General features: G+C 42.6%; 2 protein-coding genes across 3 annotated transcripts; both read left to right on the top strand.

Moving 5' to 3' along the window:
* The first annotated feature begins 560 nt into the window (after window positions 1-560).
* Window positions 561-8,388, top strand: LOC139650204 (fermitin family homolog 2-like). Of its 2 annotated transcripts, XM_071526790.1 has the most exons (5): window positions 561-777; window positions 3,353-3,373; window positions 4,382-4,506; window positions 4,640-4,781; window positions 5,614-8,388. In XM_071526790.1, the coding sequence occupies exons 1-5, from the start codon at window positions 577-579 to the stop codon at window positions 5,785-5,787; spliced, it is 663 nt and encodes a 220-aa protein (XP_071382891.1). In that variant the 5' UTR covers window positions 561-576; the 3' UTR covers window positions 5,788-8,388. The 2 variants fall into 2 exon arrangements, with proteins under 2 accessions (XP_071382891.1, XP_071382892.1); XM_071526791.1 differs by lacking the exon at window positions 3,353-3,373.
* Window positions 8,389-19,028: 10,640 nt separating this feature from the next.
* Window positions 19,029-89,283, top strand: stxbp6 (syntaxin binding protein 6 (amisyn)). Its single transcript, XM_071526789.1, has 7 exons — window positions 19,029-19,142; window positions 20,108-20,212; window positions 29,374-29,594; window positions 74,013-74,143; window positions 74,379-74,544; window positions 84,628-84,785; window positions 86,776-89,283. Exons 3-7 carry the CDS (start codon window positions 29,441-29,443, stop codon window positions 86,797-86,799), a joined length of 633 nt encoding a protein of 210 aa, XP_071382890.1. The 5' UTR covers window positions 19,029-19,142; window positions 20,108-20,212; window positions 29,374-29,440; the 3' UTR covers window positions 86,800-89,283.
* The last annotated feature ends 54,896 nt before the right edge of the window (window positions 89,284-144,179 follow it).

The following is a 144,179-nucleotide window of genomic DNA, read 5'->3' on the forward strand; positions in this document are numbered from 1 at the left end:
TGCATCATAATCCTATCGTTCCATACAGAGGTGTGAGCAAGTCAGCTTTGCTTGAGTCCTAAGTCAGTCTCAAGTCTTGAGGAACAAGTCTCAAGTCAAGTCCCAAGTCTAAATGTAGAACACCAAGTCAAGTCAGAACAAATCAAGAGTCCAGTATAAATATCTTAAAGAAAACAAAATATCTAGGACTTCTCAATGCAAAAACAGTATAAAAACCTGGTAAGTGCGGTTTCAACTTGAATAAATTCAATCATTCCATACAAATTCAGAAAATATAATTTAAATTCAGTTGTCTGGCAGAGCAAATCTCATAACTTTCAATCTAATTAATTTACCCAAACACACGATCTTTTGTCAAGACTTCAAAGTCAAGTCCGAAGTCAGAACTCAAGTCAAGTCTCAAGCAATTAAAATTGTGACAGTCATGTGAGTCCCCACCTCTGGTTCCATACAATTTAACAGTGCTTTTACAGCTATCGAATCGGCAATGCACTAGAGTAGGTATCTCATCATCAGCCCGACCTGACAGTCCTCCCACTTGACTCTCCCCTCCAGGAGAAACAGTACGCCCACTGGATGGCTGCGTGTCGCCTGGCCTCCAAAGGCAAGACCATGGCCGACAGCTCCTACAACCTGGAGGTCCAGAACATTCTGTCCTTCCTCAAGATGCAGCACATGAACCCTGACCCAACGTTCATTGCTGAGCCAATCACCACCGACATCAACCCAGAGTGCCTGGTGTCCCCACGCTATCTGAAGAAGTACAAGAACAAGCAGGTAAAACATGCAGCAGAGAGGCTGGCGGTCTCACTGCACTGCCAAGTTCTTGTCCATGTTCTAACCTCTGAAACGTAATGGTACACTACTAGCTTGTACTGGCACCAGCACTTGATTTTGCAGATGTGTCCGCTGCGATGCACTGTAGGCAGCAGCTACAGCAACATGGAAGATAACATGTTAAATATACTGGTATGAAAGAGACGGAGAGAAAGCAGTAACTATCTAGTCTTATGTGTGTTTTGGGGGAGGTTGTTTACACGTTTGATGCATGGGTTGTGGGGGTTAGATGGAGGAGTGTCTGATGTTTCCCAGATGGGCGCCTCCTGGCATCAGGGTTGTCTTGCTTTGGAATGTAGCCTCCCTCTCCTCCCCTTCCTCCACTCCTCCTCCTCCTCCTCCTCCTCCCTCCATTCCTCCTCCTCCTTCCCTCTCTCTCTCTATCTCTTTCTGAGGGGAAACCAGGACAGCAGACAATCCAAACCACTCAACTTGCTTACAGTAGAGTCGCTCATGTCAGACCCAAGCGCGTGCTGTAATGGATACTTTACCTCGTCTCTCGGTCTTTTGTTTGCACTGGTAGACAGAAGGAACGGAGGGATAGCGATCTTGTCCACTGGACTGCTTACGCTCACTCCACCTCCAGATCTGTGGTCACGGAGGAGAGAAATCGGAAAATATCGTGGCACAGACTTAGCAGTCCAAACAGAACATTATAGAGTTGTCACCATTGAGCTATCAGTGGCAAACCACCAACAGACATCTTAATAACCAGGTGTAATATTTAAGCACTAAGCACGGATTAACTTTCTTGTAACTGATAGGAAAATTGTACCCCGTGCCCAATGGATTCTCATGTAAATAATAGGCTGGTGTGTGTACATTGGAACAGCTGAGTACACGCCTGCCATAGCTGTGTTAACTGGGGATGGGATGGGGGGGGCGGTCTGCCTCCCTGTTGTGTACTCACTCAATCTGGTTTTGTTTAAGCTGTATAGGAAAACGTGGAATGTTGCTAGGGGGTTGGAGGGATGCTGGGAGGATGCTGGTAAGTGATGACTCAGAAATAGTCTGGGTCTGGGCCGTAACCATAGCCTGACGTGTACTGGATGTCGAGGAAGAGAGCTGGACAGAAAGAGAGGAAGAGTTGGATGGGTGACTCTCGTAGTACAGGGAAGGGCCATCAAACAGGAAATGTTTGGGAAGGGAATCGGGATGCACCAAAAACAGCCAGAGGGGGTTCTGCCGTATTTAGCTTGTAAAATGGAACCTTTAAGTATTATTGGAACAGAAATTGAGGGCGTGTTGACTCATGCTCACAACCCAAGATGAAGAACATTCAGGGAAATAGGGTGTCAGCATTTCTGGTTGACTGTGTAAGAAGGAGACTCAAAGCACGCACAGTTTTTCTTATAGTGGACCGCAGCAAGAACCAGTGTTGTTCTTCGTCTCCCTCAGCCAGGGGGTTCGTCTGTCTGTGTGTGCGTGTGTGTGTGGGGCTGTGGTTCCATCTGGCCCGGCTCCAGTCTCAGTCACAAACCCAGTCTGATCGAGGGTATCCCCAGGCACGAAATGAAAGAACAGTGTGCGTGTACCCATGCAGTCACGCACATATGTGCTCATGTCGTGGGCGTGGGGCATCAGGAAATGAGCCGTGCCCGGGAGCGCTGGGCGGGAAGCGTCTGGGAAAAGCTGCTCGCTCCCAGTCAGCTGTGGGAGCCATGCAGGACGCCGACCCTCCTCTCTTCTCCTTTTCCCTTCCCCCCGCCCCCTCCCTCCCTTAACTGGACTTCCGCTCGTCAGACTCTCCCAAAGAGACTTCCGTGCTACGGTTCCCAGAGGATACACACAGGGATTTTTAGATCACTTGGACTTGTGGGGCCAAACATATAGCTTTACATAAGAGAAATTAAACAATGAAGGCATAATAATAAACTCGGGGGGGATTGGAGACATGGCACTCCAAGGGCTTACTGCTTCCACTGTGTGCTGCTGTGGTACACGTCGCCATCTTGTGGATGGAAAGGGCATTACAGACACGTAGTTTGATTACTACAAGGACACATTATGAAAGTCTGTAAAGGGATATCTGATTGCCCTAGGTTACAATTATGGGTGTAACCATCTAGTACTGAGGCTTTTTACTTTTTTACTTTTTTTTTTACTTTTTACTTTTTACTGAATCAACAACTATATATTGTCCAACCATGAAATGTACAGGTCCAGTGCCAACCTCCTGTATGTGAAACCACACAAATTTCTCATTGTAACTCTTTCTCCTTGCTTTTACAGATTATACAGTGTCTGACTGCTACTACTGTACTTTCTCTCCCTCTTTAGACTGAATACTGCATGAACACCCCCCCACCCCCCACCCCCCAGGCTTCACAGCATCTCTCCCCTCTGTCTTTTTTACAATTACGGCCTGCTACTTTGTTGTTTTGGATCTCTCTCCCCTCAACATTGGACTTACTTGCTTGTTTTCTTTGTCCTATCTTTCTTTCTTTTCTCTCTCCCTGTATGCATCTCCTTCACTCCTCTGTGTCCTTCTCCCATCCCCGCCTCCCCTCTTCAGCCAGGCTATATCAGGGACTTGGTAAGTTAAGTTGTGTGTCCACTGGGTGCCTAAAAGCCATAGATATGTGCACGGTTCTGTAAACTCTGAACTGTCTATGTGTCTGCCTTGTCTTACTTAACCAGAAGTAGCTATCTAACATTTTGTAGTGGCTGATAGTGTCAGTAGAGTCTAGACTGTGTTCTTCTTTCTAGTTTCTGGATGTTACTTCTCATTAGTTTCTTCTCCTTCAACTTCTAACACATTTTCAGAAGGCCGAAATATTCCAGACACACAAATGACACATAACCGTATTGATACAACAATGAAACAATGGAGCATTTATTTTGTGTTTGTGTATTTATTCATTTGCACAATAGGAACACGTAGCGGTAGTAAGACGGACATCTAACGGGAACATATTCAGTGAAATGTAACTGAGGAAAGAAAAACCCAAGCCAGGCATATATAGATAAGCTCACCAAGTTACATGGACACAGTCAATATTGACAGACTGAAACAAGCAAACTTCACCAAAGATGATGACAGAATCCTGATCTTAGAAAGCGAAGCTGCTCTTGATATCTCTGTTGTTGCTCTGCTGATCCCTTTGAATCATACGCAAAAAATTTCGGCTGGGCTGCCAACAACAACAACTTAAGGGCTGTAAAGGAACATGCACACACACCCCACACACACACATACAGCGTGGAAGCTTACTGTGGCTCATTAACCTTAGTTTGGCTCCTCAAGAGGGCCATATATTTTACATGTTTGTTTGTCTGCTCTCTAGTTGTGTGAAGTAGATGTTTACTGTGGCAGCCTCTGGTTATAGGCTGACCCTGGATGCCCTCCTGGCTTTATGGAGACAGCCGGGGCTTCCTCTTACGTGTTGGGTGTCTGTAGATCTGGGCTCATGGGATGGTTTTAGTGTGGTGAATGGGATACATTTGTTTACAGTGGGAGTGTGTTAGCGTTTGTGCTGACTTAAATGGTGTGAGTATATTGAACAGTCGTGTTTATAAAGCTTTTTGTATGTGTATTTGTCAGATTTCGGCCCGGATCCTCGAGGCCCACCAGAATGTGGCCCAGATGAGTCTCATTGAGGCCAAGATGCGCTTCATCCAGGCGTGGCAGTCCCTGCCTGAGTTCGGAATCACCCACTTCCTTGCCAAGTAAGTCCCATCACAGCCTCCTAAAATTCAATAAATTATCTGTCCGTCTATCTCTACCTCTCTCTATCACACACTCAGGTGTATTTTGTGTTGACAGCAACTCATTTGGTCATTTCCCTCTTGTCGTCTGCAGGTTCCAGGGTGGAAAGCGGGAGGAGCTGATCGGCATCACTTACAACCGTCTGATCCGGATGGATGCCAGCACCGGAGACGCCATCAAGACCTGGCGCTTCAGCAACATGAAGCAGTGGAACGTCAACTGGGAGATCAAGATGGTAGGGGACACTGAAAACATACAGTTTAATATCAGAGCTTTTACTCAGAGGTTCAGAGAGCTTTGAAGCTTGTCAGTACTTTTCATTCATTTCATACCAAAATCAATATTGATACCTAAAGTGGGTGCCTTACTGATAGGCATCGTATTTGATAATCAACCCTAGTATCAATTTAAAGGAAAAATACACCCTAAAACACTGTTAACAAAACGGTGATGTACCCTGCATGTCTCTGCCCATTTCGATTTTTGGTGGTGTATTTTTCTATTAATGCGGATAACTGGCAAAACATAGACAATGTGATGTCACAGTGAGATATTTCCAGCGCAGCTACAATGGAATTTGATACCAGACAAAATTTAAGTCTAAAACATCAACGGTAAATCCCAGGTTTTGGTGTCAGTCCCTCAGAATCAAAGAGCAAGAGCATTGCATTTTGAGTAAGGGGCTCTCACTTTTTCTTTACTAGAAAAACTTTTGTTCTCTTGCTCTATACTATTGCTATTGCTCTCTCCACCTACACATACTGAATGCAACCTGTTCAGAGATGTTCTCCAGTGGTTGAAAGACAACCACCGAAGTAGACAAGGCAGGTTGAGGGAAAGTGGGTACAACAAAAACTTAAATTACAACACTTCATCACAAAATAATATAAATGCATTAGACATCTCAGATTGATGATATATGACACTGTAAGAGTATCCATAAGCAGGCCCATTTATAGCAAGTGCTATGCTTGGTACAAAATCTTCTTTACTTTGGCAAGAAACACAAGTACATTATGACCATGTTCCCAAAAGCATGACTGATGTGATCCGCTCTGTGTGCTCAGGTGACAGTAGAGTTTGCAGACGAGCCCAGCCTGTCCTTCATCTGTGCCGAAGTGGACTGTAAGGTGGTGCACGAGTTCATCGGCGGCTACATCTTCCTGTCCACGCGCGCCAAGGACCAGAACGAGTCTCTAGACGAGGAGATGTTCTATAAGCTGACCAGCGGCTGGGTCTGAGTCGCCCCGGGCAACCAGGGGGCCAGCGGTTGCAGGCCAGGGGTCAGGAGGGGCACGGCTGGGTGGGGTGGGACTAGATGTTATGGGTTTATTTTATTCTACTATTTCTTGGTCTTTTTAATTGTTTGGAACTGTGCTAAAGAGCCCGGCGCAGCACCACTATTGCCATGGCTGACACCGTTTTTATTGTAGGGGTTTTTTTTGCATTAACGCTGACAAAGTCATTTGTTAAAACACTAATATTCTGCTGAACGCAGTCCAGATGAACTCTGAACATCAAACCCTGTGGCCCCCATATATCGAGCAGAGGCCTAACAGAAACGTAAGCAGGACATTTGTCTTGGTTTTCCTGCAAACCCCTCTCCAGCTCTCCCGCCTCCCCTCCTCCTGGAGTGATGCTCACCAACTTACGTCCATGACAAACCATTAAAACCTGTCAAACGCCAGGAGTCCTTTCGATCCCAAAGACTCTCTCACTTCCACTCTCTCTCTTTCTCTCACTGTCTCTCTCTCTCTTTCTCTCTGTCTCTCTTCTGGAACTGGACTGAAGGAGCTAGTAACATCGATCTGCCAGCCAACCAGCTAGAATATATTGTGATGATGGTGCCACAGATACCTCCAATTCTATCTAATTATGTATCGTAAAATACACACCTACACAAAGAATCCAATCGAAGGGGTATCCGCAAGCTGCAATGGCACATTATGTCCATCCTGTCCACTCTCTGAAGGATTTTCACTTTTTTATCTCTTCGAAGTCACGTGTAAGCACTTCTACAGTATACAGTCCCTTTAATGAATAAGCTGTAGTTAAATTTCCTTTTGCTTTTGTTTTCTAATGTCTTTGTTTGCTTTGTCTCATCACAGCTTGTCTGTCTACAGTGGTAGTGAATGGTGTCTCCTCTTTGTCAAGTCTCTCCATTGTATTCTCATTACCTATGCTGACAGGTGCGACGCTGAGAGTCTTGCTTTGTTTTTAATAGACTGTCGATAGTTGCCATGTCTGAAAACACACTACAGTTCAGTGCACTGGGATGAAAGCGTCCTGTGGTTTTGAAGATCGGAATGGTAAATGACCTAAAAGTCCTCACTGCAAAAAAAATGTCCATCTTAACATGTAATTTAGTCTCGTATTCAGTCTTTGTTTTCCTGAAAACAAGTGAAAAATCTGTTGGTGGGGTGAGATAATTTCACTCATCCTTACTGTTACACTAGAAACGAGTAACAATATGTTAAAATAAGGCAGATCACTCACATCAAGATAATATTACTTGATTTGACGTTGATTTGTATTAGAAATATCTATCCCCATTGGCAGATTTTGTTCACTTGTTGTATGAAAACTATTTTAAGACTCAATACGAGGCTAAATAGCTTGTCAAGATGGATGTCATATCCATTAATGGTTATCCTGTCCAAGCTTTTACCACAGTCAGACACAGATGGGCAAGAGTTTTCATCTCCTGGCACTAAATGTTCCAGAGTAAAGTATTGAACTGAGAATGCAGATTTTTATGTTGCCATCAAGGAACACTCTGTGCCAACGTGGAGTAATATTTTGCCAAATGTGTCTCTGTGGACAGCATGTTTGGAATTGCATTCAGAGATTTGAAGCCCCATCTGTCTGCTTAGTGCATGTACACAACATTACAGGAGGGATACTATCATTATTCCCTTGTGCCACCTTCTCTTTTACTTTATTGCCATCCTTTTTCTTACACCATATAGTATTATTATCATTTTTATCATTACACACCAGCAATAGGTCACCAAGTTTGAAGAATGAATATGCAAAGTCTTTTTTTTTTTTTTCGTCCTCAGTATGAAGGATCAGTAAATGAAGTATTAGTTTTTTGTAACTAATGTAAAAACACAGGTTTTATAGAATTGTACAGTTGTTCTTTTGTTGCTGCTTTTTGGGGGGTTGGAAGTGTATTTTTTCCAGAAAAGAGGGGGGAAAGCCATCTGTCAACATGTGTAGTATCCAGATTTGTGCCTGCCAATGTTATGGTCTTACTGAGTTTTCAGATGAAGATATATATGAATATATATGAAGATAACACTAGTCTCAAACTCCAGGTTTATAGGATTTGATTACCGTTTTTGTCCTCACATATCATTTTTCTAAAGTATGGATAAGTACACCTTTTCATTGTGCTTTATTTTTTCTTGCCTCTCTACTTCTAAGTGTTATTCATTTTCTGCTTTCTCTTCTAGCAGTTGTGGCACGGAGTTGCTTTTTCAGCTCACTCTTTGTATTACCAATGATACTGTACATGGATTTGCTGCAAATTTAATTATTTGTTCAGTGCCTTTTTAAAATATATCACTTAATGTTCTGGTTTTATCACAACTGAGGTATGTCATTTAATAATGTATGAAGGAGTATGAAGGAGACCCACATCGTTTAGACCCTGGAGTTTGAGACAAATCAGCAAAAATGAACAGAAGTAAGAGAAAAACAAGCCTAGCCTATGTTTTTTTTCCTCTAATGTTGTTGTTTTTTGTTTGCCTCAGTGTCCAGAGCAGCAGTGCATGGCCTGCTGTTTTCAGACTGTAAAAATGCATTTATTTTAAAAAATAAAAGTAATTTTTATTTAAGCTAAGGTGTCTTTGTTTCTATCTTTGCCTCAAGAGTTTTAATTTTTCACATATTACGCTATATTCATATTGTTGTCCAACATAGATCGCATAGTTATGCCCACAGACAATAACATAAAAGTCATTAAAGTCACAATGAAATCACATTTTGAGAGTATCTTGCTTCCTTAATGTGATGTATTTCCTGTTGAAACAGGATGTTGTGGTGGGAAATAACACAGGAAAGGATCATTGAAAAATGTAAACCAATGGGATATCAGTAAAGGAGAAAAAGGCAGTTTTATTTGATGGGAAGGGTGGAGGGGCAGGATTGTTCTAAAATCTGGAATGTTTATGTACGTCTCCTGGTACACAATGATGTCACCACTGAAGATTTTCCATTCCAAACATCATATTCTTGCAAATTTTACTATCATCATACATATCTAAATACCATACAGTACATCCATTCTTTAAGGTACAGATGTAGGCAGTTGTAGATATCTACACCAGAGGGCAGTATACAACCATCTGTACTCTCCGTTTCTCCACTGCAGTCTCATACTAGGCGGATTCCAAACTTCTCCAAAGATTTCTGTGCGTAAATCTGACATGTTTACCTGGCATCCCAGTGGAAACAGAGTACCAGATTGAAGAGGAGATTAGACCAGAGAATGCCTGCAGACAGTCTGTCTATTTGCAGGCCCTGGCCCATTCTCCCGCAGTGGCACGCCGTACACCCGTCTGTCACCTGCTGAGCAGCTGGGACTAGGAGGTGGTGGCCGTGATAACCGAGGAGCTGCTCACACCACCTGATGTCCACGCTGGTGTCATGCAGAGTGGCAGCACAGGGGGGGCACGGGTTAAACAAGGAAGGTATTGGCATCACGCTAAGGATGATTGCGAGCACACGTGACGGCTGCAACAGGTGAGTCGATGGCCAGTGTGGGTTGGATGATAGAGGACAGACGAATCGAAAGGAAAGCGTGGGCAATCGTGGTGATGAAGGGGGCTCAGAGAAACATATCAGGTTCTTCACATCTTCCTTTCTCAAGCGGTGTCACAGATGGTGTGGCAGTGGCTCTCAATCACGTGCCTTCGAGGTCCAAGTGTCTGCAGCTTTTCATTCCAGCCAATCACTACACCAGATGATTTCACTAATTAGTTCCTCCTTTCTCTGTTTGAAGATGTGCAAACCAGTGAAGTCAGGTGGTGTAGTGATTGGTTGGGATGAAAACAGCCTCTACAGACTCTTGGGCCTTCATGGCACATGGTTGAGAAACACTGACGGTGTGGAGGATCGTTCTTCCCAGTCACATAGTACTGTACATCTGCTCTGCACACTATTATACACCTCATCCATTTAGCATTTGGTTTCAAAGTAGTCCAACTTAACCATCTACATCTTACGCTGCAGCCTGTTCACCAGTATCCACCCTCCAGGTCCGGGTGTGGGACTAGATGAGGTGTGCGGCGTTGCAGAGGGAACAATGAATTCTGCCAGAACATCCTGTCCTTTGCAGAAGTCTGAGATGAGTCTCAGTCTGACACTTAGAGAGCGACTGCAGTAACATCCCAGGCTCCATCTGAAGCACACACCTAATCAAGGCTCACTCCTGCCTGTGATTCAGAGTTGTAATTTTGAATATCTCATATTACAAAGACTGGTGTGTGCGCGTATGCGTGTGTTCGTGCGCGCAATGGCTTCAACATGTCTTTATTATGCTCTCGCCCCTTTCGCACCAAGCCACCTCCTATCCTGACCACTACCTCTGATATTCCCTCAGCCTGCCCCGGGGGGAATTGGCCCATTGTGTGTTCACAGTGTGTATGGGAAGTTGGGACGTCTCCATCCTGGAAGACAGCGGTCGCTCCACCTAGTGACGTGGAATTCCTCAGACCCCTGGGGAGGACAGGGTGGATGACGACCTTGATGTGCTGAAAGAGAGAAGACTCGGATGCCAACTGCTAGACTTCTGAAAGGGCGGAATTGGTGGATTGTGAAAATACTGCAGGCGGTTAAGCAAAGACTGGAAACACACACACGAGGTACAATAGCACCTGTTGCAATTTGAGACAGCTGCTGCCTTCCCTCTTTCTTCAGTAGTTGAACCCAGTGCGTAGTTCATTTCCAGAGAAGTAGCGCTCTGTTTTCCTCATACCTGAACAACTTCACAGCCTGTTAAAGCCATTGTTCATGTCATGGAGATTAGTGTCTTGAAAGTGCTGCTGACATCCACAGTTTTGTCTTGCGGTGAATGCATTGCTATGGATAATGTCAGCCATGTGACAGCAGATGTGCTGATAAGCTAGTTCTCTAGTAAGCCTAGACATTTCTGTGAAGAAACAACTCTTTTTCAGTTTTTTTTCCTCCAGACCTCCAGTCTTTTGGCCAGATCAAATGGTTCGTATTCTTTTTCAATAACCGCTGTCACCGATTGTCAAGACCTACGTGTCAGAACACAGTTTATAGTGGCACAGCGGTTAAAATATTTGCTGCCACGATGAAAGAAAGTGATGAGATCTTACAGATTGGGCTGTCAGTCCTCTTCCCTTCCCTCCCTCCTTCTCTCTTTTGAAGATTGCCTGCTGTGCACAGCTATGAACAGACTCTCAGGAGCTGAAACACCATCTACATTGTTTTTATCATTGCCATATTCCAAATTTGTAAAATAAAGTTTCAGCATAATAGGGAGCCTTGGATATTTCAGTTGTGTATTTTTCATCTACAACAAAGGGCATAAACTTGAATCACTAAGTAGTCTGATGTGTTTCCAATGCGTGTGCTGCATGAATTCCCTCATGCTGCTTTTTACAAGCCAAAAATCTTTGGAAGGCAACACTGCACATACTATTTTTTTCCAGTCTAGTGGAAAAAATGAATGTAGTATGTACAAGTACTTCAAAATCCCATTCACCATAACAGGCAAAAAGTGTGCAAACAAACAATCTGGATGGAGTCATAAATGTCCGATGCATCATTTTTTCCAAATCATTTTCCATTCTTTTCCAATTGCTGACAGCAACTTTCAATATAGCATGCAGCATCACTAGATCATGATCTTGAGTGTGCTTGACCTCTTGGATTCACATATTGTTAAAGCAAATATCCACCCTGAAACAAACTCACATATGTTATTCCTATTATCTTGGACAGTTCAGTCTAGATTTGTTACCATGGAAAAGTCTCTCTCAAAGCTGGAAACGCGAGAGCCAAGACTCTTATCTTGATGTCATCAATTACGCTCTGGAGCTGCTAAACTGACTTTAAGGACACTGTGACAGAACATGTTCTGGTTCAGAAGAGTTAGCACCACCGAGAATCAAAGCTCAGTGTAGCTTAAAGGCTAAAACAACAATTCTATGGGCCCACAAAATCAGTTTCATATTCTTTCCCAATTAATTTGTCAGATGAGTATCTCTGTGTTCTGTGATTTCTTGTTTTTGGAGAAAGATATTCCTGCTCATGTTGCTTTTGGAAAAACCATGGGAATTCTTTTTTAGGTGGATTTTATGGGTTGTGGTTGATGTATTGGTAATTTTCCTCACGTCAACCTTTTTTTTTTGCCTCTTGACTGTGTCTCAGAGTTCACCTTAGTGCATATTAACATTCCTTCTCACACAGTAACAGCAGTGTTGTTTATGTGTACTAGAGGGAGTTTTACCCTACCTGTCCTAGTCTCAGTGGAAGGTGAAGTGCAGAAGAGTCTGGGACACGGAACCAGTCTCATCCATAAACAGGATTTGACACCACTGAATCTCACCTGCTGGACAAGTATTGGAAGCCTAAGGTCATCCACTTACCACCTTGTTAGTCTCATCCTGAGGTCCAGGATGTCGAGAAATTATAATCATGTCATTAAAGTCTCAGAGCCGATGGTGGGTGGATGGAGGGTGTCCTCTCAGCTGGTGAGGTCATGTCACATGGTGTTTATAGAGTTTATAGAGCCTGCTGTGAGCCAAGACGCTTACATCATCACTTTCAGGACACGAGAACTGCACGGTCATGCATACATACAATATACACATATTGTGAAACTGTGTAAAAGAGTTCATATGTGTATATACAGGCTTGCACAAGTGCAAATAGATACATGCACACACGCACACACACACACACATAGGCACTGTGTTCTCTAACCATTCACTATCAGTGCCAAACATTGTCACTCAGTGTTCAAGGCCAAGTATGGTAAAAAAGTGTGAACTGTGCAGTACGCTATTGAATTGCAGCTTATATAAAGATGTTGTGTATTACAGCTTACATAACATTTTCAAGTTGAATTTTCACTTACAAACATTTAGTATCCACCTATTTGCTGTGGGAGTCTTTTCTAAGGTAATCCACTTCTCCCTGGGCACCTTTCGTCTTTAAGCATTGTTGCACAAAATTGGCTAATTTGCATTGCCTCGCCCACTAAAACCTCTTTGGTTCTGCTAAATCTTGTTTCTCTCCCAAGCTAATACAATTTAAAGGGCTGTCGTTGTTGGGGAATACATTTGGCACAAACACACAAGTGTCTGGATCGGTGTTTTTGTTTTGGTTGTTGTGTGGTGGCGGAGCCTGTCTGTCCCATGGGGCATTTTGGGAGTACGAGTCTGTTGATTCATCTGACTAGGAGGGCACAGCAGGGGCCTGGGAGGGTTTTTATTAGAATTATAATACAGGACGACAGGAATCCTCATCTGAAACATTGCCTGTAATATAAGTCCAAATTCAAGAAAATCATAGAGAGGCGCTGTCTTGAATGAGACAGGTTCATTCAATACAGACATCATATTTAATATGAGCTAGGCCACAATAATAGGCGGATTTGTACACCAGCTTTTATTGTGCAATTTTTCATATTTATTGCTATTGTATTGCTTCACATTGTATCCATTTATTCTGGTCTCTTCATTGTAGTGATTGAATTGAGATTCATGTCTATAAATGACTCTCATCAGATCAATGACACCAACAAGAGGTCCACTGCCCTCTTTGACTCCTCATCACCTTAAGGGCCCCGTTGGTGCTGTTTCTCTGTTTCATCATCTACTAATTTACCCTCGATTGCGCCCAAATAGAAAAACATAATAAGAAATAAATCTGTGTTAATCCCAAGGTGCCAGCGCCCCTGTGTCCATCTCTGCATCTCCATATTATCCCCCTATGGCGTTAGAGTGTCTCTGTGTGACACCACTCGCCCACCTGCAATAAAGATCAAATTGGACTTGGAAAATAAAATTGGATCCTCTGCTCTTTGTGATACCCAGAGGGCTGTGTTCATTGATCGGCTAAATTAGCCGCCTTTGAGGGTTATCTGGCAACAGAAAGGATAAGGGGCCGGGAGTGAGCGGGCTATACTGCCAGGCAGAGACACGGGACAGAGGACAATGAAGCCTAGTAGAGACCCTCACTATGTATTACATCCTGTATTAACACTATCAATTCTACACTGCAAGAATCAACAAGTCATTTAGTCTATTATTGAGTCCTAAAATTCCAATTTTCTTAAAACAAGTGAAAACATCTGACAATAGGGTGAGATAATTTCATTTGTTTCCAATGCAAATCAACTTTTGTAGAATCAAATGTCATTTTCTTGATAGTAGTGCAAGATTTTGATGCTCATTTCTAGAAAATTCCCAAAACAAGTGACTCTGCATTGGAAAGAAGTGAAATTGTCTCACCCCATTGGCAGATTTTTACACTTACAGTACTGTATGTATTGATTATGATATGGGATACATGATATACATTGCGACAATAGAGGGCCAAAGTTTCTCCAGTATAAATGAGTTTGAGTGAGCCGTTTGGGTCAAATGAGGTTGTCAGTATCCATCTTAATCCTCTGTAATGATACAGGTGACTTGGTGGAGTGAGGAGTAACACACACACACACACACACTCACACACACAGACACACACCTATCAGTCAGCTGAGGAGACTGTCATGATGGAGATGGATGCAGTTTGTGGCGGCTAATGGCGTGTGTCTCCATTACAGAGTCTATCGCCCGGCTAGTTGCTTTATAATTCGGCTTCAGCACACCTCTGAGTATTAACTTTGATTCAAGATGGATTCTTTTTCTCAAAATCCTGTTTTTCACCCCTGAGTTAAGCCGCTGCCTGTGGGCAAACGGAGATTAAATGTTTTTCCAGCGCTGGCACAATGCATAGGAGGTAAGGAGAAACAGAGGAGACTGACTAGAGCACAGTCCCAATGCTTAATTTCACAGCTATGAAGTGTCTTGCATTCCACATTGCATTTACTTTGTTTTCTGCATTATAGTGAAGCAGCGGTATAGTCTTACAGAAGACAAGATTTCTCCTTTATGTGTCCTATTATTTGACATCAGTCCAGGTGGCACAAAGACATGCATTTCCTCCACTGACACATGTTGCATCTTGAATTGTTTCCTTTCCTCGTCTTCCTTGTTCATCAATTGTTATGTAAATTAAGGAAAGAGGCGGAGGAAGGAAAGGCGTTTTTTCATTTTAGTTCAAGGAAGTTGTTTCTTCATATGGTTTGAGATAGAGGACAAACACTCCACTATAGGTTGAAAAGTGGAAAGTCTTGACCAACCAGTTATGTGAAAAGATAGAATAGATTAATGATGCCAGTTGAGTGAGGCCTCCTCCTTGTCTTTGTAGACCAACAGTGTTTATTTAATTAAATATTGATTTTGTATATTAAAACTAAATGAGTGATTGAATTGAACAAGCAACCATTTAATCAGTTTTGTTGATCAATGCAGAATTCAAAACAAGGATTCAAAGTAAATTTCTTCACTATAATTTCAGAGAGTGTTATAGCAGCTATGATTGATCTGAATATGAAAGCTATTACTTGTGGCTGGCTTGACAGTCAGATGATTGATGGTTAATATCTGCTTCAAATTTAATTAACATGGCAAAGGAATATTCCTATAACTGGTCGCAAAATTCAACACTCAAAGAGGGAAACAATGTTTGAGACCGACGTCAGTATGAGCGCTGCACTTACTTGGGGTAATTTTAAAGAAGTGACAGGTCTGTCTGATCCCACAGTGATTGAAAGGTCAAATGGATAATTCTTCACCCAGACAGAGGGCTCATCAAATAAAGTCTTTTGACAACCATTGTCCTACAATGACTCATTTTAAAAATAAATATATGCCTTGGAAAGTATGAAATGTCCGTATAAAGTGGTCCTGCTCAGCATAGTGTTCTCTGTGAAAGCTTATTTGTTTTACCACGCTACAGCGCACACAATTCTGCATGCAACAAAGGGGCTTGATTACTCCAGGTGTATTCAAATAGGTCTGATTACCCGTGGATTTGGACTGAAGTGCACTCAGGCGAAGAAGCCTAATTGAATGTGCGAAATGGGCAAGCGTCAATCGGAAAGACAAAGTGTCAGAAACAAAACCGAAGTCAGTCGTTTATTCACCTCAGAGTTCTGCATTGCACAAGTTGCCTTATTGTGCACCTAATGCGATCGGTTAGGTGTGTATCTAATGCAATTGGTTAGGTGTGTATCTAATGTGATTGGTTAGGGGTTATGTGTGAAGATATTCTGTCAGGCTCTTGCAGGTAAAATCAATGTCGGGGCCGAGGTCTTAATATCTTCTCATTTCACACTGCTAAATGATTATCAAAGTGTATTGTTACACTTGACCTAGTTTAATAATGTACAGGAAAAGGTGTAGAAAGGAGCACACACACACACACACACTGACACACACACTTTCCCTGGCTTGACAAGTGAAATCTAAACAAGAGGTTCAGACGCCCCCCTCACATAAACACACAGTCCACCTCCCTGAATGTTGCTCAAAATGGAGACTGACGTGTTCCACAAAGTTCTGAGTTAACGAGAGCCAGAGAACAACTCGGATGAAAGAAAACAAAACATGTGCTGCTTGATATTCTCTGTTTGGTGCAAAGATGTACACAATAGAAACTCAAACATGAAGTCATACAGTATTTACACTCAAACACATGGTTTGAGTGTACACACTTTTTGAAGCAAGGTATGGATGTTAACTAACAAAGAACAAGACGTATCATTCTTTAGTGAGCTCTAACATAGTTCTTCTGTAACCAGTGTATGAACTCATGATTTATGCAGCACACTGTACAGAATAAACAACAAACCACATGAATACACCGTTTGATTGGTGCAGCAGAGAGAAAGAGAGAGAGAGACAGAGAGAGTGTATCAGGGGAGTGTGTGTGTGTGTGGGTGTGTGTGTGTGTGTGTGGCAGCCATCTGGCCGTGTGGGGAGATGAGAGGCAGCCGGCGGTTGGAGCATGAGGGTCCATCGCACCGTTCCATTCCTCTATCGTCAGATCTCCGTGTTTACCCTGCTCTCCACAGGGACTTGAGGCGCCTAGTTCTCCCTCCTCCAGCCGGCCCGCACGGCTCCTCCTGTCACGTCATGGGCAGGAAGGATGTTTACGTTTTCCACTTGTGGAGGGCGCTTTGGGGCGGAGGGAAAGAGGGCGTGTGTGGAGAGGGGGAGGGAAGGGAGGGAAGGAGAGGTGATGGAGTCAGCTGAGAGGGAGTGTGTGGTGGAGTTCCTTTGGGATGGGAAAACTGCTGATATGTTTCACTCATGTTGAAGGAACGTCACTGATACTTGAGTTAAATTGTACTAAAGAAAGGGAAACAGTCCTGACCTAGAAAGTGACTCACGTAAAAGCAAAATCTCACAAAAAAAGTAGCTTTACTCACATAGCGGTACTCACTTTGTTGCACTAAATATTAAACAAATACCCATTTTTGGCATGGCCCTGGAAAAAGTAATCACTAGGCCAGTATGAGGCTTTAGTTTAGTTCTAATATTATCAAAAATGAGTATTGATGATGGGAGGTAAAGTCGAGAATTACTTCATTTTACTGTAAATAATAGGTCTTGTTGTACTCACTGCCGTTATGTCTAAAAATAAAACTCAAGCACAAGAGGGAGTAGATGCTTTAGAAAATAAAACCTACTCAAAAAGTTCTTTCCATCAGTCCTAAAGACTCCAGCCCTCTAACACCGCTCGGAAACTTCTAGCCATGCTAGCAAAACCCTGGAGGACGTTTCAGCCTCTGTGGTTTGATTCATGCATCCAAGATGTAACCTCAGCATAGAATTTAGCAATAACCAGTTTCAGGCTTTCAACATGTTTGTTGGGCAATCACTCTGCTGACTGTTTTGAGGCTGGTAGTGCCATAGTAACATTGACTTGGTTCAATGCAGTGTTTTGCCTCTTTCATCAGAGCATAGCACCGGCCAATCTCTCCCCAGAGAGACTCAGCTGCCTGAATTCCCAGACTCGCCAGCAGGAAACAGCTAATGCCCCTTTAACCCTTTCTGCTAGTGTGTGTGTGTGTGCGTGTTTGTGTGTGTGTGTGTGTGTGTGTGTGTGTGTGTGTGTGTGTGCGCACGTTATATCTGCTTTCTTTCGTTGGCCACTCACAGTTTTTCCTCAACCTGGAGAAAGTGACTCATTACTCTGAGCGTGTTTGTTCATGTAGGGGAGCTCAGAGGCTCAGTTCTGTATTTCTACAGTGTCACAGAGAGTCTTACGCTGTATCTTGTACCTTTTTGCTCTCTGTCCCAACGGCCTTGTGTCTATAACAGCAAAACACTCCCCCTCCACATCCAAATTTACAGGCAATGGAAAAGCCTCTGTAAATCAAAGTGGATAGTCTGAAGGTAAGGATATAAAAAAACAGTCTCAGAAGACTTGGCAAACTCTTTTCATTTCTAAATTCTTGAAATGAACTCTTTCCACATGCTGAACCAGATGGTTGAGCGGTTTACTGTAGCGTAGAAATACAAAGCCAGACAAACTGTAAAAAGATCCCAAGGAAGTTTGAAGGGCCAGAGAAATAAGGAACATTCTTATTTGATTATTGGACTGCTGTGTGCCAGCTGCCAAGTATAACTTTTTTGTTTTTACATGGATTAGGAAATCAGTTCTCCAAGATATTGAATTGTTTTTGTCATATCCTCTGTCATGCATGTAATAGGCTACCTTACTTTTTCTGTCAACTGACACAGTGACATCTGCCGTTAATACACTTGGTCTTATGTGCTTACAGTGACATCTTATGAGGAATAAAGTGTTGCAACTGTTTACTGTAGCGTAGAAATACTGTACAAACCCAGACAAAGCCTTGTAAAATGTCCCCAATGAAGCTTCGAAGGCCAGTAAGGAATATTAATATTTGATTACTGGACTGCTGTGTGCCGACCACCAAGTAAGATTTATTTTTCTTGTATGGGTGAATCACTTCTCAGGTTGATTCTTTGTCATGAATTTAATACCTTGGCATTTTCAATTAACACAAGGACATCTGCCATGGTACAGCTGGTCTTCTGCGCTTATAATGACAAATAACGATGGCTAAGATGTTCATCACTGCCCATTAAAACATGTTAATGACCAGCGGCAAAGAAACAAAGATAAAACTTGAACTATCTCAGATGAGGCGACGGTGTCCAAGTCTGTTTGAAATGGATACACAGCCTATAAAAGAAGCTAAACTCTATCAGGACAGGAATTAGAGCTCTGTGGGGAATCTGGATGACTCACATCCAGCCAAGCAAAACATTACACACACACACGCACACACACACACACACGCGCACAGTGCCGCTGCATGTGTGTGAATTTCTAGGGAACTGCATGCTGTTGGCATGGTTGTAGGAACAAAGGATGCATGGTGGCCAACAGCTGGCAGTTTCGGACAGTCAGGAGCACAGTGGCTGACACCTCCAACATCTCCCACGCTGAGCTGCTGGAAAATGTTCAGGTAGGCCTGGTCTAAACCAGTAATCCAAAGAAGTTAGTCATAAGCTATTTTTGTTTTTCACAGTTACTCCAGGAAATACCTAGAAGTTCTACTGCTCATTTAGCCATTGTGTCTTCTACTGTTAGGATTTCTTTGATGTTTAAGTCAAAAGCAGGTGATAAAAAGGGTTAAATATTCATTTGTCATTGTTATAGTCCAATAATATCCCCATATGGACTGATAGTGTGACTGTTAGTACTCAACAGTGAGTCCCCTCCACAATGACCTAATCATAGTTATGGCATTTTTTCATCTCCTATCTATCACTATGACATTCCTATTGGGACTTGTTGGGACTAGTTTTCTGTGATGTTTGTATGGTATCCTTCTAAATGTTTTATAGGATTACTGTAGGTGTTGTAGGCTACTAGTTGTTTATAGTTGTTTTTCATAAGGGAAACAGTCAGGTCGTCTGCTGTTCATTTAGCTGTTATTAGGAATGTAGGGAGCTTCTGCAAAGTATTAGGAGCCTCTACAAATTATTGTTTTGAGATTTAAGTCTCAAAAACTAAAGCAGGCTGCCAGTACAACACAGTAGATGTAAAATGATAAAAAAAAAAAAAAAAAAAAGGTAACTTTGCAGCTCATGTTTACCATTGTCTCTGCCAAAAATATGCCACACCTCATTATAATACCTATTGTTTAGCCTGCGTATTTTATTTTATTTTTAAAATTTTGCACTTCAAAGAGACTCCCACAAAATGTGTAACAGGCTACGTGGTGACTAACTGTACTGTACGTGATTGGCGGTTGGGTCCGTCTGGCTGGGAACCTGCTACTGGTTTCCCATCCAGACAGACGGGTCCCTCCGCAGAAACGGCAGCAAGGAAAACAAACTCCCCCCCTCTGCCGAGAGACGAGCAACTGTTGTGGAAGTGAAATTAGCGTAATGTTGAATACGAAATGCTATCGTTTGGTTTGAACAGATAACAATAAGGACGAGGCTGCTGAAAGCGGGTGAAGTGTGACAGCTGGAGAAATTTACTGAAGCCTTTTGAACCGCACGTGGAAAACGTCGCTGAAACACAACGGTGAGTAACGTTAGATTACACTAGTGTTGTGATGTAGAGTGGTGGGTTTAATGTACAAACTGATGGCTGCCTGCAGTTTAGAAAGTTTATTCAATGTTTTCCCAGTCCACGTAGGACGACTCGTTTGCCGCGTTACTGACAAATGTTGGCACTTTACTCTCCGTGTGCGTCAACAACCCTTCAGCCACTTTGCGGTGGGAACAGAGCAAGTGTGTGTGTGTGTGTGTGTGTGTGTGTGTGTGTGTGTGCGTGTGCGAGCGGCGCGCCTGTGTGATACTGGTGCTTGCCCCTTTTTAAAAAACGTATTTTTTAGACCTTTATGTCCCAAGAGCAACCTTTGGCAAAAGCAGTCATCTCCTATAACTCCTAAAGGGTGCGCTTGGAAAGCGAACTTGCTGATAAACAGTTGACGTGTTGTCGCATTTGCTTTAAAATTGGGCAATTGCGGTTAATTTGAGTGGAATGGGTGTCATTTTTTGTGTTTTACCGTGATCACAGGTGCGCTGTAGCTGGTAGGAGCACCACGCCTCCCAGTTTTGGAGTCGTACAACAAACACAACCTTGCTCAAACCTCTGATATTTCTTCTGGTATTTCATTAAGATAAGAGAGCCTTGTCCCTGTACCATACAACGGAATTGCAAATATTCCAGTCATCCCCCAGCCAGACAAGTAAACTTTGATAGCAGAGTATTATGATTATAGGCTACTTTACTGTATCACCCATCCATGTTTTAAATTCATGTGGCAAGATAAGATTATATTTATTATCAGCAGAGGCTTTGTTCATAAATACACTCACAGCTTGCACTATTGATATGTTTTAAAACAGGTGATATCAAAGTGAGCCAGTGAATGAACCATGAACTAACATGAACTGCTAATGAACCATATCCAGTCAAAAAGTTGTTTAAGGCACACTGATTCCATGCCTATATCTTTGTGGTACTCCAGAAATAATATTAGTATGTTCTATTCACATGAAAACTTGTGTTTTCAAAGCCTCGTTTGAAGGGCGGTTGTTTTTCCGTGATGCTCAAATCAATTGTGGAGGTGTACAACAACACACCTCTCTCATACAAGAGGGCTGAAAAGTGGTCAGTTAGTGTGGCGTGCTATAATTAATGTTTGGGCTTGCCTACTGTACCTCTTTGCTGAGCTTTGTGTGTGTGTTGGAGCCAAAGGTGGAAAAAGCTATTTGGATTTTAAATTTGAGTATCTCTGAGGAGCAATTACCTCATGTCTCCTCCACAGTATCTCTGTGACAGGTTGAGACCAGGCTGGGTGCTCGGTTCACATTAGCTGTGAGGCGCCTAATCTTCCCCCTGTGCCTCCCAGTGCTGTTAACTAACCCAGTTATGCTCAAATATTTCTTGTTCACATACAGGGGTTCGGGGCTTAATTTGCTCTGGCACCCCATAACAGATAAGCTTATACCTTTCCCCATACTTTAGCATCCAATTACAGTCAGCATAATCTTAAACAACTGTCGAGCGGGTTCCCTCCCTGCGCGTCCACTGTCTCAACTTGTTCTGCTGCCAGAGGACAGGCGCTGCTTTCAGAGGCAGCCTTGAAGACAGACATAACGAGCCTCGTTTCCTTCAGTGGCTCGTATAATGAAGAGAGGAACAAAAACAGCCAGTCAGAGTCTGATGAAACACCAAGATCCGTCCTGCTGTGGTTGCCTGCGTGACTGACATCATGAGAGAGCTTGGTTCTCTATGAGCAACAATTATAATAATATGCTATGATACAGAAAAAGCAAAGTTAGATACAAGGATGGATAGAAGTTGTTTTTTTTCATCTGAAGCAGTTTAACCTCAGATTATTTGCTGAGTTGACTTAAACTAGGCTACATCATCCAAACCCATTACTTTGGCTATGTACATTGACACAATGCTACTATCCCTATTAGCTTATCCTTAGGTAAACAAATTGTAGGTTCATAATTGTATTGTTAATGCCTTAGGCTGAACCCAGCTGTTGAGTTGATAATTTAGTCATTGTGGAAATTATTCCTCTGGCTATTATGTTGGAGATGTCAGTTGGTGAGCGTTGTCTGTTGGTTTTTCTGCTGTTTACCCACTGCTGTTCAGTCCCTCCCAAAGGTTTTATTGCCATAAGGCGCCAGGCTGTAAAGAATGAGCTCATTTGGGGGCTTGGCATGCCATTCATTGATTCACGGTTAGCCCATGCCTCCCTGGCACTATATAACCCTCACTGGCAGCTGAGTCACCCAGGAAAATGGATGGGTCCTCCTCTTATCTTAAAATCTTCCTTTTGAGGGAAAAAGAGTAGAGGTCATACTCGACCTGCTGCTGTCACAGAGCTATTGTTTTTTTATTTATCAGATTTGTATTATTTTAGAACATGACATAGGGATCAGCAGGACATTTCCATTTTCATGTATATTGTCACTGACCTTTCACCTCCTCAGTATACACTCTGCATTGCTTGCACTAAAGATTTTGCGGGGGAAAAAAGGAAGAAACATCAAATGAAGTTATGCGGAGGGGTTATCGGGCAAAGAACAGAAAGGAGTGGTTTTGATCCTCTACCCTCTGTCCTCCTCCAACGTATCCCCCTGCTTGGGAGCGATTCAGACACAAACACTGACTTCTGTAATGCGTGTGCAGAAATAAAATGGCAGGCAGTTGTAGCATCTCGGATTAGGAATGCCGATTATGCATGCTGACACGGGTTCCCTCATTCAATATGTGAAAATGAATTTAATCCTAATGTTGGAGTGCAAACTACACGACTGTCAAAAACCTGATCTCTGTATTAAACAACATTAAACAACGCTCTATCCTGTAGTTTGTTGTCCTGCCGACGTGGTGCTGTGCTAAATGTTCATTGTGCACGCTAAATGATGTGGCACAGGTAGGAGGTCACACATTAAAAGACTCTTCACTTGGATTGGGTCAGGAGGGATTTCGATACCCCCGCTGTCTTGCGAAAACACGCAAAACATGACTTTGTTTTTCACCTGATTGCTAAAATAAAGCTAAAATAAAGCTTGAGAAGAAAGGACAGCTCACAGCACTTAGCGTTTGTCATTTGTGCTGAAAAAGAAGAAAAGAAGAGGGCTAGGCTAGATGCCAAAGGAGGTTGGTTGGAAAGCGGCAGGCAGCATGGTTTGTCTATTCTGCTGGGAGAGTTGGAGGTAAATTATAAAGCTTGATGTGTTGTTTTGTAGTTTCTACCTCTTCTGCCTGGTTTCCTAGTGAGCTCTCAATAGCTATTGCTGCTCACTGTTCTTAAAACTTGTCTCACACTACAAGAGCGCAACATGCAAACATATTTGATTTTGTCAGCAAAAAAAATCAATGCATGCATGTTGCAAGATCTTTGGATGTTGGAGACTGCTCAAAGAAACTTGAAACTTCCAAGCATGTTGCACTTTTGGCCACACCCCAATGAATGATGTGAAAGCAGGTGTTTTGTCTTTGACAGCTGATGCAAAACACCTGCTTTGACATCACTGATTGGGGTGTGGCCAGAAGTGCAACATGCGTGACAGTTTCAACCCATAGAGAGCAGTGCAACAACAATTTTCTGCCTTCTGTGATTTAGTGTTGATTTGCTCTTTAATGAGCTTCGCCGAGTTGGCTCCCACTTGGGTGTTTTGTCTCAGATCTCAACAACATGTCCGGCTACATCAGGCCTTAACTTGTGTAGTGTGCACCCAGCTTAAATGAGCAGTCCGACCCTTGAGCTTGCAACAACGGTTCTGTGGTGCACTCTTGACTAGGTTAGACTATTTCGGAGAAAATTCTTCTGACTCAATAATTCACAATCCAGCCTCAAAGTACCACAGAAAAGTGAGAGCCGTTTCAGTCCCAAAGCGAAGTTACTCCCTAGAACATCACTGAAATAGTGCTAAAATAAATGGGCTCCTTTTTACTGACTTTCATGTCTCATCTTATGAAATACCAGAGAGAATTTTCCCTCAGCGTGAACTGTAAGGTCTAGCTGTGCAACAAAATAAATCTTTGCATTATTGGCCCTATCAGCAAACATGGTACGTTCAAGTGGCCTGCAACTGAACTGTTTTTACTACTCATGTAACAAATGACTTTTCTAGCATCTGTAGATCAATGCTGTTCCCTGTCAAGGAAAAATGATCCCCTCAGTACCTGCATTAATTAGTACCTGATTTAATTTACGCTAATTCAGATGTCTCTGTGAATACTGAATAATAAGTCTTTATTCCTTACACATGGAGAGAGGACTCTCTTACATGAGGCTCATGCAGTGGTAGAGCGGTCTCTAAGGAAAGAGGATCCTAAGTTCCTCTTTATAACACTGGCGTCAACTGATTCTTCACATACGTGCGTTTCACATGACATTTTAACCTCGTGATGCACCTTCGTCTGTGGCCATTACTGAAACTCTAGTAACTTCCTATCACCACTTTCACATGTCGCACACCACCCACACTTCACATGCACTTGTGTGCTCTTTTACTATGACATGGCAACGCTATATACATGGTCTTATTCTATCCTGAAGTTATTATTTCTGTTATTTATTTCCCACATCCCCCTAAGGTAGGCCTAGATACTGATACATCATCAGCTGGCACTGACAGCACAAAGACAGCAGGGTGGACAATGTTGTCTCTCCATCATTTTATAAGAGGTAACATTCACCATCTGTGCATGTGGGGATGTTGGATCATCACTCACCCAGTGTCACCATTGTATGATATCACTCTCTAAAGATGTAATCCATGAAGTTGCGTGCTCTGTGGGAGGTTTTGCCGTAAAATCAAGGCTTTGTGTGGAGCCATGAGCCAACATGAAGGACATGCGTGAGAGGCTGCAGATGAGGCGAAGTGTTCCGTTTCTTTCGCACATCCTTGAGAGTAGGGAATCATGGCGAGTCTCTGGAATAATATAAACTGCCTTTGAAAGAAACTCTACAGGGAGGGCGAGTAAGGGATGAAAGGTGGGAGGGAAGAGAGAGGTCATGGTCAAATGTGGATAGGGGAGAAGATATTGGGGATGAATTACTACCAGAGGAGGATCATGTTATCTGTTTCAGCCAGTTATCCTGCCAGATATCATCATGTTCTTCATATTAATTGAATCGTATGAAGTGAAGTTGCTCTTCCGCAAGTCGTACTTAATGTCAGTTTACTTTTTATCTAGGCCTACCCCCCAACAGTTAGTTTAAGTGGTGACACTAAAAACATTTTGATCACACTGCTTTCCCTCTTGTCTTCTGCTGCAGGTAGGCGGCCTCTTATCTGTTGCTATCTTACCCGCAAGCAAGGCTTTCAACATGCTTGTTGACACACCAGTGCACCGGCATTTGTGTTTACTGAACGTGTCTATTTTAAGTATAGCATTACTCATGTCTCTCCAATACTGTACCATCGGGGCTCCAGAAAGAAATTGTACATCCTTATTATCATTGTTTAAAAAGATTAGTTTATTAATTTTTTTGATAAATAAAGCAAAAAAATCATGAAAGCAAGTAGAGAAAGATGTGACGGCATAGCATTAGCTGAGATTTTAAGTGTGTGGTATGTGCGTTTGCCGTCTGAGCCACCAGCAGCACGCCCCTGTATTTCCTTAATTGACAGTTCCCTTCTTAGCATCAGTCGAAAAAGGTATCATGCTGTTTTGCACTGGGTTCCGCTTTCCCCATAATTGCAGCTCTTTGCGCATGTCTGCATTTCCGCACACCCATAGACACATAAACAGAGTTAATGATAAGTTCTAATTCCCATTTGAATGGTGGGTGTTCTCTAAGGAATGTGAATGAAAGATAAGGCACAGGAATGTGATTTCCCATGTTTGTCTGTCTGTCTCTCTCTCTCTCTCTCACACACATACACACACACATTTATTTCACAGCACCACTGAGCCATGTGTGGCAGAGAGAGACAAAGCTACACTTCACTGTCCCACTAGGTTTCAGTAGCCCTTCTCTCCGGCTTTGCACACTAGTTCACATCTCCAGCATGAGATTCATTTCTGATGGAGCACTCTCCAAAGAATTCTCAAACCCACTCACCAGCAGTGCAGCTATGGGAGCAGCAGAGCAATTTATACTTTGTAATTCCTTCTGAGATGGATCTTTTAGTCTATGTCAACAGCTAATTTGGCTTTGAGTTTTCATGCCGTGATAAAAGAGATTAAAGACAATAAAATGGGTGGCAAGACCTTCAATCTAATCATGGCCGATCAGTGTAATGAGGCTGTCATGGCCCATATCGTCCACCTGGTCTTTGGAACCTCTTCCCTTTTCAGGCTGTTGCTGCCGCTGTGGCAGGCTCCCGTGGGCTTGTGAGGAGAGCCTGGAGAGCGGGCCTGTGGTGGTGCTAAAAGAACTGGCTGTGCTGCTAATTCAAAGACCCCTCTCCGAAGAGGCCCCAGGAGAGCCGTGAGCACCGACTGAACAGATTTCACATTAACACACTGGGCAAGAGGGGAGCGAGGGAATGAGCAGGAACACTGCTACTCCTTTCACTGCTTGGCAAGGTACAGCCACACTTAATGAAGTGTTTTTGAAAGGGGCTCTGCTAGGAAATGGGGTGATAAGCAGCAGTAAAATATATATGTGTCGTTTTCACTGCCACAGCAGCTCCCTGGCTCGCTCCACCACAGCAGCTCAACCCTGCACTGTGAGCATTGCGTAAGGCAGCTCAAAGTCAGACCATAAGCTACGCATTGTATCTGGCCACATTTCACCGCCCGGAGGCTCCTGTCTGCCTCCTCCTCGTCTTTCTCTTCCTTGTTTTCTTCCTCACATCCCCCATCCCCTTATCCCTCCTTCTCGTCACGCTTCAGTGGGCCACCTGAGGGGGGATATGGGCTCCCGTTTGCCTGGTGACAGCTTGCAGGGAAGATGGGGGTAGCCTTCCATCTCAGCTGGAGGATGGTGGAAAAGAGAAGAGGGAGAGATACTACGGATTAGAGCTTCCAGAGAGAGAGACTCTGCTGGGATGCTCTGCTACAACTGGAGAGCAACAAGACCAGTGACCTTTCACTGATTCACCTCTATTGTCTCCAAGTTCTGTGTCAAAGCACTGACAGCTCTGATACACAATAGGGCTTAGTCTACCACATGGAGGGGAAAACTGTGGTGAAGATGTAAGTGCTGAATACATTCAGAGCTGAACTGAATATTCAAAAAGCTTGATAGAGTCAGGGGATATTGGTATGGGGATATAGGTCTGATACAGTACAGTTCTTCCTTGTTTTATCAGAGGACTCTTTGATATGAAATAGTACTAGTGAATCCACTCTAACTCAAAGCATAACTTTGCGTTTCTATACGGTGTCAGCTGAAAAGGCTGTGGACCAAAGACCTTTCCTGCTTTTGACAGAAGGTCGAGTGCAGAACAGCTGTGTGCTCAAGTTTGAGGGTGTATTAGTCTTAATGGGTCTATTTCCTACGCTTAGCGTTGGGACGTTGGACGTTTTCAGGATTCCAAGGGAAGGCATATTTATTAGCCATTCTAATTACTCTCCACAAAATCTTGGCTCGTGCTTTTGTTTACTCTTAAAGTCTTACATTGCATAAAGAGCCCCAGTCACATTGAGAGCTTGTGCAATAAGACAATTTACTGCATAAGTATGGAATCAAGAATGTCTCGTATATAAAGACATGCACAAAACTAGATTTGCAATGTATATCATGACTTGTAAATAAACAAGGGTGATCACAAATTTATTTTTCCCATACACAAATGCCACCCGACATGTGTAATGACAACCATCAACTGATTAAATATTAAACAATTTCACATAGGCCTATATTTCCAAGAATAATATATTTATACAATAAAAACAATTGCATTTGAAGTGCTTAATGTGCATGTGTGTGCAATTTGTGATATATATTTGTAAATCTTGTTTTGTGCATTTATTTATGAGACATTCCTGAATGCATACATAACCCAATGCAGTCAGATTATATCTTTTATATGTCTGTCTGTTGTCATGGTCGTTGTATGTTCTGCTGCTGTTCGAGTGTCCTTCCTGGGCCTGACGTAATCCTTTTCTATAACAATGACCACCGAGTAACAATGGCAGCCTTTGATTCACCGTGTTTGGGGGTGGAGAAGTTTGCTTGGGGACTTTATACTGCTCATGTAAGCCTTGTACTCCTGCTGGTTTTGTTTTCTGTGATGATTGGTGAACTGTGTCCACATACTGATTCTGCTCGCTTCTCCTCAGCTGCTGAACACTCCTTTGAAGCTGGCTGCGCTGTTAGAAAACAACTTAGTGTTTGTGGTCTGTTGTTTATTAGCAAGCCAATTTGATGAAGCCATTGTTTTGCAGTCTGGGTTGCTATGCCTCGCAGCAGAGTAATTCATCCACTGGTTGAGACTGACAGTTAGATTGGTGCATCAGCAGCGGTGTGGCCTGTCTGTGTGTGTGTGTCTCTCGAGTGAGTGTGTGTGTGTGTGTGTGGCTGAGAAAATGATTAAGCTCCACAGTCCTCTTGAGAGCATTTGGACCTAATTAACCCACTTTTTTTATGACCGCATCCTGCACTTAAGCACAGTTGGCCCAACTAAGCACTGTTTTCCCTGACACCATCAGCCATAGTGCTCGCTCTCTAGAGGCATGTTCCCAGTCACCAAGAGAGATAAATTAATGAGTAAAAGATGGCTGCAATAATAGAAACATGATTGTTGCTCTGAAGCAGTGAGACTTTCTCTCAACGGTTTCAGCTGAAGTCATTTCGACTTGGTGAGTGGCAGTGGCTTCCAATGAGAATATTGGCAAGGCACTTAGAGAGACAGAGCGTGGAGATTGGCTGCCACACAGAGAGGAGTGACCATCTTGCATTTTAAAACCTGTTACTCCCTCTGTCATTATGTTCTTTTATGGTGCCATTCGCTGTGAGCAGTGGACAGTGTATGAATTGAGATTGGTTTTGCGTGTGTGTGTGTGTGTGTGTGTGTGTGTGTTTTGGAGACCAGGGGGAATGATTGGGTGAAGGCTAAGGCTGTGAGCAGACAAGAAGACGGGTGGTGGAGCTATCTCTACCATCCGGGAACGTTTTCTCCCGCTCGCTCTTCCTCACTCTCTCGAAGTGTAACAGAGTCTGACCAGGTGTTGCGGTTCATCCTTCCTCCTCGACAATGTAATCTGATATTACTTTTTTCCCTTAACTCTCTTATCTCCCCCCGCTTCAGTGAAGAGTGGATCTCGTCCTCTCCGCCGTATCCCTCTGCCCGCTGCTCACTCCCGCCGGCCCTAGAGATGAGTGCCAAGTCAGCCATCAACAAGGAGGTCTTCACGCCCCACGATGAGAAGATGCTGGCGGCTGTGCAGGTGAAGCGGAGGACCAAGAAGAAGATCCCCTTCCTGGCCACCGGCGGTCAGGGAGACTACATGACCTTCATCTGCCTCTCAGGTCAGTTGAGAAAACCTGAAGCTCTTCTGTTCTCTTTTCTTTTCTTTTCTTTTCTTCTCTTCTCTTCTCTTCTCTTCTCTTCTCTTCTCTTCTCTTCTCTTCTCTTCTCTTCTCTTCTCTTCTCTTCTCTTCTCTTCTCTTCTCTTCTCTCCTCTCCATATATTGTATCATTGTTATCCTGATTTTCTTTTGGTGTGCTCACAAATTGAATGCCGCTGCTTTTTAGCTGGATGTGTCAAAATAAAGGTGTTTGTAGAATTCTCTTCTCTTCTCTTCTCTTCTCTTCTCTTCTCTTCTCTTCTCTTCTCTTCTCTTCTCTTCTCTTCTCTTCTCTTCTCTTCTCTTCTCTTCTCTTTCCTTCTCTCTCCTCTTCTCTTCTCTTCTCTTCTCTCTCCTCTCTCCTTCTCTTCTCTTCTCTTCTCTGCTCTTCTCTTCTCTTCTCTTCTCTTCCCTGCTCTCCTCTCCTCTCCTCTCCTCTCCTCTCCTCTCCTCTCCGATGTGATTTTATCCATCATTCACCAATCTATAGGGATGAGTTGTAATGGTTGTTGTATATGACACATAACGCTACTGCATGTGACAGCAGCATTACTCACAACACCCAGGGGGCAGGGGATGTATGTGTGTGTGTGTTTGTTTGTATGTTTGTGTTTAAATGGCTGTGTGTGTGTGTGTTTGTTTGTATGTTTGTGTTTAAATGGCTGTGTGTGTGTGCGGATGTTGGGGTTGGGGGTGTAGTGGAGACCCGAAGTCACATTTCACCACGTCTCCCTTAATTCACCCACTAATGCTCACACTGATGAGCATGTTTACGTTTCCTCTGCCAATAGAATGACACGCTAAATCAATTTACAGCCGGGCTTTGGGTCAATCCTTTTAAATAGATTAGATTTAGTCTGAAATTGAATAATTGTTTCACTAGAAATCGGGGTTTAAATTGTTTTCGTTTTGTTTTTCCCCACTTGGAATGTTAGCTGAAATATTGCTTGCTAATTGAATTAGCCATGCGTATTATTCATGAGGAGAATAGCTAGAGCCTATTAATATTAGAGCCAAAGGAACTGCTTATGGAGATCAATGACATTTTCTTAATCCTGGCACTGTAATGTGTATTTAACTCTACTTTGGCAGCAGCAGATCACGTCACTTCAAAATTCAAACTTACTTATTGGCGATTAAGAGGGAATTCATATCAGCGATGCATAAGTCAGTGAAGGCCAGCGCAGCTCTCCCTGTGCTGGTTTCAGATTCAAGGTTGCCTTCCAGTAGCTTAGCTTCTTAGCTCTGTGCTTCTGTGTTTACACTCTTAAGTACAAACACATTAGAGCTGCAGCGATTAATCGATTAGTTGTCAACTATTAAATTAATCGCCAACTATTTTGATAATCGATTAATCGGTTTGAGTAATTTTTGAAGAAAAATAAGTCAAAATTCTCTGATTCCAGCTTCTTAAATGTGAATATTTTCTGGTTTCTTTACTCCTCTATGACAGTAAACTGAATATCTTTGGGTTGTGGACAAAACAAGACATTTGAGGACGTCATCTTGGGCTTTGGGAAACACTGATCCACATTTTTCACCATTTTCTGACATTTTATAGACCAAACAACTAATCGATTAATCGAGAAAATAATCGACAGATTAATCGACAATGAAAATAATCGTTAGTTGCAGCCCTAAAACACATAAAAGCAAAGTGTATCAAATGCCCGTCTTAAAGTAACCACAGGATTTTCAAAAACCAACACATTTTTTTCAAAGGGCTTATGATTGAGTCTTTTCTCCTTTTGATGTGGAAATGAGTATCGGTTCATATTCACTTCTCATCACGGCGCCAGCAGCAGCCTTCACCTTTGCTCCCTGTCTTAGCTCTGCTGCTCTAACATCTATTAAAACTACTGGATGTCCCCATCTTAATCTGCGTGGCATAATTGAAATCCATAAATCATCTGATCGTTTATCTTCCTTGACATGTTTTAATCAAGACTATAGCAGAGTGAATAGCCTAGTATGAATAGGTTAGGGGTTAATTGTGACTAAAAAGCTGCTGGTTTGCAGTGTGACTATGAAAATTAGGGAATGGGCAGTTGCTTTCTCCTACTCTGAATTCATCCTCATTTATTGTTTTCACCCTTATTTGCATGTTTATGTCTTGCTATTTAAGTGAGTGCTGTGGCTATCTGTGGGGCTGCTTTACTGTTTTCACCATTACCTGGACCAGTGATACAGAACAATACACAGTAGCAAAGAGTTGGTTTTCTCATGTGGGTACATATCAGCACAAGCTAATGGCATCCTGAGGGCAGCAGGGCAGCAGGGTGCCTACAAACTGTAAATCTCTCCTCAGAGGAAACGTTAATCCCTGGAATCATGAAATTCAAATGGTCACATGGTTAATGCAGATATACAAGTGAAAACAAAAATGAATTATTTATGGGACAAATTATTAATCCAGGCTTGCCCTCTCCTCCCTTAGTATTTGCTGTTGATGTGGCCTTGAGCAACACATTTAACCTAAAACTGCTCCAGTGGGGCTGCTCAGTCACTTACACTGCAAGGCTGTGGTTGTACTGGGTAGCTCCAGGTGTGTGTGTGTGTGTGTGTGTGTGTGTATATGTGTGTGTGTGCAACCCTCCCCTGCATCTACTTCCCTAGGGATGTAGGACTCTGTCTGTGGCTCTCACATAAATCTGTGGTGATGGGCCCAGGGGTAGCCAATTTAAATTGCCTTAAAGTTGCCATCAGCTGAGGATTTATACCCCGGATCTGTGCATCATCTGGTTGGAGCAAGATAAGCTGGCTACAGTCAATGACTCGGGACCTGCTGCACTACGCAGCCTGTCAGGAAGGGGAGACCTGATCATGGACTGTGTGACTAAAGGCACTGTGTGTTGTTACCTTCTTACTTCATTTACTTTATAACCCAAGAAGAGTGTTGGCTCTTTTTGGTCCACGGAGTGTGCATGTGGGAGTCAAGGCTGTCTGTATTTCATGTAGGACTGAAAAAACTGACTGCGATTCATTTACTGTCATGGATGGCATCAGCTGATCTCTTCTCTGTGCTCAAAAGCCTTTTGCCGATTTGATGTGCTTTGATCATTTTAAATGGAGGAACATTTTCCATCCTGTTTATCCTGGTGAAATATCATATTGTATTCTGTATGTGTGAATGGATGTTGCATAATTACTAAAGCAAGTAGTGAAACGGCATGGTTTGTGGCCTCCACTACCACCATCACCATCACCACCACTAAAGCTCATCTTGCTATAGTTTGCCTATTAAAAGTTTGTGCATTCTTTTCCGTACTAACAGACCCCTGACTAAGCTGCTGTTTTGTATCGCGTGGGGGAGCACAGCAGTGAAGGCAAGTACTGTAGTTCAGTTAGTCATGTGGAGCCAGTCTCTTAAGCCAGCCAAGCATTGTTCTGAGTTGTGTGTGTGTGTGTGTGTGTGTGTGTTTACAGCCCAGCAATGTCTATGAAACCAGCTTGCACTCCCCAACACATTTAAATTGCATGGTTGGTGCACATGACTTAGAGTGTATGTGTGAGACTGCGTGAACACATGTGTGACTGTGTGTGTGTGACAGTGACAGTCCTGTGGCTGCATTGGCAGATACTTGAGGCCCCAGAGCCATGCAGTGGCAGAGTTATGTAATCTACAGTGGCCTATATAATGGCAGAAAGAAGCCTATAGTGTGGGGAGTGCTACTATAGAGACTGCCATTGGCACTTAACTCTCAAGCTGAGCAGGGTGCCAAGATGAAACACCAGACCATCATATCTGCTCTGATTCCAAGCTCATATGCTGGATGCTCATCTGAATGGATAAAAAAACAAAAAACATATAGACGATTATGACATGAATTACAATTGAGCATAAATAACCTTGTTTTTGTTTCATAGTAATAACCGTTCTGTTACTTCTTATCCTTCTGGAATAAGTCAGTGTTTTCACAGCCATGTGATATGGAGGTTATGCAATTGACCTTGTAACCGCAGCTCTCCGTTTAAAATCTTTTCAGTGGGTGAGTCTGAGTCCATGAATTGGCTGTTTTGTTGGAACACGCGGGTGTGTTTGTCCTAGCTAGAGAGCTACATCTATCAGTGGAACAAAAAGACCTGGACGGCTGCCTCTTCCAGATCAGTTTCTCCTTGTTTCAGTGTTGCTACAGGAAAACAAGACTGTTTCTACTCACTTAGCAAACTGTTGTTTGGTCTCAGGGCGAAAACTTGGAAATGAGTCAACCATCAGCAAAGTCGAATAATATTATTTTAAATGCCCTGTAGTGACAAACTATTTTCCATTAGAGGAAACTTTTTCTCACAAGGCCTAAATCAATAGTGTCTGAGTTTACTTAAAACAGGCCACTAGCTGTTTTAGATGTGTGATTAATAGTTTTTAATGGATTACAGATCATTTAGAATTACACGGGTCTTATTTGCTTTGTGGCTCCTTTGACTATTTCTACCAAATACGGTACAAAAGCAAACACTGTCTACACTCCTGCTCTGGCTTCACTTTATCTCTATAACCAGAGTTGTGCAGTTTTAACCAGTGGATGCTACAAGCCTGTATGCTGTGATGGGATTTCTAAGCTGCCTTTTGATCTTGTACACATACACATACACACACCCCCGCACGCATACACATACACACACAAACACACACACACACACACGTTTCACCTTCACAACAACAGCATCAGGGGTTTTTGTGACATAGGAGTGTGTTGGAGCGTAGCCAGAAGCTCAGGCTGGACCAAGTCAGTGTGCTTTCTCTTTGATCAGCAGGCTCCATACAGTGCCTCTATGGCTGGACCTCGGGGCTGAAACACCGGCCCGTCCACAAAATGTTTGGCAGAGGACAAGTGAGGCCAGTTGTACAACATAAAACACTGGGAAGGTTCAGTGGAGTAGCCTATTAGTCTACATGGGTTTGGTTTCATTTTCTCTGATCCAAGAGGAAAACATTGTTTGTTCCTTTCTCATGCTTTTCTCCTGTAAGCAATCCCTGTTCTCGGGAATTTTGACGTCTTATTCTGCCCTTGTCGTGTGTGTGTGTGTGTGTGTGTGTGTGTGTGTGTGTGTATGTGTATGTGTGTGTTAGGACCACAGGTTGGGGGCTTTAGAGAGTTTAGTACAGAAAGTGAGGAGCAGACCATCTGTCAATTTCTGAACCGTCCCTGGGAATACACCAGCCTGTAAAATGCCACTACCTTACTCCACTAGATTGATGCAAACCCAGCATCCATCCGCTCAGTAATGTGCAAACAAATACATGCTTTGTGTGTGTGTGTGTGGATACGTTTATGTTTTATGTTAATTTACATGTGGGGAGCATGTGGGCATCCTTGTTTGCGGGTGTATTCATGCACTGGGTGTTTTATGCAGACATGTTACTGTGTAGGTTGTTTTTACATGTTTAATGAATTTTTTGCGTAGGTTGTGTATTATGTGATGTGCTATGAACTTCATACTTGTGGCTTCGTAGGTGTGTGTGTGTGTGTGTGTGTGTGTGTGTGTGTGTGTGTATCTGTGTTTGCCTATCTGGTGTGAGCCAATCTATGTATGTTTCTTCTCTCATTCCACCTGATCAGTCCCTCGTCACCAGTTGGAAATTGAACATCGTAGATATGATTTGCTGAATCGCATGATGCCCAGAGATTCTTTGACTTGCTTAACTTTAATTTGAGCCAATCAGCCAGTGACTTATGACATTTGTATATATAACAGTCACTCCCACTTGCATTGCGCCCACACACTTTGTTGTTAGTTGAGGGACAGATCTCTCTCTATCTGTTGAATAAACACATTCAATAACAGCCCAGTATCAATGTTTTCTCCAAAGCTGTGTGGAATATCAATTCCACGGTAATCACAGCATACTATGTATTGCATTCTCCACTCCACTCCATTCATCATCGGCAGCCTCATAGGCTATTGATCAGCTGGTGAGATGGATGGGCGAGCAGCTTGTGGAGCACACTGGTATATTAAGCTGCTTAGCCCTATATCAGAAACTCAAATCAGTTCTGACCTTGGTTCCTAAGCCCAAAAACACATTGGTCGGTCTTTCTGTATTGATATGCATGCATTTGTGTGTGTGTGTGTGTGTGTGTGTGTTTGTGTGTGTGTGTGTGTTTGCCGAGGTCAATCCAACCTTAAAAAATCCAGATGGAAACCCAAAGGAGAGACCATAGATACATATTTATAAGAGGCGTTAAAACTGTCTGCACCGTAAGACAGATGATGTTTTTTTTTAAGTGGGGATGTAGGTGTAAAGCTCAAGGTTAGAACACACCTAAATGTTTCTCTCTATTAAAATCCACTTCTGAGAATTTGAGAGCTAGTTGAATTGAGTAGTACGACTTAATCAACAATAGAGTCTGCCAAAGCATATCACAGAGCAAACTCTTGAAGACCATTTGGGGGCATGCAGGCTATGCAGTTGAACCAGCTTGCTCCCAATCACTGAGAAGTGGATTCGAGGACTAGATAATGGGGGTGGTAGCGATGATGATTGTGCTACTGAACACGGTGAATATGATTTATAACCTGTACAGTAACATGCACTTCATTTGCATGTTGTTTTATATCATTTTTACTGCCACAGCATTCCCCCATGGGAGATGATGAAGTTCAGCTCAGCGTTGTACCATATAATTTGGCCATTTTCACGTTTGACTTCACTCTCTAGCTCTAGCTAACTGTTGCTCCTAGATATAACTTTTTCAAACATCTTGGGTAGCCTGGACAAATGCTTGTTAACAAGGTTTAGCCAGGCGTGGGAGTGTGGGTGGCCTGTGTTGTGTTGTGAGGAATGTTGCCTTCTGTGGGTTTCTCACAGGGCCAGTGTAGCAGCAGACAGAGGAGATTGATGCTGGCCTCACAGTATTTACTGAGTGGAGAGACATACAGCCCACTCACATTGGCCAGACACATCAGCATGACACTAGCACCATATTGCCTCTAAAGGTGTCTGTGTGTGCGTGCAAACCATACCAATAACTCTGATTCTTTGTATCGGCATGCTCTGGCAGTTTCTCTCCAGCCTAATTAGGTCCTTGCAGCGGCTCTGCTCCTTTTTTTGTGCCTGTCTACCCTCCGAACATGAACCATCTTCATCCCCTCACCCCTCACCCCTCTCCCTTCGTCTTATCTCGTCAACCTCCCTCTCATCCCCTCACCTCAAATCTCCTCTTAGCCAGGATGAGGGTCCTTTAAGTCTTGGGAAAGGCTTCAGCACCTAGGTGACCTGAGCTGAGCCTAGGAGAGGAAAGTCAAGAGAGAAGATTAGAGGTGAGGGAAGTGAAGGACGGATACCGGAGTGAAAAGATGAAACCGATGGAACGGCAATCCTTTGGAAGCTTAGGGAGGACGGCAGAAAAAGCTCTCAGCTATAAACACGCACACCACTATGAACACCCACACATACACACACACACACACACACACACACACACACACACACACACACACACACACACTCACTTGTTATTCTATGTTTACATATACAAGTGCTTAAAAGCTTGTAATGCCCATAAAGACATGCAGACAGGCAATTGCACAAACATCAGGCATGCATGGTCTCTGATATCTCTCTCTCTCTCTCTCTTGCACTCACTCATGCCCACGCGCACACACACACAGAGACATATACACACACATGCACACCAACAGCAGGCGGAGATGGATAGATGAAAGGCTCAGGTGCTCTGCAGGTGGACTGAAGTATGTGTGCTGTTGTGCATACAAAAGGCCCCCTCTGTACAGACAGCCAACTCGTTTCATCCATTCTACAGGGAGTGAGTGTGTGTATCTCTGTGTGTGTGTGTGTGTGTGTGTGTGTGTGTGTCTGTTGAGACATCAGAACATGCCTCAATGCTTCTGACAGCTCCCTTCACAATGCTCTCCTACACCGAGGCCAAACGGTCAATCAGCCTCAGGCCCTCCTCTTTCCTTTACTGTCCAACTCAGTCCGCTTGTCTTGTATCCAAAAAGCACTTTGGTTCATAGAATTCCCTCACAATCTCTTGCCTCATGACCTCCTCACAAATCAACTGTAGTCTGTGCAGTTCTAGTATCCTGCTCAGCTCACTCTTTTTTTTTGTTTTTGTTTTCCTGTGCTATTTGTTTTCCAGAAACAGTAGGGTGCCTTCTTTCCAACAGGAATCTGATGATTGGTTTGGAGGAGGTGATGTGCGGTTGTTGGTTTGGACGGCTCTCCTTGGCTCTCCCCCCCTACTTTTCACTCCTTGGCTGCTGTTGCTGCAGCTCAGTTCCAGACTTGGGACTCAACTGAGCACAGCAGGGTTCCTGCTTACACTGGAGACGAGGAAGGGAGGAGTGGAGTAGATGTAAATGAAAGAGAAGAAACAAGGGACTGGGATATTGTTTCATCGCGCCTCCTGCGCTGAGACAGGGAGATATTTTAGATCACATCAGGGAGTTGTTTGTGGTTATCTGTGGGTTGGAGCTAATGGTTTTATTTTGCGCAGCGTTGGTGTGGCATAGTGATATTGGCTTTTGTTTGTTTTTGTACTAAATTTCAAGCGTTGGGAAGTCTCAACAAAAATATTCTTAATGTCTGTGTGTACCACAAACATGACTTGGACAAGTTTTTTTTCTATCACACAGTTTTTAAGAATTTCTAACTTCTATGGAAAGGGCCCAGGAGGGGAGTGTACAGCACACAGTTTTATCCATGAGGCAGGTAAACAAAGACTCTCATATCCTGTCCCTTCTCACTGTGGAGAGAATTTGGTCCGACTTTGAAGTGGATGCATAAAGACTTGATTCCCACCTGGTGATCCACTCGCAGTCACAGTTGGCCATTACGACAACACAGCTAGGTGTGGCCTCTCTTTAGCCTGAAGATTCATGGCTGCTCTACGCTGTTTTGACAGAAGTGTTTAAAAAGAAAGGGATTTGTTTCTTGCCTCCCTGCTGGGTTGTACGGTACATAGATCTTCTCACTGTTTTGAAGTTTGATAATGTGGTGCACATATGTGGAAGTGTTGATGGCACGAGACGGCAGGGAAGGAGCCAGGGAGATGAGGCGATGAGGACCCCAAAGGATTATTGAGGAGGTAATTATCGTAGAAAAGGACCCCACCACACATGTTTTTGATACTGTGTACTCTGACCATATGTATTGGCTCACCAGTAGAATAAAGACCGTGAATTCCCCCCGTACCTGGAAAAAGTCATCTTCATGGTGTTTTCAGCTTTTGTTTAGTGAGAACAAAGCCCGCACTCCAGGAGGAAAGAGGAGAGAGCCATAATAAAAGACTCCAAAGCCCCAGCCTTGTAAAAGGCAGCCATCCATATAATTAGCTGATGCTGTTTTCTTGTCGAACTGAGAGCCTTCATGACTAAACACTTAATAACCAACTTTATTTACTCATTCCAATCGACTTTCCAACACATTTCATTTAGCTGTGTTAAAACTGTCTCCGAAGGTATTGGAAGTAGGAATGGTTTCTATGAAGAAAAATGTTTTTTATGACCTGTGTCTAGGCCAAACAATAAAGTCTATCAGCAGAGTTCATTTGTATTTCACAATATATTGACATTTTGTGATTATTACAAACTGTACTGCCAATGAACAATAACGCCAGACACTCTGTGAAGCTACATTTCTCAATATGTGACAGCAATTTGGAGATAATCATTCTTTTGGTCATGGACTCAAGGTCAATTCTAAGGCCTGTTGAATGTGGCTGTCCATTTCTCATCTCCAAATGAATTACACTAACTTTTAACACTGTACAGGAAAGGTTTTGTGGTAAGGGAGCACAGGATACAGATGGCTGTTGTACTTATCACATACGAATGATGTCAGAGCTTTTAGTTTTTGACTATTGTAGATATAGAGATAATAAACGTAGCCTGTCTACCTGCTCCTAACACAACAAACTTATGAATACACAAAACAGTATTCTCATTATGCGTTGTCTTTTTTCTCAAAGTTTGCAAATTTCACAGCTATATAAATGAAATCAGCCAAATGAGATCATGTGTGGATTTGTGTAATAGTTTTGAATAAAGAAAATAAACTTTGGTACAAATTATTTGTTTATTTTATAAACAACAGGTGGGCATAGATTAATGCTAAGCCAGCATAGTCATTTATGTATTTTGTCTACTGATGGTATAGACTGTATCTAATTATGTGAAAATTATCCAACATTCTCAATTGATATTCTTAGAAAACAAAACCTCTCTGGCTTCCTCAATCTTGATCTCTCAGAGTTCAGCTCTATTGCCTTTCAATTTTCAGTTGAAATCTACGTCTACACACTTGTGTCTGTGTTTCACTGTCTGTTGTGTTCTCTCTGTCTCTCCTTGTTCCGCTATCCCTCCATGTCTCACTTTTCAATGAATATTCTTAGAAAACAAAACGTCCCTTTAAACTTTCTCAATCTTTCAGTGTCGCACTACATTGCCTCTCAGCTTTCAGTATTCATATACACACTCATCACTCTCATCACCATATTCTCTTCCTACATCAAGTCCAACTTTTGTGAAGTGCCCTTTGAAACTGATCTCCAGTGCCAACTGCCTGCCAGAGTGTCTCACCGTTAATATCCATATAGTCAATATTAATGAGTAGCTGCTCCGTAAAAACACAATCTGTAACTTCATCAACTAGAATGATGTAATACTTTGTTTCTTAGACCTTTTTGAATTTTATTTTTTTTTAATTAGTTGTCTAAACAAAACCCTTATGCTTCTTTGGCTTCTCTTACTTCTGTGGTGAGAATTTTTCATCTCTTTTCATCTCAATATCCTTCTCAAGGTCAAGCAGAGGAGCTAATTTCTTGTTGGCTATCTCCACTTGCCTGAGCCAACAGGCTGACAGTAAAGCATTATGTGTTGCTTGGTGCCTTGTCTGTTTTGCTGAGTAATACTGGGCTGCTAGGGATAACTGTCTCCTCTCTCGCACTTTGATGAATGTTTGCCTGTGCACAGTTAATGTAGCATGCACTATTCCACCTTGATTGCACTAGTCGGATCAAGTTGATAGAGGCTAATTGATTGAATGCACAATGCAACAAGGAATTGTGGATCCGACATTAGACAAAACATTCCCTTTCCTTCAGTATAAATAAACTACTACAGCCCTGTCTCTAATGAAAATGAAATAGCCATAACTTTTAGCCAGTTGTGTGAAAATAGATTTGCCTTTCCCTTCTGTTTTGAAAAGAGAGGAGCATACACCTGAACAAGTGTATGGTGAATGTATTGTCTTTGCTTTCATTTCCTCACTCACTTTCCTCTCACATTCTGCTGTTCTGTATCTCTTCTGCTCTCTGTATCTCTGCCTCATTGCATGTTTGGCTCTGTTTTGCTTGCTGCCTCTCTGTGTTTCTCTGTCTTTTCTGACTCTGTCTCCCCTTGTCTGTCTGTCTCCCCTTGTCTCTCTGTCTTCCCATGATTCATTGTCTGTCTTTGTTCCTCTGTCACTCCACGTCTCACTGTCTTTCTATGTCTATCTGTCTGCCCTCATTGCTCCGCCTCTCCATGTTGTGTAGTCTCTCCAAATTTTCCAGCTCTGGTCTCTTGTTTGTTCAAATCTGTCTGGCACAGTATGTGCTGCCTGTCTGGGCTCTTCTAAAAAAGAAACAAACACAAAAAACAAAGGGAAAATTGATGGGCCTGCATTTCATAAAGTCACAAGTTGAATCAAATTTTTACCCATTACATTTTTTACCCATGATGTTAAACAGTGCATTTAATGAGCGAAATATCAAAACATTTTCCAAAATATCAAAAGTTGACGGAACCTTTAATTTAGGCAACATGTGTTTTTAAAGCAGCTGATCTAAAGATTTTTTTCTGAAAGAAAGAAGAAAGTCCTCTGACTTGCAATAGCCTCTCTCTTCCTTTTCAATGGCACCTTTCCTTTTACTGCATCAACAAAGAATGTGTTAAGCCATGCCTTACTGATTCTCTGATATAAAAAAAATACTCATTTGCATGACCAGGCCTGCCACAACAATTTAGGGGTTACAGTGCTGCAGACCACGGGGGAAGGGGCTTTTGCATCAACTGATCCTTTTTTTAATTCAACGTACAAAGGAACTGTTGACATCTCTTTTGCATACTTACAAAATGTGCAATACAAAAAAACTGCAGGAGCAGATTCTTCTGTCTGTTGTTAATTTGATATGATCAGCTACTCAACTACTTTGACTTTAGCTGGTTGTCTCCTGGAATAAATAAGCCTTACGTCACACTTATTCACTGCTACGTAGCTAATGTTAGATATCTGTGACACACCCACAGGGACATTAGCTAACTGTAATGCCAAGTTTAATGCCAAGTTTAATTTACAAACACATTCATCAATGTTGTTGGGAAGTCGGCTTTAACATTATGTTAAACACTGTGGCATGCCATCGATTAATTGCTTTATGTATCAAGTCTTATTATGTTTTATTTCAGATGATAACTTTGCAGTGAATTCAAAATGTGTTTACCTTGGCACCACAGAACAACCTGCTGTCTGTTGGAGGAAAACCAGCCAGCGATAGAGAGAGGAGGGCTGAATGTGGGGAGGGAGGGGAGAGGGGCATATCGAAGTCAAGAGCGCCAATTTGCTGGGAAGTTGACACTACACGATTGTCAGTCGTCCTGGCTTCATGCCTCTGCTACAATTTATCATCAGTTTGGCTGATAAAAGGTTTGGTATGTCTGCAAAAAGTAGCTGGCTGCTAGTACATGGTTAAATAGCTGGCAGCAGGCACAATTTTAGAAGTCTGGGTTCTGGGTAGTACTCTTTTGTAACTGCAGACAGTCAGTTAAATATAGTTTTTGTAGAGAATGAAATAAGAATCAGGGTTTATCTTGATTCATACTCCATTGTGACGTGTATGACTACATACCCATTTCTAGATTTATATGCATAAGAGTGTTACTTCAGTGATAATTTTTGTGTCTTTGAACTGTTGACTGAAATAGCCACTAGATTTGTTTTTGCAACATCATGGAATGGAAGGCCCATTTGGCAGCAGCCAAGGCTTGAAATCTACCATGATTCCACGAGTAGAGATGATTCATTTTAATGGATGGAAATGACAAATTTATTGAGTTTGGCTGCATCCCCCGCTGTGTTAATTCACAGGCGCAGCCTGTAAATCTGTTCAGTCAGAGTCCCTCTGTGGCTCTGTGTGTCATGGAACACCTTGTCTGATTATTAGAGACTGTCTGAGATACGAGGAAGTATCGACCAGAAGGGAAGGAGGACCGTCCAGTAAATACCGGCTCAGCCACAGGGATTGGGATAAGAGGAGAAGGGGAGGGAGAGGTGGATGGAGAGAATGAGGCAGAGATGCGGGGGAGGAAAGGGAGGGAAAGATCTCAGGGGGCCTAACCTCTGATCGTTCTTACTGGAAAGTAGGAGGGCTAGAGATGGAAACTGAAAATTGGAAGGCTATTACTGTTATTACTCTACCAGAGTATTACAAGTGTAACAGAATACTGTCTAAAGACACAATATTAAATACTGTTTTGCAGCATTTTTTGTAAAACTCAGTAGAAGATTAAGCCAGTACTGGACATGGTCTAATATGATGCAGTCTGATTAGTTGATTTGTTAGCTGACATATTTAACACTTCACTTTCAGCAGAAATGTCTAATTGTGTCAGTTTAATGCCCTGCCTCTACATTTAGGCCTAGCTCTTCTGTAAACTTGTCTTGTGATTCAGCTGCATGACCTTTTAACTTTCAGAAGAACACTTTGTAGTTCCAATATGGAGTAAAAGCCCCATCTTTTATGTGCACCGTAATGAAAATGTTTTCTTACCATAATGCATGTCTCTTCAGACCCCAGACCTAGGTCCAAAGTCATGTTCTTCTTGAGATTAACACACAAGCATGACACACAGTAGCAGTGTGTGTCATGCCTTGATTTACAATTCCTTTGATGGCTAGAAAGGTGTCTAATACCCCAAGTGCTGCATAAATAAAATATCTGCCTGGGCCAAAGGAGCTGATCAATTCAAGTATGTCCTCCTGTATATCCTCTGTCTCTCCTTTCTCCATGTCTGTCACTCACACACACACACTCTCATGTTTCCCAGTTCTCTATCTCTCCATCTTTCTTCTTCCCTATCTCCAACTTTCAGTACATGGAAGTTGGCAGAGAGAGAGGATGTGAGGGAGAAGAAAGAGGAAGACATATGCAAAAGTGGGACATGGCATCAGAAATGACTCACTACAGTATTTTCTCTTACTCCGCTCTCTCAATCCTTGTTGCTCTCTATCTTTTCCTGGATTCCTCTCCTCTTTACTCGCCCAGCATCGAGGTGTGTCTGTGTCTCACGTCAGCTGAATACAAACCTGTATTATGGGGCTGGTAAAACCCAAAGCATATCTGAGCCAGCACCACAGACGAACACTCACAAGAAGGCCCTGTCAAACACTACAAAGCTGTCCGACTGATATCTCCTTACAAGGACCTTGAGGGTTCATCTGGCTGGCTTGGAGAACCTTAGAAAGCAACACACTTTTCTGTTCTGCTTCAGGGACCACCCCCCTCCCTCTTGCTGTCTCATTATCTCCTGTTTGATGTCTTACTAGCTACAGTAGTGCGATGGGGGGGGGGTATGTGTTGCATAATAAGATCTTAACAGTGTCAGTATCCTCCCTCCAGAGATATTGGCTGAGTTGAGGATTTCAGGAAGATAAGTGAACATGGCTTATCCATGGCACATTAGGATTCAAATACTGCCAAATGCAAATTCGTTCATTTTGAATCACTCAATGTGATTTATAATTACTTTATCCCGGCTTAAAGTGGATCTTTTTGCCACGTTCTCTTCTGCCTTTGGCTTTGCGGGCAGAATCAACAGAGGCTTGTACAAGAGTTCATATTTGCTCCCCATGATCCCCTTCCTCATTCTTTGAATGCTTTTAAAATGGAGAAACAAAATGGCATTATCATCCCTTTCAAACTTCAACTTTCCACTGCAGGGTCGTAGTTGTGTTGCTCAGGAGAGGGAATTGGCTTGTTAACTGCCTGTAACTGATAGAGGCAAAGACTGAGAATTATCGATCAGGCTCTTTTGCAAAACAGCCCCTGCAACTGTCGTGGCAAATATTTATTTAGCTCTCTCCCACCAGCTCTGAGGTCAGTGAACAATGCAGACAACAAATGCAGAATTCTGCTTGGCAAAGGCAAACATTTTACATTCAGGACCCCCCCCCCCCACCTCTGGCCATAAATAAAGAGACTAAGTGGAAGTGCTGATCCATCCATTCCTTACGGTGCAATTCATGACCTGTGTCTGCCAGGGCCAAGGTGTAGCTATGCATCTAATTTGCTTTTCTTACATGCCATGAATCACATCACAAACTGATACCTAGGCAGTTTCTAGGGATCCTATAAGGTGGCATGTCTCATTTCTCATGGCTTCCAGCATGCATCCAGATCATCTGTTTTATCCATCCCTGCTTATATCGGGCAGTTAATAGATTTGTAAACCCACAAACTGGGCATTTACCTACAGATATGTTGTATGAATACACACATGGACACATAGACTTCTATATACATGCTGCTGCACCTAACCTTGGATGCAGCTCAAACTTGCAGCCTTTTATTGGTCTTACCTGTCATAGCTGCCTCTATTCTTCCATCTCAGTGCATGACGGACATACTAAGCATTCACAAAGGCATATTTCTAAAAGAGGGTGGGTTTAACTGAATGCAGCATGCTTATTGGATTAATTTGTTATCGGTTGTGAGTGCGGGAAACCATGAATAATCACAGAGTCACATGGGTGGAGGTTCCTGCCAGCAGCACATACAGAGCACAGCCCAAGGCCCTCTGTAAAAGTAGCATGCTATACATACTGGAGACAGATGGTGAGGTGTCTTATGGAATTTCCATAATGATTTCTCAGTGAACTCATTGATAAAATAAAATTACGCTTGGTCTTTGCTAGACTTGATTTACACAGCTGGCTGACTATTTTGTGAGGCTCCATTCATTATCTCCTCAGTCCTGCCTCTAGCCTGGTGGTGTATCACAACCAATTTCAGTTTTCACCTCTCACCCTTACCAGAAATGTCCACTACCTCTGTTCTGTCCATTGGTATGCTGTCTGAGAGGAAGACAGAGAGAACAGGGCAGATTTAAGATGAGTGGAGTAAGAAAAGCTTCTCTGGGAGTGTTCTAATAAGGCGTAGCAGGATAGATACCATCAGATGTAATGAATTCAGAGCCGTATCTGATTCCACAGTGATATGCTAGCTGAGCCTGATGATTCTTATATCATTTCAAAGCCGCTAGTATTGATTTTGAAGTGAGGCACATGGATTTGCTGAGCCAGTGCATCTGGAGTTAACTCTATCAGTCTCTTTAAAGAGAGAGTGGATTTATCTACAGTCCCAAATGGAGTTCAGCCTTCCAAGCACATTTGAACCAGCTGCTGTCTATGATTGTTGAATTTGGATGCAATACCTTCAACAACAAGACTAAGAGTATCATGTCCATGAGTTTGGACTTGACACAACACAGTAGTCTGTGCCTTATATTCATCTTATTTGCATTGCATTTCTCAGTATTTCTCAGTATTCTGAGAAATACTGAGAAGAGGTGGGAAGAGTAATAGTTTTAATCAACACATCCATAACAACTCTGTTCCTTTACTTCTGCACCTGCTTCAGTAGGGAGGTTAACACAATGAAGGATTTGTGCTCCCTGAGCAACATGCACTCAAGGCTTAATCTACAGGAGCCAACTTTTAGTGCTAAACTGTGCAGAGTGATTATGTTAGGGGTTGGGCCAGGGTCCAACATAGTCTGTCAGATCCCTGACTTAGACGCTCTTTTTGTGATCTTTTCCCCCTCAGAGAGAACGAGTGAGCGAGTGGGAGAGACTGAGTGAGTGAGAATTGAAAGTGAGAGTGGGTGACAGTGTAGGATTATAGAAGAATTGACCCAGTGCAGTGTTCAGGCAGTCCCAGAGGACATGTGGACAGCTGTGCAGGACAGGGCTTGTCCACTGAGCTGCTGGTTTCAAGTCTGGCAGAATCCCTTTCTCTTAATTCACCCCGGGGTGCAGGCTGGACAAGTGCAGGCTGTGAACCACCCCAAGATGGTCCTTCATTGCTGTTCTGTTTGGGTGGTGGGAGTGTGTTTGTTTGTGTGTGTGTGTGTGTTTGTTTGTGAATGCAGGCTTGTGTGTTTGGTTGGCTCAGGCCCTGAGCTGTAGATCAGCTTTGATGCAAACAGACAGCTCTGGATCTACTGGGCTTGAGTAATTGGACCTTGTGGGGAATATCAGACCCCCTTCTGGAAAACACGCACACTCATGACCACACACACACACACACACACACACACACACACACGCACACACACACACACACACACACACACACACACACACACACACACACACACAAACTGCTTTGCATAATATCACTCATTGTAATGGCTATTAGATAAAAGTCTGCTTGTTGTGAGATTAGAATTAATGGCTTTCTTGGCTAAAGTTTCCCCTCCTTTGCTCAGATTTGTGAGGTATCCGGTAAGAAACCATGAGCAGCAAGGGGTAAAGTCAGATTCAAATCAGGTCTGGTAATCAGAGAGAGAGAAAGAGAGAGAGAAATAGAGAGATTGCTGGGATAAGCCTCAGCCAGACTCAGGAGTGCTTTATTGTCGCAGGTGGATGAAGCCACATCTGGCCAAAAGTTTCCACTAGAATCTATCATCCCAGTGAAACATTTTACACAAACATGTTAGCTGGTCTGCAGTCTCCGGACTGACTCCAGTTTCAAAATAGTTGGTCTGCAACACAACCAGTCCCAGAGAGTCCCAATGCTACTTGATCCTATTGTTTTTTTGTGACAGGATTCTTGTTAGAGCCAACACACTGTTGCTTATTACACCATTTATTATATTTGTCATATTATATTAGGTATTTTTAAATGAAAGCGTAGGTGAAGGATGGAAATACTTCAGTGTGTAGTCAGAGACCATCTGGGTGTTATCATGCTGTGTATACATGACAGTGGCACCTGACTCCCTCACTGAGCTTCACTATGCAGAGAATGTGGTTAGTAGCTTACCATAAATCAGTGACAGTTGATTCACTTCATTCCTCACTGCTCCCACTGGTCCAGATCAGGTTCCCTGACCCATCTGTTTACCCACAGGTCTCAGGTCAGAGATTTATTTCTACAATTACAGTGTCTGCTCCTCATTATTTCTTGTCACCAAAAAGTTTCACTTTCTGTAATCAAGTTCAGAGTTTGGAGGTAATTTAAAAAAGGCGATGCATATTTTCAACCACTCTCCTCCTCATAAAGTAATTGGCAGGCGTTGCCATGCCTCTATCACAAGATCAGATACGCTGTTCTCTTTTTGAACAAGACATTCTCTCATCAAGTCGTTTCATGATGGTCAGGAAATGATCCTGCAGGCTAAAACAAATGGTCATGGAAAGAACATGAAATGTAATTCACTCCTTTATGATAACAAACTTATCAGAATTCTGAAATGAATTGGAGAAGATATTCAAACAAGGTTATTCCATTATAGCCACAGAAAAGCTGACAATAAGGGTATTCTTCATCAAAAGTAAGGCTAATCAACAAAATGGTGCTACTGCACATAGATTTTATGTGACAAATACCTTCATCATGCAAATAATCTTTCCCATTTTTCTGTTCTTAAATGAACTCAGAAGATGTATGAATTCAGGGAACTGTGATATCAACACGTTTTCCAGAGCAGATCTTGAGGGTGATCTGGAGTTCACCCTAAGCCTCGCCCCAGGCCCAGCTGGTGTCTTCCTGAGGCTTCTCTCTGACCTCAATTGCCCTGCTCTGTGACCCTTGACTCGTGTGATGAAAGTTAAGATGGAGTTCACTTTCCATTAGTCTCTCCTCCCATATAACCCATAACTCCCCTCTATATAGAGCAACTGTGGGTTCAGGTTATATAACTCTTCTTGCCCCTATCTTTCATCTGCTCATCTTTCTCTGTCCTTCCCTGTGATCTTTTTACTCTTCCTTCATCTCTCCCTCCATCTCTTCCCTCCTTCCCATCCTCGCTCACTTCCTTCATTGTCTTTAACCATCTCCTCTTTATATTCTCCATCTCCTGGTCTGCATCCCCCACCTACTCTCTTCTTCAGACTTGTCCACTTCCTCAGTGTGAGTCTGATCTATAGTGATGAATAGCTGGAGTCTTTGAGGGTTGAAAGCTGAGGAAGATAAATGCTGCCTCCCTTATGGCAAGAGCAACCGTGAACTTGTCTGTGTGAGCGTGCCCATGTGCATGTTCGTGCTGTCCTTGTCACCTTCATTTTCTTATAGAAACGTCGTTGTAACTTTACATTTTAAATATAGGGCAGTGTAGTTTTGAATACTGCTTGTGAGAAATTTTCATAATTATCAAGGACATACTACTGTTTTTCACCCCAGTATGCTATAAAATAAGTATTTTCTTTTTTGTTTTGTAAGCGTAGTTTCCTGTTTAGATCTTCATTGTGCTAAGAACTTATGGGCTAGTGCTTTAGTAATGGTTTGATCTGAGGTGTTAGTTCATGTGTCTCTGTCACTCACAGCTTTATGTAGAAACCGTAGTAGTGTTAAGCCCTTAAGACTTTTAAGTGCTCGCCTTGACAGGAAGCCAAAGCTCACATCAGCAAACGGCACTTTCTCTTTGCCTCTACTGCCAATTGCATGTCAATAAAAGTCTGTGGGGTCAGGGCATTGCCCAGTAGAATATGAACTAGCAGTATGTTTGAAGAGTAGGTCATCTGACCTTGGGTCACCATTTGAATAATGTTCTCCGGCGTGAAATCAATTGTAATTTGCATAAGTAGTCTGTAACCCACAAGTCTGCGTTTGCAAGGGAAAATTTAACATGGTGAACTGAAGTAAGCAATTATTTTTCATTGTGTTAGTGCAGACATTCGCTTGTGTTAGTGCAGACATTCGTTAGACAGATATTCGCTCTGCATATGATTTACTTTTGTCATATCAGTGAAAAGATGAACAATATGCAAATAAAGCGCTTAGCCTAATCTAGTACAATTTTCTGGTTTTGGTACATTTACTGTTCAAACATTAATGACACAGAAATAGACTGTGGTGATGTAGATTCTTTTTACTTTTAATATATCAGCTTCAAACTACTTAGAACTGAGATTAGCCAGCACAAACACATATACATCGTACATACACAGCAAATTGCATTTGACTTATTTCTTTAACATACAAATCAGGGCTCTTCTCATAAGTGGACTGTTAAGCACTTTTCCTGTATTCATATCCAATGATCACAGATCGTCTTCATTAGCCTTCTCTACAGTCTCCATAGCCATCAGACAGGCAGATCAATGGGGGACGTGGGAGGCCTTCTATCTAGCCAAACAACACAAACAGTCCAGTTCTGCTCTGTTCTGCTGTCATTACAAATCAGAACCTCTCACTGACCAATTATGCTGGCCTGTGTTTTTGTATGTTCTGCACCTAGGGACCTGATCAGGCTTGTAAATGAATGGGTCCGTGTAGTGAAGCAGTGGAAAGTGGGAGGTAATGGCCTCTGCTTTGTTCACCTCGCCTGGCCTCTGTGTTCTCTGATTGATTAGCCTCAGAGTAATCTCTAACAAAAAAGGCCAGAATAAAGTGCTCATTAGCTGTAATGTAATCCACTCTGTGATCGTTCTTCCTTATTGGAATTTTCCATAGTCAGGGTTCCTGACAGACAGGAGGATGTTTGTAACTAAGATTGTGGGCCTCTTAGATGATCTAACCCATCCTTCTGTGTTTGTTTTAAGTCCAGGCTTTAAGAGACTTTTGAATGGTGTTGACAGATTTGTGAAGAGGCAGTTTGGCATAATGTCCATGAAGTCAATGCATATGCGTAATGGCTCAGTAGCTCCATAAACTTATCATGCCTCACTACTTTGAAGGGCAGGCAACGTATGTTCAGTAATTCCACTGACTGATGCAGACTCTCAGTGGTCCTAAGGGATAGGCAGTGTTGTGCTTCGCATGCCAATTTATAAGGCTATAGCCTACTCCTTTAAGGGGTACTAACCTGCACTGTTGGGAAACTACACGGATAATCTGCTTTCTCAGATGAATCCTCTGTAATCTATACCACCGTGCTACAATCAGAGTTGTCATTTTGCTTTACGATCAGCCAGATCGTTCGTCCTTTTGAATGATGGGCTGCTGACTAATGCTCTTTTAACATGGCGGGTGGTCCCTGCTGCCCTACCTTCGCACCAGGGGTTGTAAACACAGCAATAATAGACATTGATTGCCATGCATGTTCACCTAACCAGGGAATTGTGATATGGCGCACTACTGCAGATTTGTATTATTGTCTAGGAAAACTATTCCTGTGGATTTCTTGCTCAATCGATCTAAAAGTCATGCTTAAATCTTTACTCAAAATAGCTGTATCATCTTGATGTGCGGTTGAAACAAATATTTTATTTGCTTAAAGACTATTAAAGGTGTAGCATTTTAAGTCCTCTAAATAAAGTCCAGTGCTGAGAAGATTTGCAAGCTGCACCAGTCTTTAAAATGCATTTTACATTGTGCACCACCAGGTCAGATTTACTAGAGTGCTTTAAGGAAAACAGTCAGACAGACTGACAGACAGAAGTACACAAAGTGACACTTGGAGAGGGAGGCGGAACAATAGCAATATCCTCTTAACAACGGGAAGCAATGGACCTGATGGGAAATATGGTCTTAATTTTGAGAAACACAATATTGCTGTTGTAAGATGGAGGCTGCCAATTGTGTCAACCATTTGTTTGCTATAATTATAGCATGGTATACAATTAGGCTAATTTCACAATGATACATTGACGTTTCAAAATGGTACACACCTTTAATAAATGCGTGGCAGAGGCCTAGTCTATAAATGAACAACCCCCCCCACCATATTCTTTCTTTTCTTGGTTCCCTCTTTTTACTTTTGATAAACCCAGTCCAAATACACTCTTTGTTCAGTTTCCTCCACTCACTCTGGCCTGCTGTGTCATCCCCATGGCCCATCTCCACTCTGCCCATGCTCACAGTGCAGCATCCTCCCTAGCATAGTGTGCCTCTGAGTGGCATGCATGTTAATTGTGGTAATGAAGGTCACCCGGAGGAGCAGCTGGAGTCCTTCTCTGTATCTACAACACTCCCTGTAGGGAAGTTGCTGCCTGGCACGAACCTCACCGGGACCCCGAAAAACACCATATGCTCCCCACCCACTACCTCACACCTTTCCCAGAACTGCCACTGAGAAATTCAATCACAGAGCCTGGAGCCTCGGAGGATATGTGAGACACTGTGAGCCTTTGTGCAGAGAGCCGCCCTGTTGTCCTTTACACCGAGGATCAACTTAGACAAGTTAGAACCATCAGGGCTAAAATGAACTCTGGAAATGGAACTCTGTTTCACCTTCAGTACTATGGCTACAGGAAAAAACTCAAATGCCAGACATGAATGTTATGTTATCTTTGGGTGGCTAGTTAAAATAATGATGCAACCAAAACCTTTGGGAAAGGAGGTCAATCAAAATAGTGAAATAGATGACCAACAAATGCTGGGATACCAGCAATCTGGCAACCAGTTTCCTTAAATACTGTGGAGATTAATTTGGAGTATTTTTAATCACATTATTAACATGGACATACATGTTTGCAATGCCCTCTTACTTTGCAGACCAATCAATTTGACGGTCTAAAGTTTCAGTATCCAGTAGCCTTTGGTGTATCATCCACTTCTATATGCAGTAGGTAGCCTTGTTGTTCTTTCGCTGCTTAAGTTTTACAGTAATTCTATTCTTGCCCAGTAGTTGTATGAGAACAAAGACCATTCTTAAAGTTAAACTTACAATGGTATATCTGCTGCTGTTATAAAACAGCAGGGTTCACAGTGCACTAGGGTGGGATGAAGGGGAACTATGTAATATGGATGGAGCCACCCTCCATCCTCCTCCATCTGATTGTGCATACTTGCACTAAATTTACTAAATTCATTTTAACCAGTCTATAGTCTATGTAATCTGATCCCTAATTAACTGCAAGTGATCAAAGTGCCGCTTGCTGTGAAATACAGCTCATATCTCAGATATTTTTAAGTGCCTGTGACCTGGAGCTAAGCCTACAATCTTTGGGCAGTACTTTTTAGGCCGTTACAAAGTCTCTAGACTAAAAATGGAAGGTCCTGGGCAGGCATAGACCCCGGCCAGTGCTCCATCACCTGCCTAATTGCGGTCTCTTAGAGAAGTGCCGTCCTTGAGTGGTGATTATTTTTTCACTCTGTTTTTATTTTTGTCTAAATAGATAACCTTCTGAATTGTGAAATAAATGCTGTTTCTCGTGCCCTGGCCCTTTCATCTCGCAATCTGCTGGCTGCACTTGGCCCTGTCTAAGCACAACATGCTGTGCCACGCTGCGTCTGCGAGGCACTGATTGACACCAGAGAGAGTAGGAGAGAACAGTGTGTGGTGTCTCAAGAATTCCAATGCATTTTTATGTAAATGACAAATAAACTTGAAACTTGAAACGATCACATGCCCCTGCTACATGCACAGTGCATGCCTGCCCACAGTAGATGAGAGGTACGCCAAATATTTTCTGACCTCCAACTTTCTGGGCAGCCTCAAAAGAGCAGCATCAAAGTTGAGGAAAATTGTATATTGTGTATATAGCCGTCGTTGGAGTTGGAGTCCGTTTTGATAGATTTGGAAAATTTTAATTGTTGGTCAGCAAGCTAGGTAATGATTATGCACAATTGTACACAGTCCAGACCTGTATATTAGGCTACAAAACCCTACAATTAGGATTATGAGCATTTTAGTTGAAATTTCAATTACTGAATACCAAGGCATATTTTTTATTAGTTTCTGGAAAATGGAAATGGAAACTATATGTTAAACAAAGACACTACTTTGCTAGGATTCTATTTGATATTTCAGAGTTGTTTGAGTTCATAATGTATTTCATTTTATACCTGTAATTTTTAGATTGGATTGTTTGTGTATTGTTTGTGTATGTATTGTGATTGTGTATTAATCTCGATAAGAAGTCACCCTGAAAGGGTATGTATATGCCACTGTTCAAAATTTCGATTAAATAAGATTTTAAAAGCAGATTGTCAAAAATGTCTCCCTGCACATCATGCCCCCGGATCCCTCTAGCATTTCTGTGGAAGTGCCCTTTTAAAGATTATTTTTATGGCATTTCTGCTTTATTAGACAGTTCACAGTGAAAAGAGACAGAAAAGATGAGGGGGGGGGGGGGGGGGGGGGGGGGGGGGGGGGGGATGAAGAGGGGGGATGACGTGATAAAGTTTGGATTCAAACTCAAGACATTGCATTTTCATGGTAGGTGCCTTCGCCAACTGAGCTGCCAGGATTGCCCAGAAGCTGCCCGTTTTAGACAATTTTGCCCCTGTCCCTGTTAGAGCTTGTGTGTGATGCTGGGGCATCTGACGGACGTGGAGCCTCAAATTTGGACCAGCCTACCTGAAGAGCTTAGGCATATTCAACTCCTGAAACATCTTTCTACAGAATTTTTTTTATGTAATGTTATGATCGTGTAGTGTTGACCTTGTTTTTTCCCCAACTCTACTGATTGTACATTATGTTCAGTTTTCATTTTTAATTACCATGCTCTGATTTTCATTTCTGCAAAGTGCTTTGTAAGCACTGTGGGCACTATGCACAGAATACAAGTTAGGAATTATTTTCCAATACTGTGGTGTGATGTCTTTTTCCCACAAGATGTGGGCATCAGGGGCCAAAGTTAGGTCAGTCAGTCATCAGAGACAAATTCTATACCAGTGCACTATAAAATTGATTTGCGGTGCTTGAGAAAATAACTGGATATTTTGTGGTTTTCTTTGGCTTATTGAGCAGTATCTTATTAAGTAGTAGGGCCTGGGTGAAGTATCCTTCACCCAGGCCCGCCCAAGTAAAGCCTATGTGCGGGAAACACTGGGTTCTCTTTGATTTTTTCATCCACATATTCATGATCTTTAAATGTAACTTAATGCTTGTGTGGTGTTATTTTTGAAAAAAGAACACTTTGGGATAAATATTTAAAAAGATAGAGCGTACATAACACTTTTTCCAGCTGGGATATCAAATGTTTGATCTTCGCTCGATATCTCAGAATTGCACTCCACCCAGATAGAACCATATAATTCTCAGGTCAAGAGTTGATGATGCACCTAGCTAGGTGCTGTGGGACTATACAGCATCTGTACTTGTTAAATAAAACATTGCACTTGTAAAAAATGCAGTACCAATAATTAAGACGATGATGATGATGGTCATGTCTCCACACATCACCGTTCCCTGGCAGGTGTCCAGGCCAGCACCAGGCAGTCGGGCCTCTTGGTGGTAAGAGCTAGGCAGGATTTAAAGGTTAGACAGGATGGGGACTGGCATCTTGGCATCCCTCTCTCTCCAGGCAGCTGTGCGGCTGAACGGGCCTGGTGACAGCAGGCTGCAGGGTGTCTGGTGCTCTACTGTTGGGACTTCCTCTGTGAAGCACTGGGTGGGTTCTGCTCTGGTATTTCGCACTAAGGGCATGGCTTAGCACCCCTGCAGGCTGCCTGACAGCACTCACATTGACACACACCACGTACTACTGTGATGCCAAGCATACACATACTGAAAAAAAAACACATATCTTGCACCTTTGCTTTGATTTATGCTGTGGAAGTGGAAGATGAGATCAGACCCAGTTTTTTTCAGTCATCGGTTAGAAATGGCACATATATTCTCAAATGAACTGAAGGCAAAAGAATTGAGGTTATCTTTTTCTTTTTTTTTGCAGCTGCACTTAACAGTAAGCTCAGGAAGGAAGGGAAGAAAGATGGTTTTATATCATTCTCATAACCCCCTGCTGTTTTCCTGTTACATGGAACATCATTTATGGCAAGAGCAGATGGAAACCCATCGACAGAGGGAAGAAATGAAACTTTTCCTGCATCTTCGTGATCCATCCTGTCAGAGTAACAATCTGTGCCCTTCAAGGACACTGTGCTCGTGTGTGTGTGTGTGTGTGTGTGTGTGTGTGTGTGAGACCCGCAGGGGACATATTAGCTATCTCTTCTCAGTCTGTGCTCTGGAGCACTCCCCAATCATTACACTGTAACTCCTTCTGATCTATTGGAGTTGAGCTTGAGCTAAGTGCAAGGCTTGACACAAAAAAAAGACTGTGGACTGTTCTTTTATGTGTAGTGTTTGTGCATGTGTGTACTTCTGTTTGTATCTTGGTGTGTTTGGCTGACTTGTGACAAGTTCTTTCAAGGTCTTTGTTTTCACGATGCGGGGTGAGCCCACATCTATACCTGCAGTGACAATACATCATTCTTTGTGCCGCTGCGTTGTGCGAAATGACTTGAGCATAAAATGGAAGGTACTGTAGGCAGATCGGTCACAAAGATGTTCCTAACCAGGAGAGGGACTGAAAAGGAGGAGAAATATCCAGTGAGTTAGCCAGCAGGCCTAATTGGATACTTGAAAGGAGTATTGATCTGGTTTTGGGGTTTGTCAGCGTTTGCATCAGTGAGCTTTTCCGATATTTCACTGCTTCAGGGCCATTCCTTATCCCTATCCTCCCACTTATTGCTATTGCTACCACCGCCCATCTTGGTTTTGAAATGGCTGCTTACATCTCATTTTTATGCTCTCCTTATTAACCCAAAACCTCAGCACACTGAATTAAACATGGAATTACCTATTCAGTATGGCGTCATACAACTTTAATGAATGGCAATGAAATGAAGCCAAATGAGAGTTATCTACTCAGACGTCTTACCTTTAGATTTACTCTGTTTTATAGTTTTGGTAGTAGTTTAGTGTCAGGGCCTAGCTTGCCTTTATTCATCAGACACGTCCGCTGTGACAGTGATCATAAACTCCACAAGGCAGGTCCAGGTTGTGATGGAGAGCCATGTGTCACGCTGAACCCTAGTTTAATATATCACTCCACAAACATGTGCTCAATATAAAATACCTCTGTTTATGAGGCCACATCACCCTCTCTCTGTTCATCCCCCCGACCCCTTGGTAATGAGAACTGAATTATTCATCCTCCTGTCCCGCTCTTGCTTTGACCAGATGTTCCCGAGGAGGACAGGAAGAAAGGATTTAGAGAGCGAGGAAAGACATGTAGAGATGAAGACTCAGGTGCCTTTACTACTTTTTAAGATTGTAAATAAAGAGAACTTTGCCTCATGTCGGGGATAACCTTCAGACTTTCACTGGACAATTGTACAGCTGTACAGTTCCTCATGTTGGCAGCTACCTCTCAGTTAATCATCAATTCCCAATCTGCTATGGTAGATATGTGTCCTACACGCTCTTGAATTGCATACATCTGTCAGCATTTTGCATCATCTTTGAGCTCAGGTTACGTCATCCATGTTATCAACTAGATAATTGTTTTGAATGTGGACGGCTAATAAGGGGCTGCTGCGACTTTGATGACAATGTTGAGGGAAAATTGTATTTAGGAGAGGCATGAAATGACACCCCTTGGGCCCCTATTATAGTCATCATTTTTAGCTTTATTGCCAGTGTAGAGGATCTAATCCAAGTTCCTGGAATTAAAAATGTTCTTTTAATAACTCCTGGGCTGTGTTGAAGTCCCTTAAGGAGCATGCATAATGGATCCTTCTGTTCAGTGGAAAGGCATGTTGTGGTAAACGTCATATCTGGCTCGGTTGATTATCAGCATGACCTTGATCAGGCTGCGGTGTGGACTTTTCGAGGAGGTTCTAGCTGAGGGGTCTTCATGGGATCTGATAGAGGAGAGGAAGGAAGACTGATGGGATGCTATTCGCCGCACATCTTTGGTGACACGCCACATTTATCATTCACCCCCGAAACTCTTCAACAGTCAAAAGTTGAGAGAGTTTCTCCTGGTGTGCGATTCATTTTCACCCGGAGAAATGATAACATTTTTATGGCGGCTGTAGCAAGGAAGTTCAACTTGCTGCATTAAGTTGAGCGCTCAAGATTGTCAGCCTGTATGGTCTTTCATCACTGTGGGCTATTTGGAGGTCCGTTTTCAAGCATTCAAACAATCAGATTTGCCCTTGCTGTACATGGAGCGGTGGTTTGAGCCGACGGAACTCAAAGATCCCATAAAGATTTTGTTTTCTTACTGGGTGAAAGTTGTATTTCCTCCACAGCTCCCTCACTCTATAATCCTGGGAAAGCATTTCAGGCGGGGCTCTAATCCTGTCTGTATAGCTACGTGATGGGAATCATGAACCTAGCCCTCACCCACTCCCTGCCATATATTAACACAGACACACACACACACACACACACACACACACACACACACATATACACACATACACACACAAGCTGTAAGATGTGGCTGTGCTTTTCATCGCCTAACGGGATACTTTATCCTCTTCGACAAAAGTTAAGTCCTTTTGAAACAGCAGCAACAAACGATTGCCGATGTTTCTCAGTCTTTAATCTTTTGAAAAGGAGACACTGTATCGAAGTGCACAGAGAGCAGAGTGCTCTACAGCATAGTAATATATGGAGCAATCACATTCCCTTTGTTATTTAAAGTAATGTCTTCCTCTGTTGTAGTCCTGAGATAATCTTTCTCTGAATTTACCTATCATGAAGAAGCCCTTGGCAGTGAACCTTGTTTCTGTTTTCTTAAAGATCAACTTTGTGTTAGCATGAGCAGCGTGTATTCTTAGATGTTTGGACCGAGGTGTGTGATATTAATCTCTCTCTCCCTCTATATGAGATACAGGCAGTGTGCCACGTAATGCTTTAAACCTGTTAAACTTTGTCTAAAAGAGAACAGATGGGGCAGGAAATGAGATCAGGAAACGGGCCTGAAATCTAATACTGTCACTTTGACAGTTACTTGAGTTGACTTTTAAGGTCTTAAGATTAGAAAAATTCACTAGAAGGACCTAAAAGTATTCAATCCACTTCCACCAGGAGGTTTGAATTAATTCTGGTACACATAACAGGCTGGGTTGAACAGTAGTTGTGAATAGTATTTATTATTTGTATTGTGCTTGGAGTGTCAGATGGGTGAGTGCCAGAAGGTTTGGACTATTTGAAAGTCAATTAAGCATTTATATTTACATTTTACATTACAGGCAATTTAGCTGATGCTCTTATCCAGAGCAATTTATAATAGTGCCACATAATCATTTGTAAGGAGTGCAAGTGTCAAAGTCACAGCAGCCAGACAAAAGATGTAACAAATATTCCTATATCTCTAAAATGATCATGGATAATGGAGAATTGAGAATATGAAGAAATGAGATCAAGTGGAATTTTATTGAGAAGAGAGGGAGGTAATTGAGGGGTGGATGTGAAGTATTCCTTGAAGAGATTAGTTTTCCAGGTTATGATGGGTCAGGGGTGTATATCTTCAGTGATTGACAGCATATTTGACACTATCTTAATTGTCCTGATGCACCACCCATCTGGTGCTCCCAAATAGCTTAAAACAAACACCAAGTATTACTTTCAAACACTGTTTGACCCAGGTCTGACACGGGGTTGTTTTCGGTTAAGAGATTTCTGTTCCAGGCACATCAGTTTAGGTCATGCAGCAGAAGTAAGTGTTGAGGAATGTGCCTTGTTTTGACTGTTTGAAATGCCGGCGTATGCTATTGCATGATGTTATCCAGATTTGGTTGTTATGAGGTTTAGTGTATTAACACTCTCCAGAGTTCTGGCACATAGGATAGATTTTGTACATGTTTCATCTTTTTCCACACAGAGCTGTGAAATTGACTGAACACCCCCTCTCCCTTTTCTCTCTTCCTCTCCTCTCTCTTTCTCTTTCTCAGCCAAATCTACATATGTAATTTATAATCTAGCTATATCTCTCTCTCCTAACACTCACTTCTTACCTTTTCTCCCGTTTTAGTTGCCCTCTAGAAATCTAGAAATGCCACACAAGGTACAAGGTAAAGACTTCCTTTAAAGCGCAAATCAACCCTGTATCAGATAAGGCGAAAAATTGTTGTTGCACTGCTCTCTATGGGCTGAAACTTTCAGGCATGTTGCACTTCTGGCCACACCCCAATCAGTGATATCAAAGCAGGTGTCTCGCATCAGCTGTCAAAAGCAAAATACCGGCTTTGACATCACTGATTGGGGTGTGGCCAGTATCTGATTCAGTGTTCAAAGATTATACATCCATGTCATTTTTAAGTTGGTTGAAGCCAATGGGAGTCATGTGGAAGCATAATCAGTTCAGTTTTTACATGGCCAACAGTGAACCAAGACAGGGGGGGTGGGTATGACACGCAGCCCATAGCATCACAGTGGGAGAGAAGCCTCAGGTCTGGGCCCCAGTGTAATTAAATGTTTCCTTGTATCCGTGGGCTCTGGCTCTGGAGGAATGTTTAGTATGTGGACTGGGGCCTTGGCTGAATGGCTGGGTTATTAAGTGATCCATGGGGCACTGGGTGATGGACGAGCACAGGGGCTACAATGTGGAATCAGGGCCTCACAAGAGGCCCTGTGTTTCCCCCTGGATGTGCAGGGGAGCAGGAAGAGAGATGAGAAAGAAACAGAATGACCTGCTGCTGTGGAAACTCTGATTGGTTTCTTTGCCTCCGCATTTGATGATGAATTTGTTCCTAGGAAGATGTATATCGCTTATTCTTCTTCATGATTAAATGCAATCTGTACCTGACCTTGGTCTCAGACTGTGTATCACATGCTATAATATGACAAATTTTCCTGTGTGTGTGTATATGCGAGAGATTGTTATATAGACATACTTATATCCACACAGTTCAAAGTCCTGTGTATCCTCAAACAAATGGAATGGTTCCATCTTCCGGTGAGTATCTGTTATGAGGCATTTTTGTGTTGACCATGACAATTTCTGATGGGTACGCTGGCCATGTTGAGGCCTTACCTGAGTCACCTGGCTCAACCACTGTTCCCCCCATTGTATGCCTCAGCCATTGCATTGGCTTCCCTACTCTTTATCTCCCACCTCCTCTTGATTTTCAGCTGTTATTTATTATTATATCTCCTCCTCAGTCACTGCTGTTCTGATAACTTTGTTCTCAGCTGATAACTTTGGTCTTCACGTCACCTCATTAGTCTACACCCTCAGGCTGCACTCCACGCCTCAGATATATCCAGGGGAATGGCGCAGTTAGCTGATCAGTAGCCTCTCCTTCACACAGTATCACAGGCTGTCAACAGAGAAATCACATCCCCCCCTTAATCATCATCTAATAAAGGGCTGTGCAAACTTGTCCACAAAATGGACACGTGTTGCATGTTAACATTCTTACCGTGCCGCAGTTGCCACAGTGCCATGATGTTCAACGGCCAACTTCAGCCAGGGCAAATGGAAGTGAGACATTCACTCCTCTATCTTGGCGCTATGAAACGTCATCATGATGACGTGGTAAAAGTAATTTTGTACAATTCAGCGCTTTGCATGCAAAAAAGCTTCAATGATACACGTAAATGAAGCGAAGCCTGCAAAGCCAGTTCAGGCAGACAACTCGAGTCACGCTGCAGTCACGTGATACACACACTACTCAGGCAACTCTTATCAAAGGCCCCCCTCTCAATAAGGCGGTCTATTTAAACTTCACTCGGTCATGCATGCCTGCATTCAACCAGGGAAACCAACGCTGCTCTGCCGCACCTCCTCATCAGACACCAGGGCCTTCCTTCCCTTCCCAGGGATTCGAGTTGGAGATTTTGAGGGAGAAGAGTGATGATAGACATGGCATCATGTCTCTGCCTAAAGCTAAAGTAAAGTCAGGATTTCAGAAGGAAAGAGAGGAGACAGAAAAAACAAGGCAACAATATCTTTTTTTAACAAAGCAAGGTGGGTTTATCAACTGTGGTGCAAATTAAACCGTTAGCCAATTCCATAAGCTATTGAAACAGGGTTGATAGCCTACATCATATCCCCCCATATATATTCTCTGAGTGTTCACATTTAGCATTTTTAGCTGAAATTTTGTCAACACAAGCTAACATTTGGCAGGCTGCTCACAGTAAATCAGATGTTCCCTGGTATTAGGCCCAGCAGATTCAGATTCAGCAGCCTGTCACCCCATGACACCCAGTGAACCGGTCTGACTGAAAGAGGTGAGCAGCTCTCTACTATCACACAACAGAAATCATGTTGGGGACAAAAAGCTTCCCTCTCTCTGTCTATTTCAAATATCAAACAACTCTGGTAACTTTTAATAAGTGATAGTTACCCAGATCATAAATTAGTAACTCTCTTATCCAGCTCTTCTCTAGGTGAATTGTTACACTACAATATTATTGGTAACAAATCTGAATAGATAATAATTAAGTAATATAAAAATGTGCTTGTCATCTATGGAAATCACACAATACTCTCTTGTTTGATAGTAAGCATTGAATTGAATTGAATTGAATTGTAATAGTAAGCATTGGTAATGTAGGTTATCTTAAGTCTCTTGAATTGTATGTCTGATTAATATTCAGATCAAACTGTTTTGCATATAGTGACATCCACTGTGTGCAGAATGGTGCATGCATGTCTGCACAGTATTATAGATTACTACCAGTATGTTTTAAAAGTATTAGACAGCAAGGTAAAGCTTTAATGGGTTGATAGTGTGGTTACATTGTGTGGGATTAAGGCCTGGGATAGTGGGGTCCAATATGATATCTTTAAATTATCTACATTATTCTGTAATTCAGAAAATTATCTACAGTATGCATATTTTATACTATCAACCAAAGATCCACATTATACAAAGGCCCAATGCAGTGCTGATAGCTGTTCTTAGTGTTTTCTGGGTCAGTATCACAGACTACCTGACCAAGTACTCTACTCAGCAGATGACAGTGTGCTGCTTTGGTGGACTTCTGGGGCATGTCTTCATTGTTGCATTGTGTGCTTGAAATTAACTGTTTGATTAAACAGTGTCTTACTGTTAAGGGTTTTCAAAACTTGTAAAAAATGGCATCTTCCTCTTATAAAAATATGGCTGTGAATGTGAAGGGAGGCAATGTCCACACATTTCAGACAGATTTCAGACAGATTTCCATACGTCACTTGACAGTCAATGATCAGTTGTTTGTCAGTGTTTAGGCTACATAAATAATGATTTATGGTGAAGAAAATGCAACCACAAAATTGAAAGCCTGTGACATGAAAATCTCACTCCAGCCAGCTGACCATAGTTGGCAACCCTGAAACTAACACTTGTCTTTTATCTAATTTGAATAAAATAAATACTGTACACAGGTTAAGTCTGTAGTTGTTATGGTATATTTATGTAACTACAGTAAAACAATTAAACAACAGTACTACAGATCGCAACAGCATTACAGATCAAGATTTGTAATGCGATTTTTGAAAAAAAGTTCATCTTCCATTTGCTGATCTGCTGATTTGTTAGAGGTTAGAAGCCCTAATACGCTGCTCTCCCTCTCTTTCTGGGCAGAACCCCCTCTCTCTCACACTGCTCGGACTTCATGACTCTCTTCTTGGAGGTGTTCTCTGCATTCAGGTCAGAGTTACAAGCTGAGAGATTGTCCACAATCAGAGCGGTTGGAAGGAAGGCTGGAGTTGGTGCTGGCATGCCACAGTAGAAGTCATACAGCTGCCAGTCCATTTCCACAACATCGTCATCATGGTAAGAGCTGCCTGAGAGGCAGCTGCTGGCGATGCTGAAATAGCAGCAGTATGGTTGCCAGTCCATTTCTTCAACATCATTGTTGATGGTATGGTGGGAGTTGGCAGTGGGCCAGCTGAGGCTGAAGTCCACCTCCATATCCTCCACATCATTCTGCAAAGCCTCACCGTTGCTGCCATGGACAGGGCTTGGTATAAAGCAGCTGGTGGTCCAGTAGGAGCCAAACACGGTTTCGCTGCAGGAGCCTGGGTCAACGGGAAGACTGGTCAGTCCCAGCTGGCTGCTGGTACTGACCCCACAGTCGAAGGAAATGCTCTGGGAAGGCAGGCTGTAGCTCTGGGAAGGCAGGCTGTAGCTCTGGGCAGGCAGGCTGTAGCTCTGGGAAGGCAGGCTATAGCTCTGGGGCAGGCTGTCGCTCTGGGCAGACAGGCTGTAGCTCTGGGCAGACAGGCTGTAGCTCTGGGCAGGCAGGCTGTAGCTCTGGGAAGGCAGGCTATAGCTCTGGGGCAGGCTGTAGCTCTGGGCAGACAGGCTGTAGCTCTGGGCTGGCAGGCTGTCGCTCTGGGGCAGGCTGTAGCTCTGGGCAGGCAGGCTGTAGCTCTGGGGCAGGCTGTAGCTCTGGGCAGGCAGGCTGTAGCTCTGGGGCAGGCTGTAGCTCTGGGCAGGCAGGCTGTAGCTCTGGGATGCGGTGGTGCCGTCGGTGCTGACAGTGTCAGTAGGAGCAGGAGCAACCGGATCGCTCAGAGCTTCAATCAGCTGGTCTCTGGCTCCATCGTCATTGGCCAGAAGGGCTCGGACCATTTTGTCTGAATCATCTTCAGACTCATATCCAGAGTTTCCATCCGGACTGTAGTCAGCCACGGGGTTCAGCAGTTGTGAATCAATGAAATTCTCCATTACAGGAGAGGACTTGAGGGCAAGCAAGAGTTTGTCTTAGTCGTCTCAGTCAGATAATCAGGAACCGTAACACCAGCAAAGCTGTTCACCACAAGTTCATGTGAGAAGTGACATTCACATCCTGTGCAGTTCTGGAATATCACCGATCAATTCCGAAGCAATGCTACTGTGACCTCATAATAATACATTTGTGTGACTTTTAGGTGCAATTTTAATTGGAAAAACAAAAACAAAACACATATTTAGGAAAGGTGTGAGTGTAAATTAACCCCATTACAAACTTTATACAATGTTTCCTACTCCATTATGTAACACATACACACCCCAGTACACAGACATTCATTCTCTATAATTTGTTTACGCGAGTTGACAGACTGAACTTACTTCTGGGCTCCTTGTGTATTGTTTTTGTGTGGACTGCTGTGATAGTGATGTATATAGCAACATACATATGAGAGCAGACCTGAAGAAGCAATGGCGAAACGTGTTGTTTGCTCTGCGAACTTTACTTGCTGATAGCCTAATGAAAATTTAAATATAAAGAATGCTAAAAGAAAAAGAAGTTAGTCATTCAGTGCATTTTCTCAATATTTTTCCAGTCGTACCAGTCGCATAAAACCCACCATGTTTACAGTGTGCCTTCTTACAGCTTGACAAGTTTGTACCACCCTACTTTATGTGACAAAAAATGCAAGTTTTATTGCTACATTCCATTCGTCTCCAGTTTTTGGAAGAGCGCCTCGAACACCCCAAGTTGAAAAAACTTCAACTCGAAGCAGAAAGGCGCCCTACGTCACTGGCCTTTTTTTCCTCTAGTGTCTATTCAGATCAATGGAGAGGCGGGACTTCTCTGGATACTCTGTGTGAACAATAAACATGGTGGATCACCCGGAGCTTTGCGACTTCACAAACTGGAGTTACTACCATCTAAACAGAAAACAGCAGGGCTGGAGGCAAATTAAAGCTGCACTCGAAATTTCTGATGAGTATCATTTGATTTGCTGTACAACACTCTTGCTGTTAACAGTTAATTGGCTGGGTAGAGGCGATGCAACACACATAGACACATAGACATTCCACACTTGTACCACAAGACACTTTTGTTTGTCCCATGGTCTTTGGATAGCAATATCTTATAAATTATCCAAATATAAAACTGAAAGCAAAATCAGCAAAATTCTTTACTAATTGTTGGGTGTAAAATTATTACACTTTTCCTGCTTTGATGAAACTGCATAAAATGAGACTTTCACCTATTGGTTTTGCATGGCTGACACATATGATTTGTCAAGCCTCCAGAATCCTTTTAATGTGCTGTCCTTGGGTAAGTGTTATAATTGGATGGATAACAGATGTGACTAGAGGCGAAAAGAGGCTGTTTTAAAAAGCTCATTTAGGTTTTAAAATTCTCACTGTTTCAAGGAGCCGGGATGAAAGGAAAGACGTGACTTTCAGAAGATCCTCAAAGAAACTAGTTTTATTCTTAAATGTCTTAAACATAATAAGACATAGGTTATATCAATATTATTTCAAAGTTGGTTGTAATGCAAACATGCAAATTTAGTTTCATATAATAAAATCAGACAAGTTAATGCCCGTTTCAACAATCAATCCTGGTCTCCTGCTGCTGTTGTTGTCAATGTAACAGTCATTAGCATAACCCCACATGTATTCCCACTGCTAACTTTCACAGCCATTAGCTGTGCTGCGTAATTGATGTTGTTCTTAGGGTAATTAGTGTGATTCAAAGTCTCTCCTTAGCTATCCATCAAACTTCCATGAGGAAAGTTTCCCTGTAATGTCCTGCTTCTAAGGGGATTCACAGCAATCCAGACAGCTGCGTTTGTCAAATATTGAAAGAGAATTATTTAATCTGGGGTTTTTTTTAAGAATTTGAAACACCTTATTTTGGGGGTCTCTGTGATCTGGCCCTGATTAAAATATCAAAGGCAATGTCACTGTCAAAAGATGAAAAGACACACTTGGTCAGCTCCAGTCAGACGGCCTCTTTTTTATGGACCCAGTTTCTCCTTGAGTAAAACCCTTTCATGGAGGCAAAATGCCTCCTACATTTATGATTAATGGGAAGCTGAACAGGAATAAATATATAGTAGGCTATAATTCATATCACCAGGAGTTCATGGATCATGCACTAGCACTTCTCAGCTCTCCAACTTTTCATAGACAAGTTTTACAGTAAGAAATGTAATGCGACTGCTTTGTTATTGTCTTTAATAAAGGTTTCATTGTGGAAGAGAGGACATGCAACTGTGCTCTGCTGCATTGGCACTGTCACATGCTAGCCTAATGGTGTCTGCATCTGTTGTGTGAGTGATTAACTTGACCCTCCTTATTATTGAACCAAGCTCATCTCCATTTTATAGTAATGTACCATTGTATATGCACTCCCTTTCACCACTGGTGCCTTGCCACTGCATGGGCACCGTCATGACTTAGCAGGCCTCGTACACAGCAAGCGTTGTGTGTTCCAGCCCATGAATAGACTGTATAGGTCTTTGTTTTGAGGTGTTGTTGCTCGTCTAGCCAGTGCTCCGGTTCATTCCAGTGACAGCCTCCCTCTGAAGATAACAGTGTGTTCCAGCTCAAGCCAGAGTGGGGACAGTTTTAAAATAGACCTGTAATCATAGACCCAGACAGAGAAAACTGTTAGACATGCTCTCAGACGATAGCTCTAATAACAAACCGCAGAATTCAACCTGCAGGGCAAATTGTTTGGCTGTTTACCTTGCATGATAGTTTCCTTGGCACCAAGATACTACTTGAAAAAGCTTTCAAGTACTAAAACATTCTTTAGACCACAACTATAGTGGGTTATTAGGTGGCTGTTGTTACCTGGAGAGATGGGGCTATACAATATATAGCCTACATATTTATTTTGGCTCATTTAACACTGCTTCTAAAGCACCAGGCACAACAAACAAAGTGCTGTGTTGAGTGTGAATGATAATATTATTGATTTATTTTGCCAAGATGAAAGCCTTCTACATAGTCTTGTCTTACTGAAAATCACTTGACTTGTCATCTGATCTCTCTTAGACGTACACTGGGTAATGTATGTTTTGCATGTCACGAAACAAACTGAAGATCCACCAGAAGATTACTTCCAAACATTGAATGTTGAATATTGATTTTTTTGTTGGATTGTCAATTGTTCCTCTGGGTATTTTAGCATGACATTTGGTGAACTTTGTTCTTTCCTGCTCTGTAGAATTATCAGTTGTATTGAGTTGACCATGACTTCTGTGGCCTCTTCTGTTTAGTATGCGCATACATATGAAGTCTGTCCCTCGAGATTATTCCTTTATCACAAACCTTTAGCCCAGTCAATCAAACTAGAACAGTTCTTCCTCTTCTCTACCTACTTTGGCTGTTCATGATGTGCAAAAGGATATACAGGACTTTGAACTTCTGTTAATTATGATGTAGCCCAGGCCCTCCAGGCCAGTTTGTGTTTTAAATGAACAGCCTTAGTTTGCTGTCCCTGAATGAACCTGGCCAGGTGCCAGCCCCCGCTTAACAGGTGCCTTTTGTGCCATGCAAATTGGATTTCCATGGCAACTGTGTCTTCTTAATGTCACAGCAGAGAGCAAATTGACTGCCGACTGAAGGGTCTAATTTCTCAAGAGATCCTTAGCCTACCTGGTTGAGATGGGGACTTTGAAATGCTTGAAATGCGATAGTGAGAAGGCAAACGTTTAAAAGAAAAAAGACACTTCTATCTTTCAAGCTTGACCAACACTTTATTTTTAACCTTCATATTTATCTGTAATAATTGGCAAGATTTAAATATAAGCAAATGTCTGCTTTGCTACTCTATATCGGTGATTGATATTAGCACAATAGTGATTCAACCTATAACCAGTTTAGGAAAGCTTTTACATTTGCTGTTCTAAACACCCGGGCCCTCATTTATCAATCTAACGTAGAAACCAGTGCAGATCCGAGCGCAGAAATCATCTTACAACAGGGTTCACGTGTGATTCATGTAACGTTCGTATCTCGCCAATCACAGCGTAAGAATGATCGGGCGTTGATAAATGTGGAGGCTGAAAACAATCGTCATTTAAATATCACGCCCCTAAATATTCTCGGTTTAGAGGCCTCGCCCCCAGAGTTTACGACATGGAGAGGCGTAATACGTCCAAGCAGAGAAACTTCTCTGACCTCGAAATAGAAACTCTAATGTCTAAAGTCCAATTGAAGCAATTAGTTCTATTTGGCAGCCTGAAAAGTGGCATCAAAAGAAGTCGGAAAAATGCAGCATGGAAAGAAATCACTGCTGCGGTCAACAGCGTTGCCGTCAACATTCCAGCTGAGGTTTGAATATTTAATTTATACATCTGTGATATGTATAGCCTATATATATATAATAGTAGCCTAATATAATAGCTTGTATCGCAATTCTTTACATTTAGGTGAAGAAAAAATGGTCAGACCTCAAACAAGTAGGCTATCTCAAAATGAAAGAGAAATTAATCTTACACCAGAAAACTGTTAACCCCGTTAATTGCAAACAATTTGAAAATACCTATTTTTGTTAGGGATGGGCTATATGACACATAGTCGATGTAGGCCTTTACAAAATATAATATTTTGCCATAGGCTACATATTTTTAAGTGATGAATATGTGGCTGCATATGCTTAGATGCCAGTCAGAATACTATATGGTCTAATCCTAACAGTTCTCTGACTCAGCCAGATTTACTCTGCTGCACCGCAAGTTCACGCTGACTCCAAAACTTGCGTACACGAGTTGAGACTTGACGTGAGATTTGATCGTAGCCTCCGCTCACGTCCAAATTGATAAATGCCGGGCTTTGCGTGGAAATGACCGTACGCCCAGTTTTCTGTCGTACGTTTGTTTTGTAAATGAGGGCCAAGGTGTTGTGCAAGTCTTTTCTGGGGGCAAAGTCCTCTGGCGCACAGGATTTTATGAATTTTACATTTCCAGCAGCAGCAACAGTGATTTGTTTGGAATAAATAGAGGAAGAACTGGGTAGTTAGCATGAGCAGCGATAGCCAAAAGAAAAAAAACGAAAGAACAAAAACGGCACAACCTACAGAAAGTCACTTCATCAACAGAAGGTCCACGAAAAGAGACGTCACATTATTGGCCACACAGTTTGATTGCGAATTGATCTCTTGGAAGTGCAGCGCAGAAACGCCACAGCAATGAACGCGTAGCACCAAAGATGACGGCAAAACACAAATAAAACAAGGATCTTGTAGATTACCACTTTAAAGAATAGTTGGACAAATTTAGAGCCATAGAGAGTGAATTCTGAAATTACTTTTGATGCAGGCTGAAAGGGTCATAAATCAGTTTTACCAAACCATGAAATGACATTGTGTGTGTGGGTGTGTCTGTGTTTGTATGCGTGCATGTGTGTGTAGTATGCATTCATCGATATTTCCATCTTGTGGCTGGGTATTTGGACCACCAATCACACCAATGGGCAGCGGTGTGTAATCAAAACTCCCATCTACCATCACACTGCCTCTCTGCCTCTGCCGTTACACTTTTCCTTGCATATCTGATCCGATCTCCTTCCACCGATAAAGTGTTATTATGTGTTTTTTGGATTTGGATTGGATTTTCATATCTACGCTCTGATGGTTCGTAATGTTGATGCATAACAGGTTTCTGGCTTTGGGATGGAGATTTTTGATTAGGATCGGTGTTGACACAAGGATTAGGCTGTACTATGTAAGAGAAAGGAAGTGGTTATGTTATGTTATGCCCATGCGGGTGGTCCATCTCCATATTCTGTTAGCTTTCATTGTGTCATTGACTCGCTCAAATATTTATGCATGCATTCCATACTCAAAAAGCTTGCTTTGGCGCTGGTTATACCGGATCATATTTATTTTCATAGTACTCCATTCAGCATTTCCAAGAATGGATGGATCCGTTCGAGCTGACAACCTGCACACTTCTCACATGATCATTTATGTCATCGTTGCTTTTGCTAGAACTCTTACTGGTGCTCACATTGCGGCGTTAACGACCACAACTATGATAATATTTCCGTGAGGGTAAGCTGATCCTGGGAATGTTTCCCCTCTGATGTCCCCAGCCTGTGTTTGGTACAGTATATGAGTTTCCCTTCAGGCCGCAGCGCTCGCACACGGCCAACAACAACAAGGCCGTGCTCCGCTGGGGGAAACGAGAGCGTGTCACCATCGGAGCATGTGAGAGGACAGGAACTCCAGCGTGGCCTTCCTCTGACAGCCAGCCCACATGGAAACAATGGCTTTGGCAGCCTCTCAATAGTTGTCACCTTCTTTCCTCGTGTCTAGATTAATTTGTAGCCAAGTGTACTTTGCTCACTCACATCCAAAGTTTATTGTGCTTTCACATTGTGTTCATGTTGTGGTTGAGATTACTGCATTTGCTCTGTAAAAGTGTGAAGCAAGCCAGGGAACTGTGTGGCTTATGACTTTTTTTTTTTTTTTTTAAATCCAGCAACAAGGCTTTATGAAGTGAATAATAGAAAAAGAAAGTATAGAAAGTTCTTACTTCTTTCTGTGGTTTTGTCATTAGTTGTTGTGTCCTTACTTGTCTCTGTCCTTATTTTGTACAATAAATTATTTTATAGACACATTTTTTACATGTTTCATCAGTCATTGGATATGAATCTCAGATTGTTGAAACCAATTATCACGAGAGCAACTTGAGGTTTAATTTCGGAGGCAGGACCTGTTTATACATTTTCTCAAAATCTTCTTTGCGTTTACTCTTTCAATAAAGCCTGCCCCTCTTATAACTTTCAGTAATTGCTTAATAAGCAAGGGAGCAACTCAGACAAGGTGGGAGTCAACAGCTGAATTTGAAATTGATTTGAGAGTCTCAGAGGTGTCTGGCGGTTTGATTAAGACCTCAGTGTTGAGTGTGTTGACAATTTAGCACCATGGCCTTGAGACAACAGGTCTCTTTCACCTATTCACTGATGCGTACAAATCGTCTGCTGTCAATGTGATGTAGCCTATATCATATTGCTGTCAGATAAAATAGCTAAACAATTCTATCAGGTTTGCACCGAACGTGCACTCGATTTTCCACCCCATTTGAGCAAAAGATAATTTAGAATCCATTTCTCCTGTTTCATGCCATTTCCCCGGTGTTATGTAACTGTTATTCTAATCCTGGCATCAATGTGATTGTTTTCAAAGCGGGCTTGCCACAAAGCCTGTGATATGCCGACGAATATGCTAATGAGGGGATGTGTCACTCAAAGCTGTTCAGCTCCCTAGGGTTGTTCTCATTCATAGTCTTATGTGACTTTTTTCATCCATTAATTTATACAGTATGTTATACATGCTCTGTTATTTTGAGCCATGATGTAACTGGTTGCTATATTGTCAAACTATATTATCTATATGTTCCATTCCACCAGTCCAAATGATTCTCCCGATTTGAGTTACTTCAGTACATTTTGCAGCAAGAAATCCCTTCTGCTGCGTGTAGTTCATCTCCTTCATCTCTGTGTACAGTTTGCCGTTGTCTTCTTGATTGGTAGGCAGGTCACACTTTTGGCATAGGACATGACAGGCAGGGCAAGATGGAGAAGAGGCTGGGTCTAGGAGAGAATGATGCCGATAGCAGTTATCGCCTCAGCAGAGACTGGTTTGGTCTTTCTGCTCTCTTGCCCTTTAGTGGTTAAATTCATTTTTAAATCTCTCCTTCATCTAGACTTTCACTTTATCAAGTGGAGCAACAAAATTTTATTTTGTAAAACTTGCCTGTCTTTGTATCACCTACCCAGGGACTGCAGATGAAATTTTGCTTTCTAGCTAATTCTGGGACAGTTACTAACTCTCCATTGTCCCTGTTCAATACAAAAAAAAAACAAAAAAACCACTTTTCTAGCTAATTGGTTTGGGGGAAAATAGTGGTGCAGTCTCATCTGTATCATGTGCCATGTATGTGGGGCTTTGAGAAAAATGAGTCTCACTGGAAATTGGATGACCTTTGTTTCTAGACTTTCTACCCTTTAACTCTCTGGTTCACTACATCCGGCTTTCATCTTTATGAAATTTTCTGGTTTCTAGGGGTTCCATTAGCCTCCCGTGTGACCCAAGATAGATCTGATCACTCACTTCATCTATTTGTCATGGTTGTGGCTGTCTGGTTGAATAACACTATATTCACAAAGAAAAGAACAAAAATAAATGGCTGTCTCTCCGCCTGTATCTGTCTGCCTTTGTCTATTCCACCCTGTGACCACAGGCCAGCACCTCGAGTATTAGCTACAGCTGTCTAAATGGATATATAAAACATATCCAAACATCCTTTCTCTCAGGGGAGCGTGCTTACAGAATAAATCACCTGATGCAACATTCAGTCTTAGATCCAGCCCTACCTATATTTTCAAAAAGATACTCTGGGAAGGGTGTGGTCCCCCAGCTTCCACGAATCAAACCTGAACAGCAGCTGTGATGGAACATAACAATCAGCATGATGGTCCTGTGTTTTTGGAGTGAGGAGAAGCAGAACGGACACTGTGACCCAAGCACTGAGATGACACAACGGCCAATGTGGGAGAGCGGAAGCTGTGGCTGAGCGTGTGGGGTTATAAAAACAACACAGGAGCATGTTGCTCTTCAGAAGGATAAAGAGTGTCAGTGTCCAGTCACACATCCAGCGGCCTGGACAGAACTGTGAGCCGCAATGATCTGTAAACACAGAGCTTTGATCTCTGTATGGGAAGAGTCAACTATGGATATCCATGGGAATGGAATAGAAGTGTATGTAATGCTGGGAGGCATGGGGGCCTGGGAGGCTTAGGCCACAGTGATGATGTCATGGGACAGGAAGTGAATAGTGGTATTTGGCCTCAGGCCATTACCGGGTTCGAGTAGAGGTTCCATTGGGTGCCTTTACACACTGGAGCTGAGCTGAACTTTCACACAGACTTTCTTACACTTTATTAACATGTTACTAGTTATGTAGGCCAAATCACTGATTTTGAAATTATCTTAAGACAAGGCCTGGCCATATACCAAATCCTGTGCCAAATGTCTCTGAAAATGTGTAGCAATAGGATTAAACTATTGTCACTGAATTGTGCAGTAACATAAACTGTTGTTACACTAATAAGCATAATTGTTATTACTAACTAATAAAACGAACTAATAAAACTACAGAGTGCCGACTGCTATTTAACTACAGACTAGCTGTTATCATTGTGTCCATTGTCTGCCCAGACTATTTTAGGGGGAATTTCATAACTCCAGGCTTGAAGGAAATGTGTTACCCTCTTAGATTTAGTCAGCAATACATGGAAGCAATACATCACTTTTGTCAAGAGAAATTAGATGTGTCCGGCACAGTGTGAAAATACTCAGCAATTTACACTTTGACAGGAACAATAAAGTTAAGCTTTCATGTTCTTCAAACCGGTAGTGTGTAGAGGTTTGTATTGTGTAGCCGGAACACAGAAGAAACCCATTGTATATGTCAGATTAGTACACACATATTGGCAGGATGAATATAATAAAATCAAATCCCTGTTCACTGGGTTAGTCTGCTCATGGCTAGGCCATGTCTTCTCTTAGGAAATCTTATCATAAGCTGCTGTTGTTATTGGCTCCAACAGTGAAATGTCCATTGTTAATGGATTCTTTTGTTTCTGCCGCCCACAGAAGGAAGCTTGTCACTCTGCCTGACTCTAATATTCCACATATTATGCCCTGAACTCACCAATTATCCTGCTCAAAACTTTCCTACTATATCAGAAACATATGGTTTCCACAGACGCTTAATCCTCTGCAATTAGATGTTCGTTTTAAAAATCTGTGCAACAAATTTATGTGGTGTTTTTGGTCCTTTTTGTTTTCGTAGTGACGAATAAGAAGCCGTCGCACGTATCCATCACCAAGGTGAAGCAGTTCCAAGGGTCTTCGGCCTTCATAAAGAGGTCACAGTGGACGATCGACCAGCTACGGCAGGTCAACGGCATCGACCCCAACAGAGTGAGTCTGTCAGTTCTAGCCTGCTCAACCACTGCTGTTCATGGGATTATACCCTGGGGAAATGTTGGACTTAATACACCACACATGCGGTTTTGATGATTTAAGCTTGCTTTCCTTTAGGTCCATCTCCAACTCGCCATTTTTCTTTCCGATTTTTGATGGTTTTGCTTTTTCTTTGTCCATACTCTGTCTCTCACCTCTCCCTCACATGTCTTCCACTCTTATTCTCTCCAAGGACTGTCCAGAGTTTGACCTGATGTTTGACAATGCCTTTGACCAGTGGGTTGCTGGTTCAGCAGGAGAGAAGTGCACCTTTGTCCAGATTCTCCACCACACCTGCCAGCGCTACAGCTCAGCCCGGAAACCAGAGTTCGTCAACTGTCAGTCCAAACTGCTGGGGGGTAAGACAGTTTAACACTACCATCTCACACCGCTAACCATTCTCCCTGTGAAAGTCTCACACCAGAACACAATGGCTCTTCAATGCCAAGCTGTCGCACTGTGCTGTAAGCCAGTATATTCTGAATATGATTATTTATGACCAACCAGCACCTGGTGTGTATGAAAATGCATGTTCATTCTCAGTGCCACAGCATCTGTTGAGCTCGCTGCTGAACCTCGGTCACTGAGGATGTCCAACAATATGCGTCAGATCTGACTCAAAGAATCTGACTGAACTGGTTTTACAGCACATAGCTCAATACAACACTAACGTATCATTGTACTAATGAGTGTGTTTTGACGTACTGCAGTGTGCGCCTGATTGGTCGAACAGCGAGGCTCATTATTTTCAATTGGCTCTGGGTGTTGCCACCCTTCAAAGTAACATTAAACGTCACATTATGAGCATAAACACTACCTCAGTTGTTGTTTAACCGTGATATTAAAACTGTGAGGCTGTGGAAAAACAGTCCATTGAAAACTAACTTAACTTGTTCCTCGGAAAGAACATTAATATCCTGCTGCTCTAATAAGTAAACACAGGCTAATTAAACAAGATTCATAACACAGCCAATTCTCAAATGGATTATGCATCTTTGCATATTACCCATAAGTGGTCATTTCCTGGCTGCGAATGGAGTGTGTGTTACCCAGGAGGTGGAGGGTCCTGGTGCAGATTGAAGGTTTCCTCTTCAGTGAGGAATGCAGCATCCTGGGCGGCTTAATCAGCTATTGATCTGTTTACCCCCCAGCCTCATCTTTTGAGCAACATTCAACCTGTTGTATTATTCATGGAGATATTTATGGAAACGCATCCCAACCTGCCTCCCCCAGGGTGTCTACATCTGCCCCATGTAGGGGGACCTGAGAGGGAAGCAGAGGCCCTGTGGGGGCGTAGGCATGAACTCATAGAGACAGAGAGGTGGAGCAAAGCAGAAAAAACAACAACAAACAAAAAACTGGGGAAAAACACTAGGATGGTACATACTCCTCCTCTGTTTGATTCCTATCTAAACCACGATTCTTACATTGTTAGTGAGACATTTATTTTAAACATTTATTTTGTGCTTTTGCTAGCCTTTCATGATGTGACTTAAAGTCACAATGATCTTGCTTCCTTAATTTTATGCATTTCCTGTTGAAACAGGATATTGGGTCGGGACATAACTTGGGGAGGGATCATTCAAAAGTGTCAACAAATGGGATATCCTTTAGGGAGAGAAAGGCCGTTTGATTTGATGGGAGACCAGGAGTGGGGCGAGATTGTTAAATAGGTGTATATTATGTTATGGAAAATTAGCTAACAAGATGAAAAAGTCATTTAATGTGACTTTAAATAGATTTGATTAGAGACTGGTACTGTCGGAAGTCAGCGGGACCCTGCAAGTACTCGGGTAACTTGTGGTAGACACATTGTAGATTTTTTTAAATTGACTAAAGCTGATTTGTTTCGATAGGGCTGGGTTAGAAAATGTTTGTTTTAGTTTCATGTGGTATGAAAGATAAAGACTGAATTTATTTTTTATCACAGAATCCAATTAAATTGCTGAGGAATGCCTATATACTGTATGAATGACTTGTTTTCAGAGAAGTTCCCTCTGGGCCTCTGGTTGATAAACCAGATACACTCTTCAAAACAGTGTGCCTTCTGTAAAATAAAGACATGGTGTCACATGGCGTCAAATTGCCGCTGTTCCAATTTTTTCATTACTGTACGTGTATGGGAACCTTCTGTCTTCTTATTTCTGTGGCATTGACTCCCCTCCCACTCTGAAAACCATATCTATATTTAACTTGTTCAAACTGACCCTGGTGCATACTATAGAGTGTGTGTGTGTGTGTGTGTGTGTGTGGGTAGTGATGTCAGGGAGGGTAGTGCACCCAGGGGTCTGTAGAGTAGGATTGATTATGGAGTGCAGATGTTGCATATCAACCGCACGCCTCCAGTAGATCTGCAAATTGTACGGTTAAAAGCAAGGGGTTGAATCTTGGGTTCTATTGTATTGTTCTCTTTGGCTGCAGGCAATTTAAGAAATTCATGAATGATTATGAGACACATTGTATAACCCTTGATGTGAATGTTGTTTCCTGTTTGGTATCGTTGTGGCTTTGTTGCCATTATGAATTTACTTCAACCTACAAAAAGCCACTGTATGTGTCTAAAATACTCTACACTTTTAACACCAAGACTCAAGACATTGTAGAAGCAGCCCATGCTGTGGTTATCCTCACCAATGATCTGACAGTGAGCTCTTACTTCTCAGTGTGTGGCTGATGCTGTATGTGATAGCCCCAAAAGGTGACAGTCCTTTGCGACTAAAGGAGCAGAGAGGATGCCAGCCTGCTGCCAAGTTTGTCCACTCCAGTTTAAGTCTCACACCAGTGCAAAACAAATATCATGACGCTGCTCAGGTGTGGGACCATAACTGTGGGGGACTCCGTCTACAGAGTCTTTAGCGATGGAAACCCTCTGAAAACACAAAAGATACACAGTTGGCGCTCACAGACAAGTTAATAAATTAGCAAATTTTATTTCCACAGAACCTGGGCATCATGACAAACTCAAATTGTCGTATTGATACACATGCATGCCAAAACATGGATGTCGTTCTTGTTTATTTGGTTTGTCCAGGGAAGAGGTACATGAAGCCTCTAACTCTCCACTGGATCATCTTGACAGGCAATTATCTATTCTACAGAAGATTGCTGATCAATAGCTCTCTCTGGCTGTGTAAACACACAAGAAATGGCTTGTCACTTTGCCAGTGTTTTGCAGCAGCATGGGATGAATGAACATGATATTAATTGGCCAGTCTCTGGAGCTGTCGCCGGTGTCCCCAAGTGTGTGTGCTGGGGATGTGAAGGCTTGGCATGACAGTGTCATCAGTGGTCTGTGGATGCCAAGAGCTTTCATAGTCTTGTTCCTTTTCCTTTGTTTCCCAAGCTGATTAGATGTCACTACAAGAAGTCCTGTTAACCTGATGGAAAGCTGGAAATGATGACTATACAGTAGTCAGCTGCACAGCCATCCATGCATTGCGGATGTGAATAGCAGCAATATTGTTAAAATCCTCAGATGTTCTCAGAAACTAACATCCTGACTCTCATATCGCAGAAATATTTGATAGTGCAGTACATTGCTGAAACAGTTTGGAGTTGTTATTATGGTGCAAAGACAAAGTGTACCTGAATGTAAAATGCCACTGGCAGCATTTTTATTAAAGCTGTAGATTTCATTCAGGAATGTACATTTTCTTTTCTTATTTTTTGTCAGCATTTCTCAGCTCTCAATTTCTAATGACAGACTAATATTGTCCTGCTTTTTTTCATGCTTTTTATGTTTCTGATCATATTCATGTGCGGTGAAGCTTGTACACGTGTATTCGGTTTTAGATTGAGTTTTCTAGGTGATACTCTTGATGTCTCAGTGAACTGATAATGCAGGGCAATAGACTCCTTTCAGAGCCATATGGGGTAGATGCACAGGCGCGTGTTTTTTGATCCTTGATGGGGCGTGTAATTGGTCTAGAAATAAAAGCAGTATTGCTAAGCTAATTTGGTAATTGCTTTGTTATCAGTGCAGACTTGGGCTGCTGCCCGCACTGTTGTACCCTGATTCCCACCAACTCTCCTGAGCCTTTCTGCCTCACTGGCATTTGTTGACTTGAATTGTTAAAGAAATTTAAAGTGTGTGAGCTAAGTGGATAATTTTTCACCTCTCTGCGTTAGACACACTTCGCTGCCTCTAGTGCAACGGCGTAAAGGTGAATGCTTAATAGAAACATCTGTACCATCATGGGCTCTGTGTGAATTTTGTCTCATTGGGGAGGGTCAGGGTCTAGTCGGCTTCAATCAGGCGAAAACAAACAACCTGCTTGAATGTGGGCTGAGTTTCATAAAGCTCTCCACTAACATGTCTAACCAGTAGTATCACAACATAAAATGTCCATTGTTTTACCTAATACCAACTAGATGATTAATATAACAGTAATCAGTACCACAATTGCCCCACTGTTATACCGAACTGAATCAACAGTGCTTAACCTGTGATTTAATAAGTAATTCTGTTGTGTCCAAAAACCGTAACCTCTCTCGACTAATTTCAAAATTATTTCATTTTCTGAACACCAAAACTGATAATGACTGTTGATATTTTCTCATCACAGAAGACCAAGCTGTAGATTCAGTCGTTTTCCGTTGCAAGGTCTATTTGAACAGAATGAGGAAAGAATTGGTTGCACACCACAGTCATCTACTAAGACAAGGTAAGACAGAGGTTTACAAAGCTTCTGAACGTCGCCGAAAATAACGTCCCCTTACTAACAAGCGGTGAGTTCCCCCAGCGATCAGGAGTGAAAAAACGCACAGCATTATGTTGTTTTATTTGGCCTGTCAGAGACTTCAGTGACCCATGTTGTCATTTTGAGGGACGGACATAGTTACCATGTACACACACAGAAGCCCTGATCCTCTGTACACACCCAGTGTGCAGAAGGTCATTATTTCCCTGGGATGTGTTGTCACTGTGAGGGACCGGTACATGCTGAAAGGGGTTTTAAGTTTACATCCAAAGGTTATGTGAGTTATCTTCACTGTCCTCACCGCTCACTGACAGACTGTCAGAGCAGACACACTGACTAATACTGTGCAGAGGTAAATAACATTTTGACACGCAAGGGCAGTACAAAGAGTCCTACTTCCTTCATGGTCTCAATCTGTACTACTGCATGATTTTCACAAAATCAGATTGAAGCTACGCCCGCATATTCAAGACTGTTACGATGGAAATTATTGGTTGTTTAATGCATTGTGTGATGCTGACATTTATCTGCTGATTAAAGCCACTGCGAGTAGACGGTACATGAATACCTAGTAGCTATTTGTCTGTCAGCGGTGGCGTGGCTCTGTGGTACATTTAGGACAAAATGTTCCATGCTTGTCCCCATTAGTGTCCACAGTGTCTTGCTGAAGCCTTTTTAACTACCACGACAGTGACTAAACTAAAGGGCAACTGAACAAGCTGGGTCAAGCCTTTCTCCTCATGAAAAAAATGTCAGAGGCAGAGTGATCTCCTTTCTTCACATGGTTCACCAAGGGGTTGGAGGAGTCACTCAGGCCAAACCTCCACTCTACTCCCAAATAAATGAGAATATCTTGAGGCTACATCAAAATGTGGATGAAAAGAGAATTAACAGTAGTGGGCTGCTGCGGGTAATGTCAAGATTTGCATGAATTAAACTGCAGGATACAAAAGACCCTGTGATATCCTTTATGTTATTAGCCCAATTCCAATTTCATTTTTTCTCATTTTATACATCTTCAATGCATAATTAAATTATAAACTGTTAACTAGGACCATTGATACTGAATGGCATATTTTGTTTAATAGTTTTGCCCTTTAATTTTATTGTCTAGGCAACCAAACCTTGCAAAATAACCTGCATACCCACAATAAAACTGAACTTAATGGGTACGGTAAATAATAAAAGCATGTGAAGCCAGTATTGATAAGGCAGTATCTACTTTTTTCTTTTTTTCTTTTTTTTTCATTCTGTTAAATCAAAATACTGGTCAAAATATTACAGACATCAGAAAGATGAGGAGAAGCAACATTCAGATTTATTAAAGGATAATTCAGGTTATTTTTAAACCTGGGCCTTATTCATTCATTGTAGAGCTTTAAGTACCTCCTAGTTTTTGCTATCATCATGATGGCAAAAACTAGGAAAATAAGGCCCAGGTTGAAAATAACCAGAGTTATCCTTTAAAGGCAAGTGTCAACTGCACACAGACTCTTTCCCTCTTGTTCTCATTTTCTGCTCAGAACAGACCAGGGGGCCGTTACTGTGCCTGTAGGATATACAGGCAAAGCTATGAATTGGATTGGGATCACTTAGAAAATCCTTGACATAATGCTTCATGTGTTTCGTACTGCAGCTGGTTTTTAAGAAGAATAACAGCAGACCAAAGCCCTCTGGCAATATCTGGTTAATATGTAGAACTTTTGATGGAGCTTGTTAAAGTGCAGATAAGTAGGTGCTTGCTAATACTTAATAAAAAATGTGTAAAACATTCTTTCCCTTCATACACCCACACAGTATGCCCTACAGCATTATCCTGGTACAGAATTAATATGGTAATTTACATTGTCAGACTGAAGATCTTGAAGGCACTGTAGTGTTCATTTCTTGGTTGCATGGGCCTTTCTTTGCGTAGGTGTGTGTGTGCGTGCGTGCAAACTTAATCTATCCCATATGCTTTGAGAGTGAGTGTGAATTGGCAGTCATCATCTCATGTGAAGTGTATCTGACAGGTTCCTGTTGATAATCATCAGCCTATTCTCCTAGCGCCACAGTGCAGCCTGTAATCTACTGATTAGAGCAGAACTGGAAAAGGAGGGGTTGAGTTTCGAATAACCTTTCCCCTTCCTTTTTATGTTTGTTTTTGCTCGTAGTTTCTATTTTCTGGAATATTTTGTTGCCAAAAAACAACAACTTTCCTTTTGTTCAGTTCCCATTGTTTAAAAACCCCTGCCCGATTATATTGATGTTGTGGGGTATAGGAACAAAATTCCTCCTGCATTGTTGAAAGAGGCGTGTCATGGATGTAGGTTTCGGCCTTGCAGGTCATTCTGAATCACTGCGTGAATCCTTCACAAAAGCAGCCTCTCTTAAACCTGCAGTAAGCGATATCAGACCTGAGAACCAATCCTGAAACTAATGTGTGCTATGTGGAGATTTCATTGAGACAAAATTATATGAATCAATATCCACACACACAGGCCAGCTGTGTTGCTGTTTTCACCTCTTTTCTAAAGCTCTTCCCGGTGCATTTAGTAGCTTTTACTTTTTTTTTAAACTAGCTTGTCTCCTCCCTCTCTGTTTAAAAGCCCCCTCACCCCCTCCCTTTCCTGAAAAAAATTATTGTAATGGTGGAATCGATTAGCTAGGTTTCTCTGTAGTAGGCCTCCATAGTGCAGTGGATTTGCTGTGCTTTATTTACAAATGTGTTGCGGTTTCTGTCACCCTCTAGTGGCCTGAAAATTTTGCTTATTGCAGCTTTAAATTTCTCAGTACAATAACATCAATATGTCATAAGAAATTTTCAACCCCCACTTGATAAAAACGTTGACCATTTTTCTATCAGTGAACCTCCAACATAACATAAAAGAACTGATCACCATTGATGACTGTGATGGCTGGTTAAATAAAGTCAACACCCACTTTTAAGAAGTTAAAGGGTCTATGTGGAATTTCTGGTCCAATGCTGGCCTCTATCGTTCAGCGTTGTCATTGCAACAACACTCTACCTTTTGTACTTGACTGTTTTAGAATCAATTACAATGAACATTCTGTCATGTTTTACCAAGTTTTTTTGCGGAAAAACCAATTGCCAGATTTGATTTCACTCACTACCAATCAGGAACCTCTGCTGATATTTAGTAGTCATATGATGCTTCAGTAAAGCAGAAATATTACACATTTAACCTTTAAGAGACCCTACTTAATGGCCCAGGGTTTGAATCACAATGATGGCACCGTCTAACTCTAATCTACTCCTACACGGCTACATTCAGTTCCTGATGCTGCAGCTGCTCCATAAGAATGGCTCCACCCTGCCTTCTCTGTAATTACACTCACCGACGGGGAAGCCCACGCTGCAGCCCATCACAGAGAATGGAGAAGAAAGGCACTAGAGAGAGGGAACGGTGTGTCGTTGAATAAAAGGAGGAGATGTTCTGTGGGTGGATGGGATCGAGAGGTAGCGAGGGTGGGGGTTTTGAAGAGGATGATGGGAGTATTATTCCCGGGGCTTCCTTGCAGGAGGAGAGGATTAAGAGGAATCTGTCTGAAGGTGAAAAGGTCTTATCCCTCCTGGAGGGGCCCTAGAGCCTCTCAGAGAAAGTGTTTCTTTTCAATCTTTTTAAGACAGAAACAGAGCAGGAACCTGCTTTGGCCTGCGTATACCAGAACAACCTTAATTTGTAAAGTATGCACATTACATGAAATGTGCTTTGACAATGGATACAGAGGTACAAAGTTAATATTACATTGCTGCTGCAGTTGCTGCAGAGAGAGGGGATTACTGAGTATTACAGCTGTCGATTGAGTTCTAGTGTGCTGTGGTCAGAGTCCAATAATTTGAGTTCTGACCAAATGAAAAGGAAGCCCAGTGAGTATAAGGGATATCCCACCATTGGTTATTGTGAGGCTTCAGCTCCAGATGTGTCTGCCTTGTTGATTTGCTCCCCTTCTTCTGGAAAGTTAGATAAGGAAACTTTCACTTCCCTGGACCGCACTCTCACACAGAGCCTGCAGGGACAGGCAGCTTGCTGTCTGTGGTCCATTTAGTCTCTCTGGGAAATGCACTGAAGGAAAAGCCTTGTAGTTGTGTTTGTGTGTGTGTATACTGTATATATGTGTGTGCGGGTGTGGGTGTGAGCATGCATATATCCATCTGTGCGTACGCGGCACGGGTGTGCCTGTGCACAGATTGCTTTGACTTTATCAAGTTAACTTCTTTTGAAGGAACACCAGCTGGCTTCCCCGTCTGCTTTTGGACTGTCATATAGCCCACTGCAGTAGAGCTGCCCCAATTATCTGTCACTCAGCCTACCTGCCTTGATGCCACAGGACATACACCCGCTATATTGCAGGTCTCCTGTGGGAGAAGATGGAAGAGGGCTCGTCAAGTCTTAATACAGTCAGCACCTTCTAGCTCTGCTCTATCTGTTCCCTCTCCTCAAACTCATTTATATCTAAGGATATAGACCTAGAAAAAATAAGACTTCAAATCTGTCCTATTTTCCCACTGGGTATCTGTATTTTTTTTCACTTGTCCACTAAAGCAGAGACAAAAAGTGTACAGTGTAGTTGTAAATTGCAGAGTATGATTTGAAAAATTCAACTGTATGTATGACCTTCCTGGAGTTCCTGGGGTGTTCGTCACAAAATTAGGACCCCAAAGTGGCCTAATGGCCTAATTATTCAAATGGCATCGATTACATAGAGCTCTGCTGTGATTTACACTCCGGTGAGAGGCATATATTGTTTTCCTAGTTGTCAGTTTTGGTTTTGTCTTTTTGTTACGTTGTGAACACTGTGGCACCAGTGTGCTCTGGTGAAGAATGGGTTGCTCGGGACCTTGGCACCACAAGCTGAAAGTCCCCATTGTCTTTTTTTGGGCAACCAAAGGTAGCAATTGCACATCAGCAATAGAAAACAACTTCAGAAACAACGCAGACGTTTTCCCAATGTGGCACGCTGCCCTCGGATACATCTACATAAAATGAGGGATTATACCACGCTGGAAAACTGCCAGTGTATTGCCGACAAAGAGAAAGCGGCAGGGAGATTGCAGCTCCTAGTCCAATTGTTAGTGTAGTGCGTAACGGCAGCACTCCCCGAAGTGCTGTAGATTAATGGCTTGTCGGAGGAAACATCCGCAGGGCTGCCAGGGCTATCCAAAGAAGATGTGCTCTCTGCCTCATATCCACAACTGCGCCTCCAGGGGAACCTATACAGACAAGCACATGTCCTCCCTTTATTACACTATAGTTTAGAAAAGAGGAGAGCGATGACGGAGCTGGCACCACAGGTTCAAAATTTAGGGAAAGCGGCACTGAATGTCACAAAGAATGATATGGCATATTAAAACTCAGTGTGTGATGAGAGAAGAAAGATGAGAGGTGTGGCAGGTGCGGACGCTGCATACTTCAGTTTGACATAGGTTAATTTCATTTGATCTTTCTTTGCATAAAATCAGCTTTGGAGAGAAACTCATTAGCCACCTTCCCATGTTGTCCCTGATGGAAGCCATTTGTTTTAGTTTTTTTTTGTTCTCCACTATTAACACTCATGCGTAGGGTCACTGATTAAACTATCACCTAATTTAACAGGTGGATTTTGTTAAGTGCTCACTTGTTGCCTGTTCAGGAATCATGATTTCCTTCCCTGTTGTCTGTTTTCTCCTCTCTTTACTCCACTTTTCGTCTTCACCCATCCTTCCTCTGCCTGGCTCCCTCAACCCTCCCTTCTCTCCAGGTAACAGTATACTACACTCAGCAGCAGACAGTGTGACGAGTGCTGTACAGAAGGCCAGCCAGGCCCTGAACGAGCGTGGCGAGCGATTAGGTCGGGCCGAGGAGAGGACTGCAGACATGATGAACAGTGCTGAGCAGTTCGCTGTCACCGCACACAAGGTGAGACGATATGTTAGCATGATACATTACCATGCATAACCTCACGGTGGGCCAATACATTTTAATACAGCATGATGTATTGCACTTCTGACTTTTGAGTCCCACCTCATGTTTCATATAAATGAAATTCCTAGTTGGGATTTTAAAGTCACTTATTGACTCAGACAAAAAGATCAAACATTTTATTTAAACCTAAGGATATTTAAAGGAGTTGCTTTATAGTGTCTCCAGTCTCCCAGCAGTGGTTCTCTCTGCTCTGGGAAGATAATTATGTTTTTCCTCCTCCTTCGTTTATTCTCTTTCGTAGTTCTACTCCATAGGGTTTTCCTCATCCATCCATCCCTATCTTTGGTATGCCAGGAAGACTAATCACATGCTGCTTAACAAGGCTATTAGCATAATTTGATTTTTACTGCAAAACGAGTAAAAAAAAAGGCGAATATATTGCTTTCCATTTCTAACGGGAACACCTGATTGTGATCACCATTGCTATCTTTCTAATAGTATTCAGTATATCACACACCCCTGTGTTTGCAGCTTGGCTTCTCCAGTAAAATTAGCCCACCCTGCCACACTGTCTTGCTGTTAGAGTACAGGCTCCACGGCGGATGGTAACGTGCCATCTAAAGTGGGATGCCAATTACTTTATTTGTAAAGCGATCCTCTACCTAGTGCAATGACTGTTTTGAGTGATGCACAATGCTAACCAGTGATGGCGGTCTAATTGAAAGACATTTGAAGAGCTTAGCTGAGCCCTCTCACTGCTCACAGATGAGGTTCCCCACTGTGCTGAATTAAAAAACTCAGCAGAGACAAAAACATGCCTTGCCTTTCTTGAATCCAGGGGAGAATGACTGTAGAACTCCCATGAAGAATCACTCATTGTCAAGCGTTTCTCTTTTCAACTCCTGCCATTAGCTGCTTGATATTGTGGGATATTTAACTCATCATTTGGCTTGCACATTAAGTCAAGACTCATACTGTAGCATGTCTGAAGCCCTGGATTACAGACAGCAGTTAGACTTACACAAGGATAAGTACGTTATTCATTCTGCTGATGGAATTAACAAGACTTTCTGCACTTCGCCCCTGACTTTTCTGTCCGAGAGCGACTTTGAGGAAGACTTGATACTCTGCATAGATTGTGAAGGATCCAAGTTTCCCTTCTTTATTATGCAAGTGATCTGCATGTATTACAGAGGCACCTCTGAACACTATATCTTAATAAATCATAGCCAGGGGGCATTAACGTTAAGCATCTGCAGTACTGTGTTGCAGTGGGTCACCTTGCCTCTCTCTGCTAGTTCATCTCTACAATCCCACTTGCTGTGCCTCACTTTGTGACAGCAGCCCATTTAGGAACACGGTTCACTTTCAGTTGAGGCCACTCCCGTCTGTGCTGCTCTACTGCCCCCACTTGTTAGATCTGTAGATTTCAGCTCTCCTTTATATTCCACAACAGCAGAGTCTGTATCCAGTCTGTAGTTGTGTGTGGGTTTGTGTATACGTGTGTGTGTGTGCATGTCTTCCATCGTCACGTCTCCATACCCTGTAGCTTTGAATTAGATTGGTGGCCCTGGCCATCTCTCTTAACGAGCCTCCAGCCAAGCCCATTAGAACCCTCGTTAATGAGATAAATGAAGTCTGGATGCCTAGTCATTGCCTTAATAAAAACACCAGGACCCCTGGCTGCCTACCAGCGCCTGTGGAATAAGCAAACCCTAACAGCTATTTCTCCTTTCTGGCACAGTTCTGAAATAGTCAGATCTGTACCCTACATTTCCCCATTCTATTACTGTCAGTGCCAGCTACTGTACTTTATAGCTCTCTCGGGGTGGGTTGAAGGAAAAGAGTGATCAATTGAGTCTACTTTGTTGTTTCTAGCTGGCTAGGATTTTGCTGATGAGGTAATTTAAAGTTACATTGCCACTCCTGGATGGAGAAGCTTTCTCACTGTATTCCCACCCCCACCCTTCTAATCTCTCTGCAGCTCGCCATGAAGCACAAGTGTTAGACCATTGACAAACCAACCGGGCGGGGGGTCGCCAATCGCCAGTCGCTGTACAGGAGATGGATTCCAGATTTTATTATTTTTAAAGATTTTAATATGATTGGTATTTGTTAACAATGTTAACATTTTAATTGTTTTGGGTTATTTTATTCCTGTGCATCTCGTTCCTAATGTGATGATGAGCCTCGGCGAGCAGACGGGAGGAAGAGAGGGAGAGAAGCTACTTAGGACAGTCGACAGAATGTTTCATGGCTAACTCCTTCTCCATTTTGTTTGCCAAAAAAGCTAAGCTTTCTGTGGCAAGCCACAGCCATGACTGTGTTTGATAACCATGGTCACTCAATACCCTTCCTCATCTTTCACATACGCGCACCTGACATGTGATCATCAGCTATCTCTCGAAGACGAGGAACATCTCTTCTCACAGGTCATGAATTGGTTCGAGGTATCTGTGAGCTGATTCACAAGTGACAAACCCTTTCATGGGTGTCACAGGTGAGGAATCGGGTGGCAGCGTTCCCAGTGAGATGAGATGCGCACAGGCGCACACCACACAAACCTACCTGAAGATAGCGCATGCTTTTCTATCTAAACTTTGGCTTACACCCAGAGAAATGTTTTGGAAGCGCATTTGAGAGAGTGGGATGACAGAAGAGATGAATAGTCACATGGTCGCCACTCACATGGAGACAACAACACGTACTGTGCCCTTGAACGTGAATAAAACCAAAATGATTCAGTATCAGTTAAATGGTTTCTCATCTCCTTTGACCGCTTGGGCATTGTACTGTTCAGATAGGTCTGTTGTGTCTATTCATTTCAAGCATTACTGATACAGTATTAGACAAAAGTGATTAAGATATTATTTCATGAACTGCTGATGAGAGTGACTAGAGAGTGAATTGATTTGAGTGACACAGTGTGTGACAACAGTGAAATATTTCAGTCCTTTGCAAGAATTGTCTACCATACAAAAACCAAAACCATATGGCATACCATTGGCAAACATTTTCGAAAGTGTACTTGAAGAACTTTGTTTTGAGGATAAGCTTTTTCGGTATAAAAATTCATGTTAAAGGGGGGACAATACAGTATTATTGTAAACCAGCTTCAGCATTGTAAAAAGCATACATGTAATTCTTCTAGTACTATTATCAATGTCTATAGAGCTAATTTGTCCCATAAACGTGAAAAGTTTTGAAATTACTCCTGGCTGTATTTCAACTTTGATCATTCAATAGTCATACCTTGTGCTTTTTGTATAATTTGGGTTGGTCATAATGGTTGTATTCTGATGTGTATACTGACAGATATCGGACAAAACGTCCCCAATAGCAGCAGCAGCAATGTGTAGTAGTTTTCTTGTCGTCGGTGCTTACACACTGACTGTGTAACTGTGGCTTCCTCACTGGCAAGATACCACCCTCACAATGGAGATGTATTTGATTCTTACTTTTATATTTTGAATTTTATATTTCATGATGTTACGATGAACTGACAACCTTACCTTGCAGAGCACTGTTGAGTTCATAATGAAACGTTCCAGTTGCCTAACTTCTAGTCTGCTTTTAGTCCTCTCTCTAACACTTTGGATGTTCATTGTTTTAATAAAAAAGATATTGAAAATGAATTTGTATTATGCTCAATGTCCTTTTTATAATCAGCTTTAACACCACCTACTATCAAACAGCAATGGAATCATAACATGCGAGTTGATGATTTTGTTGGGTGTCCTTTTTTTGTCACAGTAATTGTATTTGTGTGTTTTCACTAATATTGACGATCCCTACTTGACACCAAGTAAATAGCCTAGACTTTATCTCAAGGGCCGTTATGTCTGTCTTTCTGTCTGATGTGCGCACACTTCATGCTTCAAAAATCCTCATAACGTAATGATCTCAACTCGCCGAAATACTGTTCACATGTAAAATACTGTTCAATCCATAATCAAAAATGGTTCTTTATTAGTGCCTTTTGAAGTTAACATCTCAGCTCAGTCGGCGAATCAATTTCAAGCTAATATTGTTTTGCTTTTTATGTAGCAACCCAGGGTAACACTGCCTCAATGGATCAATGAATAAAATGCGTGGTTAGATTTTAGATGAGTTACAACTGAATAAAATGCTTGGTATTGTTACTTGATTTCATATTGGAGTTTATATTGGAGAAGAGAACTATGAAAGACGCCACAGTATGTAGAAGTAAGATGGCAAAAGTGATGGATGGGTACTGATGAAGGTTGTTCTTGGTAGTGAAATTTTGCACATTTAAATGTGACGAGTCATATCTGTTCCTGGCTATTTGATCATTTTAAATAGGTTGAATGTTACTTGCATGCTCATGTTTGTTATCTGTCTTGTTTTGTCAGCTTTCATTTTAGTTACCAGTATTACATTGTGTGTGTTTTCACATAATTTATTTTGGATGAAGAAAATTTTGAATAAGCAGCAACATTGGAGTTTTGTCAACCTACCATAGAGGATTGTGTACATCACTTAAATAATAATAAACGTTATACTTCTGCAAATTGTCCAAATTAATGTTTTTTTCTCCCAATACTGTGATGTTTCTTCTGACAATATGCCTGACAATTAAAAACAAATGGAAGGGATGAAAGGATTTATTCTGGGATTCATAGCATTCTTCAGCTTTTGCTATCTCACTCTTCTGCCTATTAGTAAATGAAACATATTGGCCAGACCAGAATGAAACGGCATACAGTACAGTTGCACTGTAGTCCAAAAGCAGGATGTGCCATTATAGTCTAGAAGCACCACAGCATGTGATTCTCCTGCTTTACCTGCAGAGGGCAATATCAGATAAAGCAGCAAGTCTTGATGAGTCACTGTTACAATGTTAGTCTCAATAGAATATTGACAGGAATGAAAGTTTAAATTAGTTTTCTTTAGACTTTTTGAATCATTGCTCATCTGGGGTTCCCCTATTGCTTCATCTATTACTGTTCATCTGAAATAGTTTCAAAGTAGTTTCAAAGTAGCAAATTCAAACTAAGTTATAAGTGTGTGTGTGTGTGTATACTGTATGCGCATTTGCATCTCATTCCAGGTTGCAGCCAAGAATGTGTTTGTGGTATAGTGTAAGTGAAAGGAAAAACACCAAGAGGATTTCCTGCCATGTTATATGCAGATAGGTCTAGGTAGAATCTGTGAGCATGAACAACTCTTACCCAAAGCTATGAACCAGGAAACAAGACTCAAATCTGTAATGTCACCTGCAACAGCTGTTAAACTGCTCTGATGACAGTATGGGAGGCTGATGTCATGGGCTCATAGAATTATAAAGCTGTTATGACCAATTTGAGCTTTGTTTGAAGTGCTAATGTGAAAAATGTGTCCACATTCCAATACGATTACCTGGACTCCTGTCACTGTGTCCACAAGTATGTTTGCCATTCACTGTCAGTGGAGCAGCTCCAGGTTTATCTCTTGATGACGTCCTCAAAAGAGGCTTGACTCTTGTTCCAAGCTTTGGGAGAGACCTTCCAAATCAAAATGTAACTTTCCCAGATCATCAGAATACATAAATAGTGTTTTGTTAATGCTCAATTGAGTTTTAGTGTTTTTAATCTGGTAAAAGATTAAAGGGAAGCTCCCTTCGTTTGCAGTTTTCTGTAATCCCATGTTCCACCCTCTCCAACCAGACTAACTAAACTGCTTTAGTTTTTGGATGACGTGTTTGTCTTCTGTCAAGATGCCAGGTTGAATTTAAGTTCCCTGTTCCCGTAGATGTACAAATCAGATGAAGTGCATTCATCAAAGTGTTGTTGTAAAAGGTCAGTTGATAACATTTAAGACTGCAAACCAGATTTCATGTTTTAGGCTGTTTGGTTATTTTGAATAACCTGCAGCTATCTCCCCTTAATCATTTATAATCAGTTTAATGTTGATCAATTATATGTATTTATGATAATAACCTTGTATTGTGACTCATATTTAGGGACTCTGAAATCCAACATTTGATAAACGCACATTTCACACTGATTACCAGCAACGTAAACAATTAAAATCATGTACATCAAGCACATGATTCGTATAGTTATTCATTCACTGAATAGAACTCATTCATGTTGTTCTATTCATCATCAGATCAGTAGAAACCACTCAGTGTGGCACAGCAGGAGGGAAGCAAATGCCGGGCCCAATCTCTGATAAAGACTTCAATTTGGGTAGCAGAGGCAAGCGAGCAGAATGGATCTTATCAAACCATCTATATTATCTTCTCCCTCCCTGCCACCTCCTAATAGCACTTTAATCCTCTAATTAATGATGCGGGTCAATCTGACAAGCAAGAGGGCAGTGTGTTTAGTAGCAATGTAGAAATACATGATCTAGCTTTACTGCTGGAGAGGGGGAACTAAGTACCTCATAAAAGCCCCATGCGCAGGACTCCGCTACCATAACTCACTCCGCCAACAGCCTGTGAATCATCCCTCGCTCCGTCCTAAAACCTCCTCCTAATCTTTCAGCTCTCCTCCCTCTTTCCCTCCCCGCTCTAGCTGCCACTGAGATCCCAGGCAGTACTTTATGAGTGAAGCCTCTACTCCTGTCCTCAAATGCAGCACAGCCGTCCTGACTTATGTCTCGAGACCTGGAAGTGAGACTTAAGCTTAGCTGATGTCATTATTTGACTCCAGGATTGTTACTTGCTCCACTGGAGTGCTGGAATAGAGTAACACTGCAGTTTACTACCTTTTTTTTTTTATTTCACCTGATGCACCAAGCACTGTTAATGTTATTTCCCATACCTTTGTACACCACTGGAGGGTGCACTAGCCTTGTAGAAAGACCCATCTGTTCGCTAGCCACTGACTTTATTGCCCAGTACTGTATTGATTAGTAGAAGTGATTATTAGTGTGTAATTTCAGTGTAATGTATGCATTGATCGCAGCGTGCAGGTGTGAATTAGGGGCTGATTGAGAGCTGTTCAATATCTCAGTAATTGCTGCAGTGAATATCTTGACAGCGGTTTGAGTTACAGTGGGACAGACGCAGGCAGCTAAGCAATGAAACTTTTCCACAAGCTGCTGACAGAACACAATAAACACTAGTAGGATCCATGAATGAACATATGTTGAGAACATTGCTATGATATATGCTATATATCTATTTCGTTACCTCTAAAATATAGAGGATCCAATCTAAAAAAAAGTATTATTTTGTCAACCAATGATTTAAATAATCTGCTTTTTCAATAAAAAGTACCTCTAAATTTTGTGCTAGAAGTCACTGTCACAAATGTTGCATTTTTTTGTGATGAAACTAATATATAGCTAATTTACCGTATATTATGTTTTCATACTGTATGTTGAAGGATCATGAGTATGGTGATGTACTGCAGAAGCCTGTGCTTGAGTGATTTTAGCACACAGTCCACACGGCTGGAGAGTTTGCCAGGATATTCAGGTGTCACCTTGAGAGGTGCATTGAGATTCCTGTCACCCAGAGAGCGGGTGTCATTTCTTCAGAGAGGCTCGGTGGCTGGCTGGCTGGCTGACCAGCCTCAGGGCAACTTCTTTTTAATCTGCTGACCTCCCCGAAGCTCCGCAGGAGTGATTACATGTTACACCCACAGGTGAGAGGCCGAATGCATTGGGACTGCACCTCTCTATTTCTCATTATCACTTACCACCGCTCTCTGTAATGATTCCTTATTAGTCAGGACTGATTTTCACCTCTAGTCAAAGTTTAATAACTGCAGCAGGATATTGCCTGTGCCCCTAAGGTATTTTGGAAAGCAGGTCCCAGTGAAATGTGTTTGGACTGGAGTTCTGGTTTGAAGTACTTTGTGGACATTTAGTTTTGAGACTGATTTCCCACAAGTAAAAGTACTGTTTAAAATTCTTCACAGGGTTAGGATCAACTCTATCTCAATACAGTATATATGGTATAAGGAAGGTGATGTAAAGTGTAAGTAAGAAACTTGTGTGTGTTTCCAGGAAAACACTTTTCCTAGTTATGTGTCACTGTAAATAGGGTATTACAAATGAATAATGCATGTATAATAATGACAAGACCGTTATGTATTTCAACTAAAGCTTAATTTTGGGCAACAACTTGACTTAACATGAAAATCCATTTTAGGGTAGAGTTCATGTTATCCCAGTGATCTTGGACTATTGGACTATCTTATCTCTATATTTTTGTATGGGCCTCCAAAAAAAAGAGGAGAATCATGAGTCCGAAGTCTGATATCATCAAACGTCACTTTTTGGAGCTGCTCCATTGACAATAGGAGACCAACTTTGTGAACACAGTAACACTAGACTGATGTTCCAGGGTCATGAATCCATTTGCTGGAACACAGAACTGTTAGCAATACCATCAAATAGAGTAAAATAAAATCCTATGGGTCAACATAATTAGCCATAGCCTTCCATTCATCTCACTTTGGAAATGTCCTGAGAGAATGTACCTGTTGATTGAAGTCTTATTAGGATAATGTAAATCTTTCTTGGATGCATTTTCCCTTTAACTAATAGGTAGGTGAGTATGCTCAGTGTGTGTGTGTGTGTGTGTATGTGTGTGTGAGAGAGAGAGAGAGAGATCGAATCTGTGTGTTTATGAGGGTGCACATGTAAGAGAGGGAGATCTGGGGAGGCGTAGGAGTGTGAGAAGGGAAAGTGAGAGCGTTAACACGGAGAGAGAGACTTTGAATATGATGCATGTGTAAGGAAGAGAGAGGGATTGGGGGAGGTTGGGAAGTCACCTCGGCGCCCTGCCCACAGTGACTTGGCAGATGTGTGGCGAGGCGAAGTGCAGAACAGCTGCTTGCTCTAAATCGGGCCGCCCATCCTCCCCATTCTCCCCTCTGCCTTTGAGTTCCTGTGGAGTGCAATGTCAGCCATGCTGGACTCATCATTCATTATCCTAATCTTCAGCCACCTCACATCCTTCTCTCTCTCTCTCTTTCTCTCTCTCTCTCTCTCTCTCCCTCTCTTACTCTGTCTCTCCCCCCTGCTGCATCCTTCCTCATCTTTTTCAGTATCAGTCCTCCCTTTCTATGGAAACAGGTGTATATTTTCATGTCCGTCTTACAAGGGTGGGACCTACGTGTGTGTGTGTGTGTGTCTTCACTCTCTTGGTGCATGAAGTTCCAGTATGCATGAGTTGTGCAGAATAATGCGCAATTCCGCATGGATTAGGGGCAGACACCCAAAATAGTTTGTTGTGTCTATTAATAAATCCGGCGGGATATTTTGGAGCTGGAGGGTAAAAGCATGGAGGGGCATCTTCTCATTTCACAGAGCGTAAACACACCACCTTAAGCTCCTGGTGGAAATGAAACTAGTTTCAGGAAAGAAAGAGGGGGGGGTGGAGGAAATAGATCTGCAGTGACCCACTTCCTTGTGGACCTTTGTGTCTTATGTTCACTATACAGTGTGTATAAGACTGTTTATTGTTTCTGTAGATCTGTGTATCATTTGGGGGAAATTGAAGGGGGGAATTGCCGTATCAACTTTTCCAGAATATCAACTCTGGCTCATGACATGACACAAAGAATATTGTGAGGATTTCTATGTGTAGAGACTCTCGCTGATGATTGCCAGCTTCGACCAGTCTCTACACTACTGGATTGCTTTACGGCATGAAGGGAGATCGTTTCACAGCACCAAACAGGAACAGAGCGTGTTCTTTCATCCACAAATGGAGCTAATAGCTTTCAGAGTTTCTCGCCAATGGCAGACCACAGAACGAGTAAAAGGCCTAGGGAAAATCCTGTCTCTTCAATACAGTGAAAGGGAAAAACCTTTAAACGAAGAAGCAAAGATCCTCTGCAATAGGAAGCAATGGGGTTTATCACTAACAATGCCACTGGCGTGAGATAGAGGCTACAAATCGTCTCTATAATTGTCTCAATAATTATAATTATACCAATGTATCACAATTAACTTGACAATGATAAATTGATGTCTAAGTGGTCCTAATATTTTGTACACTGAAAATGTGTGTGTGTTGTTTCAAAGCTATCACTTAACGGCCACTGAAAACATCTTGATCCCAAATCTGAGTCTCATGTTCTGATGTGGCGTCATTGATCCTTCAGCCCGCTGCTCCAGTGTATCCAACTGGTACTATATTGACTTGACTGGGGAAACAGATTGGCTGCGAACAAGCAGTGACATACAATCACTCCCCCTTCTGGGAGCGCTCAAAGCCCCTGCCCAGTAACACACAGAGGCTGATCATGTGAGTCCGTGAGCCCCTTTTGAAGGCATATATCAAATAGGGTGTTCCTCTGGTCCAGTGCAGATGAATACAGGTTTTTTTACACCAAAATGTGCTGACCTGAGCTGAACTCTGCTTTCTTCTCATGCTTTCTGTCTGGTGGTTTTAGTGGGTGTGTCAAAGATACGCCCCTGTGGCTCAGAATAGCAGGATAACAAGGCTTGGCCTGATTTTGAGGTGGAAGACGGGGGCAGTGCCAGGTGTGGTTTGAACTGCATCTCTGACTCCATCTTGAGTCTCTATGATGGTTTAAACTCAAAAGAGGCACGATCCTGACCCAGCTCATCTCGGCCCTCACAGGTTATACAAATCCATACAAGTCATATCCTGTGCCTCCAATCATACACATTATTTCACTAAACAGCCAAATGAAGAGGGACAAGAGGGATTAGATGCATTCACACACACACGCACACACACACACACACACACACACACACACACACACACACACATACACACACACACCTCAACATCATGTCATTGTGTTTGACGGATGGCAGGCCATTAGTCGTCCTTACATAGATCAGCCTGCTCTAGTCAGCCTCTGTTTACATTGATCTGTGGCCAGAGGTGGGTAGACTGATTAAATTCTGCCCTCACTCTGTGTGTGTGTGTGCGTGCGTGTGTGTGTGTGTGTGCGTGTGTGTGTGTGTGTGTGTGTGTGTGTGTGTGTGTGTGTGTGTAGAAGGGAGGGGTCTTCACCACAGTCAGATAAAACATGGTCAATCTCGTAATTCTCTGATATGGCAGATTTTATGAGCGTTCGCCTCACTCCTACTATGCGTGCTGTAGACATTTTGCCTTTGATAGCTCAGTTTTCTTTTGAGGGGGTGTTTATATGCAATATGTTTTCACAAGTGCCTTTGATATCTCTGTTTGCCTTTTGAAGGATAGCCCTGTAGAAACTATGGGAGGAGGGCCTCTGATCCTATAACTCCCCCCTCAGAGCGAGCAGGATATCAGTATTCCGACAACACCCTACAGTTTTGCAGTGCAGGCTGCGTGAAGCCTCTAAATCACGCCGGAATATGCAGGGAGGGAGAATTCATAACAAAATCTGTCACTAGCTATTTGTCTATGATACATCACCGCAGCCTTGTTAATATTCTCCAAATTCCACCAGAGGATTGGGGGTAAGGGGTGGGGGGTATGGAGGGCGAGTTTAGTCTGGAGAGTTTTTTTTTTTTTTTTGCTGTGTCTGAGCCGGAGGCAACTGCAGCGTGAAGCAGCAGGAGTTTGTATCTGTCTCTCTATCGACTCGGGAGATTTATCTTCTGGGCAAAGAGGCGGTCGCCCAAAACCATGTGTATCAGCAAAGTAACGGCAGCCGTGGCACCGACACTGGGGGGCAGCAATTAACGTGAATTAATCACATTGATTTAGGCTCCATCTCCCCTGGTAAGAGCTCTGTCTTTCTCTGCTGCACATTCTCACACTACCAGGCAACGCACACATACACACACACACACACACACACACACCCCTAACCTGTTATTCATACATGACGCTGGTCCTGACCAGGTTAATAGGCAGCTAATTGCTCCTTTTCACCTCTGTCTCCAAGCAAGGAGAAAGGGCCTTTCCACCACTCAGGCTGGAGAAGGAGTCCTCAGGTCAACACAGGTCAAATAGATTAGGGGATGGTGCTTAACTACTAACATATAAAATGCTCAAGACTTTCATCATTTGGATCCACAGATGTGGAATAATAATTTTTCCTGTATAAATTAAATACATCATAGTGATACATCATTGTGGATTTGGGGTTTTGTGCCAAAGCATGATACCAGTGTTTTTGTTTTGTTGGAATTACAGCTTGTGTACTGGTGTAGGATTTTCACCTCTTACTATTTTCCTTCCTCGCTCTTCTCCTTTCCTTGCACTTGTCTCTTCCGCCCAGAGGTTCAGTATGTAGTCCCACAGACAGCCACTGAGGGGCACTGCAGCTTAAGATGAGTCCGGTGGAGCGGAGGAACTCGGCTGAACCTTTGGAAGAGAGGACCGGCCGCGACAGCGTCAGCTGCTCACTTCAGTGCCAGCTCCTAAAAGTTACCCAGGGTACCTAAATCTGCTGAGCTGTCTATTCCTCTCTCTCCTCTCTCCACCGCAATACGACTTTTCCACCCAACTCCCGCAGAAACTTTTTTATATCTCTCTCTATCCTTCCTCTTTCCCGCTATCCTCCCTCCCTCGTTCCCCCGCGCTCTCTCTACCCCTCCCTCATGCTCTCCCTCTCTTGCTCTATCTCTCTCTCTCTCTTTTCTGAGAGGCATCAGGTCCAATCCAGCTGTAGTCAAATATTCTCTAATCCCTCTAATTCAGTTAATCTAATTTTCTGGATATGGTCACACTGCTGATCTCCACAACCGGTCCTGCACAATCTCTCTCTCTGCGTCCTGATTTTCTGCCCAAAGCCCCTGGAGCCTGCACTTCTCCACTTTTCCTCCATATTACTTTTAAAATGCAACTGATTGGCACTAATTTGAGCTGGAGGCGGTTTACACAGTTCAATATTACAAATGCTACTCGCTGGTTTTAAAGGGGAAATTTGATTTGAGGTAAATTTCAGCCTTACCTTACATGTGGTTGAAGCAGCTGTGGTAGAGCTTAGTGTGTTCATGTTCAGATTGTATATGTATGACACTCCCCATCAGTGATTGGCACCAAGCCACTGAATGATTCATCTTCATGTTGTATTCTATGAGGAGATGAAAGACGATTAGGAAATCCGCTTTGAGGCGGTGATATTCCATATTCTAGTGATTAAATCAACATTGTGCAAGTCAGCTGCCTTTGTCAGGGTCAATCAATGCCAAGTAGGTTATGATTGGTGTGATTCGGTGAGCTCTGACTGACCAGAATAGTCTGGAACATGTACTTAAACAGCATCTAATAATATAGGAGAGGCAGTAATACACAGTATATTATGTATTTTAGCAGAGAATTCAACATTGTACTAGTCAGCCGTCTTTTTCAGGGTTTACCAATGGAAGGGGGTATAGTATAGGATAGTATAGGATAGTATAGTATAGTATAGAAGAGTATAGTAGAGTACAGGGAATGCAGTTATATGTATATCCTATATTTTCGCAGGTAACTCAACATTGCACTAGAGATCTGTCTTTGTCGGGGGTAATCAATATCAAGGGAGTTTTGATAAATCAATTGGTTTGATTGAGTGAGTCCTGACTAACCTGAACAACCTGAACCTGGAACTTGTATTTCAGCGACGTCTAACAGTATGGGCCTTAGCAAGAGCTGCACAGAGTCTGAACTGAAGCCAGTTTCCAGCAGACTCATTCAGTATTCATTAGAAGCAGCCAGTGTACGGTACATGCGTGTTTTAGGGATTACCAAGGTCTATTAGCAGATAAGAGGGACTTTCTCTGTGGAATCGCTGGAGATAGGCTATGTAGGTTAAACATTTCGTGTCCCAACACTCGCTTTTTAATCGCATTCCCGGGAAAGCTCAGTGTTCTTCGCATCTTGTGGTCCATTTTAACATTCCCTCACAGCATCACAAATGCCATTTGTTTCATCATGCCTTTCTGCTGTCACTCTATACTTTGTCTCCCTCTTTCAGGCTCTTTCACTCGTCAATCTCTGCCTCTATAGTAGCTCTCCACTGCAGCAAATCTCTGTGGTGATTTTCAAAAGAATGAAAGCATTTTATCCGCATGAAAAATCATTTTCTTTACGCGTCCTCCTTTAACCTGTTATCATGTAAGGGTACAGAAGGGGGGAAAAATCCAATTTTGCGTGGGGGGCAGGAATGGTGTCAGTCTCAGAGAGGGGATTAGGGCCAGACCGACCAGACATTCACAGGAGCTGCTGGGGGAAAGTGGGCCGAAGGGGACACACCCTCATGTCATCACTCACCGTCTGGGTGTTTGTCCTGCCTGACAGCTGCAGAGAAAAAGCCCGTTCTATCCTTACATCTCTCTGTCTGTCTGTCTTTCTGTCTCCCTCTCTTTTTCTCTTCTCTCATTTTTCTATTTTCCCCTCTCTTGTGCTCTCCTTCTCATTCTCTCTTTTCATCCCACCTCCCCAGTTCCCTCAGCTTTTCTCTCTGTCCACTCCCCCGGCCACCCGTGGCCCACTTGTGGATTTATAGGTCAACCGTCTGACAGTGACAGGTCCGACTCCTCTAATTCGATCCCAATGGGTGCCAGGAAAATGAGTTACCTGCTGCATCTCAGTTCACAAAAATACAGTAAGTCACTGCCTGCTGACTACTGGGCTGATGTACTGCGAGAATGTAATCTTCAGGAGCTCTGCATCCTGAAGTGTCATGAGTAGTGAGAGGGAGGTGCCCAGGATGTGTCTAATGAATAGGAGAGTAAGTGGGGGAGAGAACCCTGTGTCCGGGAATGGTCTAATTTGTGAAGGCTAATTGGACTTGAGCAGTGTGGCAGTGCTGATGTGTCCCTCCGGTGGTCCGCTGTGTCTAATGGCAGTTTAGACAAATCATGGCACCTAGTTCTCTGTCCCTCTAATGAAGCAGGCATAATGATGGCCTGGGATGGATGAGGCCACTTGCATCACTCTGTCGAAGACCCTTTAATTGAGTTTCTTCATTTGCCCCTTTTTCTGTTTCTCCCCCGTCTGTCGCTCCACTTTTTTTTCTCAGCTCTAGCGCCGTCCTCAGCTGCCTTTTTGTGTTCGATCTGTCTTCTTTTCCCCGGTGATACGGATGCGTTCAGGACGACTGCAATGCAGCTGAAACAACAGCAATGGTCTACTCCCAGATCAGACAAAGGGAGGGTGGCTTGTGGAGCAAGCTCCTGTCATCCAGGCCTGAGTGTGGAGGTTTATAGAGCCACCGTGTTGTCAGGAGCTGGATCGGACCAAGCCGGCTAAGCTTGTGGGTCGTCTGCCGGGATGACAGATCCTCAAAGAAGCGCAGAAGAGAAAAGCCTTGCTCCTGTCTCAGCATGGGTACAGCACTACAGAGAGAGAGAGAGATAAAAAAGAGAGATAAAAAGAGAGAGAGAGGGACTGAGAAACGCAGAGAAACTTTAGCAATAAGCTTTCAACCCACACTAAAGCATAGAGCTCCAGACATCCACAAAGAGAATTATTCATCATATTGATAGCACATACACACACATGCACACACAAACAAACATTCCACTTTTTTACGTGCTCAAACATAACCCAGATATAACACACCCGACTGTGTATCATATTAAAAACAGAAATATCAGCGAATCAACCTGCTATCATTAGGCAAGTTTGCACTATTCTCAGCTGCCTTATATCCACTGTAGTGTCTCTTTAGTGTCCACTCAGCCTCCTGCGGTCTGTGTAAGCAGGCAGGACAGGTGTTTTCCATTCGGCATTATCCTTTTATTCCCCATTGTTCTCACACCTCACCCAGGCCCCACGCCAACACAGCAGGTTAACCAGTGTCATCCAATGCCCACCATGCGTCAATGAGGTAAATATAACACTGACTTTGAGGCTTTAGATTTAATCCAAGTGCCATGAGGGAGCATCCTCAGTTCTGTACCAGGAATAACATACAGAGGATGAAAAGAGGGGCTGGGTGTGAGATGGCAACAAAGCATGTGTGAACATAGCCACATATATTATTGGTTGTGTAACTGGCCTTCACAGATTTGAAGGGTACAGTACAGGCTTTGTAGACTCAACAGTACAAATGGGATGCCCAGACTTAAAGCTACACTATAACTGCATGTTGGCAAATCCAAATGGCAGTAAGAGGTAAATCCTTGAAAGTTTTTTACTGCCCTACGCATAAATCATGTGAGGTGACATCAGTAAACTGCACACCTCCTGTTTACCAACCTGGCCAGTCTGTGATCGCTTTATACCAAAGGACAGAGAGGCAAAAGATCTAATGTTGGTGGATGCAGCTTTCTCTGGACAGAGTGCTCACTCGCTGCTGTTTTGGAGACAATTTGTATTCCACTCATTTGATTTGTCACTTCTACAAAAATTAATAAAAATCTTGCCTTGAGTTTCAGTCAAGACACCTTTCTGCTGAGTCGGTTTGGGTCCTAGTTGGGTGATCAGCGCTGTCTGTCAGTGTCCTGCTGCTTTGGATGACAGACAATTAGTGGCACTAGAAATGGCTGTTGAAGCAGACCCATTCCCCCTGAACTCCCTTGTCACAGCTCATCGCGATAAGACTGTGACTGCTGAAGCTCTGCAAGTGGGATAGTTACACCAAGCATTCATATTTCAACAGCCACTTGGTTTGAGAGACTTCAAGAGTAGTACACTACACACACACACACACACACACACACAAAAACAGGAACACTAAGTGTGGAACTACTAAAGACACAAACAGATCTATATGAATACACTCTATGTACTGTTCATACATACTCATATTATTATAGAGACTCACATTCCCTGTTATTTCCTGTTTATGTGTGTGTGTGTGTGTGTGTGTGTGCAGTGTTGTGATGAGCCATGGAAGTATCAACTTTCTTCATCTTCTTTCTTCACTTTTTTTTTTTTTAAATAAAGCGTTGAATGTCATATTCAGAGTCAAGACCCACTCTGCCACAGGGACTAACTAGCGTGCCTGGAAACTACTTATTCATTCAATGCGCAGAAGCAATTAGGAGAAGTGAAATTTCTGCATTTATTCATTAATGTTTATCGCTCTGGCTGTGGAGCTGATTATTTCTGAATGCTGGTCCCCGTTGCAGACAGGGAAAAAAAGAAGTGCCAAATGTCAAGTGTCTTCAGAAAAAAAATGTTGATGATACAGCGCTTGGCTCACTTTGTTCACCAGAACACAGACTGTCTTTGTGGTGGAACTAAACATATGGTCAAATTACATAAAAAAGCACACACACACACACACACACACACACACACACCTCTTACATTATTACCAGTGCCACACTCACTTCCCTCCAATCCATTGGAAATGAGTCATCCCTATTTAGTGTTAGACACTTGATTAGTAACGACACAAACCTCTAGCATGGCATCACTGTGATTGACATAACATGCTTATCCTGCGTGCAGTGGGTCTCATTAACCTTGCCCCGCTGTGTTACTGGAAGTGAGTGTGAGTAAAGTCGGCAGAGAAGAGATGTGACTCATGCTATATGCGACCCGTTGACAATCCTTACAGCGAGGGTTACTCCACCTAGAGAGCTGAGACCAACTGACTAGCTCCCCGTGAAGAATGTTACACTGAATGAACCAAACAGAGTGTGTGTTCAGGTAGAAAATTGATTGATTTTCTATAAAAATATGAATTGTTCTTTGGTAACCATTCCTTTTGCAGTCTCTACATTACCCTAAATACCAGGTATTTAGTAAATTATAGTTACAAGTGGGTAAATACAAAACTCTCAACTGGAGAAACAGGCATGTCACGACCAGGAAGATGTGAATCTTGCCTCCCTGGTCGTGACTCTGAGGAACAATGGTTTTACTTGGGCTGGCTTCAAAGTTAAAAGAAGTATCTAGCAACCGCCAATTAGTGTGTCTTTGTGTGCATGAATGTGTGTGTGTATGAGCGCGCCAGTGTGTATGCTGTGTGTATTCAACGCGTGTGTATGCGCATGTGCCTTAATGAGGACAGCACTCCCAGGTGCAGCTGCTCATTATGAAGAGGCAGCCACACACTGTGCAAAAGTCATTTGACTGTAGCACGTTGGACCTTCATAGACAAATGGTCAGGTGTACAGTATGCTTTCACTGTGGATCGTATGGCGGAAACATAAGGTCTCTTTTGACATACAACATCTAAGACATAGATACATTTTATACATTTCTATAACTGTCAGACTGTTTTTGTCACCATTTTTTTTCATTGTTTTTCAAGTAAAATGGTAAATACCCAGTACCATACACCAGATGGTGGGCAGTCCACTCCAAATAACAATAATGAAACAGGGTATTCTGATACATTAACACACTGAAAATACACAGAAGCTAAAACAAAATGGTGGTTTGTGGGTTTTTTTTTTTTTTTTTTTTACTGTATTAGACTTTCTGAGCTTATGGTAGACCTAGTTTGACCTCAGTCAGTTGGTGTGTGTGCTTCCTATGACCAGATGGGCTTGTACACAGTAGCAGTATAACATGGCTGGAGGCTAGATGCACAGAGAGGTAGCCCTACTAGTGACAGTATGACAGTGTGTGTGTGTGTCCGTGGGTGCATGCATGTGTGTACATGTTTGCATGTACATGTGATGTGGACATGCTCTGGTTATTGTTTTACATAACGTACCCTTTACAGCCCATACCCTGGGATGTAAAGCGCAGTGTGAGCGCTGAGCAGTGCAGCAAAATGTACCTTGCAGAGTAAATGACCCATCTTTTAACATACAAGGAGCTGTGTGAATTAATACCGCATGAAGAACCACTGAACCCACCATGAAGCGAGGGTCTGCAGAGGAAACTGGGGTCATGTGTAAATCGCAGGGGTCGTAGATTTAAAGCCGACCTTTGTACCCTGACCCTTTGTTTCTCTGAGTCGGCAGATTGGGATAGTGTGCACTCAGCATCCCACGGCCGAGTACAGAGGGAGCTGGGGGGGCGCAAGACGTGGGAGGAAGGTGGGTGGGAGGAAGTGGGCTTCTTAAGTGGAGCTCCAGGTTTGGGAGGGTCAAAGGGAAGCGCTGGGCCCTTGAGGCCTAGCTTGATCTCCTGGTACCCACCCACTCTCTGATGTAACGTGTGTGTGTGTGTGTGTGTGTGTGTGTGTGTGTGTGTGTGTGTATGCATCTCTGATCAGCAGTTTTTCTCATGTTAGCACTCTCCCACTGCACTTGGATATGGCTTCAGTAAGATGGGATTGATTGGGAAGACAATATAGATTGCTGTATGGTTATAAAACAAGTGACTTAGTCCCCCTCCCCCTCTCTCTTTCTCTCTCTTTCAAGTAAAGGATTGTTTTCCTGTATGAAAAGCATGCCCAAGCATTAAAACGTTGGATAATGTGGCTCATCCACCCACCTACTGCACAAGCTAATCACCTGAGTGTGTGTGTGTGTGTGTGTGTCTGTGTCTGTGTGTGTGTGTCTGTGTGTGCGGCTGCGTGTGTGCATTTAGTTGCTTTTGGTTTGCATATTCATGATGTCTTATTAGATTAATAACCCCACTTCCCTTATGATGTAGATCCCTTTCGGAGTGCTCACTTACTGCATGCATAAGCGGACACACAGACACACATGTAGCCTAGGAATAACGTTGGCATAATGTCTTTCATTTAGGTGTAATGTAAATTTAGTGTTCACACAGTATTAACTTAGAGTGTAAATGACGTCTGTGCTACAGCGAGTTAGAAGATCACACCATTTTCATAGGTATCTCTTTAGAAACATTTGAGCGTCTGCAGACTCCAGGCTAAATAACAGACTTGTTAAATACACTGAAAAAACTTTCACCTAGCCTGTGAAGACCCTAAGGAAAGTTTCTGTGTTCTAATATATAATTTATCCTTATTTATTTATAAATAAGTCATTAGCCAATTTTAATGCTGTGGAACGCATTCTGTGCTGAACAAATCCCTCAAGTGGACAAAAGTCGGAATTACAAAAAACAGCCTGGCAAATGAATGAATCTGTTTTTATAATTACCATGGGGATCAAAGAAAACAAAAATAGCTCTATGTTGCGTTTAAACAATCACAATGAGCAGTTGAGCACACTGCTGGATAGGCTGCTATGGCCTCCATGCGCTGGATTTTCCCAACAGCTGCTTTCATATTGCTTGCACTTGCTGAAATAATATTCAAATTAGGACATTGGAAAATTTCCTTAGGGTCTTGGCAAGCTCGGTGAACCATTCTCAAGTGTATTTGACAACTTGTATATTGAGCCAGCAGTTATTTTAACAAGGCGGGCGTGCAGACGTGAAGATGTTACTAGGTAGATTATTATTCAAGTGGCAATATCCTCTAATGCATAAATGCACCAATGTATGTCAACTGAAGCACAGATGGATGCAGGCATATTGGTTAGCGAATGTCATATCAACCACTCTCAACCACTCTTCTTTACAGATGTATGTGTATACAGTATGTACTTGTGATTAGGTCAAAAATCCATCAGAAACATCTAGTGAACAGGTAATAAATCACAATCACAAAAATACTGGAATAATAATTTTTTTGGGCTAGAGAATGAGGATTTTTAGCCTTTGTAGGTGAAATGTATCGTAATGCCGGTCGCTCGTTCACAGCACCGTCCTCCATCTTTGAGCAGTTGAAGATGCTTAGAGACAGGAATGGGTGAGGAGTAGGTGAAGGGATGAGATCGGAGATTCAGCACCTGGCAAAGTAATCGATGAGTCATTGGTATTGATTAACAACCCTATCAAACCCCTGCGGATATATTATTGCTATAAGGCAGTACAAATGTTGCTTATTTATATTGACATGAGTTTGTATTACGTTACTTTTTTAAGTCTTGTGTGGGTAATTCAAATACTGTAATCTTGTTTCTTCCACAACAGTAGCTCTCTAGTTTTGGCCAGAATATTTGGTGCTATTCTATTCTATTCTATTCTATTCTCCGTTTATTCAGCTGATTTACATTGTAACAAATTGTACCACAGACCCCTGAGTCCCAGGTGTCTCTTTGGCTCTGTTTATCTGTATGTCTTCCCCCAGATGAAACTGTCAATCTTCAGTAATGGAGGGACCAGCCTTGACCCTGACCTTAGCCAAACACCATTTCAAAGCTGTCTCTGCCCTTAAAGGACAGCGCACCTTGCTTTCAGTCCAGCTGCCCTCCTTACATAAAGACTGTGAATCTCTCTGTCTCTCTCTGTCTCTCTCTCTCCTCTCTCTTTCTCTTCTTCTGCTAGCTGCTTATGTCACTTTTCTCTCCACATCTCCTTTTTTTTTATTATCCCTCCTTTCCTCCTCCTTGGCTTACCGTACCTGGAATGTGTTTACGTGCTCATTTATATTCATATTCCTCAGGATTGTCAAATATTCGATTTAAAAGTTGCTGCATGTACAGTAAGTACCATGTACGGTTTGCAGTAGCCACATTAAACAACCAGATGTTATGAAAAACATGTTTATGATAGCTGGGATCTGCCAATATTAGCTGGGATAGTAGGACACCTCATACCATTTACTGCTGCTGAGGCTGTAAGCTCTATTTCCTGCAGAATATTCTGTTTATTTGTGCATACAGGATTCATGATCAGGTTTGAGGTGCTTACAAACAATATAGTTCAAATATGACCTTAGCTAATATCCTGAATGCTAAATACACTCACAGTTGCCCCCGGTCACCTTTCCCTCTCTCTTGCCTGCCTTTCCTCCATGTATTGTCTCTACCTCCCTCCATTGCTTTCCTGACAAAGTGTCAGTCTCTCCTGTGTCTCTATTAGCCTCACCCTCCATCCTGCCCCTCCCTCTCTCCATACCTCCATCCTTCCCTCCCTCCTACCACAACCCCCTGGAGTGGAGCGATACTGCTGATGCATCACCGCCCGAGATAATTTGTTTAAATGACAGATTAGGAGAGTAACTCGATTTGTGTCCGATACAGTATGTAGTGTCTGTTACCAATCTAATAAAGCCAACCTCCCTGCCCCCCTCTCTCATTCCCCTCTGCCTCTCTACCCCTCCCTCCATCCCTCCATCCACACACCCTTCCCCCCTAGCCATGCTGTAGCTGCAGCAATCAGCTCCCAGTTCAATGTGAGAGAGAGAGAGGGGGGGAGCAGTAGAGGCTTGTCTCCAGGGCTGTAATACAATCGGAGGCAGGGGCCACCAAGGCCTCCACATTAATTGAATTGCGAGGCCGGGAAGCTGCGAGGTTTGGCGAGGCGCTCATTGACTCATCGATCGGCGCAGAGGGGCTTCAGAAATATGCCTCGCAGTCGTGGCCAATCAATCAAACAATTAAGCCTAGTCCCTGTAGCCGGCAGTGCTCCATTTAAGTCTAACCTCCCAGCTCGCCGCTGCCGCACACTCCAAATTAATTGCTTCTCACCACAGAACAGGCTCACCACCTCCACCAGTCTCCTCTAGTCCCTCTTTGGACTAAGGGAAAAGGCACGTGTGATTGTGTGATTGTGTGATTGTGCATTTCTCACAATTCCCATCTCTATAAAGCTCCTATTTATACTGTGACAGCACACAAGTCCCTGCTCTGCAGTGTGTGTGTGAAAGGGATGTTATGAGAGTATAAAAACCAGTATGTTAGACTAGTTCGATGCCACCTGCCTCCCTTTCCTCTAACATCCAAGCAGGGTTTCTGGTTTATGTGTTCACCCTACTTTAATAGCACGTGGGATAGTTACATCAGATCCTGTATAACTATCTAGGAAATTGCTGTATAGTTAAGATAGCAGTGCTGCATGTTTGGTCAGCTAGAGGGATGCACCAGACAAGAAGAGAAAGAAAGGGGGGAGTAGGAGGAAGGGGGAGTCATCAGTGCTGCGGCCTTTCCTGCAGTACGCCCCTCCTCCTTCCAGCTCCTCCACCTTCTTCCCTTCCCCTCCCTGTTCCTCTTCCCCTCTCCCCTCCTCCTGGAAGACAGTCTTACAGGGCAGTAAAACCATGTCCTACAACACCGGCAGGAGGATTATTCCTCGTTCATGTCTTCGTGACTGGAATCCACGGCCGCTCTCCTCTAGCCATATGGCATTATCAATTTTGCTCACTATGGCAGAGCCTGTCACCTTAAGACTGCGCCTCCCTGGCATGCCGCCCTAGCCAGCATCTGTCAGAGGGGACTAGTGGGGGTTTAATGTCTCTCTCTCTCACACACTCTGCCTCTTTTTCTCTCTTCCTCCTTCCCTCTCTCTCTTTCCCTCCTCATATCCCCTTCTTCTCTTTCGCCACCGTCATTTTGGAGTGTAATGTGTAGAGGAGTTCAAGTGAGATTGTGAGTTCAGCCTGATACCTCTTGGGTTCCCATCGATCAGGAGAGCCCCGCCCCTTAACCCCTTGCTGCTGCCCTTGTAGTGAAGAGATCGCCATGGCGACTGCAATGATGAGATAAATCAAAAGTGTCTCTTTTTTAGGAATGTGTCCTTAATCTTTCCAAATGGCCACCTGGCCTGATTTGTAACCTTGATGTGTCTGATGCTGGGAGGGCGGGAGGTTGTTGCACACACACACACACACACACACACACACACACACACACACACACACACATACACACACCACACACATGCTCACACACGCATACATTCACACAAGTACTGCATTTCTCGTGGTGTCATGGGTGTCCTTGGGCTGTAAACACACACACACACACACACACAGAAACACACACACCAAAATACGCACATACACACAGTCACGGAAGCGAATGACCTGCGATGTCACCAAATAGAGATTGAAGGTGTTGTGGAGTAATTCTGTCATCTAGGAAGCATCAGTGAGGCTCATGTGCAACAGCCAGAGACAGACAGTCAGACTCCTGGGGCAGCTGGACAGTCTGGACTGTGAATACATTACATTACATTTTACACATTTAGCTGATATTCTTATCCAGAGCGACTTACAATGAGTACAAAAACATAATGAGCTTAAATTCCCAGCTCAACCAAGAGTAAAGAGTGGGAGGGTTAATGCCACCGGACCCTGACAATAGATGCAACAAATATTCCTGTATTTTTGGAGATAATGTGGCCTTTTGTGTTTCCAACCAGAGAGTGGAACGTGGGCTCAAACACCAGGCAACATAGATGACACAGTGTGTAATGTGTGTTCACATGTTTGTGTACGCATGCATGTATGTGTATTTTTTGTATTGTGCTTAAATTCATGCATGTGTGAGCCTGAAAATATGTGTTCAGCAAAGCTGATGAATGTTCTCCTTGAGGTGCTTGGTTTCTGAGGTCAAGATCTATTGGTGTGTGTTTGTCTGTGTGTGTGTGTGTGTGTGTGTGTGTGTGTGTTTGTTTGTATGTGTTGTCTGTAAATGACTGATGAGTGTCTTCCCTTTAGTTATAGTTATGTCAGAGGTATGTAGATCTACATGTAATAGTTTATGTGCATTTCTTTGTATATTCCTAGTATATTTCTTTCCTCAGGCAAAAAGTGCATGTGCGTGTGTGTGTCAGGCAGTCATCAATGTTCAAAATGAAACAATTTGCAATTTGAGAAAAAATGCCTCCGTATTAAAAAAAAAAATGGATCGTACACCTTTAAAGTGAATTTGAATTCAATTTGAATTGCAGAGTTTAATATTTTATCTTAATTATTATTTGACACCCAAATGCTGGGTACAGTGTACATATTGAATAATGTACATACCGTATAGGATGGAATTAACAGTTGCAGATGTGAGGAAATGGTTGTTACAAATATTAGTCACAAACACAACATATTCATATTTGAAGATTCAATTCTAAAATACTATATATCCATTTTGAGTACAAAAAAATTGTGCTCAATATTTAAAAATATAGATCGTTACATCCTCTATAATATCTTTCAATTATTATAAAAGGCACAAGATTTCTTACTAAAATCAATAGTTTCATTTTCCTTACAGCAATTATAATATTAAAATGCTTCAAAAAAGAATTAAACAGGAAAACAAAAGAAGTTGCATATCGAGACTCAATGTGAAATCCACCCTAAATGAAATGATCATGAGACCTTGGATTGGACTAAATTTGAAAATCCTTGAATTTGATGCCTGAGTATACGTGTGGGAACTCTGGTGTGTGTGCTCTGTTTGGGAATGCGTCCATGTGTTTACTGTTCATGCCCTGCGTCCTTGGCAGGCCAGAGTCTCCGGCCAAACAGACACAGAGAGAGAGAGAGAGAGAGAGAGAGAGATACCAGAGGAAGAAAGACAGCAGCAGGAGGCTTGGGTTTCAGCTTCTCTTGACCGCTAAGCTGCTGCAACCTGACTTTAGAACAATTAATGCAGACCATAGTGAAACCGTCCAGCACTGATCTCATGCCAAGTCCTGTCATTCTTAGAAGAATGACTGTAGATGCAGATGGTGATTCTCAGTGCTGTTGCTCTTGTTGTGTTAGTGATACATCAGGACCTTAGGAGTAGACCATAAGTTTGTTCTGCCATGGTGAAAGTGATGGTAAGCACTGTATTTAAAGAGAGAATGGAGAATTTGTCCTTTCTCTTGGCTGCTAGCCGGTCATGCAAATGTGTTAACATGGTTTCTTGGTCTCTTTTTCCACTCAATCGATCCATTGAAAGACATTGATTTGCCAAAGTGGTCTTTTACCCTGGGTGTCTTGACTAAATCAGTTGCTCAATGGAGGGTGAGTCAGGATGAAAGCCAGCTGGCAAAGACAGCGACCTCTGGCAAGAAAGAGTCAATGGAAAAATGACATTCGTACAATGTCCTCTTAATATGCCTTTTTATATTCATGTCTTCTGTTGGCTTCTGAAATTTGTAATGGATTGGGTATGCTTTTACAAATCATCTTTTCTCTTATTTTTCTCCGTGCAGCCATGGCAAGAAAATGGGAGCTGCTAATGACTATCACACGTTCAATCTCCAATTAGCCAAAGAGAAGAGCTGGTTAATTGCCTCTTACAATGTTCTCTTCATCAGCCAGTCCTTCAGACTCCAAGATACTTTATCTTGCATAGGGGGTTTCACAATGACTGCCACTGTTTCTACATCCCCTGCACGTGTATGTACAGCTCACAAAAATAGCTCAGTGTGGATTTAGTTCATTATCAATCACATGCTATTACATCATTGGACATTTTAATGGGCCATAGACCAGGTAATTAAAAGTGACTGGGTAAAAGCTATGTGTGGTGGTACATACATAGAAGTTGAGCTACGTAATGAGCCATCTATATGCTCTCTCCTGTTTTTTCCCTTGCCTCATGGCTGCCTCATTCAGTGCCACAAGCACTAATTAGTAGCATGGAATGACAGTGTAATTTCTTCTGACAATGTTTTAGCTAACAGATAACAACCCCCCCCCCCAAACCACACACACCTCCAAATGCACACCCCTACATTGGAGAGCAGGTTAAATAGCTGTCAATTTGTGTGTGTGTCAGAGAGAAAGTAAGGCTGCGTTCACGCATAGCGTTTTTTGATGTGGAAAAAGCGCTGCCTGGACCACTTTTTGTGAGGAGAAATAAAAAGCGGATCACGGCAACGTCACCTGACATTAGCTGATCAGCTGCTAGCTCACTAACCTGCTGGTTAGCACGTCTAGCAGACAAAACAGTGTTGTGCAACAAGCAAAGGCTTACCAGATATTTCCAATGCATGTCCAGTATAATACATACTGCCTTTATGATCGCTGTCATGGTAATGGAAATTCACTTATTACAACGTCCAATTTCTCCACAGGCACTTTCACTTTCTCTATATTTGTTATTGCTATGGGAAACGGCCAGCATCTCTGTGATCGCGATTGGTCGGCTGGAAAATGCGGTTCACGTGAAAAGTTGAACATTTCTCAACTTTTGAAAGCGATCCACTCTGACGAAAAAAAAAACGGCGGCTGCAGCGCTTTTCGGGAGCGGCCGCTTCCCATTGCTTTTAATGAGAAAAGGGCGCTGGCGGTTGGGGAAAAAACGCTATGTGTGAACGCAGCCTAAGACAGCATCAAGAGCAAGAAGTGGGGGAAATAAAAAAAAATGGAGGAAAGAAACATCCAATTATTTTGGAAGGTAGATGAGGGTGTACAAGTTTGGCATGATACAATAATTATGACTGCTTGACTCATCTCAACATATTTCATCACACGATGACAGATAATTTTTTTTCTAGTTTTGACGACTGTTGTGTGTGAGTGTGTGCATCTTTGTGTGTGAGAGTGTGCAGTATTTCTCATCCTTTAGTTTGGACTCCAGCTCTGTCAGTGCTGACTGCTGACACTGTGCAGGTTCACTGTGAAAAGCTGCTGAGGAACCCCACAGGGATCCTATTAGGGACACTTCATCTGGGTGCTGAGGCTGCACTGCAGACCTAGTCACACACACACACACACACACACACAAATTATATTTTCTACTGTACTTTGTAGGTTGAATGGCCTTATAATGTATTTTGTGTACATTTGCTGTGTAGTGTAAACGTGTAGCCTCTTGTTTACATGTTTGTGTGTGTGTGTGTTGGAGGGGCGGGGGTTGTATTCATCATGACCATAGACACAGTCATAATCAGTTCCATAATATGCGTGAATATGGATGAGGATAGTGCTTTATGTGGTATAGAACTACGGATATTATGGCTGGTAAGACTTAATCATAGAAGTGAGTTGTATCATTGCTCTTCCCTGTCATATACTATACTGATAGTAATGGGTGCTAACGACTCCCTCCAATCTCAACTGGATGTCTTTTGTTTTTTCCACACCCACACACACCCATACAACACCAAGACCCATTTGTCCAAAAACCACCCATCCCCCTTCTCTTTTCGGTACAGTAACTAAGGAGCAGAGGTGAGGGAGGTTGAGCCGGAGGTAGCATACTATTGAACAGTTCTAAAGGGCACAGACTGAGCTCGGTAAGAAGTCGTCAATACCTGACCCTCATGATAATCAAATGCAGATCAATATGTGACCCCGTTACCAAAATGCAGATCAATACACAACCTTGTTATTATCATGTAATGATTTAATCAGGGCTGAAATGCGCCTCTATAAAGTCCTCAAACGCTGCCGAAGGCTAAAGAGAGAGAATGTGTATAGTGGAGCTCAGGTTATGACAGTGTATCAAACACCTTTTTCTATTATTCCTATTCACACTGGTTTTTCAATCACGCTCAATTTAAGACCTCAGCTCTTTTACAGAACACATCAAATCAACAAAGCAGCTGAGATACGGCCAGCTATTATTGTATATCTGGGTGTGACAGTTTTAGATGAAAAACATCCTCTTTATTTTCCTGTTTTAATTAATAGATTAGGATGGCAGGCCTAACAGCATTGGTTATGGTGGTTTGATCCCCATAAGGATAATGATTTCAGTTTCATTTATTATTTTTTTTTAGCTCCCAAGGCTTTTAGAGTAATGAGAATGGATTCCATATGAGTGCCTCTTATTCTGTAGATGGTATGACAGGTCCAAGGTTTCTCAAGACTTTGCAAATATGGATTTTCACGTGTAGTCTCTCTGCACACGGTACCATTTGACACACCCTTAGATGTTCATTTCAGGAAACATTAGCTGGGGAGCGAAAAAGACAAATCTTTCATCAAACCCTTAATACGCAATCCAGTTTTCAGATTCTCTCAGATGTGTTCAGCAAAACCATGCTTGGGAATGCCTTTGGGAAAAGATGGAAAACACAGAGAAAATCAGTACCAGAACGCAGTTACAGTGCATCACGCAGAGAGTTAATGCACTATTTGATGCTCTGCGGAAATGTTTGAAATGTGAGAGGGATTATGAATGTGAGTGAACACATACACTGTATCTGCTAAGTCCTCCCCGAGGTCCTCAGTTACATTAGTTCAGAACATTCAGGAGGGATAGGGCTGTAATAAAAACTGCCTGGTTGACTGGCTGGTTGTAGCAAGAGAGGATTCATTTTCTCTATTAGCGGATTTAGACTCATTAAGACCGATTTCGCCTGTTAATTTTCTTTGCTGATAGGCAAGACAGAGATATCCAATAGCCTCGGGTGAGAGGGAACAGGGATGTACAGCAAGCTACAGTATAGAGCATGGTATTCATATGCATAGAAATACAAGCCCTATTCACTGTGCTAGGGCTTAGGGGTTTAATTTCTGTAATATGGTCATGGCTGAAGGAGAGGGAAACAGAGCTTTGCAGCGCTGAACTGAATCAGCATGATCAAAGTATGGAGAGCACAAATATCACTTAAAGGAAAAATCTACCCTAACACTGTTAAAAAAAAACAGCTATTGGCAATGTACCATTTCAGCAGCCATTTTGTTGTTTGGCGGTGTATGTTCTTTTCTTATTACTGCAGATAACTGCCCAAATGTAGATGCCGTGATGTCACATGGAGATATTTCTAGCTCAGCTACAATGGAGTTTGATAGCAGAAACATTTTAAACTAAAAAACATCAACAGTAAATGCCAGGTTTTGGTGTCAGTCCCTCAGAATCAAAGAACAAGCTGAGCTGCCATTTTGCACCGACATTCAATAATCATACAGGGAGAAATCCATCATAAAAGAGGCAGAGATACCAATTTCTCCACCAGCAGTAGCCTCAATAGACCATAATGCAGTGCAGCCACTTTTTTTTCTTGCACTTACTATCACCATCACTAGTCCTTTTGCTCTCTCCAACTACACGTTTAAACCACAGCTGAATGCAACAAGTTCAAGCCGTTTCTCTGGTGGGTGTTGAAAGTCATTCTGGGAAATGTAAGAAATCAGCAAACTGAAGCAAATGTAAACAAAGCAGGTTGAGAGAAAGTGGGTACACCAAAAAAAATAACAGAGGATCACAAAAGAACATCACAGATTGATGATATATAACATTGTAAGAGTATCCAAGGATGGATTTTTTCTTGAACTTCTTCTTTAACACTTCAATACTTTATATGGAATAGTACATGTATATGTACAGTAAAGGAATGGAAGATTGCAAGATTAGCATTATCGTAATTAAGTTTATTGATGTTGCTGTGCTATACTGGATTCATTCAAGTCAATGCCATGCTCCCTAGAATTTCCATTCTGCTATTACACACCATTTCTGTTTTGTCTATGAAATATTATATGTGCTGCCTATTTATATCCGTGGCAGCCATTGTTACAGCCATGATCCCTGCTGCTGTAGCTGCTACCTCCGGAGGATCCATAAAGGAAGTGCTAGCCTGTAGCCACTAACACATTTTCGATTGGCCTGCATCAGCCATTAAGCCATTAATTATCATTGTCCCCCTGCACCCACAGGTCTCTGTAATTTACATATAGAACACACACACACACACACACACAAACACAGATGAATGCATGTACAAACGCAGATATACACACACACACACACCCTGTAGTATCAGTTTACTGCAGTAACTGTCGATGCTGTTTGTCTACCCAGCTGTATACATAGCATTAGCAGCGATAAGAGAACAGTGCTCCAGTATTTGAATTGCAGAGGAGGGTTAGCAATGTGTTTGGCTCTTAGTCAGCTACAAGATGACCTTCATCCACATCTATCTAGACAGCATGGATCCCTAGGAAGAGAAGGAGGAGGGAGGGTGTGGATGTTTCGGGTTCAGGCCAGTAGCTGCATTTCTATGTGTTCCTGGCTCTGAAACAGATACTCTTTCACACAGGAAGGAGTGGGGGAGGAGGAGAGGAGAGGAGAGGAGAGGAGAGACCTCTCAAGGTGAACAAGGCAAAGGAAAGGAATTCAGGAGAGGGAGTGAGAGAAAGAGGAACAGAGAGAGAGAGAGAGGGGAATAGAGAAAAAAACCAGAAAAGAGATGCAGAGAATGAAAATGAAGCAGACAGCCAGATGGCGAGGGGAAGCAGAGATGGAGCAGAGTGGGGGAGACGCAGCAGGGAAGGGTGTCGGCTTCCCAGTTTTTTTTCTGTCTGGTTCACAGACAGGTTGGCATTAATAAAACTTTCTCACTGAAAAGCAGCCGCATCTTCACACCAAAATACCCATGTTACATTTCTAATTAAGAAAGTTGATCTATTGTTATGGAAAAATAAAAGCACATCATCAGCTTTTGTACATGCACAGACACACACACACACACACACACACACACAAATTCCTTGTGTGGTGTATAAGATGTTTTCCAGGAGACCAGTGGCCATGTATCACTTCTGATGGAGACCTTGAGCTGCTGCCTGACCTGCTGTCTGAGAGCCACGAAGCCCCGCCACACACACACACACACACACACAGTGCACGCGCAATGCTAAATGTGCACATCTGCAGGCACAGTCAAGCATGCACACATAACAAAAACATGCACATTGCTACTGACTAAGAGCATATGTCCTTACTTTAAAAATGCTACTTGGAAGCTAGACAAGACATACTGTACACTCACAACAAATGTGCAAATACAGAACCACACATTAGTTCTCCATCCACCCATCCATCCATCCATCTATCTATCCACCCCCACTGTGTACAAACACGCATACACACACACACACGCACACACACTTACAAACATACAGAAAAGCTACCTAGAAGCTGGTGAAGAGATACTGTACACTCGCATTCAGTGTTTTAATGTGCAAATACAGAACCACATATTAGTTCTCTATCCATCCATCCATCCATCCATCCATCCAGTGTGTATCCACACACACACACACATACACACACAAAGTGAGACATGCATGATGGATAGGACACACAAGAGTGTCCCATGTCCATTTAATCATAGCAGCAGGTGTAGTGAAGTGAGAAACTTCACACTGCTAAGGAGCTGAGATTGATTTGACAGAAGCCGGGAGCACAAACTAATAGTGCAGAGAGGGAGGGAGGAAGGGAGGGAGGAAGGGAGGGGCCGGCAGAAAAAAGAAGCACCAAGTGACTGAGAAGGAGGGAGGGGCAATAAAACATGGTTGAATGAGGATAGCAGTTACTGTTTTACAGAATTGGGGATATTATGGCTGGTATGTAAGATGTAATCATAAAAAGGAATCATAACATTGCTCTTCCCGGTGATATAATATACTGCTGAAATAGTAAAGTAAAATGCTAGATGCTGAAAAAGCTTCTTCCTGTCTCATTTGGATATTTTTTTTTTTCCTGGGACTACTCTACACACTGCTGCACACACCTGCCTGTGCACATATTCAGGCAGGTGTGTGCATCACTGTGTATGAATATATTCACACACACACAAACACACGCACTCACACACACACTGAACCATGTGCAAGTACTTTTACAGATTCATACTTTACACTTTTCTAGCAGAGCCAATATTGCTGTTCTATTTTGAAATTTTGTCTGTGTGTGTGTGTGTGCACGTGTGTGTGCACGTGTGTCTGCACCTACATAGGTTCATGTCCACGAAGGACAATAGAGGATAAGCTGATTGTTCCTCATTAGATGTGTGGATCAGATCAGGATTGTGACCCTGCTCAAGGACTCTCTGACCCTTTCTACTGTTCACATCACCGTGGCAACAGTTGCCAGGTCCGCTCCCCTTTCTGGCCATGCAGACGTCCACTGCCCCTATACCCTCTCACACCTGCTTTGATGTGCGTGCGTGTGTGTGTGTGTGGGAGGGAGGACAGACGTCACAGTTCAATTAGGCAAACAGTGGCTCAGCGTCAGTGGTGCATAATTCTCTTCACTCAATTATTCCTTACCCCTCGTCTCCCATGTAAATATCTTCATCATCTACTATCAACCTCAAGGTTATACAGGCAACTAAGTAAGTCAGCGGGGCCGGTTTACGTTAGAGAAGCAGACTTCCCTCAACTACATGCCCTTGAGCAAGGCACTTAAAGGATTAGTTCACCCAAAAATGAAAATTTCTTCAGAGTTCCAAAAAGACCTATATTTACACCATAATTTAGTGCAAATCGTAACTACAGCTGATTGATTTGCAACACATAATGGTGTATAGGTCTTTCTATTCACAGTGTGATTATTTGGCTGTTTTTGTTTTGGAACTCTAAAGAACAGGTCCCCATTGACTTCAGTTGTTTTGGAGAAGGCTGCTACAAAGTTGTGCTGGCAACCTCCCTGTGTGTTACATAGACTAACAAATTTCACCTGTGTTTCATTTGGCATGAGGGTGAGTAGATGATGACAGAATTTTCCTTTTTAGGGTGAACTATTCCTTTAACCCTCAACTTTCCAAGCAGAGCTGCAATGCTGAAAAATAACAGGTAAAACATTCCTGGATTTTCCCCATACAAATCAACTTTAATTCAATTTTACTTTTCAAGAATGACTCCTCTAATGACTCATGTATTTTTTGAGATTCTCTGCATGCCTCACCTGCAGCCTCTTGTACTTGTAACTGTGCATGTAAGCATAGTTGTGTGTGTGTGTGTGTGTGTGTTTGTGACCTACCATTGCCACTACAGACATAGGTAAAAAGGTTAAACATAATTGCGAGAAAGCCTTCATAGAGAGGAAGAGAGAGAGCTGGAGGGAGGGTTACAAAAGGGGAGCTAAGTAAAAAAATATCAAAGTTATTCACAGGTTATTTAAGTAATCTGGAAATATAATGACCCCCCCCCCCCTCCCCTAAGCAGTCCATTACAATTGCCATGAGAAAATGTGCTCCCTCCTCTCTCATTATAGGTCTATTTTCTTTGCAGCTCTGTTTCTCTACCTTTCTTTCTTTTTTCCCCTTATCTCTATCTCAGAAATGGATGACTGTGATCTAATCTCTCTCTTTCTCTCTCTCTCAACCCTCTTCTCCACATTTTTCACCAGCGAGATGAGCTGGTATACTGGATACTGGGGAGCTAGAGGGAGTTAGACCTATTTATCAGAGCGAAACCAATAGATTCACCCTATAGAGACAAGGAATCAAACGAGCTAACTAAATATAGCCACAAGTGGCCATTAGCTTGGTCCCACCCGAAGCCCATGGGCCAAACACACACAGATGCCTGAGATATCGCAGTTTGCAAAATTGCCAAGTTGTCCTCACAGATGTGATCTGACAGACTTTGGAACCCCTTTACAGATATGTACAGTATGTGAAGTTTGATTGCTCTAGCATTAAATGTTTATAGCCAGTTCATGTGCTGTGTGTAAAATTTGGTGCAGAAAAAACACTGTAAAAGTGCAAAATCAAGCATTTTTGGTTGCAATAATCACAAAGAAACTGCAAAATGAAGAAACCTGAAGAGAGAGTGAGAGCAGCAGAGGTATAATCACAGACACACATACACACACAGTTCAGTTCACCACAGTCCACAAATCCTGACATTAAGAAGAAGGAAAACAAACGAGTATCTAACTGGTTTGCTAAGTTAGGAGCACAGGGTATTTTATGCATGCATTGTTAGGAATTCAAAAACAAACCAAAAGCAGGTAAAAAGAAAGAAACAAATGTATGTGTCATTAAATTGCTCTTTTTTGGAGACATGTCTGAGCCCAGACCTTGTGCATTTGACGAAGGAGGTCAGAAAAGAAGAATCTGATTCAGATATGATGTAATCCAATTCCCCAAGCTGTCAAGGCAGAGGCAAGGCAGGGTATATGTGCCTGTAGTGACTAAGGGGCCTGTGAGCACTGAGCAGTAGAGGCATGGGTTACCAGACACGTGTTATACGAGGAAAGGCTCTAATCCCCCACAAGCCTTCACCCCCGGTCTCTCCTGTCGCATCTCCCCTAAGACCCAGCTTTAATTGAAGCGGTTATTCAGATGGACAATGGCATGAACAATACATCAAGATTTTTGATGTGAAACAGATAGGACTGGACAAAAATATAAGTCTTGTTTAAGTGTTTTTTCTTTTCATCATGAAAGAAAAGGAGAGAATGAAGGGATGGAGGAAGGAGAGGAAGGAGAATTGATAGGGACTTTGGTGCCTTCGGGTCTAACTGTGACTTTAGCTCTGCTTTGACATTGGCTCGCTATGACAGCCTCTGTTCCACTTGCAAGACACCCGACATTGGCAGCTGTGTGTGTGTGTGTGTGTGTGTGTGGTGAATATAACTGAACTAACTATATCTGTGTAGGTATGTGGTCATGTTGAGTTCACACACACACACTCTTACACACACACACACACGCACACACAGAGAGATTACAGTGGAGAATAAACATGTGAACGCACACACACACACACACACATAACACACACTGCAGTTGATGAGTTGATACTTACAAAGAGAGAGGGAATTAGTGAAATTAAACACATGTCTACCCAACTGCTATGCCAACAAGGCTTAATTACTCACCACCTCACTCTGGCAGATTTGAAGCTCTTTCCTGATTATTGTAACTCAGAGAAGCTTTTGATGTGTCACTTAAATGGATGTGCACATGCTTTCACTGCAACTTTGAGTTCCTGCCACCCAGCCCCACCCACCTTATTAAAACAATACTTTATTTCTATAGCACTTTTAAAAACAACTTACAAAGTGCTTTACAGCATGAAAAGGACAAAATGTCATAAAGCGCAAAATACAAAAATGAAATAGAAAAATGCACAACGCTGGTGTAAGAATAAAAACAGAATGAGACAGAAACAGAAACGGAAAGATAAAACAATAAAATAAAAGTGGCAGTTATAAAAAGGCTTGTTTATAAAAGTGCTTTTTAAGAGGAGATTTAAAAGATAAAATTGATTTTGCTAGCTTGAGCTCCGTGGGGAAAAACGTTCCAAATCCTCTGACTGCAAAAGCCCGCTCACTTTTCGTCTTTAGCCTGGACTTTGGGACGGCCAGGAGTGTCCTGCCTGAGGATCTGAGGCCGCGCACTGGCTCATGAGGAATTAAAAGGTCTGATATGTAGCTGATATGTATGCAGGGCCTTTAAAGTTATCAGTAAAATCTTAAACTCAATACTATAACGTACAGGCAAGCACTGTAGGGAGGCTAAAATGGGTGTAACATGATCCCAAATCTTGGATTTAGAAAACTTCATGTACGTGCCCTCTTCCCTATTACTGATAATACAAAACACTTCTATATAGTTATGCCTGAATATGAATGTATTAGCACAGAAAAAGTTATGGTACTTTCCAAGTGAGTGAGTAACTGACTCACCCACATGCCAAACGTACAGGTTTTGGCATTATGGGACTTTAGATGATGATAATGAATAAATGCATCTGCTATACTGCCTCTCTATCTATCAAGGCCTGCAGTTTGATTGGCATTACAGTGAGTTTGGATGAGCATGGCGGCACATTGGCTCGTAGATGCAGATCTACACAGGCGTCTGCCTGCCTGTCTGTCTGTCTGTCTCTATCTGGTCCGGTTGGCTATCGGTCAGCTGTAATGATATGTCATTTAGGCCTAATCTGTCACAGGCCTGTGATTGGATTAGTCTGCATGTCTCTCCAAATTCACTGTGCGAGAGAGAGAGAGAGAGAGAGAGAGAGAGAGGGAGAGGGAGAGAGAGAGAGGAAGAAAGAACGAAACAAAGATGTAAAGGGAGAGAGAGTGAGTGAGAGAAACAGATAGAGAGATTCATTTTGATGGTTTTAAAGTGTGTATCACTAGGAACCTAAGCCACTGTCAGGCCTGATTCTCCAGAGATGAAATCCCTGGCTGTAATCCAGAGACCTCTTAAATCTCTCCGGTGGAGTGTGGCCAGTTTAGCCCAACTTTCTCACCCTCACAGATAATGACTGATGTAGCGGGTTACAGGTTCCCGCCCTAAAAACCTCTGTTGTTGTTATTGTTTTCTGCGTGTGTGCGTGTGTTTGTATGCGTGTTATGTGTGCGTTTGTATGAACATGTGTGCCCATGCATTTGGCCATGTGGGTGTCTGCATATACAGTATGGACATGTAGTATGTGTGGGGATGCATGTGCGTGTGCATTGCTATTTGTGTGTGTGTGTGTTTTGCGCGTGGCTTTCGGCTCTTATCCCCCACACACACTAAAACTGCTTGTTGTGCATTCATGTAAAAGCTATTGATTTTCTTCCTCTTCATTTCTCAGTGGATCGATACCTGTCCAGGACAATGCATGTGAACACACAGCTGAAAATCAGGGAACAAGACCCTTGATGTCTTTTTTTCTGGGTTTCACTAGAAAAGACACTAATTGGTGGCTTACATTGAGAGCATTGTCGAGAATGGGCTGCACTGTTTTCAGCGGCAGTATTTAATATTGCCTGTAAGAGTTATCGTAGTTTGTAAACCAAGAGTTCTTTCACTAAGCAGCACAGGGTTTGAGCATTTGAATGACGTGTTGAACACTTTGTTTTCACGACTTATTGGTGTTTACGCCACGGATTAGAAATTTAATTACAACACCAATTTATGACGAGAATTGTATTTACACTCCATCATGCTTTAAATCCCTGAACTGTGACTGAGTTTTATTGCACTGTTATTGCTGTCAACAATTCGCCAACTTTTAATTACTCCTGTATTAAAAGACCCCATGCTGCAATGGTCTCCCTGGTTTGGTAATTGCAGTTTTACCAGACATTAGTTGTCTAACCCCGTGCTGGTAAATTCACGTCTACATGATTTCATTACCGTGTTCCATTAAATATTCATAGAATCTGAATGAAAAGCAGTGAGGGTAATTAGGTGTTTGTTAATGCATGGACTCATGACTGTAATCCTTTGTGAAGCATAAATCACTGACTGACAGCTGTCAACTTAATATCCTCGCTTTACTAACATGCTATGTTATTTTACCACAAATCACTATATGTGTGTGTCTGTATGTGTGTGTGTGTGTTTGTGTGTATTGTGTATTTACTGTATATTTAAGTACTGTATGCAGTTGACTATATGACAGTGTGGATTAACCAGGCTTAGGGATGTTTGTTCATTTATCTGATGATACTAAACATATTACATGTGGTCAGGCAGGCATTCCATCTGTTGGGCCGTCATGGAAAATGCCGGTGCTTCATTGGAAGTCATGATTCCATAAATCTTCCAGCTGTCTAGATAGACTTGAAATGACATCATACAGCTGTTGTTGCTTGACAACCTCCATAACCCCAACTTTGGCGTTTTTCTTTTTCTTTTCTTTTCTTTTCTTTTCTTTTCTTTTCTTTTCTTTTCTTTTCTTTTCTTTTCTTTTCTTTTCTTTTTTAAGTGTTTACTGGTATTTTGAGGACGTTTCATGACTGTAGAGCCTGTGAACCCCATTCAAAACTCATTGTACATTTTCACAAATGCATAGGCATAAATGGGAAAATCATCCAGGCTTTCTCAATCACTGAAAGTAAAATTTTCCTCTGGCATCAGCAATATGTGTCCATCCTGGTGATGTAAATACAGTTTTGTTACTCAGTCAGTTTTTATCCCCCCCCCAACTTATACTGTATAAATAGATAGAGTAGATAGATAGATACAATAGATAGAAAATATGTTAAAAGATGAAGTCCCAGTCACTGTAGATGTTTTACAAACCTATATATAGGGCTCCTCTCACCTCTTTTCACAGATGTAGATTAGAGATGCATGCTGGTGGGGAGGATGAAATTGTGAGAGATGCCATTAAAGGATTGCACAGCGGAGGGTGGGAGGAGGGGGAACAGGGAGCTTGGAAGAAGAAAGAGAAGAAGATGGGGGGGGGGGACAGAGGGGAGACAGTGGGCTGACAGCACCTGCTGCAGTCTGAAAGACCGCTGTCACCGCGCCTATCCCATAACCCCCCTCTCCCTGTCAACACCACCGAGGAGCGCAGCCACACGCAGGAGCAGGTGACACCACAACACTGCACGTATGCACACACACACACATTCACACCATAATAAGTTTGGGGTGAGTTTGTTTGTGTGTATGTATGTGTGCCTGTGTGTGAGTGTGTGTGTGTGTGTGAGTGTGTGTTAGTGCATGTATGTGTGTGTCCTTGTAGATGAGGATGCTTTCGCGAGTGCCATATTTACGTCATGTCTTGTCCACCAGGACTTATCAAAGCATCAACTCTCATCATGCACATGACAAAGAATTCAACATGACATCCTTGAAGGTCCGTGTGTATTTGTTCACGTCCTTTTTTTGTCTGTTTTTTTTTTTTTGCGGATTTGTGCATGTCAGCTTTGCATCATAGTGTGACATCACCTTTCTCCTGTCATTGAAAAAAAAGTGAAAAGCTTCGTCCCTTAGCCTATGGACAGAGATGTTGTCCTTGAGTTCCTGGCGTCTTTGCTTTTCATGCTGCAGAGGGAGCAAGGGAATAAATCCCAGATGAGCTGGCTACATACCGCCATGTGCATGTGTCTGCTGCATCAGTCTGATGAATTGTTGCTTGCAGTACTTCTGGACAGTCTGTCGTGCTGAATCTGGGACATACAGTAAAGAGCTTCCAGAGACTAGGGGTATAAGTTGCAGGCCTTAAGTGGCTACGACCCAGAGAGAAATCTCTTGACAGGCACTTGAGAAGTCGTTCTGTTCCCATGTTGCATTAGTGACGCTGGTGGACTAGCAGCAACTCCGCAACATGTGTGCTCATACGTGCACGTGCACACACATACAGTATAAACACACACAGACACTCAGCAGGACAGGGTCTAACATGGTCTTCAATAATTAAACCCTAGAGGGAATAGCAGATATTGAGGCGTTACTGTAATGACCTCATATTTACAGCAAGCCAGCAAAATTCCTCTCCAGCTCCAGCCCCAGAACAATTGATTTATTTTGAGCCATATTTTTTAGATATATCAATGAAAATATACCCACTTCAGCATAATTATATTTTGTCATCCTTCATGCAAAGATCATTTAGATAAAATAGAGACAGCCAATGCATAGCTGACAAGTCTGTTTTGGTCTCTCGGTATTGAACTGTGAAAAGAAAAACTACGTATACTATGTATAATGGAAGGGAGAATCCGGTCTTAACATACAAATATTTGGTCTTTGCAAATGTGTTTAAAAATTGCTTCAATCATTCCCATACTCTAATACACTAAAAGTGTTGGCATTGAAACATACCTGCATATAATTCAAAATGGGCCAGCTGTCCTTTCAGTTCTGCATCCCTCTCTTCTAAACACACACACACACACGCACACACGCACACACACACACACACACACAAAAAGCTGTCCAAAGCTGACAAGCTCAGCAGGACAGGGCCTTCTTCCTCTTCATCATTTATTCACCAACACAGCACACTGTGGCCGGCACATCCTATAGAGCAAACATTTATTCTCAGCATTCTTCAATTTCCCCCACAAAGCTCTTTTCAACCTCTGGGCTTAGCCTTATCACTATGCAGTGGGCCGGCCATATTGGTTCCATAAGCCAATTCTGGTTGCAGGCATTTTGTGATCCGGTCAGATAGTGCTGACAGGAGATGTTGGTGTAACTGGATGCATGCAAGCATGGACACTATATCTATCTCTGCTATATCAACTGTATGTATGAATGGACTGGACGGAGTCATGTGTTCCATGTGATGAGGTGAGGAGGATGCAGAAAGTGCCCCCTCAAGGTCTTTGGAATTGGTCAGCTATAGATAAAGAGCATTGATCCATGTAGGAGGCAATGCAAAATGTTCAGTTGTGGAAAATGATTCTGCTTATATATTTATTTAGCTTTACTTTTGCTTCTCATAAACTGCTCAATGGCAGTTTTCAGCTTGCAAGGTACTGCTGTCAAAATAAAGCACAGAGAAGACAATGTGAATTATATTGCACCAGTACACTATAATGTATTGTTTAGAAAAGGAATCCCTTATAGCATGTTTGGCGGCATGGCAATACAGAAACCAAAACTCAGTAAATATAAGTGAATTAAATATGACTGTGGATGTGGTCGTGGTGAGTTCACACAGCCAATCAAACAGTGAAAACAGCTCATATCAGTATGAGGCCTGTCTATACACTTCAGCTTCTGTGTTTGTGTGATTGTGTCACCCCAGTCACAACAGTGATTCATTCTCTGTCTTCACCCATCTACTTTAGATGGGAGTTAAATGGAAGTCTTTTCACATCACACTTGTCACCAGCCTTTCCAGAGCGAATTGCCCCTCATATGGTCGTGTCTCATGAGCAACACCCTAATGGTGTTCATGCTTGTGTTCCTGCTTGATAGTTTTCCCGATGCAAATGGTATTAAAGCAATGGCCACATCATTAGCATGCCACTGATGTTAATAAGTGATGGTGGGGCATTTTCATGGCCCATTGCCACTGTGGTTTCTGGAGAGAGAATGGAGGGTGTGTCAAGGTTTATGATTTCCCTTACGTGTTTGTGGCATGCATTTTTCATCTGCCTCATCTATTGTGAACCAGGACAATAATGCAATTTGTGGAATGACATAAATTAGCTGAGTTTAATTAGGCTCACTATGACAACCATATCAGTTGCATAGAGGAACACAAACATTTTTAAAAGCCTTTACGACATGTCATGCTTATACATCAGGGGGCGGATGCTGTTTATAGAGAGGGATAATGTACAGCACAGTATGAATGATTCAAAAAACTCTTGTATGTGTCACAAAAAATAGCTTTTATTGTGTTTACCTCAGTCTTGAGGCCAACACATGTCTTGAAGATACAATAATCTAATTTTATGAAATACTGACAGGAATTTCAGGTAGCTATTGTTTTTTTCTACAAAATTGCTAAATAGTGTTTGGGGGTGAAACCCTTAAATTACACAATAATGTAGTTGATCTTCCTTTGCTTTTCCACATTGTAGTTGTGGCTCTCACTGCTTTGCACACTAGGAGCAAGAGACAAGCTGTCCCCTATTCTGCCATGCCCTGATTTCCTGCCCGAGACAGAGCTCTCAACATCTGAGTCCACAGACACAACCTGAGGACAATTTGCAAGGGGAGACATATACCAAGAATTGTCAATCTGTTTCTAGTAACTGATCAGACCAGCAGGCAAGTACACAGGCAGGCAGCGAAATATTGGAAACTGTACAGTTTCTGCACAATACACAATATAATTCAATTCAATGCAGCCATGTTCATAAAACCCACAAGAGTAATGACCAGTTCTAGGGTTTGGTATTGAACTATCAATACCAGTTGAGATGCATCATAAATCAAAAGGGGGGTAACATAATGAAAATATGGGAAACAGCCACAACATATACAGTAATGAAAACAAAAACTCTACTGGATATAAAAATTACTTGTGAGTTTAGAATGTGAAGTTATTACTTTTTATTTGATGAGAAAAGTCAGATTAGCCACGGAGAATTGTAGCCTGAGCTGTCGACCATTGCTCTAACTTTTCTTTAAAGATACTCCCTCACTCTATTTTAACTGCTGAGCGTTGTGTCCATTTTCCATTGACAACACAACCTCAATCATTTCTGATTGAAAGATATTGTCATTGCAATGACAACCTTCCCTACTTTAATGTTTTAAGGTCCCATGAGAAAGTAGAGAGGGTCATATCTCTCCAGGAAAGTCAAAGCTGGAAACATTGTTTGCAGAAAACCGGAAGCCAGGTGTGACTCACAGATTGAGAGTCATAGAAGATGTTCCAGAGAAACATGAGTAAGATCCTGAAATGTAGTGCCTGAGTCCACGGGGGGTTTATGAGCTCTGCATCACTCACCCACCCAGCGCCTATCCTCCCCAGGGGAGAGCAGGAAGTTCCTTACCCGGAGCGTGTGTCTCCTTGCCTGGGTACAATGCTGTCGACCTCCCCCTCCTCTGCCTTCTCCCTCTGCCCCGACCACTAACCCCTGACCTTGAGTCACTCAGTTATGCACAAAGGCCACTAAGTTTCATTAGAAGAGGGATGACGAAACACTGTGTCGCTCACAGCTTGATTGAAACTTTGTTGCCTAAGTCACCATGTACCAGGCCGGCATGTGTGGCAGAAGCCCAAGAAGCACAAAGTTTTGGAAAGTTAGTCATTTGTGTTACAGGAGGCTCGAGGCTTAGGCTCAAGGCCGGCTCTGTCATACGGACAGTGAATTAGTAAGAAGTAGAGAGGCTTAGGTTGGAAGGGCGAAGGTCACAGGCCTGTCCAGACTGTAATTTTCTCTCCCCCTAACCATGCCACCATCCTCTGGGTCAAGTACGTGTCTGTCAGTTCAAATACTGCATTAAATCTGGTGGACACATCTTATCTTTGATTTCAATACCAAGTCTGCTATTTCAGGTCCTGTGAATAGCAGACCTATTACACTACAACTGCAGCCCTATATAGTAAAGATCATCTATAAAATAAAAATGCTTTTTTTTTTTTATCTTAATCACCTTAGGCATGAATTACTTTGTTCCTCACTTTTCCCCTCTGTCATTTTTCACAACGTAGTTATGCATCAGTCACCTTCACATTCTACCAGGTTATGCAATTAGTTATCCATGCACCCTCCATCCATCAGTATGCTTTGAAGAATCCTGCGTAGCGTTCTGCAGGGTGTGTCTCTGTTGCCCACGAGGAAACCTTGTCCTGGGGAAGCTCTGCAGCAGGACTGGGTGTGGCACCCTGGGTTTTTACTGCATGGCTTCTCTGAGGTATACCCCCTCCTGAACAGGACATACAGTAGGAAGTCACGACACTCACACACACACACACACACACACACACACACCGAAACCCCGCCTATTCTAGCTATTCGTGCATACAGCTCACCGGCAGCAGCTTAGCTCCTTGTCGACCTTGAGGGATCGATGCAGTGGCGGTACAGCGGAGCTGAGTGGCCGTGTGGAAGCTCATAAATAAGAATGAAGGATGGCCCCAGGGGCCCTGGGTGAGGGGGGTGAGGGGTCCATCACGAAACAACCCAGCAGAGAGAGCCTCGATATGGACACTCCGCTGCCCAGCGCCCCCTCACCCATCTGGAGATTAATTACACCCGTTTCCACATTACCATCCAGCCCCCCCTCTGGGGAACCTTGACTCCAACAACCCCACACACACTCGTCTTCCTCCACCCACACACCATGGGCCGCGTCAGGGAAAGAGGCAGGTCACTGTAACTCAATCTTGTCTTTTATAGCACCATGAAAATCTACCAGGCTGCGGATTACAGTGATACACGGTATTGATATTGTACCCCGGAGCCAGAGACTTCATATTCTTCTTATCAACTCTCGTTTAACACAACCTATTTCTTCCCACCGCATATCTGTAATCATATGTGCAATGCAGGAGCAGAGGCTGGAACAGTTTTCCTATTAGCTTTCTCTGCATGATGACAACGCTGCACTCATCACTCACTGCTCTGCCCTCGGAGCTTATACAGCCATTAGATATCGATGGAGCCCTTGAAAAATCACCCACATAGCATTCTGCCAACAAGGCCTATAAAGTGAGCTTTGGATCTATACAGAGGGTTAATGGTGCTTAAAGCCTGCCATACACCCTTATATATCAACCACCAATTATGCGGTAATTGTGGTTTTTCGGAACGGCATAATGTAGTCTATAAACAAAGCCTTGAATGTTTTTAATGACTATTTCTTGTTGCAATCACCTTAGGGTAGAGAACAAGCTCCATTGTTTCCTCAGTAATTGTTTTGTGGCATTGTGGTGCGGGTTAATCTTTGTTTTTGCTGCTAATGTAGATCAGAAAACTATTCTTATTTGAATTGAATACCTGATTTATTTTATTTAAATTAAACTCTCTAAACATTGGACCTTCAGCCTGTATAGTTTATGCTTTTTGAAAGATATAAAGCTATGTTATAATGTTTTATTTATTTCACAGTTGCTCTAGCAGGGATGGCAGTGTTCTGTGGTGGGAGCCCACCGCTGCTGAGTGAATGTACAGGAAATACTGAGTTCAATTCTTTTTCTCGGTGAACAAGGGACATTTTCTGCACAGGCTGAGATGTAGCCATAAAACTGAATGCCAAGACAGGGAGAGCAGCTGACATTTCGGCTAACCTTGTAATAAAGCGCGATGTGACAAAAGTGCTGACAGAGGATCTATCATTCTGTTTACAGCGGGGAACATGAGGATTGTGTCCTGATAAGGGGGATATTCCTTGAACGGAGGGATTGTTTTGCCGCCCTGGCCTTTGAGGTGACCTGGTATAAGGTCGTTGTCGTTCCACCCAGGATCCCCACAGGCTCCTTTCTGTCATGAGGATTACATATAGTTCCAGAGACGTTCACCTTACTCCAATTTGTGTCTCTGCTCGCCGTGTATTTCCTCTTAAACAAGCAAACCAGGTCATGGGTCATAATGCTAGAAACCCTATACCTTATTAATTTATCACAATTGACTGAAATACAGTGCTTTCTGTCTCACTTGTGTCTTTTGTACGACTCTATCATGTCCTTTACTGGCTTCATCAAATACCAGCGGCCTAATAGGGTTTCAGATTCAGCTAGCCTATTTATATGCATCTTAATTGTTAAACTCATTATATCTGTATATCTCTTTAGCTGTGTTATTATCTGTTATCTAGCTGATATCACCCTCACAGGTGTTCCACCCCATGGTGCCAAAAAAAACATAATACCAAAAAAATCTAATTAAACCTTTCTTTCTCTCAGCATTAGGAACCAAACCTGAAAGGAAATAGGAAACTGCTGGAGATAGGCAACAAGATCCCCTAGCTCCGTTTGGTATACTTTCATTATGCAGAGATAATATGGGGAAAAGTCTTCTTCTATGTGTGAATTGGTGATAAGGATTGAAGAGAAGATTGGTTCTGATCCTTTCTTTAGAGCCATTGTTCACATCGCCCCCAGAAACCGCGATAACCTGACATGATCGAGAAGAGTCTTTTCCTCCTCCCCTTGCCCAAAGAAATAGTCTCTGTTAATTACTGCTGCTGCATAACGGCAGTGCTTAACATACGTGTGCTGATGCTGGTGCATTCACTGGCTTCATCGCAGCGCTCTTGCATGACTCTGAGCTTTTTGCATTCTCGTATTCTTTTCCTCTGCTCGGCTCCTCTCTCTCCCATACCCTTCAGTCTCTGTCTTTGTCTCTCTCTCTCTCTCTCTCTCTCTCTCTCTCTCTCTCCGTGTCCCTAGCTCTTTCTCACTTGCTCTCTCGTTTTCTCTCTCTAAGCCTCAGAAGCCTATATGGGGATGATAGCTGACAGGCCCAGCTAGGTTCTCAGTGAGAGCATGACTGACATCCCCTATCCTCGCCTCCCTCTGCATGTCGATGCCGACTCTGAGCAGACACTGTCGCTGAGAACACTTCATGCCTGCTCTGTCAAAAAAAAAAGAAACCCCTCCATCATCTCCGTTTCTTCCCCAGGAAACTCGCTGTGCTTTTTTTATACCCTCTCCCCATAAGTTTGGTAGTCTTTTGTGTTACTTATCTATCACCTTCACTCTCTGCGAGATGGAATAATGGGTGGAGGGAGGGAGAGTGAGGACAAAAAAGAGCTCTCGCATTGTTTATTCAACATTAAAGCGTATACCTGACTCGGCCTTCTCTGTCTCCCCATACCTGGAATCCTTCCTGCAAGAGAAAACTGCTGTGAACAGTGTGTCCCAGAACGCTGTGGAGTTAGCACACCTTTCATCCCCCCTCTGCACTGCAGCAGGAAGGGTAAATGTGAGCGTGCTCGGCACTCACTGTTTGCTTTGGGTATGTATTGATCTGGCCTAAGGCATGCCGCACTTGAAATAGCACTGACAGAGGCACAGAGAGTCGCAGGAGGGACAAGTACCTTCCAGGAGCCTAATGGAAAACAGCGGGATGCTATGTCAGTCTGGAAACCACACCCCTGCCCTCCCTCTCTCTCTCTCTCTCTCTCTCTCTCTCTCCCTCTCTCTCTCTCTCTCTCTCTCTCTCTCTCCCTCTCTCTCTCTCTCTCTCTAACTGTCTCGCCCTCCATATCTCCTGCTCCAGTAAGGCAAAGGGAGAACAAGATGACCTTTCGCTCTCTTGAAAAAAAAAAAAAAACAGGGAAACAAACCTTCACCTTTCCACGCTGGGGACTGTGCTTTACTCACTGCTGGTCGGGGCCTGTGGTGTGAAACTCTGGAGCATCTCTTAAATACAGAGACTCTGCCATAAATCAAAAGGAGTAACAGTTGTTCTTTTCTCCTCTTCTTCTCTGAGGTTATTAATGATGTGTGCTGAGAGAAAGCTGAGCCGGACAAAGCCAAGAGCCTGCTGCTGCTGCTGGGATCTTCCCTTCTGGGGTCCCCGAGTGGGCTCTGTCCTCTATTTAAGTTTATTTTATGTATGTGCGTGTGTGTGTGTGTGTGTGTGCATGTGTGTGTTGTGCATGTGTATGTCTTGGTTTATATGTGTATGTGTGTGTGCATATGTGTGCGAGTATGTTTTTTGTTTTAAACAAAGTGCTCACTTGTGTTGACATCTAAAAAAGTAGCCCCACAGCCTACTTCATGTAGAAACAATGCAAATCTCATAATCCCCATATTTTTGACACGGCATGATTAAAATGGGGGCTGAGAGCGAGAGGGAAAGAAAGAAAGAAAGAAAAGCGCTGTGTTATGCAAACCCCAGAATACTTTATAAGGGCTTAGTGGGGGGAAGTAAACAGTAGCGGGAGTTGAAGCATGATAGTCCTTATTGCCAGGGACAGACAGACAGCCGGATGATGGATTCTTCAATCGACACTCGTGTCTCTGTAGAGGGGGAGCGGAGAGTGGACGTGAGATTGTGACTGATATGGTCAAAAAAAAAAAACAGAGAACGAGACAGAAAGTGAGGGAGAGGAAGAGGATCAGTGGCTAGGGGAATTAGCAGATGGTGTTTCAGACAAGTGAAGTGGCAACTGCAGGCCTTTAGCTGTCTGCCAAGAGAGTATTTGTCACCCGCACTAACCTTGTACCCTCCAAAACTCTGACACTATAGGCGGAGGCATCAAGACAGGCGTCTAGTCACACTGCCATGTCAAGGGGGTTCTAACCATAGGCACAGGATTGTAATTTTATCACACTCTAAATAGTAACATGTTACACTGTACATAAATTATACTGGCTCATAGACTGGAGGAGTGGCAAATGGCTTTTCAGCTGCTGCATATGGAGCTGAGCTGCTGCTAGACATATCCTAAGGGGAGAGAAAGAGAGAGAGAGAAAGAGAGAGAGAGAGAGGGAGGGAAGGAGGAGTGGACAGACAGACACAGAGAAGAGATACAAGAATAACTGAAATGATACAAATTGAGCGGTGCAAATAAAAAAAAGACAAAGTATGGTGGAGTTTTAGATTTCATGGGCTCCAGCAGGCACTGTTTCACACACACACACACACACACACACACACACACACACACAAACACAAAGAGAGAAAGAGAAAGGGAGAGAGAGAAAAGGGGGAATTAGATATAAAATGGCTGTATTAGTTTGTCCCCCCAGCCATTATGTGCACGCCATTTTGAGCACTCTAAATAGCCCTTGCTTTACTGATTTTATTGGCCCTCCAGGTTGAATTAATGGATGTTTGTGGTATTTAGGTATAAAACCTCAAACCATATGACATTCACTGTACAGTATATGCACACACGCACGCACACACACACACATTGTCCCTCTTTTTCTATCACTCTCTCTATCTCACGTGCAAACACGTGTTCATGCATATACTGCACATACATGCAAACACACACACATACACACACACTGGTGAAGAAATACTGTATAACCAACCACACATCAGTTCTCCATCCATCCATCCATCCATCCATCCATCCATCCATCCATCTATCCATCCATGTATTCTTCCTTCCATCCATATCTCCCTTCCCTGAGGTCAGGTTACATACTTAAGGAAGAGACTGGAGGATCTTTGAGGCTCACTGGGGAGTGAGATCCCCTAGATCCATTTCATGTGTTCAGCCTGGTTTCTATGACAAGCTCTGTCTCTCAGACTGGCAAGACATTTGTCTGAGCAGCCAAGAACCAAAAATACAGCATCTGTAAAGTCCCTGTAAAGCCGCTGGAGTACAGGATCAGTCTCACACACTTACTGTTGCTGAGACCAGCAAGGTTGCTACTGACTGTAGATTACAGAGAGGAGATCTTGTCATGGCACATTTTCATGTCTTTTTGTGTTGCCAAAGTGTGAAGATAACGACAATGTACCATTCTGAATGTCAATGAGTCATTTGAAATGAACATGAAAAGGAAGTACATATGTATGAATATATTCATACGTACTGTATGTACTTCCTTTTCATATTGAACATATTTTCAAATAATGGCTTTGAAAATAGAAAAAAAATGTTCTTGAAAGAATGCTTGTTAGTCTGAAAGGTCATACATATAATTTAGTTATTGATTCATGGCTCTTTACTCTTGAGTACAAGTGATTTTTCACATTTTATCGCCTTAAGGGGAACTACTGCATCACAGCTCTTTAATGCTCTCAAATGAAAGAAAAAGAAAAAAGAGTAAGAAGCAGAGGAATAAATTTAAAAATGCTGCAGTATTTAAATGTAACATTTTGTGTATCACAAAACATTAAGACTTGTAATTTTAAGACAAAACATTATGATGTGTAACTTTAAGACAAAACATTAAGACATGTAACATTTGTATTGTGGCCCAAGTATTGATAATATCGTATTGGTGATTCTCACACCTACCTTGTGTGTGTGGTGCAATCAGGGTGAATTTATGAGACCTAATAAAATTAACAATGTTCCTGACTTGTTATAGGGTGACAGACATGTCAATGTGTGTAAGTTTCATCATGATTTACAAATTCACTTATTATACTGAATTTATACTGAGACTGTTGGTGTTAAAAAAATCCATTTACAGTTATAGAGCTACAGAAGTAATGTAAAGTCGAATTCAATGTAATGCATATGTACTCAGTATAATAAACTTAGCCATTACAGCAGACAAAGGATTGTCGGATTCATACTGAGTGAAGAGGGTCCAGGGAAAGTACTTGCATAGTTCCCCTGGCTAGGAAAAATTGCAAGCCGCTCTTGTGTTTTATTTGTAAACCAGTGCAGTTGCTGTCTAAACACCAGATGTCACTATAATTGATGGGAGCTGGTGACCCATGTCCACCCAATGTCAGGCAAGACTCGCTACAACGAGGACAGAGAGCAGGTCGAAAATCTCCTCAACTTTGAAACAATACAAGGGGAAGAAGACAGACAGAGAGAGGGAGAGAGAGAGAGAGAGACATACAGTAGAGAAAGGAAAGTAAAGGAAAGGTTATGTAAAGTGAGCAAAGAAATGGCAAGCAGAGAAATCAGGTGACGCTGGAAGACTCTCCAGTGAGATTGACCGTCCTGATGGCTGCTGCGTAATAGAGGTGGACGTTTGCAGGTGTCAGCGGAATTTTTTATGGAATCCCCCCCTCTCAGCAGGGTGTCACAGCAGATATTTCATGTCAACGGGTGGACGCAGAGAATCTCTCCAGTCCCGTTGCGTTCTAACCTCTAAAAAAGGCCTACATCAGCAGGATAACCTGTCATCCCACATGGCTGTAGCTGCTGGCCCAGGACGCACATTCAGGAGTAGGACACAGTACGACAAATCCTACCGTCCAGTTCCAGCAAGACCTGAACAGACCAGAAGAGATCCATGGACAGGGATTTATGCGATGCACACACAGGCACACATGAACACATTACATTTATTACCATCCATTGTCTTAGAACTATGAGGGAGGGCTATGGGCTTCTTGCGAGGCATCAGCAGACATATTACCTCATGAACACATGTATAATTCATTTCCTTCTGAGCTGTGACTCCATGACCCACAGGGTGTGTGTGTGTGTGTGTTTGTGTAAGTGTGTCTGTGTATTCGTATAATCCTAACATTGGTTCTGACTAGTTTGAAGGTGGTCTGCAACACTCTGATTGCCCCCTCCTCTCTCTCTCACACTCCCTTTCTCCTCTCATTTTCTTACCTTTCTTCTCCTCTACTCTGCCCATCCCCCCTGTTTGAATCCTTGTAGTGTGTGTGTGTGTGTGTGTGTGTGTGTGTGCTTTGATCTTTCCCCGGATGATTCCTAGTGTGAGGGTGGGAAACTCATTAGCTGTGCCTATTGCCTGTCTGTAGAAGACAACAGGAATAACCCATCACTAATTAAGTCACAATTATTACCATGTTCTGTTGTGTAGGTGAGCTACATGTTCAAAATGTCCTGCAATTCTACATACATACATACTGTACATATATATAGTATAATCATAGTGTTCAGAGTCTCTGCTTCTGTTGCAACATGCTGATGGCTGGGTCAGAATTTGGCTTTTACAGCATGAATCCATGGCTCCAACCTGCCTGGTGTCAACGGTGTTAATAGTTTGGGGAAAAATTCTCGGCGCACATTAGACCCCTTTGTACCAATTGAGCATCATCTGAATGCCTCAGCTTTCCTAAACATTGCTACTGATCTGGTGCATCTCTTGCATGGCCAGTCATGCTTTTTTCACCCCTTCCAGCAGGATAATCCGTCATGTTATGAAGCACACATCATCTCAAAACAGCTCCAGGAACATGACAGTGACTTTAGTTTACTCCACTGGCCTGCACAGTCCCCCAGATGTCAACCCAATAGAGCACTTTTGGGATGAGGAAGGACAGGATGTTTGCAGCATGAATGTGCTGGTGAAAAATGTGCAGGAGGAACAAGACACTATCAAGTCAGCCTGGACCAAGATCCCTGTGGAACGTTTCCAGCACTTTGTTGAATCCATGCCTTGAGGATTGTATACTGTTCTGGAGGCAAAGATGTGTTCTACCCTCTACTAGCTAAAAGTGGATGCTGTATGTATGTAGTGAGATAAAAAAAAATACTCTAATATTTCTGAATTTGTGAATCTACACAGTGCTGCTACCAGGTGATATTTACAGCACACAAAGTGGGTTTAATACATGCTGAACAGGTGCAGTGTAGGTTTGATGTGAGTGTGTGTTTGCTGTGGCTCTACTGGAGCGCTGTGTTGTTTCCAAGGTGTGTGGAGCTCTGCAGAAATGAGGGGAAGTGCGTAAGAAAGCTTTCCAGGGCACCGGGGTGACATCCTGCTGTATTTATCACCTGCTCGTCCTTCCTCTGCTCTCCTGCTGCGCTAGGTGAGTCACACACTGGAGTAAGTGTACAGACTACAGCCATCCTACCTCTTTTCCTCTCTTCCTCCTCACCTTCTCCATCTATCTCTGCCTTTCCTTCTCCTCCTTGGACTTTGGAATAGTGTCAGTCCCTGAAGGACGAGCTGAATTTGGGAGCCACTCAGTGGAAGAGATGAGTGCACTTTCAGAAGTTCCTCCAGCCTCCTGGGAGGTGCAAAATGAGGCCTAGAGAGAGAGAGAGAGAGAGAGAGAGAGAGAGAGAGAGGGAGAGAGGGAGAAGGGAGTGGAGAGAGAGAGACAGGAAGAGAAAGAGATAGAGACAGACCAAGAGAAATTGTACATCAAGGGGCCCTCTGTACATTATTAGGTCGATATCTCAATCTTACAATGTCTGCGATGCAATTCTGCCGTGCTTTATCAGCCTCTTCTCCTCCCTCTCCACAGTGAAAAGCCCTCAGAAAACCATTTACTCGCTGCTTTGATGTAAAGAGCTTAATGTCGTTCTGAGGCCTTTTTTTTCCGCAGTAAAATAGAGATTCCTGAGCTTTCAGATAGACGTGATAGCAGCGGAATTGTTATTGAGAGCTGATGCAGAAGTTGTCCTGCAGCTAACAGCGTGAACTTGAATGCACTCTTATTAACTTTTTGGTGCAGTAACAAAAGGTCAACTAAGGGGAATTACCTGAGAGATCTTCCTTTATCCTTGAGGAAGGAGACAAAGAAAGAAAGAGAGATTAATTTCTGTAAATTTAATGTGAGGATCTACGGAAGCGGCTAATTAATTAAAGCCATAATGAGAGCGAGGGTGAGAGAGAGAGCGCTGTTGGTCACATGCTAAGGGATTCGATCCTGTCACAGTTTGCTTTAGTTTTAATTAATTTTCCCTCCTTAGCCAGTAAGAGTAGTGGGAGCTCCTAAGCTTTTGGTTAATGGGAATCAGCGTTCAGATCTTATTTTCGGGTTTTTTAAATTTATGCAGTGCTGAATAGGCTTGCAAACATGTTTCATGCACGCGCACACACAAACACACACACACACACACACACACACACACACACACACACACACAAACACACCTACACACACATACAAGTACATACAAACTCACAGTGTCTCTGTGTGTGTACCATGTTTATTTCAGAATGTTTGCCTCTGTTTCGTTAAGCTGTTTTTTTCAATTGATGGGGCTGAATTGGTGGTGTGCAGATATAGAAGTGAGGCTCTGTATGACATCCCCTGTGCTCTTCTAACACAATGACTGTCTAGATGCACCAAATCCCTCCCTCTTATCCTTTGCCAATTTGCAATTTCACAAATATGGATTGGAGGATTGTGGCTCTATGACTGAGTAAACAAAAACAGAGTAGTCCCCTCCCTGCCCCCTTCCTTGCTGAGGGAGTGTGGTTGCTAGCCACGACAGAGATTTTGGACGTCAAACATATGCTGAGGATGAAATATGTCACATCACAATAGCTAAGGTAAAGATGGGGGATGTCACATCTGATGTATCCTCGACTGGCTAGTAAATGTTTAGATCTTTATCCGTCCTCCATCATTGCGTTCTTTTGTTTTGGATTCATACTTCGGCCGTTACATATGGAGACACGAAAATGCATGATAACACAAATTGAGAAAGAGCAATTATCTTCCTTTCCTCATTCCCCTAATCAGGTGTTACTGTTTTTCTAATCAAGGCTGCTTGCTGGAGTATTTTAATGTGCTCTGATTATCATGTGTGTGTATATTGTGCCCTGATGAAGGAGTTGCTCCAAAACATGTAGGACAATAAAGGTGTTTGAAAGGATCAAGTTGCTGCTAAACCTTTCTTTCTATGACTGTTAGCTTTAGTTCTCTGGATTGAGCACACCTTCAGCAGTCTTTTTGATTTTTTTTTTACTATATGGTTGAAGTGCCACACCTTCCCTACATACAAGTAGTGTCTAACAATAGTGTCCAAGTTTCTCCTGCAAGAGGAGCAAGTGATTTCCAGGGATGAATCAGCATCAGCCTGTAGCCCGGATATGAATCTTTTACTGCTCTGATTTAGTAACCATGACTCCTGCAGTCCTCTGACAGTTGTAATTTGTTGATTTAATCAATCTTCTCCTCATAGACAAACAGGCAGGTTTGAGCTGCTTGATATTCAGCATCTCTCTGCAGTCGGGGTCCTCCCTCGGTATGTTTCAGAGGCTCTGCTTGAATCCTGAAAAAATCTTTTTAAACTGAGATAAATCATCGTTTTTGGGATTCATTAATATATTATAGGTTGCACTTACAGTTACACTTGCAATATTCTAAATGCAACCTAGAGTTTTTACTTTTCCTCCTTGTCTTAAGGGATATTATATTGACATGTTTGAATTCCAGTGTTCATCTTAAAATAGATGTTACTCAATTATGGGATACGTAAATATTTCCTAAGTCTTGCCTTTAGACCATTGATGAAAATAAAGAAATTAACAATGTAAAAGGTGGTGTCATTCTTAGTAAATATAGAGTTTGAGTTTTGAATCATTTGAGCAATCAGTTGGCAAGAAATGACATTTCAATTTGAGCAACCATATGGCAGCGATGTTCGTTTGTCTTTTGTGTGTTTTTCAACAGATTAGTTGTGAAAGGTCAGTCATAATCATCTCAGGCATGGTCAGGGTCATTCCATGTTTTCTAGGCAGTAGATCAGCAGCAAGCATTGTATAATTTTGTTGAATCTGCGTTCTTTGCAGGGTTAGTGCCAACATTATGTCAACTGAATGGTTATTGTTCCTGCATAGAAGATGGGGGGGGTTGGACTCAGCGCATTTTTATACTACCATTTTGGTTGATTATCTGATGAGATAAGTGCTTGAATATGGCAGCAATGTTAATCATTCTTTCTGTGAATACATAAAATACATACTACCAACACAATTGCAAAAAATGCATACAGTAAATGACACCTCACCTACACTAATGTTGAATACAGAAAAATAATACTTTACATCTTTGTCATTAAAGCCTAAATGACTCCTAAATGAAAGTAAAACATAAATAAAATAGCACAAAATTTAAAGTAAAATAGCCTATGTAGCCTAACACTATGCTACTCAAAGCAATCACCATCTAGGCATACTCAAATTTGTTACAACAATCAATTTCTTCTCACCTAATATGCACATGCAAATTAAACCATACAACTACTCAAGCACACTGTATTATCAGACATCCACATATGTTTTCTCAAACAAACAAAAATAATCATTACATTATGATTTATTATAATAAATGATATTGTCATTATGTGTTGTTGGTCTCTACGCTCAACCTGTCAATCTCATCAGTGATGATGTTGTCCAACAATGAAGTCAAATAACAAGTAACATTCCAGCTGGCAAGCATGTAACCAGAGCAAAGCTAGTTTTCTTTTCTAGATTTTACTTTTTTATTGGGACTCCCTTTAGCTGGTCTTCCCGGATTCCCGACATTTAAAGTTTGGGCATCTTAGTTTAAAATTACCAGGAGGCCAGGCCAAATAGGTTTTAAGTGGGATGTAATAAACAGTTATCGGGTATTAAAGACCTCCCATGCCCTGGTCTTCAGTTCAAATGGGAGCAGCTCGGCTGGTGTCCAGCCGCAGGATTGATGGAACACCTAGATCCAGAGTCCCACACCACCAAGGCTCAGCCAGTCTCACTTGCCAATAAATTAAGATCCTGACCGCCCTTTTAGTTCCTATTTGCTTATCGATCGCAGATTTTCATCAGGCCCAGGAATTGAAGGATCCCGGGGAAGAAGACCATGAATCTCGGGCCAAATAGCACCACAAGCCATAAGTCAGCCAACAACAGGGGCCCTTCACTCGCTGGCCCCCCAGCCTTAACCTGCCAGGCCGGGGCTAGCATTGTAAATCCAGGCCCCCGAGCCTGTGATGGATATGTGGGGATTGGAGTGATGGCCTTAATACCGCCAGACTGACAGGTTAATCACGATGTGCTGTTTAAGCAGCCTAGCACATACAGCAACACACCTAAACGCTCCCACACCACACACTTATGTCACCCACATACTACACACACACCATACCTGGCACACTAGTCACGCACATACACACACACACACACACACACACACACACACATACACAAACACCCACCACCTCTCTTATGCTCATCATTGCATGTGTGTACATAAACATGAACACACAACTCATGGTATAGCACTATACATCACGTCATGTCACGCACACCCACACACACACACCCACACACACACCTACACAACACACACACACTACACAGTAACTTACACCCGTTGTCACTGTGTTCCCAGGAGGGAGGGTCTCTGTCACACTGACCTTTCATTATGCTGAACTAGCATGTCAGTCAGCCTACAGGGTCCTGGGGGAACTATATAAAGTGGTAGATCACCTATCTTATTATCTATACTACTACCTGTAAGCATCTGTGATGGTAAAAAAAGAAAAAGAAAAAAGCATCTGGTATGGTTGCTATTTATGTGGGGGTGTAGCTAGAGGGGGCATATCTTATTCATTTTAGTGTTGTTAAATAGAGCTTTTTGTTAGATCTTTTTTGTTATTGACCTTTATTCTTACAGCTTCACATATTTGAGTATTTTATCACCCACTCTAAAATGCCTACTTTTGTTTGTGCAGAGTGCATGTTTGTTTGTAATTGGCTGCCTGTCCTTGACACGTTGAATCAGTGTCATGAAAGATGAAAAATTGTTATGCTTTTGGTTGAATTAGAATCGTTTGTAGTTAGCCTTCTTATGCGCATGCTGAACATAATCTCTTAAATTGCATTGACTGCACATGCAAAACAGGCCTTCCATGTGAGCGGGCTTCCTCTGCATTCCCATTATCTGGAATGAATATGCTGACTGGACATGCATAATACATGAGAAAATGGGTGTTATTGTAATGTGCGTTTCTCGGTGGCAGTCCCCTCTGCCTCTCCACGTAGTCAAAACAGACACTTATATCCACTAAAAGGGACATCGCTGCACTGGAGGCCCATGGCCCCTGATGCCACGCCAGGGAAGAAGAAGGGAGAAAAAAGGAAGAAGAGAAAAACTGAGAGGCCCAGAGCTGCAACTCATTATCGCTGGCCTTGTTGACATCCCTCTCTTTCTCTCTCTCCATCCTTCCCTGCCTCTACCGTCTTCTCCACTGTCAGTCAGCCTCTGGCCCTTCCTCCTCTCTCTCCCAGTGGGTTCCCACCAGTCAGTGGATCTGCCCTGGATGCTGGCACTAAGCGCTAATTACCCCGTCTATCTCACCACAATGACAGCCATGACCAAGAAGATCCCTGTTCCCTGATTCGCTAATCCACAGCCAGGGAAGCGGGCGAAGACACTTCAGTGAATACTCCCGGCCAATTGATGAGTTTGAGTTGACATGCAGCAGCTGATGGGGCCTCTCAAACCACGCCAAAGCATATATCCGCTGACAAAATTTCCACTTCATTGTCAAATGCTTATTGTCATCCTCAGCCAGATACTGTATATGATCTAATTTGATGTATTGTACTTCTTTATGTAGTATGTATAATATGAATCAAGCATGGCTGGATTCTGTCGTGTTCAACAAGCAGATTAGTGGTCATGCAGTCAAGTCCCGTGCCCACTGTGTGTTTTCCATGTTACATAACACTGCCAAATGGGCATCAAGGTGCAAAGGTCTGATGAGACAGTTGTAACCCCAGCTGGTAAAAAAGATCTTGAGTCATTTACATAGTTATCCACTTTACTATCCCTTCCTCAGATGATAAACTCCCCCAATCCTGTTACTCTAAGCCGTCTTTCCCTACCTGAGGCTGAAGGTTGCCAAGCCTATTGCCTGTTAGACTCTGTACTCCCCGCATGTGTGTGAGAGGGAACTGTGTGCCTCTAGAGAAGTGCCTGTCTGGCAGCGGTTACTCATGAGGGTTATCAAGTTGATCACATGCTTGGTAATGCTATGTCCTGACTTAGTCCCTTGCCATAAGAAGGATAAGGGCTAAGCAGGCAACAACAAAAAAACAACAACAGAGGAAGTTAACTTGCGAGGGTGTTACGAGAGAAGAAACAAGCCGAATTCCAATCCACAATGTTGAGAATACATTGAGTGTGCCTTGGCCTGTTTTGTCAAGGAATGCATTCTTGTTTACTGCAGCAGTGTCGCTAAGATATGAGCTTTCATCATGGGCTTGTAAAAGGCAGAAACTTTCCTTGCTCATGTGAAAGACTGTCAACAAGAGGTCATTCTTATTGTATCAGCTACAGTAAGCCTATATTGTCAGACCTCAGACTAAGGTCACCAGTGTTTTCTGTTTGTGATGTTGTCTTCTCACCCATCATCCTGTCCCTGACCTCTGACCCCTCAACCTTAAGTCAGGTCAATTAAAGCAGCTTTAACTAGATCCTGGCTGTGTACTTTATGTGCGATTGAGACTGCGGTAACAAAGTTATTTAAGAAGAGCTCTGCCCCTGTCTGCCCTGCAACACGTTCTGTTTCTTTGTTTATGTGAATCCAGATCGTGGAAGCGGTAAAGTCCTCAGAGTGAGAGTCCCAATCTGCTCAGATGCCAACCTGAAAATTATCGATGATGACAAGGTTTTAGAATTATATTACAATTCATTTTAATGATGATAATTTGGTAAATTGGGATAAGGCAATACTGTGTACAGTAGCTCCTATATGTGATGGTTCCAGTGCAATTCCTTCTCTGCTTCCCATGTAGTGCATGTTGTGTGGCTGCAGGACAGTAGGGGCAAGGGGTCGACAGGTGTGACAGCCAGTCACCTTGTCGCCTTTGTGACAGGTGTGTGTGTGTGTGTGTGTGTGAATAATATGTTCTGTACATCACTCCCCCTGGAGAGTAGCTTCTCCGGGAGATATACCATCCCGCTGACGGGAGTGCTGATCTGCAAACGGGGACAAGATAAATGCACGTGTCACTCACAACCACATGGGATCCCTTCTTCACATGGCAGAGGAGAGGAAACGAGAAGCAGTTGGGTTGTCGCAACGGACAGCACAGCGCTGGTTAAATAGTGCTGGGGAAAAGAGTATTGTTTTGCTGTAGCCCTTTGAAACAGATCCCTGACCTGTGTGTTAGACAGACTGTGGAGAAAATCAGTTTAGCTCGGCTCCATCTCCCAAGCCAAGGTGATGTAAAAGAACCCCGGTCCTGTCTAAGTGAAGCCCTGCTGACTGCTGACCTTTGTGTCTTTTCCCATCTATCATGCGGGGCAGGGTGTGTGTGTGTGTGTGTGTGTGTGTGTGTGTGTGTGTGTGTGTGTGTGCGTCTGAGTGTGTGTGTGCGGGGGGGGTTGGAGGTGCTTGTATGCGTGTTTGTGTGCGTGCATGCGTGCGTGTGTGCATTTGTGAGCGTGCTCTCGGATGTGCGCATGCAAGTGAGGCACTTTAAAGGATCCGTCTTTGTCGTTGTATTGCGTGAACAAGCAATCTGTCCTGCTCATATTCAGCCAAGCATATCCAGCCCTGGCCCCAGCCCCGCCTGTGGTGACAGCAAAGCCGTGGCAGTTTAAATCAGTTGACATTGTTCTGGCAGTGGGAAGTGCTTATGCCAAGGATATATCTGTTTGTTTTCTGCCATCTGCAGCAATATGAGCTGCAATATCCCTGACAGATTCTGATTCAGCTTCAGATTAGGAGGTTAAAGTCTTCAGAGGAGGAAAAAACACATCCACAGATCACAGTAACACAACAACACAAATATTAACAAAAAC

This window comes from Centroberyx affinis, unplaced genomic scaffold, assembly GCF_046629955.1.
Source record: "Centroberyx affinis isolate AG114_WGS23_722 - 3 ecotype Tasmania unplaced genomic scaffold, CSIRO-AGI_Caff_v1 ptg001464l_1, whole genome shotgun sequence".
Lineage (NCBI taxonomy): Eukaryota > Metazoa > Chordata > Actinopteri > Beryciformes > Berycidae > Centroberyx > Centroberyx affinis.

Coding starts and splice junctions, on each gene's coding strand:
- LOC139650204 (XM_071526790.1), top strand. CDS start 577: ATGGCTGCGTGTCGCCTGGCCTCCAAAGGCAAGACCATGGCCGACAGC. Junction 778..3,352: donor AGAAGTACAAGAACAAGCAG/GTAAAACATGCA, acceptor TCCCCTCTTCAG/CCAGGCTATATCAGGGACTT. Junction 4,507..4,639: donor ATCACCCACTTCCTTGCCAA/GTAAGTCCCATC, acceptor TGTCGTCTGCAG/GTTCCAGGGTGGAAAGCGGG.
- stxbp6 (XM_071526789.1), top strand. CDS start 29,441: ATGAGTGCCAAGTCAGCCATCAACAAGGAGGTCTTCACGCCCCACGAT. Junction 29,595..74,012: donor GACCTTCATCTGCCTCTCAG/GTCAGTTGAGAA, acceptor TTGTTTTCGTAG/TGACGAATAAGAAGCCGTCG. Junction 74,144..74,378: donor ACGGCATCGACCCCAACAGA/GTGAGTCTGTCA, acceptor ATTCTCTCCAAG/GACTGTCCAGAGTTTGACCT.